Raw genomic sequence first — 144,179 nt, 5'->3', positions numbered from 1 at the left:
CAAGCCTGAGTAAAAAAATAGGTTATGTTAGGTAAAAAACCAGTGTAAAACTTTGTTAAAATTTTTCATGAATCCCCATATCTTTTTTTTTTAAGTTTCAAATGAGGAAATGTGTGATTATACAGTCCATAGAATGCAAATTTACATCTTAAATCTCTCACTCTCTGGAGTAGACCAATCCTTTTTACCTTGTCTTTACATCTGCCTTTGGATCAAGCCATGTTTTAATGTGTACCACTGTCAAATAAATAAGTTTTTTTTTTTGGTGAGTTAGTGGAGGGGAGAAGGCCCCTACCCTAGATAGGAATTGAGCCAAAGACATAGTATTGCTTTTCCTAAAATACAATTCTACCTCCTCCATTGCTTCAGAGCACGATTCCAGCTCTCTTGGGTGGGTTTCCGTATTAGCTCTCAATTATGACAATTGTTTTTATTGTTAATCTCCAATTATAAGTTGCACATACTTCAATTTGCAAAGATAAGTGGGGAGAGGGTTTCTACCCTTGGTAGAAATGAGACATAGTGTTACAAATCATCAAGCGCTAACCAATTAAGCCCAAGCTCTTTTTCTAGTTAAATGAATAGCTTCTACGTTCTCCATGAATACTTTCAATACTTGGGATGTGCTTTTTTCCACAGTTACGTACGTAAAAAGTTAACACAATGGGTAAAAATCCGATGCAAAAGGGGAAATGAGCCACTTTAGTGCTACAAGGTAAAAATCGGATGCAATAGGGGAAATGAGCCAATTTAGTGCTACAAAAATGTGCATGTTCATATAAAATATACAAAGAAACCATTTACTTTTCATACAAGATCACAATTATTCTTGTCCTTTGGACTTCAAATTGGATGGATTTCAAATTGGATGAACGTAAAAGTGTCATTGAAATGACTCAAAGTTTAAAAAAAAGTTTCTCAGACTTCATGACTAGCTCAAGCCATCCAATTTGATCTCTAATGGCTTGGTGTAAATGTGTCATTCTAGCCATAAAGATAAATGGTCCCATTGTATATAATCCCTTAAGACATACAAGGGGAATTGGTGCATTGATCATAGTGCACTGATCATTTTGAAAGATTAATTTTATTAGTATTTTTAATTCTTTTAAATGGGCAAACATTCAAAGAGTCTTCTCTTAGATAAAAGATTAAATCTATAAAAAAAGGGGAAATGCCTGCCAATGTAAGGTGAGAGAGAGGAAGGCATATAGGCAAGTCGTATGATGAAACTGACGTTCCCACGTGTGTTTACACATATAAGGGCATGTGTATGCATGTATGTGTGTATATGAGAGAGAGAGATTCCAAATAAATGACTTAGAATTTCAAACAGCAAAGAGGGTTTGCATGATCATTAACAGTGATCCAAAATCCCAAAAAATAATTAGCCTGCATTGTGGTGATATCAATCAGTTGAGACAGCAGATAACACCAACTCTCCACATAGGCATGAAGCAGTGGATATTAATATTTTTAAAAACACATTTAAATTAGGAAAAAAATTATATGGTTGTAACTTTAAATTGTAGAATTAAGGTGCACCTCAAAAATCCATTGAAAAATGTTATTTTGATGTTTAAAAACCCTCTAATTGATCTTCTCGACATCAAGATATACAAATATGCAAGGAAAAAAGATTTCAGGTCCCAAAAATAATTATCTTGCAACCTATTATTTGGATCATCTATTTTCAAGATTTTTATGTTTTTATAGATCTACTTGAGTTGAACCATTTTCGAAATTTAGAATTTTATAAATAGATATGAAAATAGATTCTCAAGCCATCCTAATAGTTTTTTGTACTAAAATTACATCTTATGATAAGATTTAAAGGTGCGCCTTATTTTAGGTGTTTGAGGTTGCAACCTTATGCCCACAACACCCTTTAAATTATAGTGGCCTTGAAGCAACATAATCAATGTAGGCCAGCGCTTCATCTTCTGATATCCCCAAACCATTTGTGAGACCGACCACCAATGTGTCAATGTACCTCTTGCATGGCTTTTGCCTCGGCTTCTTGCCGGATTTGAAGTCCTCCACGTCAGAGAGGGAGCACCTTCAAAGAAACAGACTCTCCTTAAGAAAATCCTTTACATAAATATCTCGAAAATCCTTATGAATAACCTCGAGAATAAGTATCTCAAAAAACTAAAACCAGAAAATTGTATAGAAAATTATGCAGAGAAACAAGGAAAAGTAATCTCCGTCGCTCTCTCTCTCACACACACATGCAACTATAAAGAGACGGGAAAATTATGTAAATAGCCATTTTATTTTTTGTTATTACTAAAATACCTAAAACTTTCCGTTATTACTCATTTGTCCGTTTTTTAGACTTCATAACGATTTTTTTTAAAAAAAAATGGAATTGCCCATTTTCGGATTTTCAAAAAACTGAAATGAGCCTGATTTCAATTTTTGAAAAACCAAAACTAGCCATCCTTCTTTCACTACGCTAACCTTTCAATCTCTACTGTTGCTCTCTGCAATTTTTTTTTTTCTCTCTCTTTCCTATCTCACAATAAATCTGTGTAATTTTTTCTCTCTTTCCTTTCTCACAAGAGACCCAACCCTATAGCTTTAGGCCTTATTTATTTGGGATAACATAAAAGAAGAGGAGAAAGCTAGCTGCTTTTTTCTAAGACCTCAACCCTGTTTTATCCGTTGTATGCTTTTTGTCATCATCCCATATCATAGGGATGAGAATAACACCTCGTCCGAGAAGTTCAGTTCGGAACCTCTTGGCCTTCTCAAGAGCTCTTGAGACTGTCTCTTTTGTTCCAACCAAAATGACCTAACGATGATCACTTAAGGTCATGTTAGTTATAAGCACCAAAACATAAAAGACCATTAGAGAAGACGAGATAACACTCTCTGGCCTGCTTGTATCTCTTAGCTGTACAAGTTCAAATATTCGATTAGTAGACAACAGCAAAGGAAACAATGACAATGTTTCATCTCCACATTATTTGTGCAAGCGGCTCCTCTTTTTTTTTATTATCCCAAATAAATAAGGCCCAAAGCTGTAGGGTGTTGGGTCTCTCGTGAGAGAGGAAAGAGAGAAAAAATTGCACAGATTTCTTGTGAGAGAGGAAAGAGAGAAAAAATTGCAGAGAGCAAAAGCGGAGACCGAAAGGTTAGGGTAGTAAGAGAAGGACCAGACATTTTCGGTTTTTCAAAAACCGAAATCAGGCCCATCTCGATTTTTGAAAAACCAAAAATGGGTAATTCGATCTTTTTTTAAAAAAAATCATTATGAAGTCCAAAAAATGGACATACGAGTAATAACAAAAAGTTTTAGGTATGTTGGATATAACAAAAAATAAAATGGACATTTACATAATTTTCCCAAGAGACTATAGTTTAGTTACTGCAAATAAATTAGCAGCATCAGTGACCCTTGGGAACAAAAGATGATCTTCTCATCCTTTATATTTTTATGCATAACAATGACAGATAGTCATGAATCCACTACTTTGAATTCTAATTATCCCTTTAAGAGTGGGGTGAGATAGATTATTGATATTGACAGATTTTTGGTATTTCATGCTTTTGGACTGAATAAAATTAAGTTCAAACTTCAAATAATAAAACATGAAAAAAGTTTATATAAGGATGAGGTCCTAAACAATCAAAATTGAGGTGTATTTTAAAAATTCACTAGAAGAGGTTGTTTAGATGCCCAAAAACCTCAATTCGATCATCAACCTCAAGATACATGGATATGAGAAAAAATGGATTTCAAGTCTTGGTAATAGTGCATCATGTAAAGCATTTTCTGGACTATCAATTTTCAAAATTTTCAAGTGTTCATAGATCTGCTCAATCTACACTATTTTTGAAGCCATCATAAAGATTTCTCGTAGTGAAACATCTTTCGTCATTATTTGAAGGTGAGTTATACTTTGATTGTTTAGGACCTCAACTTTATACAAACCACACCCATAAAGTATAGCATTCAACTGTTGCATATTTGTGAAGAAAGAGAACTTACGTTATAGTCAGAATGGGGCAGCCATCAACATTCCCGAGGCAAACAAGATTACCATACCGAGTTTCCTGCATTGCAAATTTGCAACCAAGCCATGGTTAAGAAAAATTTCTCCTTCGTACCCAATAGACCAGGACAGGACAGGAACCTGATTTCAGGCCCAATTATCCTCACATCTTTCATTTCATTTAATGGTGATGATCCCAATGGAGGTTTCCATATTTATTGTGTTCCAATATAGTTCCCATTTATGTGTTGTCTCCAACAAAAAACTGGTGCAGTGACCAAGAGAGATCAGTAGAAACTGTTAGCAGGTAAAGATTCACAAGCCCAATCTAGTACTTATTTTTGTGAATTGTCATAAAGGGATCAAAAAATTGAAAATAAGCATTACAAGGGCAAGGTCTGCAAAATTCTTAGATAAACAAGAGACACAACCTAATTCCTTTTGATCATGAGGTATAACCAAATTAGTTCATTAATGAAAGAAATTGATGTAAAGATTCCGTGAGAAGATGAAACATATACATCTAAGATCTAACAAGACAACCATACTTCTGGTCATCTACATATATGTATTCTAAAGAAGGAAAAAACACATATGATCTGGTAATAACAGTGAGCAATACTGATGATCAGTTCACGGTTTTGTTCCATTTTCTGTGCCTTCAAGGGTTTCTGATCTGTTTTGCTTGTTAGAAATTAAATAACAGGTACAAGTCTTGAGGTGAAATAAATTAAAGCATTCTTTTGGAAAACACAAATTTCGCACCATGAGAAACTCTACACTAAAGTATTTGCCCAAAGATATACTTACAAAAGTTAGAATGACGTATCAAGAGGAAAAACGAGTACCATACCTTCATAACCTCCAAAGGAGTTGATTCATTAGATTCCACAAAGGATAGAGCAGATAAATCAACTAAAGGAACCGTCAAGTCACTACCCCTATTATCATTCTCTTGAAGCAAGATATCATTAAACTGCTCAAGCCTGGAACCAGATGCACAGACAACATTAAGGAAACCCAACATTTAACATTGTGTAATTAAGCAAGACACCATAACACCAAACAAGAATAGGGAAAATACAGTACATCCAACGATTATGGAAAACCAAAGCTCGTGGAAATCTAACTGCCCAATGAAATGATGGATAGTGATGCAAAGAGATTAAGATACACGAGAATAGGACATGACTCCAATGGTGGGTCCTGATCTCTCTTTCCATCACTAATGGGCAGCAATAATGCAAATGGATAATGGTTTCCTTGACAACCATGACGACAGCTACGATGACGACGACAGTAATAATACTAGAACAGCAGCAGCAGCAGTGGTATTTTATTTGTTATTATTATTATTATTAGGGTGCGGTTTGTATAAGGTTGCAACCTTGTGAAAGTGAAGTTCTAATGTTTTACACCATCTATTTTAGCAGGACGATGTAGATTTGACATGTCTATTAAGGAGGAGCCAAAAAGTGGCACATCTTTTAAAATATGATAAATCTACACTTTTCATCACCAATGGACAGCAATAATGCAAATGAACAATGGTTTCCTTGAGAACCATGATGACACGATGATGATAATAATACTAGAAGAACAGCAGCATCAGTATTTAGTCATTTTATAATAATAATAATAATAATAATAATAATAATAATAATAATATTATTATTATTATTATTATTATTATTATTATTATTAGGGTGCGGTTTGTATAAGGTTGCAACCTTGTAACGTTTTACACCATCTATTACAGCAGGACGCTGTAGATTTGACATGTCTATTGGTGGCAAAAAGTGGCATGTCTTTTAAAATACGATAAATCTACACCATCCAAATAAATTATGGACAATGTGGGTTACTACAACCTTACTTCTATAAAGAAGGTCGCATCCTTATACAAACGTTTTCCTTATTATTATTCCAGCTATAGGAATAAGAATGTATTTTGTTTAGTTTTTGTATACCAAAAGAAAAGTAATAATAAGGAAAAGTAGTTTATTCGTCGGGGGACGCATTTCGACATTTGCATCCCCCAAGGCATAAACCATCTATCTAACGATGGATGTAAGTGATGGTCCCTAAAGAAATATGTAAAATAAATGGCTCCAACTTTTCTTTCTAAAAAATATCACTTTTAGCGTTTATTTTTTAATATTGTTTTTTACACATTAATGAACTCCATGTTAGGGATTATATACTCCTTAAAAATCAGAGTCGAAACTTATTTCAAAGATGAATTATTAAGGGGGCACGCATTTCTACATATGAGTCCAAAGACTCATAGAAACCATGCCCTAATAATAATATTATTGATAAACAATAAATTATAAGAATGGTTGTAATATTAGAAAAGGAAGAAAAAACTGCAGTATAATATGTACTCACGTTATTTTATACATGCATACATGAGTTTTCTCGCAATCATTCCTTTTGGGACGTAGGAACGCACTTCCTCCAGGACCCCATGTTTTTGTCTCAGCATATGCGAAGAATAAACGATGGGGAACCATTCGCCATGAGATTTCTTTTGGGGGACTTTTATCCTTCGCACCCCTACATATGATTTGCATGCCATCCAACTAAAAAGAAGAATTCGAAAGCAGTTAATATGGTTCATATACTGCTACCATAAAAAAAAAACGCAAATGACACTAGAGTCCAATGGAGTATGGGAAACCATAATCCATTGGAGTCATTGCTATCCAATGAAATAATGACAGAAGCATGATGAAAAGTGTGACCCTACTCCTTGAAAATTTCAATATTATGCTCATACGCATTTTTTATAATTTTTTTCTCAAAGTGCCCAACTTTGGATTGTCAAAATCCAATTTTCTCTGTGAAAGTTCTTCGGCAAGAGGGCATACTTGATGTATGTAGAGAAAACTACAGATTTTTACATTCTGACGTTTAGAGAACTTCGGATTTTCAAGACCCGAAGTATTTTTTAGCCTTATTGCCACTTGAGAAGAGGTCCAAGTATTTTATTACAAAAGTTGAACTTCGGATCATGAATTCCCAAAAGTAGGGGCGATGTCATCATTTCAATTGGGGCAAAACAATTTGGGTATGAAAGTAATTATGCAAAAAAATTCAGTGATTTCTTAAATAACAGAACTTCAGGAGGATATGCGCATAAATTACTCCCCAACAAAACATGATCCCATTGGTGGTTCACACTATTTCTCCAATCTTCATTACCATTCATCATTTCAATGGACAACAATGACTACAATAGACTATGGTTCTCCATAGTCCATTGGATTATGGTATACTTTCCCTGAAAAAGAATGTCTACCTGTCCACCCTGAACATAACAGAGAAACCTTGATTTGTCCAAGTTCGAACCATAGCAAGCATACCAGACGTCAATCTCTGAATATTTTGGTCTCCAAGGAACAGAAACATTAACCATTTGATCAGGGAACGGCCTCGGTCCACAAGGAATTTCCTCCCTCTTTAATGAAGACTTCAAAGCATCCCTATCCTTAGGGCCATCAACATCAATTTTCAGCATACCAAGAGGCTCCAGAATATCAAAGTCATCAGAAACAGAACCAGATGGGGCTTCAGTCGAATTTGCTGTGAACTCTTCCTTGTGCTCAGCATCAGAATCAGAACTTGAACTCAACTGGAAAGGCAATCCAATGATACACTCAAACTGAAAGAACATAGCCTTCAAAAAGCATAACGCACATGCTAGTACAGTTTCCTTTTTCGATAGAGGGAAGTATATGGTAGTCCAATGTGTTAAGACTATGGGGCACTCTTGTTGTTGTATAGTATAATGTTCGAGTGTAATTTGGCTATGCTTGTTTAGTTGAGTATTAAATGATACAAGAGTGTTGCCTCATTTCTCTCTCGTGATGGCTGATTGGGTCAATAGTAGTGTGTGAGAGACAAATCCAACTAAAATAAGTTATGGGAAACTATAAGGTAGCCAAAGGACCATGGTAATTGGTCCTCCCTACTAAATCCACTTTCTATTCCACTTAAAATGACCAAAATTAATTGCACCCTGCTGAATGACCAATGGGGCACACTATAGTTCTCCAACCATTTACTGGTGGAAACCAAGGTTTAAAAAAGAAATAGATCGGTGACCCAGATTGGCCACTCAAAAAACGGTGTCAGATCGGTGGACCGTTGATCCGGATAGAAAAATCGGCCGGTCTCAACCTCAAAAAAAATTCAAAAAATACCTAAAAATTCCCAAAAATCCAGTTTTTCAGGATTCTAAAAATCTTGGCAATTGCATTATGATTTTCAATTATTGTATCAAAAATATGTAAATATTGAGAACCTATCTCATATTTGAGTGTTTGTTGTCTATTAAATTCATTTTATAGCCAAAATGCATTTAAAATGCAACTCATGGCAATAAAATAGATCTCTTTAACTCAATTTATTTATTTTACTTTTGTATTAACTTAGGAGTTTTGGTTTTTAGAAAGAAGCTATATGGAAACAAATTTAGTGGAATAGGTTGTTATTAGAGAGAGAGAGAGAGAGAGAGATGGAGGCCAAGGCGAGAGAGAGAGGTTGTTAGTAGAGAGAGAGTGTGGAATAGGTTGTTAGTGGAGAGAGAGAGAGTGGAATAGGTTGTTAGTAGGGAGAAGGAGAGAGAAATGCAAGGAAAAGTGGGGTTAATTTTACCAAAAAATTAATTTCTCGACGCTAATTGAACTTAAATGTGACCATTTACGCATTTAGTGTGAACTAATGTTATACACCTACAAAACTTATTCACGTTAAGAAGAAGATCTAGGGGACAGGAGAAAAGAATTGTCCCATGTCAAGACTCGAGGGAAGCAATAGGTGATATATATTCTTCCCACTCACTTTCGCTTAACAGCAAGGTTCAGCCCGTACCCATGGGCTGAGGTAAGCTTACACGTGGCCAGGCTTGAGGCTCGTTAATAAATAGGTTTTAGAGTTCGAAAAAATTAGAAGTCGTAAAAGCTGAATTACGGAGGGGACTCTCCACCACTCTAGGCTTATTAAAAACTTTTAGACATTTCAAATGAAAAAACAAAAAAAGTTATTGAAAAATAAAATAAAAACATGAACCGGTTCATTGTGATAAAATTTACAAAATTAGCGAACAACAAAATTTAAAAAAATATATTAAAAATTCAAGGAAACCAGTTCTCTGGCAGAACCAGTCGGTTTTGTCAGAGAACCGATACGGACCAGCCCCAACCGGCTGGTTCTAAGGGGTTAACGGCCGGTTCCTGATATATTTCAGAAACCGATCACCAAGGATGATTTCTGATCCGGATTAGGCAATTCCGATCGGGATAAGAGATTTTTCAAACAGTGGTGGAAACACATAGTGGATGCAGGCTTAGAATACCATATACCATGGTCTATTGAACAATTCCATAGTTCTACATAGTTTCTATGATGCATTACCGAGTTCCCAATTTTTTAACTACTCTGGTTTGAGTTAGTGCTTCGTTTCTTTGACTTTATCCATATTGTTGTTTGGTTACATTTTTCATTTTTATCTTCCTTTAATTTCTGTTCCCGATCCAATTACATGAACATGCCTCATTTATTGGTTAGAAATGCAGTACCTCAAATACATAAGGTCTGCTATTCGCATACAACCCTTGTGGTAATTCTTCCGACAAGACAGGCCAGAATGGACTGAGTATTTTACGCACCTGAAATAAAAGTGATATTTTTAAAGAAAACTGGACATAAAAAAATGCACTGAACAAGAAGATGATAAGGTTAAAAACTCCTTCCCCCCACCTGTGAAAAAAAAAAAAGAACAGACATTTATTATGGCAGAATGCTTGAAAAAAAAAAAGTTACTATATGACAGGACATGGAATATCTGTGTAGAGAATAGAGGTGGTCTAGAAACTTGCAATATCAAGGAAATACTTGACACCTAGCTATTTTACGTTATTGTCCAGATTTATACACACATGATAGTGCTAAAACAATCACTTCAAAAAGTTCAACAGGTCCAATTACCATCTCAATATTTTTAAGTTCTAAAACAGCTCTACGATCTATGGAAGTGCTCTAGGTACCGCCCAATATTTTCCCAGAAAAAAAAAAGAAAAGAAAAACACCTTACCATTTGTATAGTGCTCCAAGTTGATCTAAATGGATGGGATACAGGAGTCTTGATAGTAGGTTTTTCCTGTCGTAATAATGTTTCTACACATGCAAGGACCGAATTTTCCAAGGAATCAAGATTGTATCCTCCTTCAAGTGCCAACACGATCTTCCCCTTTGCAAACTCCATCAGCTGGAACAAAAAGAAACGAAAAACAACAAAACCAGTCTAGGACTTTTTGTAGATTCTAGACCACCTCTATTGTATTACAAAACCAGAAGCATAATACAAAACCAGTCAAGTAAACTCATGTAGATTCAAGACAATACAAAAGAAAGTTACATTTTGTAGCACATAAACGACAAACATTGAACAATTTGTGCTTATTTTAACCACAGAAGCATAGCAGTCATAATCTTAACCTTAGAAACATACCTTTTTGGTCATAATTGAATAACCATAAGGTGTGATGCAACATCCGCCTAATGGATCACCAATAGCTGTTGACAAAACCGAAATGGCTTTCAAACTTTCAGCACAATATAGATAACAAGAAATATAGTTTGACAATGCCATTCAAAATATCTAAAACTGAAATGGCTTTCAAACTTTCAGCACAATATAGATGACAAGAAATATAGTTTGACAACGCCATTCAAAATATCTAGTTCTTAAAATCCAGAAAACCAAATTCCAAAGCATGCCTAATTGCTTTTAATCAGTTGATGAATTACATCTTACATTGACTTGATTTAATGCAGTGACTGATAATATATATAACAATTCAACCAAAAGTGCCCAAAAATAAACAAATCCAATTCTTTCAACATTTGACATGGAATTCCAGTTCACACATGATTCTATGAGAATATTAGATAAAAATGGTTCTCCTTGTAGTTTGGTAGGACATAGGAACAAACACCTGCATCAAAACCTCCAGAAATAAGAATCATATCTGGATCATAACTCCTGGCTATAGGAATAAGTATATGATCCCAAACTGCAAGATAGTCTGCATCTCCACACCTTCCATGCTCCCAAGGAACATTTATGTTAAATCCTATACCTGCACCTTCACCGATCATGGTATGGGAGCCATGGTCTCCAGATGGATAGAAGGTCCCTGAGTCGAACCTAGATATAGACAAAGGAAACTTCAGAAACTTAAAAACCACCGATCAATAATGATGTGGAAACCTAAGAAGAACACAAAAGAATATATAGTAAACAGGGTTCGTAATTCATTGCCCACTTACTTTAAAATTAGAAACTCAAGTCCATCCTGAAAGATAGATAGTTATATGGAATTCCACTTTGGAACCTCATCATGAATCCCAGTAGGACTTTCAAAGGCAAGCTTTTTTAAGAATAATTATATTACTTTAATTTAAAAGGGGAACCAGTCCTATCTGTTTTGTAGACTTGAGCAGTCATACTAGCAGCAAGCAGTTATTAATGTTCTTTAGTCACTCACGATTTACATAAACAAGTAGTATAATACATATTGGATGCAACCCCTCCAATTATAGGCAGCTCGTAGAGTGGACAGATTTGGGTTTGGCTAGGCAATCAAGTAGAAGAATAGGCATATTCCACTAGAGGCTAGGAAATATGCATTTAAAATCAAAACTACTCTATTAATGTTCTATACTTGAGGAGTGAAATTTTCGGAGGAAATCACTGTCACATTTTATATGCCTAAGTTTCACTATCATCAATAATTCAAGCAATCTAGGCAAGTGTAGCAATTGGTCCTCCTCGTATATGATGTTCAACTTTGACTCTCTAGCAGGTCAGTGGATAACAGCTATGAAGATAAATATTCTTCTGAATGCTGAAAGATATTTTGACTTCCAATAAAACATAAAGCAATTTGATAAATGAGAAAGTCAGCTGTAAAAACATTTATACCTATGAACAGAGAAGAACAACACCTGAGAATCACTCCAGAACATTTTTTGAGTACCATTTCCATGGTGTACATCCCAATCAACAATTAGAATTTTATGAATTCCCAATTCTGGCTGCAAAATGTTCAACTCAAATGTGAAGTAAAAATGGAAAAAATTCTAAAATAATAGAATTAGGAGGAAGAGAGCTAAAATTATTTTCATGCTGTATTATCCAGTGGGGAAATCCCTAGGATGAGACTGTAATATGGCACAAGTTCAGTAAGTTTGTTTCAACAAAAAATAGAAACAGACCCTCTCATGAACAAGGCAATGCGCTGCGATGGCAATATTATTAAAAAGACAAAACCCCATCGCTTCATCAGGCTCCGCATGATGACCAGGAGGCCTAACAATGGCTACACCAGAATTTAACTCCCCTTTAGCCACCCTCTCAGCTACCTATGAATGAGCAAATAAAAGAATCGATAACAAACAGGAAAGTTGTTAATAATGCAGATCGCAGATAGAAATCGAATACGATTTTAGACTTTTTTTCTAGGTATCTTTAAACAAAATTTAACAAATAAAAAAATTCATACATGCAATATGATGCACCCAGACCTGTCACTGAAACACCTATACATAACTAGGTGTCCAACACAGGTGCACTGTGTCTCGACACAGATGCTCAGGAAGTAGAATCTCAGACATGACAGATTCACTAAAGGCCATACAATGTTTAGGTGTCGAAGTGTCTACACATGGGTTCTCACATATTGTATATAAAATTGATTTATTATGTATTAATAATACAATAATAAGAATACAAATAACTAACAGATATTTATCAAGATAACTAAGAAGACATGTGCCTAACAGATATGCGTGTCAAAATTTTGATAGATGTGCAAAGAATGTGGACTCGTATGTCGACGTTTTAACATGCCATATGTCATGTGACCAACTCGAAAATTTTCAAGAAAGACCTAATGTCCACCTAGGAAGTGTCAGATGGCGTGTCTGATGAGATGTCATACATGTCAAGTACACTGACATGCATGTCAAATGTGTCCACATCAAACATCCCGAAACATGCCCAACATGCATGTCAATCTTACAGTCCCAAACAAAGATGAAATATGTGATGAAGCTTCAACATAAGAATTCAAAAACAAATTTGTGATTAGGAGCACCAAGGATACACCAAGTCTCACAAAACATCATAAAAATCAATGAAGGCGTCTGATAATCAGCAAACAACCTTGTCAAGATTGTCACAGATAATCATTCTATCATGTGCAGTGAGCATCAATTCATAACAGATTCTATTGTTCAAGCTGGAATATAATGTTATAAATTCATAGACCCGTTACCCACATATCGCATTCATAAAACAAACAAATGTCATTTCATATACAAAACCAGAAAACTAAACACTTCCAAATCCCGATTTTCATAACAAATAAAAGCTTCATATGACTCATACCTCTAGAACTGAACCAGCAGCAAGATAAGCAGCTTCAGTTGAGCCCTCACTGAGATATATCGAATTGAATCGTCTTGCGATCCTAGATCTAGGTATAGCCGAAAGAGAATCTATACTCTTTATCAACTTAAGATGATTCATGGTATGAACACATGCTATATCCTTATCCTCCGCACGCTTGGCAGGAACAATAACACATCTAGACATCCAGACACAAAATTTCGAATTAGAACTTTCATATATAGAAGACAGGTTAAAAAAAATAAAAAAGAGCTTTCATAAATAGAAGAAGAAACCAACATTCTCAATCACTCAAATAACCAAAAATAAAAAAAGCAACAAAAGAAACCAAAATATCATAACACTGAACGTACGAAGTATTTCCATTATGATGGAGCCAGCTAAGATTTTTCAGTTGAATTTGATCAAAGAAACATCATATTTGAATTCAGAAAGTATTACAAAGTATTGACAATAAGCTTAGATGATTTGTTATGGATGGGGTCCACTAGAAAACCACAGAATCAAGAATGAAATTAAAGCAAAATAAAGAAAAGAAGGAACATATATACTTCGGTACTACATTAGAGACAAAAAGATTCCAAATCAGCGGATAAGACTAATAAGGGGACGATGTCAGAGAAAAAAAAACGGAAAGATCTGGAACACACACATAATTAAGCATATAATTTAAAGCATCACAAACAATGAAAAAAAAAAAGAGGTAGAAAGTTACTATAACTACAGAATCACTTCAAATACCATGCTCGACCAAAATTGAGCCCTATGTTTTGATGGAAAAGATAAAAATTAGACAAAATATTTGACAAGATAATGATTGAATCTGAGTGTCCTCACTCCAACTTTTCCACTGAATTCAAACTTATGGCACAATATTTTGTGACTAACATACTAAACAAAAAAGAAACAAAGAAAAAATAAATAATATTACGTTCAGCACTATAATAATATTATGTTAAGTTTGGAAATAACCAAAATCACCTCTCTTGTATTTTCCTAAAATTATTGAGAGGACTAAGGCCTTTTGGGTGAAAGGAAAAAGGGGTTTGCTGGGGGTGGCAAGCAAGAAACTCTAATTATCTCTATATAAGAGGGCCAAAGAGAGGTGATACCCTTCCATGGGTTATGGGAATGGTCTTCAAGAGAGAGCGAGAGAGAGAGAGAGGTAATCTGTAGAACTTGGAGAGAGAAGTATGGCCTCCAAGATAGAGAAGTGGTTTTCCCATGGGTTCTGGGTTAGAGCACTTTTATTTTTAGAGAGAGAAAATCTCATAGTATTCTCTTCATTTTGGTAGCAGTGCAGCGATTGGAAATCAAGTAAATTGATTGTTGTTTGGGCCTGAGAGCGGATCAAAAACATTTTGCCAACGCAGATATATATATCTCAGGATCAAAAACATTTTGCCAACGCAGATATATATATATATAATTTCATTTATAGTGGATTTAACTCGCCGAGACATCCTATTTAGCCACTTTATTGTAGACCTCACATAAATCTTTGTGTTATTTTAATATGATTTTGTTTCCCGTTTATTTTATTTTTTTAGATTTGTGTTGTATTTCCCTTTACACATCTAGTAAACTGCGTACACTATCTTAAATAAAATCCCAATATCCAAGGTTCTTAGCTATGCAAGCCAGAGGTTCCTAAAAACCTTATTGTTTTCAGCATTATAAACAATCAAGAAAATTAAAAGAATAAATATAAAAATCTAGAGCAATATTTTTTCATACTATTCACTGAAATTCAGACTCATATCTCTAAATTTGTAACAAAAAGTAGAAGAAAGAAGAATGATAGCACGTATTTCAAGAATATATCACAGCAACTAATCTACAAAAAAAGAAAAAGCAAAAAGTTAAGAGTGATATCAAACAGTAGACAATCATTTCTCTCACCATAAATTGAAACCCAGCCCCTCATCAACAAATAGAGTAAATAACATCAAATGAAAAGCATATACAGTGACCCAAAAAAAGGAAAAACAGAGAGTAACTAAGATCAACTGAAAATAAAAATATACACAGAGATGGAGAGAGAGAGAGAGAGAGAGAGAGAGAGAGAGGGAGAGAAAGATGAAATCAACAAAAACCAAACCTTTCAGTGACACGAGCTTGCCCTAGCTTGTCCCAAATAGCCCTAATTCTCATGGAGCTTTCAGGGTGAGGCATGACAGTGGGTTCAGAGTGCTTACACATCCTCTCATCATAAACAAGCCCCACAACTGGTGGGGCTGCTATTGCTCTCTGCAAATTCATGGCCTTGCCCCAAAACCAGATAATCCAAGCAACAATTTAGGAATCAAAACCAGTGAAGGGCAACAAAATTGACCAAAAAAAAAAAAAAGGAAACAATGCTCTCTCTCTTCAACCAGTGTATATGCAACGAGTTATTCAAATTTCAAAACTGTTTTTCTTCTTCTTTCTCTATCTTTTCTGGAAAAGAGGAAATGTGCGCCTTTTTGTGTTATTTTAAAGTAAAAAGTCTATGTAAAGTTGCAACCTTAAAATGTGGAATTAAAATGCGCCTTAAAAACCCATTGTAAAATACAGTTTTCAATTTGAGAAAACCTATAATTAATCATCTCAATGTCAAGACCAATGAATAGGAAAAAAAAAAGAAATCGAATATTAAAATAGTGCATCTTGCATCACATCATTTGGACCGTCCATTTTTAATATTTTAATATGTATCTTAATGATTTTAACCATTTTTTAAGTCTAAAATTTTATAGTTAGAAATGAAAATGGATTCTCAATGCTTTCTATGAATTTTTAACGCCTAAATTACATCTTATGATAAAATTTGTGATTGTTTTATGTAAACTACACCTATTTAAAATTTGGATTGTATGTAATGAGAGTATTTATCTTCGACACAATGATGTCACGAGTATTTACAATAAGTAAAATCTAACATCTTGGGTGTGTCACAAAGTTGGAGAATTCTTTTAAAAAAGTTTGACCTTAGTCAATTCAATAAATGCGCCATCTAATTTCATATCTAATGGTCAAAATTAATTGTGACCACCATATATTGAAGATAAAAAAAAAAGTTTATATAAAGTTGTAAGATTAAAAATATAGAATTAAATATACACCTCAAAAATCCATTAGAAAAAGTGGTTTTACTATTGAAAAATCCTCTAATTGATCATATTGGAGATATTGAAATATATATATAAAAAAAAGATTTTGAATTCTAAAAGTAGTACATCTTGTACCGTCTGGAATATATATAAAAAAACGATTTTGAATCTCAAAAATAATATATCTTGTCCTGTCTATTTTTAAGATTTTCTATATATTGATAGATCTATTTGATTTTAAGCAATCTTGAAGCTTAAAATTTTATAATTAAATATAAAATTAAATTTTACACCAAAATTAAGTTTTATAATAAAATTGGGAAGTACGTCTTAAGTCAATTGTTTAAAGTTGGAACCATGTGGAAACCATACCGAGTCATTGTATACGTTTCCTTTAAAGCATGGGGACAATAACATGGGGACAATAAATATTATTATTGTGATTATAATTTTCATTATTTTATTTGTTCATGCAAATGTTGTTGGAAAAATAATCATCGAATCAAATCACAAGTTCATTATTGGTAACTGGACAATCAATAACTACATGACACGTGGCAATTAAAAGTATGTGATGTGGGGGAGTGGGGCCCTCCCTGTCTTTTAGAAGGAAAATGTTTCTATAGGGCTGCAGCCCTAGTAAAATAAGTTGGGCCGTCAAATAAGTTGTGAAATAAGAGCATTTTGGACCAAAACCTGATCCAGATCGCTAATCCAGCCCAGCAAGGATTCATGGGGGAACATCCGCCCCACTTATCTGGATTTTGAAACATTAGTTATCCCAGAGATGGTTCCCACATCATTTGTTCAATCACAATGCTTATAGTTTAGGGATTCAATTGCAAGTAATTTATTGAATCTAAGTTATCAAAAGATTCTCATTGTTTAGGTTCCGAATTTGAATAGAGGCAATTAAATTTTTTTTTTGGGAGGTACCCAATTGAAATAAATTAAAATGTAACCTCATGTTGAGACCCTCAATGATTTTGATAGGCTTTTTTTTTTTTTTTACCCATATTTTTCAAGGATCGAAAATTACCATCCTCCATTTTACCATACTTAGACATGTAAAAGATTTGCATCACGGATACGTTTTTTAAGAAAGGTTGTGGTTTATGGTTTCACCCTTAAACAATCAAAAGTAAGGTGTACCTCAAAACTTTGTCATAAGATGTAATTTTGGAGTCGAAAATTCTAAAGATGGTCTGTGTAGCAAGATGTACTATTTTTAGAACTTGAAATATGTATTTACTCTACATGCAGACATCTCATCTCGACATCGAGATGATCAATTAGATGCTTTTTCCAATATCGAAATAGCCTTATTCTTCTTCTTTTTCCTCACTATCAACCCATATAATTTTTTTCCTTTAATAAAACATGCTCTGTCCAAATCAATAATTATCATAATACTGGAGCGCCTCTCTTATCAAAATCGAATCCAATATTTGGAGACAAGTATTCCAATAAAGAGGGCACTTGATATTGTGGTCTTTGCCCATGGTTTATTACCCACTTCTTTCCAAAAGAAAAAATATTAAAAAGATCTTAGAAGGTCATAATCAAAAGAAAAAGCAGTCCGTATATCAAGGGACGCACTTCTACAATAGTGTCCCCTGCGGCATCGAACATCCATCATGGAGATGGATGATGGAAAATGATAGCTCCAAAAAGTTTTAAAATTGATGTTGTTAAAATTATGTCAAAATTTTTATTTTTATATTTTTGAAATTTATGTATTTTGCAGGTTACTACTTATCACTGTTGAGGTTACATATTCCTCAGAATTTTTTAATCTAAAATAAATTTCAGAGAGATGACTCATTTGAATAAGTAAGTCGGGCTCATACAAACTTCGTCCTAATCAAAACTTCTAAAAGGTCACTTCTTGAGAGTTATGCGTAGAGAATGAGTAAATGGAAAGCTTGCTTTTATCTAAAGGGAAAGGTTTTCATGTTTATCATAGAAGTTATATCCTCTCCTTATCATCTAATTGCTCAAATTTGAGCAAAAGCGTCACTCTCCGTTTGATCTTAGATCCGATGTCTCAAAATATTTCATTTTTAGTTTTTTTATACAAATTATATGAATATAAAATTTAGTACGTGCCATCTTTTCATTGGGGCGCACATGTAAAAAATATTAAAAACAATTTTTTGATACAATATAATGATCAAAAGACCCTTTGAAACTTTCAAAAGTATTTTGGTCATTTTATTTTATTGAAAATATTTTTTATATATTTTTCGCTAACGCGAGTTTAATAGAGGAATGGACATCCAAAATTTGGTGTCAAAATAATTTATAGAAAAACATTAAAAACAAAATAGCGTAGAGATGTGAGATTGTGATTGGGGCAATCTTAACCCTCCATTTAGAATGGATGGTTGGATAAGGGGGAGGATAGACTATAAGTATCATATATCTTTCTTTTTTAGTTCAGGATAAAGATTTTTAAGCCAGAGACATCTAGCACAAGTTTAATGGTCCAGATTGAAGGAGACGGGTCGATATCGATGGCTGAGAAATGACACACACATTTTGTTCAACATTTTTTGAGCGCATACATTTCTTTATTTTTTATATTTATAATGATTAAACGAAAGGCACATGTGTGCAAAATTTGCAGTCCATCAAATTTCAACCCTTTTTTCAAAAAAGAATTGTTACCATAGTGTGCTACCATTCATTTCCAGATTCTTCATCTAGGTGACTGGGTTTATACTATTCCTATAGGCTAGTGGATGACATGATCATTTTTCAATAGGGTTGGCAATGGGCTTGGATCCGACCTGGACCCGATGGGTAGACCCAATCCAAGACTGAGTATGGGCCCAAAAATTTGAACCTGGTGCGTCGAGTCCAGGTCCAATTCTTGTACCCGAACACTATTCAGGTCTAGGTTCGGTAAAATTTTTCAAGTCCCAATATCTGAAATATATTAAAATATAGTTAAATATTTAAATATTTTGATTTATGAGTTGGGTCCGACCAAGTCCAGTTAAGTCTGGGTCGGGGTCCGGTCGGACCCGGACTCCATCGTATCCATTGCCACCTATATTTTTCAAAAATATATTGGCTAGTAAGCTTACGAGAACATTTTCCTATGATATCTATGCGCTTTCTAAAGTAATTGTTGCTTAGACCTCCTTTAAGAGCACCAAATGTTTTATCATATTACAAAACTACTAAGATTTTAATAAGGGATTGTATATAATGAGACCATTTATATTTGATACAAGAAAATCACAATTACCGGCAACCATCCGATGTGAAATTTGATAGCTTGGATGTGTCAAAAAGTTCGAAAAAATTTCTTTTAAAGTTTGAGGTTGGTCAATGGAATAATCGCAGCCACCCAATCTCATATCCAACCGTCCAACAATATGACCACATCTTACCAAATATAAATGGTCCCATTTTATACTTTCCCTTTTAATAATCACATTTTGAAATATGATTTGCAGTTTCAAAGTTGCTCCACGTTGTGACGTGACACAAATAATACTTCTACAACAGTATGCACAGTGATTTGCAACTTCAAAGTTGCTCCACGTTGTGACGTGACACAAATAATACTTCTACAACAGTATGCTTCTCAATTGTGCATAGGACGCACACGCACACTACTAAATTATGGTACAGCTAGGGCTGGCAATAGGCTGAGCCTGGTCAGGTCAGCCCTGACCTTAGCCCAAGCCTGGCCTTGGTCCCCATAGGGCCGGCCTGAGCCTAACTAGGACAGGGACAAAGAAGCCCCGGACGAGGCGGGGCTAGGTCGAGCTACGCTTATGCCAATTAGAATCAAAGAAAACACAAGAAAATAACAACAACAAAAAGGCCTGGCCCATCAAAGCACATTTTGTAGTTGAGGCCCTAGTTTTTTAGGACTAGCTCATTGCTAACCTTAGGTAAGTGAGGCCCTAAAGTCATTGACCTTAAAATGTAGAATTACATATGCACCTCAAAAAGCCATCGGTTTGAAAAAACATCTAATTGATCATCTCAGCATCGAAAAGTATGAATATGAAAAAAAAAAAAAAAAAGATTTGGAGTCCTCGAAATAGTGCATCTTGTAATTCATTATCTAGATCATCCATTTTCAAGATTTTCATATCTTTATAGATCTACTTAATTTTAACAAGGTTTAAAGTATAAAATTTTATAATTAGATATAAAAATAGATTTTGAGATAATTGTAAGAATTGTTTTTAACAAAATTACATGTTATGATAAAATTTGGAGGTGTGCTTTAATTGGATTGTTTAAAGTTGCAACCTTAAAAAAAAAACACAACCTTTTTTTAAATTTTTCCCACAGTTTCTCCTAGGGCTTGAAAACTCGACAAGTCGAACCAGACTCACTCGGTTCGACGCGAGAATCGGCAGACGCCGTGCCGGTTCCCTACAATACCGAGAATCCCCCGTGTCTAGAGAGAACCGGGCGATTCCCAATAATGAATCGCCGAGTCTCAACAGTGACTCGTCCAAGAACACGGGCTTCACAGTGTTCTTCAATATTCATGGTTTTTTGTTATTTTCTTATTATTTTTCATCTTTTCAGCTTTATAATCGAATCTTGCAGGCTTTATTTTAAATTTTTCAGTCATTTCAGTCAATAAAAGGTAGTAAAAATCACCGATTTTGATAAAAAAAAAATTGGATCTGTGAAGAACCCTAAAAAAGTTTTAGGGTTCCGCCATTTCTTTGATTTCAAACAAAAGAGGACATCATTTTTTGTAAAATATAAGGGTTATTGATCGTAAGGGTGTTGTTTAAAAGTTTTTGTTTATAATTTATGAGTATTTTGAACGAATACATATCAAATTTGAATTTGAAGCCACGGGTGCAAGAAAAACAAGTAAGAACTGCGTTTTTTTTTTTTCCGTCATTCTATCAAATTAACTCAATATTTTACAAATAATATGTTAAATTTATAGGCTTTTAATTCGTTATAGTATTGTTTACCATCACATGTATTCAATTTGATTTTATTTATTCAATTTGAGCTTGATTTTTGTGAAAAAAAAAAGACTGATGTCTGTGAAGAAAAAATGGACTGCGTTTTTTTTTTTTCCGCCATTCTATCAATTTCACTCAATATTTTACAAATAATGTGTTAAATTTATAGGGTTTTGATTTGTTATAGTGTTGTTTATCATCACATGTATTCAATTTGATTTACTTATTCAATTTGAGCTTGATTTTTTTAAAAAAAAAGACTGGTGTCTGTGAAGAAAAAATGGACTGCGGTTTTTTTTTTTTTTTGTTCCATTCTATCAATTTTACTCAATATTTTACAAATAATGCGTTAAATTTATAGGTTTTTGATTCGTTATAGTGTTGTTTATCATCACATGTATTCAATTTGACTTGATTTATTCAATTTGAGCTTGATTTTTGAGATTGAATGACTGATGTCTGTAAAGAACTGCAATTTTTTTTTTTTGCCTCAATTCAATTGATTTTATTTAATATTTTGATAATAATATGTTAATATTATAGGGCATTGATTCCTTATAGTGTTGTTTATTAAAACATGTATTCCATTTGATGTAATTTATTCGATTTGAGGTGGATTTTTTAGTTGGAACGACTGATGTTACGTGGATCTGTGAAGAACTGTGTTTTTTTTTTTTTTTAATTCATGATCAATTTTTTTGAAAAATTGTGATTTTTCGAAAAATTGTGATCAGTTTTTTATTATCATGAGGAATTAAACAATATTTTTAATTTTTATTGTTAAATTTTTAGTTCAAAAAATTGCATGTTGATAGATTATTTATGTAAAAAAATACATGTTATTATATTTTTAATGCAAAACTGTATTTTTTAATTTGTTGTTAATGCAAAAAAATACATTAACAAATACATGATGTTAAACTGTATTATATTTTTAATGCAGTTTTGCATTAAAAATGTATTTTAAATTTTTTAAATTTTTAATGCAAAAACTACATGTTGTTAAACTGGATTATCATGAGGAATTAAAGTGAATATCGCTGCAAAAAAATCGTGGCATGCATGATAATTATATTATCTTGCATTTTTCAATTTTATTATTAAATTTTTAATGCAAAAAATGTATGTTCTTGATAATTGAGTTGTAGCCATGTTTGGAGCTTGCATTTTTTATTATGTTATCTTGCATATTTGTAATTGAGATGTACAACTATTCGTGATCATTTCAATTGAGTTGGGATTGTACCCACTATAGCATTGTAAATTTTATTTGTGGCATTGTGAATGACTATATCATTGTAAATGTTTTTTATGTCAAATATACGTGTAGTGGCATTATGGATGACTGTAGTATTATAATTTTTTTCTTAATTCTAAGTGTGACTTATACAGATTTTTTTTATCTATAATATTGCATAGATAATTTTTTTTTCTCGATAGGAACTAATTCATGTTTGTCAAAATGAAGATTTGTGACAAGTCCATATGTATTGGCATTGTGAATTACTATACCATTGTAAATATATTTTTTATTGATATTATCTCAATGTAAATTTTTTGTACTATATGGAATGACTGATATAGGCTATTTTTATTTATAATGTTGCATAAATAAAATATTTTTTCCAGTAGAAACTAAAATATTTTTGTTAATAGAAATATTTGGCATTAAAAAAAAATCTAACTTCATGAACTACCCCTACATATTATCACTACACATGGTGATTATTTTTCATGTTGAACTGTCAGGTTAATTTTTAACCTTTTACATATTAAAACAGTTGAACCATGACAAGATCTGCGGAAGACCCTGCATGGCAACATGGGGTCAGACTTGATCCAACAAAAAAGATAAAATTATTTGTAATTACTGCCAAAGAGTGATAAGTAGTGGGGTACATAGGTTCAAACAACACTTGACAAGGGTTAAGGGAAATGTTTTTGCGTGTAATAGTATCCCTAATAATGTAAGAAAGCAGATAACGGCATTTCTCAAGGCTACCAAAGATAAACTTGCAAAGCAGAGGATGGATGAGGAGATAGCTAGTTTATATACGCCATCAAGCGGGAATGATCCAGAAGAGCAATATAATAATGACTTGGAGATGGCCACGAGAATGAGTTTACAGGAAATATACCAAAGGGAACGCGGGTTTAGAATGCCTGATGGTTATGACATGGGCATGCATGGTGGGCTTAGCTCAGACATGCATGGCGGGCCCAGCTCGAGCATGTATGGCGGGCCCAGCTCAAATATGTATGGAGGGGTTGGTGAAAATATGTATCAAGAGGAATCAGACGATGAAAAAATTGTTTCTAGCTTATCTTGGAGTGCTAGTATTGCAGGTCATGATCGTATAGACCCATTTCTCTCAAAGCCTAAGTCAGAACAGATGACCCTCAAAGGCATGGTGAAAGGTACGAGAAACATGTTGGGCAGATATGTTGGTAAATGGTTCTACAATAAATGGATCCCCTTTGATGCAGCCAATAGCCCATATTTTTCACCTATGGTCAACGCAATCCAGAGAGTCGGGCCCGGGGTAAAACCCCCGACGACATATGAGCTCAGTGAGCCAATATTGGATGAAGAAGTAGAGGAAGTTAGAAAGTGGATTGAAGAATATAAATAGAGTTGGCCAAGAACAGACATTACTCTTATGAGTGATGGTTGGTTGAATAAAGTTAGTAAAAAAAAGTTTTTAAACTTCTTGGCCTATTCTTCAAAAGGTACAGTTTTTTTGTCTAGCAAAGACGTATCAGGGATGAAGAAGGATGCAAACTTCTTCGTATGACTATATGATCAGATAGTTGAGGAGGTGGGAGATAAGCATGTAGTCCAGTTTATTACGGACAATGCGCGTGCGTGTGTTTCTGCGGGCAGCAAGTTGATGGATAAGAGGAAGCATCTAATATGGACCCGATATGCTGCACACAGCATCGATCTTATGTTAGAGGAAATCGGCGAGATCAAAATTGTGAATGAGACTCTACAGGAAGCGAGGTTGGTGACAAGATTTATATATAACCATTCTAAAATTTTATTTTTGTTCAAAGAACAGTTTAAGAAAAAAGAGATAATCAGGCCTGTCTTAACCCGCTTTACGACAGATTACTTGGCTGTGGACTCCATTCAGGAATTTGAAGGTGCATTAAAGAGATTGTTTACCAGTGAAGAGTGGTGCATTAAAGAGATTGTTTACCAGTGAAGAGTGGTTAAATGACCGCCTCTCGAAGTCCAGTACTGGGCTAAAAGTGGACGGCATAGTCTCAAATAAAAGGTTCTGATCTCAATGTTCCAGTATCGTAGAGGCCACTTCCCCTTTGGTCACGGTGTTAAAATGATGGATACTGACAAAAAAGCTACCATGAGCATCCTTTATGAAGGTATCGAGAGGGCCAAATCAGTTATTGGCTAGAAGTGTAGTTTTACTAGTAAAACGATCGAGATTATAGAAAGAAGGTGGATCACCAAATTTGGACGCCCAATTCATTATGCAGGTAAATATATATTTATATCATTAGAATGTTTCATTCTAAATTATTTTTTTTATGAAATTTTAAATAACATTTCTCTGTCTATATATTTTCTAGGTTACTACTTCAACCCAAAATTTTTCTATTTGACACCTGAACATCCCCACAAGATTATGGAAGGGGTCAGATACATTATTGCTAGGTTGGAGAGAAGTCATCTAAACCAGGTAGCAAAAATATAAGAGGTATTACTTAATATTTGGGTAAGAACTTGATTGAGTTGTTATATTTATGAGGAATAATGCACTAAAACGAAATATTTTGTTTTAGCTTGCTATGTATGGGGATGCTATAGGATCTTTCGAAACTAGACTTGCCAAGAATTCTCGAACTAAGATAGATCTAGGTTATCCCCTAACTAATATTTTGTTCATTCATATATTTAATCTTATGAATTGTTCTTGCCCTTATAATGTTTTTTTCATTTTAATCCAGCTGAATGGTGGGAGATATATGGTAGTGATGCACCTCATCTAAAGAGGATAGAAATCAAGGTGATCTCCCAAACATGTTCTGCTATTGGCTGTGAGCGAAACTGGAGTACGTTCCAATGATTGCACACTATTAGGAGGAATCGACTCGCTTCAGAGAAGGTTCATAAACTAGTCTACGTTCATTACAACTTAAATCTTCGAGAGCGACAAATAAGAAGGAAGCTTGAAGATTATGGGCCGATAGACTTGGACGCAATATTTGTCACAAACACAACAGAACAATAGGTAATAGAAGAAGAGGAGCTAGTGTTGCACAAGAGAGCGTTCCTTGAGGCTATCGGTGAGAAAAATATTGAAGAAGGTGATGAGCAGCATGAAAGAGGAAGCAACCCGCCAACATATCCACAATTCGTTGGAGATGTCGGTGATATTGCACATAATGAGAAAGAGTGGGAAGGGGGTATAAAGGAAAATGAAAGAGATGATGATTCTGAGGCCAGCCAATCCGAGCCAAATTATTCACATATCGAGTCCCAACAACAAGAGGGTAGGGATGAGCACGATAGTGTAGGTGAACATGAAAGATGGATAAGCTTCGAGGATTTTGGATTAGAACCACAACAAAACACTAACACTCAAGGATTTGGGTATAGTCAGGTGCCCACTAATTTGGATGATTCGTTTTTAGAACGAGTCAATGAATTGTCACGCGAATTCAATCAATAGCACCAACGTGACCAAGATGAAAAACGACGTCGCCTGTCATTTTATTTTTAGATCGTATGTTACGAATTGTATGCTTTATTGTAGTTCATATATGATGATATACTTAATCCATGATAATTCTATGTTTATCCTTTTGTGTGATGTAAATTAAATGGTAAATAGTAGTTCATGCAAGGAAAGAACATATCAATATTCGCATATTCATACAAAAAAATGAAAATTCTTAATAGAGTACCCTCATTTCTTATTAAATTCTTAAAAAACAACATTTATAATGAATTTCAATAATTTTTTCATATTTTTTTTAAGATTTAATCCGATTGATTCAGCCGATTTCCGATCCAGATCGCCTATTCGCCGATCCGAATGGGTTTTTTAGATGCCCGATCCGAATCATCGATCCGCTTTTTAAACCAAGTTTCTCCCCCTTTTTTGGTTTATTTATTTTTCTTTATTTTTCCATTTTCTCCTCTCTTTTTTTTTTTTTTTTCCTTTTCTCCTTTTTTTTGGGGTTAGAATAACACCATTTTCCTCTAAAACCTTTGTAATGGCCATTAATGTTATAAATCAGACATAGAGCTATCCATTATGTAGGAGAGAGAGAGAGAGAGTTTGTACTTTGAATCATATGGCCAAAAAAACGCAACGGTGTATCATCCCATTTGTAGAAATATTCAAGATCCCTCTCTCTCTCTCGACAACTGAACCTTCCTATATACAAAACTGATAACAAAAGAATAGCAAGCGACTTCCACTTCCATATCGACACCCCCCATTATACAAACAGCTCCACCAAGATTGCTTCATGACCCACCCCTTTATACAAACAGCCTCACAAAGCCTGCTTCATGTCAAAGTCTGAAGTACAAGCTGCTGTTCTTACAGCCCTCCCTTCTGTTAATACGAAAAGGAGCAACTCTTTCCCTCTCATCTCTCCCCTCCGGATTTTTGCTGCCAAGGAAATGGATCCCCTCTCTTTCCTTTCTGTTACTGTTAAGGACATCAGCACTCTCTCTCTCCTCTCTCCTCACCTGATAATAAATGTCCTCACTCTCTTCACTCCCATTTTGATTTGGAAAAAGGCTCAAATCAGGAGGCTCCCAGTTTATTTCAAGCATCTTGGGAGGCTTTCGGCCGATACCCAATTCAAGATCAAAGTCCAATTTACGGATATCCACTTTTGGAGTGTGCTCCTCAACTGCCTCAGGAAAAAGTGGGAGCAGTTGAGTGGCATCAAGTCTGCAATTGTTCTCCGAAAGGCCCTGGTAACTTTCTCTCACTGAATTTTTATAACCATTTTCCTTCCCTTCATTTTCCTCCGAGAGTTTATGAACAGGACTGTGATTTAAGACCTGTAAATGACATGGTTAATGGCCAAAATAGTATTAATATCTTTGCAAATGCAATTTTGTATAGTTCCACATGGTAAGAAAACTAACCATGAAGTGCCTCAGGCAACATCCAGAGAACTACAAGAAAAAAGGAATGGTTTTACCAAAATTTTTACAGATCTGGTTCTGGAATTGATAGATTTGCACTACTGCACCGATTATCTTTACAAAAAGATGAGATCACCTAATCTTTTAATGAGAATGATAAACTCTCTTACCCCCCTCCCCCACCTAGAGGTGGCAATGGAACTGGACCCAACCCAGATCCGGGTCCAAATATTGGAATGAACACTATACGGGTCGGGGTCCGGGTCCATGCAGACCTGGCCCGTTGCCACCCCTATCATCACCCCCCTCCCCCCCCCCCCTCTCCTTTCCCCCCTCTTCTCTCTCCTATCTCTCTCTCTCTATGAGATCAGGTAAGGTGGGCCCCACTGCCAGTGCACCACCTCTTAATTGACCAGGGAGGCTTTTTCTCTTGTAACTCCCACCCCCAAGCCAAGGGACACAGACATGGAGAGAGAGAGCGAGAGAGAGAGAGAGAGAGAGAAAGTTGTGTGTTAACACTATACTATAATCCAATGAACGATGGAAACAATGTGGTCTGATCAGTTGTCACCAACCATTGAGATACGAATAGAGTGGGAACCACCACTGAGGTCATGTCCTATTAATGAAAGAGAGTGAGAGAAGCACAGAGTAGTATGTGCAAAAAAAAAAGAAAAAAATCCAATGGACTATGCAAAAATCAAACTCTAATACATCATATCCATTGAAATGAACAAAGATGATAGAGTCTTGACTTCAACAACATCCTATGGTGACCAATATCCATCACCATCCATCAATCCAATGGAATGCAGTGACCAGATGGACAATCGTGCTTTCATCGTCCATAGAGTTACAGCACATAGAGTTACAGCATGTATCTTGTTTGGTATTTTATCAGAAACGAGTCCATTTCAGCAATTTTTTCGAAACCACTTTTGTTTTGAATCTCTTCTCATAACCACCGCTCTAGGCTACTTTCATCTAATTTACATGGCTTTCAATAAAGAAGAATAACTTACCTGTGATAAATCCTCCATGGTCTTTTCCTGCAAAACAGAAACTGAAATGGGTGGATCCTTTTCTGGAAAATCAGGAACTGGGATGGGTAATTCAGGCCTCTTTTCAAGCAAATTAGGACAATCAGAGAACATTGAAACCCTCGGAGACCTCCATCTCAGGTTCTTCTCAGCTTCATTTGCAACACTCTGTTTATTAGGTTTTGCCATAATTGGTTCAGAAAATCCAGGAGGTAAGTCAGGGTCCTCATCTGTCAAGGTCTTTTGTATCTTCTGGGTCATTACTAGTTCAGCGAACCTGCAAGCTTGTTCAGAGTGAGTGATATTCATGTTTTCCTTCTGTTTCCAGAAAGATAATGCAGAGAACTTTGGTGTCCTATCGAGCTCAAGTGGCATCTCAGCTTTCATATTGTGCCAATGAGCCCTCCCACTCTCACTGGATTTGAACCCACTTGCCCGAATGGTAGGTTTTGGCACAACTATATCAATACTCCCAAGCTCTACACCCCTTTCCATGTCAATTTCCATCTCCACAATCTCTGTCATAGAACCAGAAGCACTGCAGGGCCCTTTCGCTGAATAAATAGAACGACGAGTATCATCGTGGTTTGATGCAGTCTTTTCCACTTTAATGGGTCTATATAGTCCCCATAAGTACATATGCATGCTCAAGTCTGTAAAAACATAGATCAGGTGCTGTAAAAACCAACTAGAACATATGGCGTGCTATGCAATATAAAGCATTTTAAGATGACCAGAGCATACATGAACCTTGCATCAAACATGAGTATCACAAGACCAGAGAATTTTGAAATCAAAACAAGACTTCACAAAAGAAAATGACATCAACACATGAGGTATGGAGAAACAAATTTTCAAAGTATTGTTAATCAGAAACCAAATGCATATAATAAAGAACGATTTCTCCAATGACAGCCAAGTTTATGCGCACAATTGTGTTTGCTCCACTGTAAATATCTATAACAATCGTATGGTATAAGAGCGTCAACCTTTGATACTAGAATGTAAGAATCACCCGTAGCTATCAGATATATCATGAAATTGGAGGAACCAGTATTTCAAAAGTGCTAGGCAGGTCCTAAGCAGCCTTGGGTTCCAGACTGCCCAACGCCTAGGCAGGCACCCAGATCTTGGGCGGCCTAGTAGAAACAAAAAAGGACTCTATAGTCTCTAACAGTATAAGTATAACTGTATATTGTATAAAATATAAGAATTAGGTATTTAGGGCACACATCAAAATTCAAAAATATACTACACATTAGCACACACTCCATAAGCATAACTATAAGTCGTCCATATCCAATTAAAACTTAAAATTTACCAACCAACTTACCAAACCAAAGTTACCAAATACCAAACCAGTAGAACTACAAATCCACTATCCACCAATAGATTTATAAAACATAAAAAATTAAATATAATATCAATGGGTGATATTTTGATTAATTTCTCATAACTTTGATAAAACATTTCATCCTAAAGAAATCACCAAAAATTAATTTTTTTGGGCTCTAATATGTTTTAGGTTTCAAATAAACCTAAAAATCACAAATTTGGCCCCTTAGTATAAAAACAAAAAGACAAAAGATACCCCTACGGAATGTGTTTTCCACCTCTGGACGAGGCACAGTCCTTGGGCAGCCGCCCAGGGCTGGGCATCAGGTGGTCGCCTAGGCGGGTTCCTGGGCCATTAGACTAGCGCCCAGGGATTTCTACTTATTTTTGGCGCCTAGGCCCTGGACCGCCTAGGCGGCCGCCCAGGCACTGGGCTGTCCGCTTTTCGAAACACTCGGAGGAATATTTTCTCAGACTATAAGCACAATCTGTAGCACATTCCTAGCCATCCGATTATACATCTGACTGCTAGGGGAGATGATAACCTTCTTGTACCAAAGGTTAACAGTCTTATCATAGTATGTTAAATTTCCCTCTATAAAAATCCATTCAATATGATGACAGATTTGATATTCTCAAATAAAATTTGTAAATGAGAATAACTATCAGATTCCATATATGCATAAAAAACTCACTTTGGCAATCCAGGGGCAACTGTTTAGATGAAAACACTAGCAACTCTGCACCATTCGTGCAGTAGCTCATTGCTAAATCTTGGCCCACAATGTACTCCAAAAGATAAACATACTCCGTTCTACAATAGCATAAGCAGAAATGGATCACCACATAATTAAGTATCTTTCAGCACAAAAGTAGACAATATTCCCATTTACTTGAGAAACATAGTTCATCGGTCATCACCATCTAATGAAATGATGGACGGTAATAGAAAAGGAATAGGGCCCACCAGAACAGAACAGGACCCAGTGGTGGATCACATACACTCTCTCCACCATCTATCATTTCATTGGATGAAGAAACCTTGACAGGCTACAGTTTTCCATACTTTTAAAGTACTTTCCATCTTTCAAATATTCAGTAATTTAGTCTTGCAACCAAAAAAAACGAAAAAAAAAAAGAAATTTAGTCGAAACCTATCAAATTCCCCAGGGAAGAAATAAAGTGCAATGTCTCTGTCAGTTGGAGGGGTTTCTATAAAAGACTTTGGCCACACATTATCACGAGAAACCAATTTAAAAGGCACATGGTACGGCAAGGTCTTTGAGAATTCATAAGCTTTAGAAGCCACTTCTTTAGAAGGATGAGCTTGTATTCCTTTACAGATATGCAAGAATGAGGCACACGAGATATTGAAGCTTCCCCTGGAAAAATGTTGAATTGTAAAAGAAATTTAGATGGGCAACATCACATAGAATAGAAAATCTACAACAAACTACATGTTAGGGAGAGAGTTATATTGATGCAATTATGTTTGTAAATATGTGTAAATATATATGCATGTTGGTGTCTAGGTGTATATATATATGTTATATAGGGTGTGTGTTGTATACGGTGGCAATCTTACTTGTAGAAATAAGATTGTAATGTTCTACATCGTCCATTTTAGTTGGACAAGGTGTAGATCGACACATTGTTTAAGACAATGTCAAAAAGAGACGCATCTTTTAAGATAGTGTCAAATCTACACCGTTCAAATACAATGGACGGAAGAAATTTAGTAACCTTCTACAAATAAGGTTGCAAACTTACGTCAACTTTTTTCATCTATATACTTCATGGAAGTAAGTAAATGGATTCCTGGATTTGTAGGTGGGAAAAAATTATAACACGATACAGCAATATTATTGAAGTAACAACTTCATAAGAGACGTGTGCAACAACTAATGCTGGAAAATAAGGAAATAGAAATAAAAAATCATGCTTCTACCGTGAAAGATCATAGTCTTTGAACATGGAGAAGCAAATTTCCAATACCCACCGGCCGTAAAAACGTTGTTGGTTCCAAATGCATGTTAAAATATAGCACCATGTATAAACTATGCATAGCATAGGAGAATCTTATTCTTTTAACAATTCTTTGTATGTAACATCTAAGTCTTTCAACCAGGTGAAGAACAAATTGACCTGAAGAGTAATTTTGTTTTTTTTCAAATACAGTTGATCTCAAAAATAACAGAGTATAAGACTAAGTTATGAGTGGTTTTGTTTCTTTTTCAAATATAGCATGGGAGACCCCAAAATTAGGGGTTGTTCTTTGAGTAACTAGGTAAAAGTTTCATTATGGTAACAATTAAAAGAAGAGGATTGAGCTCTTTCAGACCTTGAACTGACCGTCCAATATTTTTTACCTATAGGATGGTCGGTATTCATTCTTGGGGCAGAAATCTTTTTAAGCAGTTCTAGGGGCAATTAAATAGTTTTTCTTTTTTTTTCCTTTAAAATTGGTCAGTATAATAAGTATAGAACATCCTCAAAATTGGAGGTCCAAAGGAAACCCCAAAAAATAGACTTCTGTAGGGGTGGCAATCAGGACCCGACAGGTAGACCCGACACAGGTCCGGGTATGGGTCCAAGATTTGGACTTGGCGGGTTGAGTCCGATCTTGGAACTAAATAATATTCGGGTCTGGGTCCAGGTCCATGTGGAACCGACCCAAATTTTATTATCATGCATATACAAATTTAACATATTTGTTAAATATGTGCTTAATCCCCTCCATTATTCTCTCTCTCATTTTTTATTTCGGGTTGGATCAACCCCTAGACTTTTGGCCTAGGGTGACCACTGCAGTGTTACCCCCTAGAGTGATCAAATCCTTATCCTCATCATGAATTTCTATAAGATGCAAGACTTGGATCTTAATATCTGCACAATAGAAACATAGATACTAACTGATTATACACTAACAAAGAGGACACAATAATTTATGCATGCACATATAAAAGGTAACCTGTTAATGCCATTGAAAATCTATGCCAATGGAACACCCCACTGAACACGTTACATATGCATTCATAAAGCAATCGGAAAATCTCCAATTTGAACTAAATTTCAAATGGGATAAAAAAAGATAAAAGTACTCAACGATCAACCCTAAACTAACCATCCTGATAAGGATGAAACCCAGTTATTTTTAACAATAAAAATAAAATAGGATATGGCTCCAAGGAGAAGCAACACACTCCTATATGTCTTTCTTGAATGGAATCCACATCGATGACCTTATTTGATTTTTATGGCTGTTTTGCATGTTTTCCAGCATTCAGTATACCAGAATTTATATAAGTAAAGATTGTAAGCTCATACCAGTAATGGTCATAAACATAAATGCACTAACAAACAATTTGGCATATTACATACTTCCAAAGAGCATTTCGAACAGGAAAATTTCGGGATGTCTCCTCTGGAATTTTAGGTACATATGATGGCAGAATAACCATTTCACCGTGAGCCGCTTCCTTGAATTGAGTCTCAGGGAAAAAACCACCTGCAAAACGAAATGCAAATATTTGACAAAGGGGTAACCAATCAAGAAAAATGGCAAACATATGACAATCTATATACGTATTCCTGAAAATAGCTCTATGGGGAACAAAAGGAAGTGGAAATACAAGGGACAGTATTAAAAAGACAGTAGTAGTACACAAACATACAAAATCGTAATATGTTTCAGTGCAGCTTAGAAACAAACGACAGAACAACACTATAACTCTCTCTCTCTCTCTCTCTCTCTCTCTCTCTCTCTCTCTCTCTCTCTCCCAGTATGGGTTTGTATGAATGCTAGCACTTAGCTTTCCTACAGTTTGATAACAATTCCCAACTGTCCAATGTCAAATTCGTGAAAAATGACAGACTATGGGAGGAAGAACAACACCCCTAACCATGCGTTGTGGACATCAAACATCTGGGTAAGTGCTAGCCAACTGTAGCAAACTCAAAGCAGTAGCATTGAATACTTTCCACATATATTCAAGAAAGAGAGAGAGAGAGAGAGAGAGACACACACACACACATAGCAAGGTTTATGGTTGCAAAGTAAACCTGCCACAGTAGCGACAATGCTGTTGTTGTAGATGGGACCCTGCACAACATTGCTGCAGACAGAGCCCTCCACATCAGAGAGAGAGAGAGCGAGATAGAGAGAGAGAGAGAGAGTGTGTGTATGGAAGCGTGCAAGTTGTATCATCATCTGAAAGGAATAGGTAAATTCATCTTTTCCAGAAACAAAAGAAGAGAGTAATTTTTGGAATTGATGCCACTTCTGTAACTTTTCATCAAAATCAATGCTAGTTACGTATCAAACTCAGTGTTTTTCCTGCACTTTTACCTCCATTGCAGAACAGGAAATGCATTCGATGAGGACACTAAATTTTCCTACATTACTTTGACATCATCCTCAACAAGGGATGGCTAGGGTGTGTCATTCATTCACTCAGGGTCTGTCAAGTTTCTGACAGACTTTTAGTTGAGGAACGACACAGCCTTTAATGGACTTTGAATGGAAAAGGGATACACCCCAGCCTTCTGTTGCTGATGTTGGACAGACAGGGTGATGTCAAAGTACTGCAGGAAAACTTCAGTGCATGCATTTATATAAACTCTACAAAATAGATATTTTTTTTTTTTGAGAACTGTTAAAATTAACATTAACTCTACAAAATATATTGTCAATGGGGATCAGGCATTTTCTCTAAATTGAAACTTAGTGTTATTCCTGCACTTTTTTCTCCATTAGAAAACAGGAAATGTATTCGATGAGCACACTGAATTTTCCTACGGTACTTTGACATTACCCTCAACTAGATATGGTTGGGTGTGTCGTTCATCTACACAGGGTCTGTCAAGTTTTTGACAGACCTTTAGTTGAGGAACAACACAGCCTTTAATAGACTTTGAATGGAAGAATGATACACCCCAGCCTTCTGTTGTTGATGTTGGACAGCTAGGGTGATGTCAAAGTACTGTAGGAGAACTTCATTGCACGCATATATACAAACTCTACAGAATATGTTGGCAATGGGGATCAGGCATCTTCTCTTCCCTCTCAGAATGTAAACAGTTGAATTAATTATATTAGTAGACTCTGGGATATGGCGCTCCAAGGCCAAATCCATCGTCCAATCCAACTAACTGATAATTAGAGATTAAACAGAGTGGGCCTCACATGGCTTTCACGAGGACATAGTCAACCTTCACCCATCCGTAAATGGGTAGAAGTGGAGGATATAGACTTTAAGTAGCATACAACATAACAGTATTTTTTCTGTATAACTTATCCCTTACCATCTTTTAAAACCGAAGTCCTTTTAATTGGTGGTACCAGTACAGTCCCTCCCGAAAAGTATTCACTTTCCAGCACGGACTCCTCAACTCTTACAGGGTTTTGGGTAGCAGCCTCATCTCCTGCAGAACATGCAATATCAGAGACCAGGCATACAATAAAGAAAAAATTATTCCATAATCCAATGGAGTATGGCATGTGGTGTGTACCCTCTTAATGGACATCCACCTTCTGTTTCGCATGATTAATGGGGGAGATTAACTATACCAGTGTGAAATGTCCAGGTGGGGCTCACTACAGTAAATCTCACTACCTAAAAATTAGAACTGAGGTGGATGCCACTTTGGAGCCACATCCACCATGCTCCATTGGATTACAGCATACACCGTCAGTTATAAACTACAAAATACATTCTTTTTCTATAAAATTGACTCACTATAAAGTACCTCATACCAATGCTATCACAAACCTTTCAGTCGGCTCAAGTTTTATTTTTGCAAGTCCAATTAGACTAAAATCATATGAACCAGAAAATTTCAGCCCCGCCTAGTCCAAATTAGCTGTTTCAAACCAATTTAGCATCAAACAAATAGTTTAAATAAAAGTTAACAGGATTTAGTAATGTTAAACTCAATGAGTTGAATCAGGACTAGCTCACAGCTCGGGCAGGCATGCCCCAATTCCAAGACCTTTTCTTTAAGTAAAGCATGTGGTCCTAAAACCGAAAGAAAGTTTCTATTAGGCTATTTCTTTCTTATTTCATAGGCCGATGGTGCTTTTTTTAGCTTATTTTCACCTATTTCCTATAACAGCACCTTTGGAGGCCTGAATCAATCACAAAGTCAGTATATTTTGAGATTTTTAGGTCAGGGCTCCTTTCTAAAAAAGAATGGTGAATCCCCAAATCCTTAAATCTGATCATCTCCAAAATTTGGGATGAGGATTTGCAGAGTGCTTCAGGCCTTACTGAAGAAAAAGAAAAAGATTTTCAAGATCGTACATCTTTTACGATTCCCAAATACCAGGTATATATTCTTTTTTGAGTTTTACAACTGGAATATTTTTTCCACAGAATAAGTTTAAGATCTCAATTTGTAGGTCCTCTACTTTTTTGTGCCTCTTTAGCCATTTCTTACAAAAAATATTAAAACAAATTTTAAAAACTATAAAAACTAAGTGAAATATCAAATATTCTCGAACTTTTCAAAGAAAATCTGTTTTCCTTCAAAGGTGTTCTAATCTCATAGTTCTAGAGTTTCTGTTAAAACCTAAAGGCACTTAATTATTTCTTCACTATTTTCTTCAATTTTTAAGATTCCTTCTATATTTTCTAAATTTGCAAAATTTCTTTATATTTGCTGGGAATTTTTCAGGCCCTTTATAGACCCATGGAGCTAGAGCAGGCAATTGGCCGTGCGGCCCAACCCGGACCAGATGGCCCAGCCCTAAAGAAACTAAGGCCTGGGCAACAAAATGTGGCCAGAGGGCCAAGCCGGGCCTAGGCCACGACAGGGCCAGCTTGGTCCGGCCCTGGCTAGGCCATTTCTTACTTGAGAATTTTCATTTTCTTCTTTAAGTTTATTAGGCCCGGCACCTGGCTCTAACACAGCCAGGGCCAGGCTTAGGTCAAAGCCTTTTTGATGTGATCCAGGCAAGCTAGGCTCAAGCCGGCCATATAGAGACCGGGGCTGGCCAGGCCCAGACTCGGCTCTTTGCCAGCCCTACAAAGAGCCACTTCAGGACTCAACAAGTAGACTTCCCCTAGGGACCCAGCAAGTCTCATAGAGAATCCATATTTTAAAACAATGGTTTTTAGCAATGAAGAGCATAAATAATCCAATGGATTAGTAAGAGACATAATCCACAGAAGTTATCAGAGTCCACCTTTCTATCGACCACTTTGCAATGAAAATAACAGAAAAAGATGGAGAGAATGGGACCCACCTTTAGGTTCATGTCCTTTTCTGGTAGGTCCCTCTCTCACTATCGCTTCCATGAATTTATTAGATGGTGATGACCACAAGGGAATATATCTTCTATAGTCCATTGGATTATAGTATAATTTCCCTATTATAAAACATCAAAACACATCTTAGTGAGTCTATTAATGGTTCACTCTAAGCAGAATGTACTAATAACCAACAATCATCCCCATCAGATCCAAAAAAGGTGAGCATTAAAAACAAAAAACCCAAAAAAGGTGTTTCAAGTTGCTCTAGTTCAAAAAAGCCAACGTTTGATCAAACAATTTGGAGCTTTAGCTTGGAAAAATATATCATAACAAACATGCTATGTTTGATTCATCACTGTCCAATAAAACTACGGTCAGTGAAGGAAAATGGCACACAATCTTTAGAATCATGTCCTGTTTTCTAGAGGGCCGCACTCACTCATGTTCTGTTCTAGAGGACCACTCTCTCTCTCTCTCTCTCTCTCTCTCTCTCTCTCTCTCTCCACTGGACAGCGATCACGATAATGAACTGTGATTTTTCACAATATGTTGATCTATAAGGATACGTTTCACTCCAGCTAGAACCCAGTGCTTTAGAGTCTCAGACCAAAAGCAGCTGGGTCGGCCATGTCCAAAACAGATGAACTGGATGGCCTAGTTTTCCCAGTATTTTGGGGAAGCCACCATAAAACTAGGTGGTTTCTTCCAAATGATAGGTTAATTCTTGCTGAATTTCTGTTCCAAAGCAATAGCAAGACATTCTTATGTCTGGCTTGAACAATCAGATACATTGCTTTCTAAAAACACCAGAGAAACATGAAAGAAACAATAAGAAGCAAACTGAGTACCTGGATCCGGATCCACTTTTCGATTAATTTCTTCATTACTAGGCAAACCAAGCTTCAATCTCACGTCTGATCTCCTAGCTTCCAACTGTGGAGTGGATTGCACGGGAACGCTAACTGATGTTTTGTCAGTTCTTAAACAATTAACACCTGTTCTCTCTCTAGAATGATTGGCAACCCCTGGTTCGAACGTCACGCGTTTGGATCCTGTTCTCAGTTGGTGATCAGATTTTGCAGATACAGAAGGATCTAATTTCTTCATAATACTTCCTCTCTTACTCTGAGATGGTGGGCAACTTTTAACTGCAACTGTCCTGTGATTTCTTAAAGGTTTCTTATAAGAGAGAAGAAATGGCGCTTCATCAGGCTTTGGACGAATGGGTAATCGAGAATTCATGCATGGAATCCCCTTCTGCAGTAATTTTCTTGGACCGTCAACATTCAACGGACTTTGACAATCTAGAGTGGAGGGGCTTGTCAAGATAGAAGGCCCTTTATTCACAGCAGGGCTTTGGGGGATTGACGAGCCAAACTTTTTCTCTCTAGAAATCACTTTGGCCGTAGACCGCATCCTCGTAGGGTGACTAGCAACTTCCGGCAATGGGATGAATTTTACCTTCGAACTCTTGGACAAAGAGCTTCCTGTTAACTTTAGATTAGGAGAAACCTTAGGTGGGATAGTTCCCTCCTTCTGAAGATTAATCATCGCAGGTTGTTGAATATCATTAATATTTAGAGAGAGATTCTTTTTGACTGGAGTTTTCAGTTTCTTATCATCTGGCATAAGACGAACCCCCTTTTTCTTACTCGAATAGCTTTCCGGTGTTGCATCCTTGGATGAACTTATCCTTCCTTGGCTTGAAAATTTAGCGCTGTCATGCCCATCGCCATCTTTTTGAAGAGAATTTGAAGGGCATTGCTTAACAACTGTGTTTCTTTTAAAAGGTGGTTCAGGTTTTGAGCAACATTCTTCACAAACCCAGTCTTTTGGAAGACTATTGAGTTGCACACGCATGCAATATCTGCAAGAAGGAGGTTTACAGAATATGGGTATCAGAAAATGTCAATCAAATTTGAAACTATTTACTCTGTGAACCCGATACACCAAATCAAACTAAAAATGATAGCTGTAGAAAAGATAAGAGGCACAAACATATGTTCAGTAGACCCATTGCATTGATAGCAAACTGCAAGGTCATCCCAGAAACCGACATCACCACATATATCACATAATCGCGCCTGCAAAGAAAATAACCTCATCAAAGAATGAAACTGGGTTTGAAGATTTAACAGGTCTGCAACAGTATGCACTTTGCAGAACTATACACTACATATGAATACTCCAAAAGTGAAAGAGCTTATGCTACAAATGACATCAAAATGAACGAGTGTGTTTCAAAAGCTCCTATTTCTCTTTACAAAGGCTACCTATGCTAGAGAAAAAGAATTGTTTGCATCTGAACATAAAACTCAGCTGCATTATTTATTGTTATAATTATTATTATAATTATTATTATTATTATTATTATTATTATTATTATTATTATTATTATTATTATTATTATTATTATTATTATTATTATTATTATTATTATTATTATTATTATTATTATTATTATTATTATTATTATTATTATTATTATTATTATTATTATTATTATTATTATTATTATTATTATTATTATTATTATTATTATTATTATTATTATTATTATTATTATTATTATTATTATTATTATTATTATTATTATTATTATTATTATTATTATTATTATTATTATTATTATTATTATTACTACTACAAAAAGAAAATCACAGTACTACTTAGTTTATGCAATCTCTAATAACAATTATGAGGAAAGGATCCATATGACTTGCGAATAATGTAGTCTTCTCCACTTCTTGGTTCTTGCTAGGAATAACAAGACCCTCAAGCCAAGAATCCTAGCTAACTTCTCTGCCGCCTCCTCTCTCATTTTATAGCTAAAAATCAGGTAATGGACGACCAATTCTTCCTTTCCAAGAAACTCATCAACCCAGACATCCCTATCTAGAGGATAATTGCTAGAATGTGAAATGAATGAGGAATCCAACATAAGCTAACACTCCACATTAAACGTTGCGCTTCTTAATAAACAACTCACAGTAGTTACTTCTTTCAACACTTTGTTTATATGAATCATGGATACGGTTCGAGCACCCTCTCAGTGTTGGTACCACACTGGCAGGAGAAATTTTCTATTTTGCCCCTCTGCAATAATTTTTTCTAAAGATAAATCTTTTACACGAAATAGGCAGTATTACCCTGAAAATCCAGTCTTGGGTTGGTATCACATGTCAACACTTTGACACGTGCCGTATACCTCCAGACATGAGATCTAATAAAAAATTATATGAAGTACAGGCCTGGGGTTCAAACCCAGGACCCTTGTACAGGAACCATATGCTCTACAACTTTGCCTAGCACTCTCTCGTGTAACAAATATGCAAACCTTATTATATGTACTTTAAAACGTTATTTTATTCTTAAATAAGAAGTGTGCATAAACATGTCTTCCTGTGCTTGCTTTTTAGGATTCAAGTACTAGACAACTTCTAAATGTGTGAGACACCAACACATGTAACACCGGGAATCAGTATTTGAAATACCAATATCATGTTTTTCTATGTAAAGAAAAAAACTGCTAGAGATATTCAAACACATAGTGATTTTATTTTAAAAAAATTAAAAGAAAAACTCCGTAGTAACATCACCAATTACAAATTTCATGTGACGCATTACGTTTGGGAAAGAAATTGCCCAACACCAATTTAGGATTCAGTCACCCTGCATCTCCATCATAGTGGAATTCCCAAAGTTTCAACCTAATCTCCAACGTGACAAAGCCATCACATCACTTAGGAGTCGTTTGGGTACTTGAAAATTTATTACGGTGAAATGGATTAGGAGGAAATGCCTCATCTCTGCCGTTTGGGTATGCACTGAAATGTGGGAGACAGAAATCGATTACCTAAGATTACAGGGAAATGGTCCTCAAACCATGAAATATATTTTCCAGCAAAGAGGGTGAAAAATAAATTACGGGACTCGACAGGTAAACATCAGACCTGCTGAAGATATTAAATCCCCTCTATAGATTGAGGTCCGTGTAAAATATCTCTCAGTACCAAGCCTCCTCCGACTGGTGTGGCCAAATCCCCTTTCAACCACACCTAATTCTTCCTCATCAAATCGATTACCTATCTAGTATTTCGAGAAATGATGAGTCGTATCGTCATTCTCCACATCCAGACCTATCCAAGTATATGACGCAAAGCTCAAGAGTGGCTGTAATCCACAAAGGTGCTGGTCATCTTAAAATAACTCGTAAGTTTCAAATCAATCAGCAATCCTAAAGCCTGTCATTCAATGGAATCCATTATATGAAAAATGAACTTATGAATGCAACTATATACTCATATCCTCATGAGATCATAATTACTGAGAAAACCAAGTACAACAGAAATTAATAATATCCAATTTCATGATAAAGAAGTACCAAGCCTAGTGACATATTAAACTCCACAAAAGCTCACATTTGCTTATGTGGCCATCAAAATATGAACTCACATCGATATCAAAAGTTCAAATATGCTTACTCAAAACAAAATTAGATCAACAGCATGCCGTTGATGTACAGAATTCCAACAAATACAAGAAGAATCAACATTCATATGGAACTCAAAAAGTGTCTAGAACTAGTATGGCATCCAAACAAATAATCCAGACAATATAGTCGAACTTGAGACCAACCAAAGTCAAGAACACTAGGCTGAGTCTTATAATATGTGAGCGAGTTTCATTCTAGACTCACCCAGTGCATTCATATTATTCTAGGCTGTCTCATAAACACGCAAGCGAGTTTCATTATGAGTCTCTCTCTCGATCTCTTGATACTCAAACAAAAGAATCCAGACAACTTGTAAACACTCGAGCAAGTCTAGTTAAAGACTCAACCAGTGCATAATTTGATGCAGTGAAATTCATTCTCTCTCTCTCTCTCTCTCTCTCTCTCTCTCTCTCTCTCTCTCTCTCTCTCTCTCTCTCTCTCTCTCTCTCTCTCTCTCTCTCTCTCTCTCTCTCTCTCTCTCTCTCTCTCGATACTCAAACAACAGAATCCAGATAACTTGTAAACAATCAAGCAAGTCTAGTTAAAGACTCACCAGTGCATAATTTGATGCAGTGAAAATTTACTTCCACTCTCTCTCGATACTCAAACAAAAGAATCCAGATAACTTGTAAACACTCGAGCAAGTCTAGATAAAGACAGAACCAGTGCATAATTTGATGCAGTGAAAACTTACTTCTACTCTCTCTCTCTCTCTCTCTCTCTCTCTCTCTCTCTCTCTCTCTCTCTCTCTCTCTCTCTCGATACTCAAACAACAGAATCCAGATAACTTGTAAACACTCAAGCAAGTCTAGTTAAAGACTCACCAGTGCATAATTTGATGCAGTGAAAATTTACTTCCACTCTCTCTCGATACTCAAACAAAAGAATCCCGATAACTTGTAAACACTCGAGCAAGTCTAGATAAAGACTCAACCAGGGTATAATTTGATGCAGTGAAAACTTACTTCCACTCTCTCTCTCTCTCTCTCTCAATAATCAAGAGTAAACTACAATTTAACGCTAATCAATAAAATTGACCTACAATTATCTTTCCCCAGGGATGATCCACTTAGAACAAAGCAAATCTGCCCATAATGCACAAAATCCAAAAGGAAAGATGTTCAAACAACAAATTCATAAGTACTTTCAACCCAATGAGTAAGAACTCTGTCATTTATACGAAAGTCAACCGAAATCCACCTTATACATATTATAACTCTAAAAGCTTCTATTAAATCTTGATTGCTCAATCAGTCTAATCTATACCCTTGATTTCAGAGCAAAAAAAAAAATCATTAAAAAAAAAAAAAACTCACTTAAACTCAGAGAACCAAACCTTATTAGCCAAATTCAAATCATACCACTTTCTGAAAATCCAAACCTACTTGAACCTAAATCATATCACTGAATAACCAAAATATTGCATCAAATCTGAGTTGCCAATAACATCTATTCACAAACTCTAACTTGGAATATACTCGAATTATTACCTCAAATTCCTAAAAAAAGCCTAAAAATTCTAAAATTTTCATTTGACCTTAGATACTTGCAAGCTGATCACATCTAACTGTCCATTGGACCATCACTGACCATAGTTGACTTGGCTTCATTTAATTTTTCGCCGCTTCTTGGCTTCGTATTGAACATTAGGAATCCAATCTTGACACTTTTGGAGGTCATTTGGCATTTGCATCATGGTTCACAAACCAAAAAGCTCAACTTGATAAGCTCAAGAGTCCATATAATTCTTCTTGACTCAATTGTGTCATGAGAACAATATAAACAATTACACAAATTATACAATACAAAAAGAAAACACTTGAGGTAAATGAAACTCTAATTAGTCTCTCCTGGGTTGAATCTTAACTACGTCAGGATTGATCTTGCTACATATTTGATCGACCTAAAAGAGTCTTAAATGTCCTGATTACATCACTAAACTATGGCTTGTTACTCAAAATCTAGGCAAGTCAGCATTTGGGATAAAAAATTCAAATTATTACCTCAAATTCCTAAAAAAAGCCTAAAAATTCTAAAATTTTCATTTGACCTTAGATACTTGCAAGCTGATCACATCTAACTGTCCATTGGACCATCACTGACCATAGTTGACTTGGCTTCATTTAATTTTTCGCCGCTTCTTGGCTTCGTATTGAACATTAGGAATCCAATCTTGACACTTTTGGAGGTCATTTGGCATTTGCATCATGGTTCACAAACCAAAAAGCTCAACTTGATAAGCTCAAGAGTCCATATAATTCTTCTTGACTCAATTGTGTCATGAGAACAATATAAACAATTACACAAATTATACAATACAAAAAGAAAACACTTAAGGTAAATGAAACTCTAATTAGTCTCTCCTGGGTTGAATCTTAACTACGACAGGATTGATCTTGCTACATATTTGATCGACCTAAAAGAGTCTTAAATGTCCTGATTACATCACTAAACTATGGCTTGTTACTCAAAATCTAGGCAAGTCAGCATTTGGGATAAAAAATTCAAACCCATTTTTCAATGTCCAGCTAATTTTAGCTGTCTTTCTTTGCAATGAGGGAAGCTTAAAAACCTAGATTACAGTTTTATTTAAATTTCTCATTTTACATGAATTACTCTGAATATTTACTCTTTCCTTCTTCTTTAAAACATAATTTTCCCTGTTTCTTTGCATTGGGGAAGCTTAAAAACCTTCATTAGAGATCTATTTAAAATTTCTCAACTAACATGAATTACTCTGAATATTTACTCCTTCCTTTTTTTTATTATTGACCATAATTTTTTCTGTTTCTTTGCATTGGGGGAAGCTTAAAAACCTACATTACAGTTTTATTTAAATTTCTCATTTTACATGAATTATTCTGAATATTTACTCTTTCCTTCTTTTTATTATTAACCATAATTTTTTCTGTTTCTTTGCATTGGGGGAAGCTTAAAAACCTACATTAGCGTTTTATTTAAAATTTCTCAATTTACATGAATTATTCTGAACATTTACTCTTTCTTTTTCTAATTATTAACCATAATTTTCTTAACAAGAATCTCAGAGACTGAACCTTGATCAGATTCATCCCAAGCCATGTCTCAGTCTTTGGACTTTGATGCAATCTACCCAAAAAAAGATTTCAATAAGTCCCTCAAATATAGAAATAATTAAATAAATGGCAGAAGAAAATATCAAATGCCACGCATTAAAACCATAATCCTAAAAAAGAAAGCATCACAAACCTAACATTCATTATTGGACAGATTGTGTTCAAAGTAAACACTTCAGTAAAAACTAACCCACAAAACTCAATCAAGAATTTGACACCCAGTAATATAATATGTATAAGAAATCAAAGGAGAAAGATATAGAACCAACTATGCTTGCAATTTAATTTGCACTGTACTTCTTTTCTAACACACCTCTCTCTCTCTCTCTCTCTCTCTCTCTCTCTCTCTCTCTCTCTCTCTCTCTCTCTCTCTCTCTCTCTCTCTCTCTCTCTCTCTCTCTCTCTCCAAGTGAAAAAAGTGTGAAATTAATGAAGAATCTCCGTTTTCTGCTCTACCAAGAACACTCCAAAGTCCAAACTTCTAATGTTTCTCTCTCCACCAAGAAATCATTTCCACTAAACCACAAGTCTCTTACTCATGAAGAACTCATGTATCCATTAAAGAACATATAGATATATATAGAGAGAGAGATCATGAAACCCATTATCACAAAAACTCACACGCCTTCTCTCTCTACACAGAAACAAGCAACCCATCACCGCATAAGCCCACACGCTTTCTCTCTCTACCAAAGAAACAAGTAACTGAACCATTACCCGTGAAGAAAACCAAATGCACTACTTTTCACCGAGTTTTCTTTGCCTGAAATAAGTTGTATAGGGATTTACCGGATAGGTATGCGGTGCTCTCGCCATTGTTGCTCCGCAGCGTTGGCAACAAGAAAACCGTCTCTCTCTCTCTAAACCACCCCACTCTCTCTCTAAACCACCCCACTCTCTCTCTAAGGTTTTCGAAACCACCTTTTCTGTTATTGGGTCTTCGTATTGGTCACCTCTTCCCTGCCTTGTTTCCTTACTGTCACTCTCAGGAGGTGAAACGCGGCCTTTTCTTTCGAGCTTGAACTGCAAATGAGAGAGAAGAGAGAGCATTTATAGAGAGAGAGAGAGTTGAGAGCAAAAAGTGTAGTGAGAGAGAGAACGGGGAGTTGCAAGGGTGGGGCTATGCCTCTTTCGGCATAACTTGTAACAGATAAAGAGCGAGAGGAGCACATAGAGAGAGAAAGAGAGACTATTTTAAAATAATACAGAGGAGAGAATGTATCAGACCGAAGAGCGAGAGTTGCAGACAGAGAAAAAGATACTTTTTAAAAGAGAGAGAGAGAGAGAGAGAAAGAAAGAGAGAGAGAGGGATCGGAAACGACTGGGGGGGGGGGGGGGGGGACCCCATGGGAGATTTGAGTATGGGACCGGGCCCAGATATATTTGGGTTTTCTCAAGGGAAACTGGGGTTTCTAGGGTTTATCATATATTGGGATTTGTATACACTTTAATGCGCATGTATGTGGGAAAAGTTCTCAAAGATGGCAACCTTATGCATCAAGGTACACCTGAAGGTAGAAAAATCTGATCATCTTCACAGAGAATATATAGATATTTAAAAGGGGAAATTAAAAAAATAACATCATGACATATTATTACCCAACTCAATTATTTTTCCCATTTTTTTTCCCCAAAACACGCTTTCTATATAAATACCCTCAACCAAAATAAAAATAAAAAAATATCTAAATTACCGTCCCTTATTTTTACCTTGCCCACTCCTCTCTCTTCTATCCCACCAAAATAAGGGCTCCAGCACACATGTGCTTCGACAATAGTGCTCCGACACTATGTAAAGTGCGGTCCGGCTCCGACACTGTGTAAAGTGTGGTCCGGCTCCAATACTGTGTAGTGTGATCCGGCAATAGAGCTCCGGCACTGTGTAAATTGATGTCCGTCAATTGCAAAGGGCAATCTAGTAGTTGCAAAGGGTGGTCCAGCAGATGTCCAGCACTATGTCCAGCACTATGTAAAGAACGGTCCGACAATACTCAGTTTCGGTCTGATAGTTGTCTTAGAGCAGTCCTTCCGCTCTATCAATGTGCTACTTGGATCCAAAAGTCAACGTCAAATCTGTTCAAAATGATTTTTTGTGTTTGGAAGGACATTTCGTCTAAAAATAATTGTGACAAAATGATTTTTTGTGTATGAAGGCATTTCGTCTTAAAAAAATTAACTTTTTCCCTTGAGGTATTTGCATAGAAAGTTTGTCTTGGGGAAAAAAGTAAGAAAAAAAGGTTGGTTGGGTAAGTTACATAGAAAGTGTGGTCAAGAATCTCTATAAAGGATCTAAATCAATTTTCAATAAAATTTGAAATTAAAAAACTGGTACAGGTCTTACGGATCTGTGGACACTTAATTCTATGGTGAAATAGACAGTATTGATAATTTGGTACAATACACACGATTTTTAGAGCTTAAAATCCTTTTTTTTTCCACAACTAATATGTTCATGCAGACATGATCAATGTAAAGGTATTCTAATGCTTGAATTGTCATTTTTTATGAAGTATGAGGTGAGGCTTTACGATGCAGAGAGGAAAACTAACAAAAATAAAAAATAACTAAAACAAGTGGAAAGATTCTACATTTTCTCTATGTAGTAAGGGACTCCACCATCAAACTCTTTACTAATCACCAATCACCTTATAGAGACTGACAATACAAACTTATAAAGAATAATAAATATAAATAAAATAGAAATAAGAAACTAAACTTTATATCACCCTTATCTCTTAAAAACAATTCTAACATATCCTAACCAACCAATCATGTTAATCCTTATCCATATCCATCTTTTTTAAAATAATTAAAATTTCAATTCTACCCCTTAAATCTCTATAACTAAACAAATAAGAATAACCCAAAAGAAAACTAAAAATCTAAATAACATACTTTTTAAGTCCTAAACAATATAAACATAAAAAATAAAATAACTATTTGTTTTTTTTTTTTGAGAAGCTCGACTTTGAAGTTATTGAACTTAAATATTTAAGAAGCCTTCTCTAAAGTTGATAATGCAGTCCCAACATTATTCTCGATACTTTGTTTTCAATATATCAATTGATCAAATACTTCATGAACAACTTGATGTAGAACCTTGGGATCTCAAGCTTAATCTTGATTTCTTTTTCAAAATCTTCATAAAACTCAAGAAAATCATGCTGAATCCCGATATCATGTGAATGTTCCTCAAATCGTGATTCTTGCATCATGATGTGCTCATTACATATACGATAGGCATTTGGAATCGATGGTGGAGGTAGTTGTGTCACTAAGGTAAAAGTTAGCCCCTAACCTATGCGATTGAGAGTAAAGAATTTACAACGAGGAACTCTTTGAGAAAATAATTATGCCCAACACTGTTTGTCGTGGTTCTTTCATTGTATATATAATGATAATACAATAGTGTAGTATGTACTTTCATTTCTTCTACAATGGCAATATGCACTTTCTTATCTTATTACATTCTACAATATTAATATTTTGTTTCTATTACTCGTCTTCAAACTCGATTGAGAAGATATTTGAAACTCGAGTTTAAAGCAAATATATTGAAAAACATCTCGTGGCAAATGCTTGGTGAAGATATCAGCTACTTGAGTGCGAGAGGAAACCAATTGGGTTCATAAGTAATCCAAGAATAACCCTTTCACACACAAAATGATAGTTTAACTCAATATGCTTTGTCCGTGCATAAAAAACATGATTAAATGTCATGTAGAGAGCACTATATTATCACAAAACAGTGTTATTGGTTGATGAAGAGGCAACCCAATATCCTGAATAATAAAAGAAAGTCATATCAATTATGCAGCAATGGATGCCATAAATTAGTATTCCGCTTCAGTACTTAAACGAGCCATAGTCGACTGTTTTTTAGCACTCCAAGATCTGCAATTAGAATTAAGATAAGTGCAAAAACTAGTGGTTAAACGACGAGTGGTTGGACATCCGGCCCAGTCAGCATCAAAGAAGGCATATAACTCAAGGGAACTAGCAAATAAGATTCTTATACCATATTATTGTGTACCATTGAGATAACGAAGAATACGTTTAACTGCTTGAAATTTTGCTATTGTAGGGGCATGCATAAATTGACACATTATATTAACATTATGGGAAACGTCTGACCGCATCATGGTAATGTATTGAAGGGCACCAACAATCCTCCGATGAATACATGGATCAGGAAACAAATCGGAATTCCCACAAATAGTATTTTTCATTGTCATTGGTGTTGAAATAGATTTGGCACCGTGCATCTAAGCACGATCAAGAAGATCCCTTGCGTATTTTTTTTGTAAGAGGAAATCCCACTTAAAAAATATGATACCTCAATATCAAGAAATTAGTGATAGATCTTTTATTGTAAATTCCCTTTCAAGTTGGGAAATGAACCGTTATAGAATATCTGAATTGTCACAAGTAATAATAATATTATCATAAATGAGAAGGATAATATGCCTTGAGTAATGCGAGAAACAAATAGAGATGAATCAACGATGCTGTAATAAAACCATAATGATAATAAATATGCACTAAATCGATCAAACCATGCCCGATGTGCTTGCTTGAGACCATATAAAGCTCTTTTTAATCTGCATACATGAGTTGGATATTTTGAGCTCACAAATCCAAGAGGTTGCTCTATAAATACAGGTTCTTTAAGAAAGCTATGCATAAAAGCATTTTTCACATCAAGTTGTCTGATGGGCCAGCGGCTTATAGTAGCTATGGTGATCACAATTCGAATACTAGCATGTTTAATAACAGGACTGAATGTTTCAGATAAATAAATTCCAACAACTTGATTATATCATTAGTAACTAGTATGGCCTAAAGTCTCTCAAGGCTACCAACAGACTTTAATTTAGTTTTATAGACCCAACGACAACCAACAACATTCATACTTGGAAGACGTGGAGCTAACTCCCAAGTTGAATTAACATGTAGGGCTTCAATTTCATCTTCTATCGCATAATACCAACCTGGATGACCCAAGGCCGACTTAATGGATTTGGTTCAGAAGGCATAGCTTCAAAAGTAGAAGCACTTGAGATTGCAACCATGGATGGGAGAGCCCAAGGTCTTCGAGTACCATATTGAGTTCTTGTGACCATGTGATGACGATGATACTCAGGGGCTGCTAAAAACTTAGATTGGTTGGTTTATTGCGTGACAACATTTCATCACCATGATTGAGTTTTGTATCATCCTGTACATCGTGTATTATTATTATAGTGGGGACATCTTCTTCGATAGGTGAAGTTGGAGAGTTATCATTGTTGATAGGAAAAGTAGGTCCCAAGGGACTAGATACATCAAGGAAGTCTTGTATGGGTGGTCTATGTGGAGGTGATGAATCAGAAAAGGAAGGACTATGTATGTCAGACACATAACTGACCGTTCTGCATAAGTAGATAGCTCTTTAGCACTATCAAATAAGAATTGAGGTTAACATAAGGATAAATATTTTCATTAAATACAACATGTCTAGAGATATAGACTCGTCATATGGGTAGATGTAGACATCTGTAGCCCTTATGCTGGATACTATAGCTCAAGAATATACAAGAAAGAGAATGAGGACTAAATTTGTTTGTAGCATGGTCTCGAAGATATGCAAAATACAAACAGCCAAGTACTAAAAGTGATGAGTAGTCTGAGAAGCGTTCAAACAAGTGCTCGCAAAATCGAACCAAAATGGTTAATCGGACATAGGCCTGGAAGCGGTTTAACCGGCCTGACCGGTTAACTGGCCGATTCAACCACTCTAACCAGGCAAGTCTCAGGCAGTCATAAAAGTGTTAAAAAAAATAAAAAAGATGCAAAAAAAAATCTACTAAAATATAAAAAACATATAAAGAATAATTAAAACAAAACACATTCAAATGAAGTTGAAAATTACTGGAAAAAAAAAAGATTTTAATGAATCTATATGTGCCGAGGGGTATTTTTAAAATTTTCTTAAAAAGATGGGGACAATATAAAAATGAGTATTAAAGACCAAAACAAGTTTTACTCTTTACCATAATGTAAAGAATATTAAAAAATGCATTACAAATCAAATTCCTTACTTTTTAGAATTTATATTTTTTTTTTTTAATTTTTTTTAAAATACTAGTTGATCACCAAAACCGCCCAAAATCTAAATCGGCTAGTGGCCAGTTCCAATTTAATAGGGCGATTAGCAATTAGATCGCTTGGTTTTGTGAACACTGGTCCAAACAATAGTGAGTATGGTGAATCCATTTTTAAATTAGTAGAAGGAATTCTTTTGATAACCAATATTGTAGTATGAAGGGCTTCAACCAAAAAACGTTTGGGAATTCTTGCATAAAACATCATTGTAAGGGCCAATTTGACAATATTTTTATGTTTCTTTTTAGCTATTCCATTTTTCTTAGAGGATCCCGGACATGATAATTGTTGCATGATTCCATTGTCATTAAGATGATCAACAAATTGTTTCTTAGCAAATTCACTACCTCCATCATATTTAAAAACTCGAATTCTTTTACCAAATCTCCTTTCAACCATACGATGACATTTCATAAATGCAGCGAAAAATTCATATTTTCATTTCAAATGATAAATCCAAGTAAAACAAGTATAATCATCAACAAACATCATATAAAATCGATAACTCTGCTTAGATAAAATTGGAGCAAGGCCCCATAAATCTGAATGGATCTTAAAGAGAGGTCTAATAGAGGTTTTACCAACACAACTAAAAAGAACCGTAAAACTTTTTCCCATCTGACAACTAGCATAGACATAATGATATTTATTTCATGCATCAACATTAATCAACTGTTTAGATTCTAAATAACGAACAACTTTATTTTGAGGATGTCCAAGACGTTAATGCCATACATCTTCTGATGTTATTATATTCCGATTAGATAATAAAGCTTGTTTCACTTCTTCAATTGCATACAATCCTCCCTTACTACTCCCACTAGCTAGAGTTCTCCTCGTGCTCTTTTCCTTAATAAGAAAACCATTTGATAAGAATTAAAAAATACAAGGAAAATCTGTTGTAAATTCACTAACAGAAAACATGTTCTTTTTCATTTCAGGTACTAAAAGAACATTAGAAACATTGAATTTTTCAGACCCAATATCAATATTTGTATCACCAACATGTAAAATAATTAATTCTTCTTCATTCCCAACCATAACCATATATACACCACTATAGGGATACCACTATAGGGATGAAGATTTTGCAACTTACGTAGATCTCTTGTCATATGAGTGGAGGTACCTGCGTCCGAAAACTATTTTGAGTCTTGTGAAGCAACTATAGTCATTGAAGCAAGGGCATGATAAGTATCTTTTGCTTTGTAGGTTTGGTTTAATCGATACAAACACTTCAATTCACTATATCCAAATTTCCCATAAATTTGACACTTTTCTCGAGGTGTATGTAATGACTGTTGTATTTGAGAACCTTGTTGGAAGCCTTGATCCAACTGTCACATAGGAAGTGTAACACCACTTTCTTGATTTTTCTTGGGCACCCTACGGCCCACATTACTGATATGGCTAGTTTGAACAAAACTACGTCCTCGAGAGTTGAAGAATTGTTGACCACCACAGTTGTTTCTCCCTCTACCTCTGTATTTCTGGTTACCTTTGTTGGGCACAAAATATTTTTGTTGTCCAAGAAAAGCCATATACCAATTTGGATCTAAGTGTTCTTCAAGGAATGTGGCTGATTTCTAATCTCATGGCTTTGAAGAAGATGTATAATTTCAAAATATGAAGGAATCACATGTTTAAGCATAATGGTAACAAAAATCTTATATTTTGTACCAAGTCCATTAAGAAGCCAAAATACCTTATTTTCATGTAGTATAGGTTTTCCAATGGCTGCCAAATCATCACAACTACTCTTGAATTTGGATATATATTCTGATAGGGTTGAATTCCCTTTCTTGCAGAGTTAGAGTTGCTAGGTAAGTTGGAACTCCCTAGCTTGAGAATTACATGCATAAGCATTCTTAAGGCATTTTCAAACATCTACAGAAGTCTTGAGACCAACAACAAGACTAAGATACTCTTCTAATAATGTCCATGTGATCAAGGCTTTAAGAAGCCAATTAGACTTTAGCCATGATTTGTAGTTTGGATTTTCGATTTCACTTTTACCATCAGGAGAGTAAATCTTTTGACTTGGTGTCGGGAACTCACTATTAATGAATCCAAAAAGTTATTCTGTCAAACAAAGACATAATTTAGGTTTCCCATAACAAGTAATTGTTCTCTTTCAATTTAATAGACAGAAAATTTCATATATTAAGAGTGGATGGATAGGGATATTTGTTTGATGAGGATGAAGCGTCCATTGGAATGAAGAGATATTTGATGAGAGGGTAGGAGAGAGTGGATTCAGATTTTTTTTGAAGAAATTGTTTATATAAAAGAGAGGACTGGATGATATGGTTATTAGAGATAAAATATAATATGGCTTGATGGAAGGAGGATGATATCTTAAAGAAAAAGCAATGGAAGGAGAGAGTTGGATGTTAGGGAGAGTTGGATATCAGGGAAACAAATTTGTTTCTATATTGCATATCGTCATTGTAGAAGATATGAAATTGTATATTACATTTAACAAGGTAGGAAAGTGCATACTACACTATTGTATTACCATTATATATACAATGAAAGAACCACCACAAACAGTGTGAGGTATAATTATTTTGTCAAAGAGTTCCTCTCTCTCCAAAATTCTTTATGATATCAAAGCGATTATCGTTCTCAATCTCAGCTTCCATTGTAGTTGTTCCTCTAGTGAAGGTAAGTCTCTCTCTCTCTCTCTCTCTCTAACACTAAACTCCCTCTTCCATTTGATATCACGTTTTGTTTTTGGTTTTTTTTTTTTTTTCACTTTATATTTCTCAATCTTAAAGACGTCATATTGCAAACCTTCTTTGCAAACTTGCAAATATTTTCCTATCTTCTATAATGGCAATATGTATTTTCTTATCCTATTACATTCTACAATGGTAATATTTTGTTTCTATTAGTGACCATCATCTTCTCTCGAATAGTGGTGCTTAACCATTGCAACTGCTAATTCATTTCACAAATTTTGCTTTGAACATCTTCCATGACTTTGGTTAGATTTTCTAAAATTTGTCTCATTTGATCATCCGCAACATTATTAACTTTCGGTGGCATTGCAATAGCTAGATCTCATACCAACTGATGCAGGGACATAAAATAATAAATAGAAAAAACAAATTATAAAAAAAGTTGAGACATTATACCCTCTTTCTGAGTCTCCAAGGGAGTCCGCCCCAAGATCAATTGATAATATCAAAATATTTACTGAGTCACTAGTCACCCTGTCTATAAAGAAGAAACGTTTTCCCTTTAAATACAAGATGAATAATACAAAATAATAATAAATTAAACTATATCCCTCCCTTATATTTTAAAGGGAAAGCTTTTTATGCTCCCTCTACAACATAGAAGTTCTATCCTCCCCCTTATTCAATCGTCCATTTTTTAATGGAGCGATTGCCCAATCACAATGTCACGTCTCTACACTATTTTATTTTTAATTTTTTTTCTATAAATTTTTTTGACACCAAATTTTAGACGTCCATTCCTCTATTAAACTTGCACTAACGAAAAATATAAAAAAAAATATTTTCAATAAAATAAAATGAGCAAAATACCCCTGAAAAATTCAAGGGGTATTTTGATCATTATTTTTTATCGAAAATTTATTTTTAATATTTTTTATAGGTACGCCCCAATGAGAAGATAGCACGTACCAAATTTCACATTCAGAAAAATTGTATTACAAAAACTAAAAATAAAATACTTTAAGACGTCGGAATTAAGATCAAACGGTGAATGACTCTCTTGATAAAAAATGGACGGCTGGATGGTAAGGGGAGGATAAAACTTCTATGTTGTAGGGGTATCATAGAAAGCTTTCCCTATTTTAAAAACAAGTTTAATATGTCCTAACTAACCCAACTAAAAAAGACATTAATAACCCTAAAGAAAACTAAAAATCCAAAGAACATATTTTATACATCCTAAAGAAAATATATAAAAAATAAAATAATTATCTTTTTATTTGCGCCCTTTTACTGATTTTGTTAGGGCTGCAGCCCTATGAAACCATTTTCCTTAAAAAAAAGATTTAAATCCTAAAAAAAATACATCTATTAACAAGTTATTAGGGCCGTCTATTTTAGGGATTTTTAAGTTTTTATAGATTTACTCGATTTACATGGGTTTTGAAATTTTAAATTTCATAATTAAGATTGGACGTTTATTTTCAAGATATCATAAGGTTTTCAACACTGGAACTATACCGTCGAACAAAATTTAAATATGTGCCTTACTTATATGGCATTGGGGGGCACTAGGCACCTTATATGTGTATTAATGAGAATGAAAATTTAATGGTTGATTTCTTGTTAATGAGAATTTATCAAAGTATATTTAATTAATGGTGATTGATTTGTTGTCAATTATTTCGCTGTATTTTAATGGTTTTTTGGAATCAAATTTTAAAATATGATAAAAAATTAAATAGTTTATTTCTTAAGTACATTTTAATGGTTTCCTTAAATTAAATTAGAGGAGATTGTGAGCATAATAGAGCATTGGATTGAGTGTAGTAACAGGGAATATGGTCTAAGCAGTAAAGGAAACATCAAAGCTAACTTTCCACTAGTTCTTATTCCCATAGTCTGGGAATTTTTTATAGTTATCCAAATTTTGTTAAACAAATACAAGGTGTGTGGCTTGTATAATGCATTATCCAAATAAAGTGTTGGGCCGGGCCTTGCTGGGCTAGCCATGTCTTGGCTCTCATCCAAGCCCAGCCTGGTCTCGTACCACATTTTCCAACTCAAGCCTTAGGTTTTAAGACCTACACTAACCCGGCTAGGAGGAGGCACGCAGCCCATGCAAGCCCTACTCAAACCAAACTTGTCAACGATATATGTGTGTCTTAGTTAAAAACCTAAAAATACGTATGTCAGTATCTATCAAATTCAGGGCAGTGATCTCAAGCAACGATTGTATCATAATATAATACAACCACACTTCTAGAAAACCAAGTTGGTGGCAGTTGTATGACCTAAAATTTTGGACAGACTGTCTCTTCATCTCAATAATCAATCCCCCCCCTCTCCTTCCCTCCAAAAAAAAAGTTCAATTTGAACCTTAGATATGGTCAAAATGAGTCTCCTCCAATAACAAATCTAGACCCTTGAATTTTAAGATCTTAACCTTTACGAACTCTAAATCAATTTTTTTTTTTTTTTTTAACATTATTAATCTAATGATAATAAAACCATCCAAAAATTTTGAAAAAGGAAAAAACCTTTATGAGGCCAAGATCTAAGCATCTTATAACAATGAATGGCCTATGTTAATTGGGCTAAAAAAATACTTTCTAGTTCGCGTTTTCAAATTTTTCTTTTTTGTGATTGTTCATTAGAATGAAAAAAAATGTATATTTTAAAATTTGCATCAAACAAATGATCCTAACATGATTTTTGAAAATTGTTGCATTATATTACTGCACAACTGATTGCATGAAATCATTGCTACTAATGTATTCAAACTATAAATGCATTCCCCATAATGGTCGACTACTTCTTATTATTAATTAATGGGTGTGGTTTGTATAGAGCCTAGGCTCTAAACAATCAAATTAGAGCATACCTTCAAATAGTATAGAGAAATATGGTTTTCATTACTGGAAATCTTTGTGATAGCCTTAAAATATATTTTCATGTTTATTTATAAAAGTTAAAGCTTCAAAATACTGTAGATCGATAGATTTATGAAAACTTTAAAATCTTGAAAATTGACGGTCCACAATTGTGTTACAAAATACACTATTTTCAAAACTTGAAATACATTTTTTTCTCATGTCCATGCATCTTGATATCGAGATGATCATTTTGAAGATATTTGAGCATCAAAACAATCTCTTCTAATGAAATTTTTGAAATAGGCTCAAATTTGATTGTTTAGAACCTCGGCTTTATATAAACTTTTCTCTTGATTAATACCGTCCAAGTATTTCCTCCATGCGATCAACTACCATAATGATTTAAAGATTTCAAATCTATTTAGCAATGGGCGTTTTTTAATCTTGGGGACTATTAACTATCTTCTTTCTTATCGGTCCTGAAAATGATTGACGCTTTTTTCGAAAGAGTATATATTTAAACTATTAATATTAAAATATTTTTGTTATTGTAATATATAATAGTAGTATGAAAATAATATTTTAATAGTAAATAAGATAGTGACAATAATTTATCAAGTTATTCCTACTATATGATATAAGAAATCAATAATATTTTCATTAATGCAATTAAATATTTTAATTACGATAAATGCCTCAATGAACTCTCTCTCAATGGATTCTCTCTCTCTCCCTTCTCTCTCTCCCTTCTCTCTCTCATGCACCTCATTTTAAGTTTTATGGAAAGAGATAAATGGTCTTTTTGGCAGAGCGTAACTTATTTATGTTCTCTCTCATGCATGCATGGTGAACGAATACATGTCATATGTGACCACGTAGGTGATTGGGTGCATGTTGAGAAGATGGACATTGGAAGATTGCGGTCTTTCTCTTCATGATGATCACATTTTATTGTCTGATTTCCATTTTCTTTTGATATTATGTGTTATTTGGATTTTTATTTTATTTTATTTTATTTTATTTGGTATTATGAAATTAAGGATGTCATTGCCTACATTTTTTGAGTTTTTTGGTTTAAAACACCGTGAGCACATTCTTTTTGAGGTCTTTACCCGTATTTTTGGCTCCATGCAGTTCCCTACAACAATGAATCTAAACCATCCATTTGGTGAATTTCAAGATCTAAAAAACTTAAAATCTTTTTTTTTGCTTTTCAACATTGTCCATCCCATAATAACAAAGATATCTAAAAAGTTTGAAAAGGGAAAAAGACATTCTAAGGCCTAGATCTATGCATCTTAACAAAATGGACGGCTTATGTTAATTGGACTAAAAAACTATTTTTCATGGTATGTTTTCAAAGTTTATTTATTTATTGTGATTATTCTTTGGAATGAAAAGAGTATATATTTAAACATTGTTCATCTCATGATAACAAAGATATCTAAAAAGTTTGAAAAGGGAAAAATACATTATAAGGCCTAGATCTATGCATCTTAACAAAATGGACGGCTTATGTTAATTGGGCTAAAATAATACTTTTCAGGATATATTTTCAAAGTTTTTTTTTGTTTGTTTGTGATTATTCTTTGGAATGAAAAGAGTGTTTATTTAAAAATTGGGGTCAAACAAATGATACTAATATGATTTTTAATATTCTTGCACTATATTACTATACAACTGTTGTATGAAATCGTTCCCCTATATACCATACTTCCAACCAAGATCACTTCCCCTATTGGAATATCTTTCATAAAAATTACAACTTATACATTTTATCGCTTGGTTTTGGGTTATAATCATACTTTCAACGTGGATCACTTCTTCTAGAAGAAACAGTAATAGATTTATTCAAATGACAAGAATTTTTTGTTCATGTTTTTATTTTACAAAACTCATATATTGCTTAATCTTCTTTCTGATAGCTTCATGAATATTTTTACTAGAGGCAACATCCCCTTAATACTGGTAAAGGTGTTTCTTAAACCTGTTTATGCACCCTTTTATATCTTTTTTCACAATAATTGTATCTAATGCAATTTTTGTCATTTGGATTTGGGTTATATCCACTTTTTCAATCCGGATCTTCACTTCGACTAGATCATGAAGAAGACATCTCAAAATAAAACAAGCAATCTAGAACATAAAGTTTTGCACTTACTTTGATCGCTCGAACTCTAAACTTCCACCTCGAAGATGTTTTCTGATGCTAAAATATTCAAAACACCCACTAATTTTATTAAAAAATTCAAAAACTAAACCTAATCTACTTGGGTAATATTTAGATCCATTTTTCGTAACGTTGAGAAATACTCCGATCTAATCAAAATCGCAAAATCTAGTTTTTTGACATTTATCTATCTTTAAAATAGATTATTGTAGGTTTAGGTTTAAAATGAACCTAAACCCCACCTTTAAAAGCTTTTCCTTTTTAAAAAAAGTTAATATAATAATAATCATTTCTGCCCATGGGTGGGGCTCAAACCCTAGGCGGCCGCCCAGGACCACCTCCTAGGCCTGAGCAATGCACTCAAGACGGCCTAGGTGTTGAGCGGTCTGCTTTTTGAAACGATGCCAATATCCCATCACCCCGTATATATATATATATATATATTTTGCGATGAAGATCCCATATTTATAATCTATAATCTCTCTCTATATATGTAACACCACATGTTTCGAATGCCATGTGGCATGCAAGAAAGATATTGGCAATAGAAGTTCGGAAGCCTTTATAAAGGTACTTCAGGTTTGCTAAATAAGGTTCGGTGAAGGACGAAGTTGAGAGGAAGAGGAAGAGTTCCCATAAGTGGAAACGAGAAAAAACAACCATGCTATAAAGAGGTAAGATAGTACTTATTAAAAAAAAAGTTCACAACATTTAATACACATCAAGAAAAAAAATCAAGAGATTTTATGATCCCTCCGGTACATACTCTCTCTAATAAATGTCATGTTTAAGATATTTAAACTTTTTAAATTTTACTTTCATTTTTAAATATCGTTAAACTTTTTATTAAAAAACTTTGTAGGTCCTTATCTCGAAAAGAGCAATTATATATTTTGCTCGCATGGAAGCATGTATACCACCCTTGCCATCACATCAGGAATATATTATTTAATTGCTATGGGCTTATCTAGACCTTTTGTTTTTTCTGTGCATTTTTTTCGGGAAGCCAATATGCTGACAGATTTTTTTTTGCTATAAGTACTTTTTTATATGAGACAGGTATCTAATATCTTTTTAATTTCTTTCTTATAAAGTCTTTAAATTTTTGTTATATATATATATATATATATATATATATATATATATATATATATAAAGAGAGAGAGAAAAATGATCTTACTGGACCCTCCTCCACCCATATGTGTAGGACCTTAAAGGATCGTCATTAAATTTGGCATGGATCTTTAAAAAATCAAGTCTCACACCGATGTGATAACTTTTTTAAAATGCCAAATTTAATGATGATCATTTAGGATGGGGGAAGATCCTATAAGATTATTACTTTTATATAAATAAATAAATAAATAAATATATATATATATATATATATATATATATACGGAAAAAGCTAAGATTAACCCACTAGCTCATATGAGCCCAACGATCCAGATTGAATCTGAGCCGATCTGACGATTATAGATGTCTGATAGTGTTTGAATTTTATTTTATTTTCTACAAATCAAAATCCCTTCCTGCAAAAATTCACGAGTAATAAAATCAGGGAGATGGTTAGTAACACCTTTCAAGTGTTCAATGTAAAAATCAAAGGATGATAGGATCGCCTGCCAACGAGCAAAGATTTGCTTAGAGACAAGGTTTTGCACATCCTTAGTGAGAATATCAATGGTGGCTTTGCAATATGTTCTAATCAGAAAATGAGTATTAAGAATATCACTCTAGAATTTAGTAACACAATGAACAATTGAAAGTATTTCTTTTTTCACAGTCGAATAATTTTGTTGAGTAGAATTCCAAGCTTTAGAGGTATAATGTACTAATTGTTCATTAGTATGAAAACGTTGTTCTAAGATACCTCTTAGACCTAATTCAGAAGCATCATATTCTATGATTTTGAAAGCATTGGGATTAGCTAGGTTTAAACAGGGTAATTCTTTAGCTTTGATTTTTATTTTCTTTACAGCCTGAGTATGTTCATCCGTCCACTTGGGAGGATTCTTTTTGAGTCTTTCATATAAAGGTTTAGCATCTATTGCTAAATTCTCATAAAAGTCTACTATGTAATTTAAACATTCTAAAAATCTTTGTAATTCTGTTTTGTCTAAAATAATATCAAGAAATTTATCAGCAAATTGAATGGATCTTTCAATTGGTATGATTGTACCATAATGAATATGATGACCTAGAAATCTTACTTTTGTTTGAAAAATGTTTATTTTTCTAGTAGATACTACTAAGCCTGCATTTTTTATTGCATGGATAAATGTATGAATATGTTTAAAATGTTGATCTATAGTATCAGAAAATACTAAAACATCATCAATGTAAACTATCATAAATTTATAATATGGATAAAACACTTCATTCATTATTTTTTTAAAATTCCGATCGAGCATTTTTTAGTCCAAATGGCCTTACATTCCATTCGTATTGTCCATTTTTTCTTTAACTCTATTTATTTCTTTGAGCTTTAGTTTTTCTAAAAATTCGAATGTGATTGTTTGTCCTCCTCTGGATGTTTTAATGCCTGTATTATTAATTATTATGGGATAAAGTAATGTTAAAAATGAGATTCCAGGTATGACTGCTTGACTTAGATTTTTGACCATAATAAAAGGTGTTGTAAAACAGTGTCCATTGTTGCATACCATGGCATTTGATAATTTATATTTAATAAATAATCTCCTACCATCAGCAGTATTAAGTATTTGAGTGGTTTTATCAAAATATTTGGATGGAACTAAACCTTCATTAATACAATTTAAATCTGCACCGGAATCTACTAAGGCTAATGTTTGGAAATTATATTCTTCTTGGATAACAATTTTTACTAATATAAACCGTTTTTGTGAAATAATTTTATTTACAAGATTTACAAGATTTACAGATATATTTTCTCCAACTTCTTTTGTTCCTGAAGTTTTTGGTTCTATATGATTAGAATATGCTAGTCGATCAAATTCAATTTCATCTGTATCAGTTATGGTGCCTGATATGTCCTTTTGCAATTCTAATATTTTGATTCTATTTTTTAGGTGTCCTACTTCTATTTTTATTTCATTTACCTCTTTCTTTAATTCAGACACTGTAGGTTCTCTTTGGAGTATATCTTTTTTATTAATTCATTTGAGTATTTCAGCAAAATTATAATCTTCTAGGGGTTTGAGTAAATGAACTAATTTATTTTTTTCTTTTGTTAATGTAATAAATTGGGTAATAATGTCTCTTTTTTCTTCTGAATCATTTATTTTTTCTATGAGATCTAGAATTAATGTATCCTCTTTAGATAACATATTACAAGAACATTCTTCCATGTTTTGATCATATTCAGATTAGTCTGTGGAGGATATTAGATAATCTTCATCCTCTATTTGTCCTACTAAAGATGTATCAGTAGAAGTTTCAGAAGAGTTATCATCATATATTTGTATTATATCATATAATTTATTTCTGATGGATTCTTCTAAGATTATTGTATATATTTTCTTTTTTACTTTACATTGGCTTTTGTAATGGCCAACTTTTCAGCATACAGGTAATTTCCTTCTACCTCTATGGTATTTGTATTTTGGAGATAATCTTTTTATAAATTTTTATATTTTTATAAATTCTTTTTTATATTTTTTATAAGATTTCTTATCGTTTCTTTCTGGCTTATATTTTTTCTTTTTATGAAATATATTTTTAGATTTTTTTATATTATATCCAAATTGTTCACAAAAGTCTCCTAATTCTTTTTTTACTAGTCATCTTCTGTTTATCTAATTATTTCTTTAATTTCTTATCTATGCATAAGGCTAATCCTTCTGCACATATTTATGCAAATATTTCTCCTAATGTATAAGCAGAATATGGTATTAGTCCTTCATTTTTATTTTTTAACCTAGTTTTTACTTTTTCAGCAAATAAATATGGTAATCCAACAACAAATTTTTCTTTCCAACGATCCTGTTGACTATCTTCTCTACTTAATAGTCTAGAAAAGAAAACATCTTTATAGCATTTATAATGGGATAGGGTTGGACATCGCAAATTAGATAATAAATCTTCAGATCTGGCTTCAAGTAAGGCTGTACTCCCCACAAAATGAAGTGTGATGATATAAATGAGAGTATTGACAGCATCACTTTCGGAATATAGGACATCTTGATTATTTTCATTTTTAACGGTCCATTGTCGGGTATTATTTAGAATCTGTTGTTTGGTATTTTCAGGTAAGTGGAAGTCCCACCAACCTCGAAGCCATCCTGTGAAGCCAAAGACAATGGCTTTGGCAACTTCCTGATCATGGTTGCCTACCATTTTGCATGCAGAAGCATACATGGTCATATGTTTCATGGTGTCTAATATCTGTTGTTTAGACAATCCATCTATATTCCAATTTACTATTGATCGTCCAGAATAAGAAATATTCTGAGCTACTAAGTCTTCTTCGAATTGTATATCAACAGGGGTAGGTCTATGATGATAAGGTCTAGTTGTTAATTGTTTCCATGATTTTCCAAATGTTATTCTTTGGATGTTATTATTGTCTTGGTGATGACTATTTTCAATAAAGGCTTCTTCCATATTTTCTATTGTATCAGCAATTATTGGTGTTTCTTCCTGTAAAGTTAATGTAGATGATTTAGGGATATCTATACTTTTCTCTTTCCCTTTTTTATTCTAAATTTCTAGAGTTTTATCTTGAATTTCTAATTTAGATAATTTTGATATCAACTGATCCATTAGGGTCTTATTATCTTTTCCAAAGTTAAATCTTTCTTTATTAAGTGATGGAAGTGGTTTAAATAAGACATTTTTGGTTTCTTGTATAGGCACAGGTCTTAATATATTTTCAATTCTAGATGCATGTCTTCCTAAGGATTGCATATATAGATTTGTATAATTATTTTGTTCTATTACATATGGGATTAATTCAGCTTTATGTACAATTTCTCCTTTAGTCATTTTATATGGTGTAGCGTTTGTTTCTAATTTTAATTCTGGATTTGATCCTTTTATAACAATGCTTTTTTCAGGAGGATGTATACTTGTTAATGTATTCCCATCTGGTGTCTCATATAAAGTATATTGACTTTGTATTGTATTTACTTCAAAATTAGGAATATGAATTTTCATTTCCTTACATATTTCTCTTAATCATACAAAAAATCCTTTATTATATCGTTCTTTTTTTCGTGCCTTATTATATTTTATACGAAATAATTCTACTAATCTGAGTTGAAAACGTTTTTTATACCAAGTTCTTATTTCCTTATTTTCATCAGACAAATAATCTTGTTCAATAAAATGTTTACTAAGTTGTTTCTTTTCTTGAAGAGTTAAGACTTGAAAATCCATTTCTGAGTCAGTTAAATCTGGTTCAGATTTTTGTACTAACTTATATTGTGGGATGACAATATTTTCTCTTGTCCTATATAAACTTTTATCGTTATGGGATTGTATTATTTTACTAGTTAGTAACTGGAAGTCTTCCTGGGTACTTGTTACAGACAACGTTTGTTCTACTGTTTTTATAGCATAACCTACTTTGAAATTAAACGATCCTTTCTTATAAATATTACTTATAGGGACTCTAGGTATATTCCAGTTTTGTATTTATTTTTCGATATTATCGATTACTATCTCTTTTTTATTTTTGATCCTTAGAGTATTACTAGTTTGGGGTAATGTTTTATTTGACAGATTCCTAATGAAATTCTCCATTATTAGGTTGCGGATGTGTACTCTTAGCTATCTCTTACGTCTTCTTGACCTCATCGGCCCTCCTGGCCTTAACGGTCTCTTGACTGGATGCTTTTTTACCTCAACTCTCGGTCCAACTTTCTCTAATGAAGGAATTTGATAAGTGTTTTATCTCCTAAAGTGTTACTCTTAGTAGTAGTATTCTTTTGGATACTATGTAAAGAAGACTATGTGGTTTGGCTCTGATACCAATTAGCCTCAAGATCTACCAAATTTACTAAATTTACCAAACCTACTTACCTAATAGTAATCCAAGTATTATAAGTAGTCTGATATATCTTTATGCTAAATACTGCACGTATTGTCATAACAACTATTTCTTATCAAATACTTTGATAATCTGTCATAAACAAACTTTAAACTTAATAAACTATTGCAAACAAACTGTTACAAACTGTTGCAAACAAACTGAAGCAAACAAACTGTTACAAATTTAACAAACTAAACAAACTGTTACAAGCAAACTTAACAAACTGTTACAACAAACTGAAGCAAACTAACTACTTACAAAGTGCAGATACAGTAACTGCAAAATAACTTCCACTCGTCTGGGCAATAGTTTGGTAAGCCTTTGATGTTACAATCACATATAGAGATAGTTTTCAGAAGAAGAGAAGAGAGATGGAGAAGAGAGGTTGAGATGAGGAGGAATTGCTATGAGAAGAAAAATGATTGCTCTCTGATGTTTGCCTGATGTTTCTGAACGAAGAAGTTCCTTCTATTTGTAGAGGAAAGAGGGTATGGATGGATGCAAGTGGTGGACACGTGGTCGGTCTGGATTGCTGCTTTTTATTTGGGAATCTTCTTTTAATGGTGAAAGACATGTTGATGAGGTGTCTGACGAGATGTCTGGGGAATCTTGTGAGGATAGGTGGACTCAGCTTTGTTAGTGGAGAAATCTTTGGCAGGTGGTCTTTATCTTTTAGTACAGGTGGCTTCTGTAGAAGATCGCATCATTTAGCTTTGAGTCACATCTTCTTTTCTTTAAGTCGTATCTGCTTTTCTTTACGTCACATCCTCTTTAAGTCACATCTGCTTTTCTTTAAGTCACATCTACTTTTCTTTAAATCACATCTGCTTTTCTTTAAGTCACATCCACTTTTCTTTAAGTCACATTTGCTTTGCTTTTTGTCACATCTGTCTTCCTTTTTGCCATATCTACCGGATGAAGGAGAATCTTTGGTATGTACATTCAAGATTTTGGTAAGTTAATACAGAATATATTTCTGGGACATTCCATGTTCTGATTGGTCTGGTGAGTCAGGTGGCGCTTCTATTTCAGGAGTGCTGGCTGTACCGGATGTGTCATGTATTTGGGCAATTTCTGCCTCTTCTTCAAACATTTTCATTAATTGTTTCTCTAATTCTTTCTTGGTGGCTTTGAGATTGTACTTTTTCATCATGGTAATATATTCTGCCAAACTATTTGGGTTGGAGTATGAATGTGAGCCATATGCAAAAGGGATTTGTTTTAGCTGTATATTTTCTAGTTCAATATTATGGTAGACAAAGACGTCCCATCATTTGATGGCAATTTGTCTGCCTAAACATGGCATATATTCAAAATTATTAGTAATATTTGGGGATATTAAAAAATTCCATTTGACAATCCATGGTACCTAGTACATAGCAATAAAATATAAATGGTAATCTATATTGGGATCGCTCCCATTGAATTCAATAAAACGATTTTGAGAAAGTTGCAAAGGTTCAGGTAGTATTTGGGTTAAAGTTCCCCATGTTGCAAACCAATTACGAAACCAGTTTGGAAATGGAGTGGTTACAGGCATTTTGAACTGTAGAAACCAAGTGTGAGAATTATATGGGTTTTGGAGTGTCAGTATCTTATGCCAGGCATCAATATAATCAGCATGTCTGTAATATTTATTTGAGAAATCCGGGGAATATAATCTCTTGGCTTTGGAAGGGTCTGATCCCCAATCTTCAAAAGATAATACCTTTCGTATTTGTAATTTTGAATAAGCTATTATTTTTTAATTTTTCTGATTATAATGCACCAAGGAAATGGATTCAGTTTCTAACAGAATCATTTCATACCATTCCCTTATTTTAGTACCAACAGATGGATAGAGGTTATTGCACAAGTGGTACTTCACAACAATATTTGGGTTGTCAAATACAATTTTTGTTTCAATGATTGCATCAGCAACAAAATAGGTTTCAAGATATTGATATTTGCCTGGTAAAGTTGGTTTCTTTAGTGTAGGTGTAGATGTCTAAAAAAATGGAGTTGGAGAAGAAGCTGGAGGTTGGCTTGAATAAGCTGGATAGTTGATATTTGGGGAATAGAAAATGTGACTATTGCTAGGTGACAAAGCAGGTTCCATTCTTATTGGTGATTGGGTAATATTTACTGGAATGATATCCAGCGAAGTTTCCATAGGGGCTTTTCCCCTTTGTTTAGAAGTAGAAGTATTGTTATTCTTATTCAGATTGGTATATAATAGAGTGAGTGGAAAAGATAGAGCTGGTGGTTGAAGCCAGATCTAAAGATTTATTATCTAATTTGCGATGTCCAACCCTATCCCATTATAAATGGTACAAAGATGTTTTTTTTTCTAGACTATTAAGTAGAGAAGATAGTCAACAAGATCATTGGAAAGAAAAATTTGTTGTTGGATTACCATATTTATTTGCTGCGAAAGTAAGAACTAGGTTAAAAAATAAGAATGGATGACTAATACCATATTCTGCTTATACATTAGGAGAATTATCTGCAGAAATATGTGCAGAATGATTAACCTTATGGACAAATATAAAATTAAAGAAACAATTAGATAAATATAAGCTGACTGGTAAAAAAGAATTATGAGACTTCTGTGAACAATTCGGATATCATATAGAACAATCTAAAGATAAATTTCATAAAAAGAAAAAATATAAGCCAGAAAGGAACGATAAGAAATCTTATAAAAAATATAAAAAAAAAAAATTTATAAAAAGATTCTCTCCAAAATACAAATATCATAGAGGTAGAAGGAAATTACCTGTATGCTATAAATGCGGAATAATTGGCCATTACAAAAGCCAATGTAAAGTAAAAAAAAAAATAGATACAATAATCTCAGAAGAATCCATCATAAATAAACTATATGATATAATACAAATATATGATGATAACTCTTCTGAAACTTCTACTGATATATCTTTAGTAGGACAAATAGAGGATGAAGATTATCTAATGTCCTCCACAAAACAATCTGAATCTGATCAAAACATAGAAGAATGTTCTTGCAATATGTTATCTAAAGAGGATACATTAATTCTAGATCTCATAGAAAAAATAAATGATCCCGAAGAAAAAAGAGAAATTATTACCCAATTTATTACATTAACAAAAGCAAAAAATAAACCAGTTCCTTAACTCAAACCCCCAGAAGATTATAATTTTGCTGAAATACTCAAACGAATTAATAAAAAAGATATACTCCAAAGAGAACCTACAGTGTCTGAATTAAAGAAAGAGGTAAATGAAATAAAAATAGAAGTAAGACACCTAAACACTAGAATCAAAATATTAGAATTGCAAAATGACATATCAGGCACCATAACTGATGCAGATGAAATTGAATTTGATCAACTAGCAGATTCTAATCATATAGAACCAGAAACTTCAGGAACAAAAGAAGTTGGAGAAAATATATCTGTAAATCTTGTAAATAAAATTATTTCACAAAAATGGTTTATATTAGTAAAAATTGTTATCCAAGAAGAATATAATTTCCAAACATTAGCCTTAGTAGATTCCGGTGCAGATTTAAATTGTACTAATGAAGGTTTAGTTCCATCCAAATATTTTGATAAAACCACTCAAATACTTAATACTGCTGATGGTAGGAGATTATTTATTAAATATAAATTATCAAATGCCATGGTATGCAATAATGGACACTGTTTTCCAACACCTTTTATTATGGTAAAAAATCTAAGTCAAGCAGTCATACTTGGAATCCCATTTTTAACATTACTTTATCCCATAATAATTAATAATACAGGCATTGAAACATCTAGAGGAGGACAAACAATCACGTTTGAATTTTTAGAAAAACCAAAGCTCAAAGAAATAAATAGAGTTAAAGAAGAAATGGACAATACGAATGGAATGTAAGGTCATTTGGACTCAAAAAGGCTCCATCGAAATTTCAAAAAATAATAAATGAAGTGTTTAATCCATATTATAAATTTATGATAGTTTACATTGATGATGTTCTAATATTTTCTGATACTATAGATCAACATTTTAAACATATTCATACATTTATCCATGCAATAAAAAATGCAGGCTTAGTAGTATCTGCCAGAAAAATAAACCTTTTTCAAACGAAAGTAAGATTTATAGGTCATCATATTCATTATGGTACAATCATACCAATTGAAAGATCCATTCAATTTACTGATTAATTTCTTGATATTATTTTAGACAAAACAGAATTACACAGATTTTTAGAATGTTTAAATTACATAGTAGACTTTTATGAGAATTTAGCAATAGATGCTAAACCTTTATATGAAAGACTAAAAAATAATCCTCCCAAGTGGACGGATGAACATACTCAGGCTGTAAAGAAAATAAAAATCAAATCTAAAGAATTACCCAGTTTAAACCTAGCTAATCCCAATACTTTCAAAATCATAGAATGTGATGCTTCTGAATTAGGCCTAGAAGGTATCTTAAAACAACGTTTTCATGCTAATGAACAATTAGTACGTTATACCTCTAAAGCTTGAAATTCTACTCAACAAAATTATTCGACTGTGAAAAAAGAAATACTTTCAATTGTTCATTGTGTTACTAAATTCCAGAGTGATATTCTTAATACTCATTTTCTGATTAGAACATATTGCAAAGCCGCCATTGATATTCTCAATAAGGATGTGCAAAACCTTGTCTCTAAGCAAACCTTTGCTCGATGGCAGGCGATCCTATCATCCTTTGATTTTTACATTGAACACTTGAAAGGTGCTACTAACCATCTCCCTGATTTTATTACTCGTGAATTTTTGCAAGGGGCGCAACACTGATCATTTTGATCCACCAGCTCTATCTTTTCCACTCACTCTGTTTTATACCAATATGAATAAGAATAACAATACTTCTACTTCTGAACAAAGGGGAAAAGCCCCAATGGAAACTTCGCTGGATATCATTCCAGTAAATATTACCCAATCACCAATAAGAATGGAACCTGCTTTGTCACCCAGCAATAGTCTCATTTCCTATTCCCCAAATATCAACTATCCAGCCTATTCAAGCCAACCTCCAGCTCCAGTTTTTCAGACATTTAGTCCTACACCAAAGAAACCAACTTTACCAGACAAATCTCAATATCTTGAAACCTATTTTGTTGCTGATGCAATCATTGAAACCAAACATGTATCTGACAACCCGAATATTGTTGCCAAGTACTACTTGTGCAACAACCTCTGTCCATCTGTTGGTACTAAAACAAGTGAATGGTATGAAATGATTCTGCTAGAAACTGAATCAATTTCCTTGGTGCATTATAATCAGAAAAATTCAAAAATAATAGCTTATTCAAAATTGCAAATACTTAAGGTATTATCTTTTGAAGATTGAGGATCAGACCCTTTCAAAGCCAAGAGATTATATTCCCCGAATTTTCCAAAAAAATATTACTGACATGCTAATTATATGCCAGGCATAAGATACTGCCACTCCAAAACCAATATAATTCTCACACATGGTTTCTACAGTTCAAAATGCCTGTAACCACTCCATTTTCAAACTGGTTTCGTAACTGGTTTGCAACATGGGGATCTTTAACCCAAATACTACCTGAACATTTGCAACTTTCTCAAAATCATTTTATGGGAGCGATCCCAATATAGATTACCATTTATATTTTATTGCTATGTACCATGTACCATGGATTGTTAAATGAAATTTTGTAATATCCCCAAATATTACTAATAATTTGGAATATATGCCATGTTTAGGCAAACAAATTGCCAACAAATGGTGGGACGTCTTTGTCTACGATAATATTGAACCAGAAAATATACAGCTAAAACAAATCCCTTTAGTATATGGCTCACATTCATACTCCAACCCAAATAGTTTGGCAGAACATATTACCATGAAGAAAAAGCACAATCCCAAAGCCACCAAGGAAGAATTAGAGAAACAATTAATGAAAATGTTCGAAGAAGAGGCAGAAACTGCTCAAATACAAGATACATCCTATACAGCCAGCACTCCAGAAATAGAAGTGCCACCTGACTCACCAGACCAATCAAGACATGGAATGTCCTAGAAACATGCTCTGTATTAACCTATCAAAATCTTGAACGTACATACCAAAGATTCTCCCTCATCCGGCAGATATGACAAAAAGCAAGACAGATATGACAAAAAGCAAGACATATGTGACAAAAAGCAAAGCAGATGTGACTTAAAGAAAAGTAGATGTGACTTAAAGAAAAGCAGATGTGACTTAAAGAAAAGCAGATGTGACTTAAAGAAAAGCAGATGTGACTTAAAGAAAAGTAGATGTGACTTAAAGAAAAGCAGATGTGACTTAAAGAAAAGCAGATGTGACTTAAAGAAAAGCAGATGTGACTTAAAGAAAAGCAGATGTGACTTAAAGAAAAGCAGATGTGACTTAAAGAGGATGTGACGTAAAGAAAAGCAGATACGACTTAAAGAAAAGAAGATGTGACTCAAAGCTAAATGATGTGATCTTCTATAGAAGCCACCTGTACTAAAAGACAAAGACCACCTGCCAAAGATTCCTCCACCAACAAAGCTGAGTCGATCTGTCCTCGCAAGATTCTCCAGACATCTCATCAGACACCTCATCAACCTATCTTTCATCATTAAATAAGATTCCCAAATAAAGAGCAGCAATCCAGACCGACCACGTGTCCACCACTTGGCATCCATCCATACCCTCTTTCCTCTATAAATAGAAGGAACTTCTTCATTCAGAAACATCGGGCAAACATCAGAGAGCAATCCTTCTTCTTCTCAGAGCAATTCCTCCTCTTCTCAAATTCCTCCTCTTATCAACCTCTCTTCTCATTCTCTCTTCTCTTCTTCTGAAAACTATCTCTATGTGTGATTGTAACGTCAAAGGCTTACCAGACTATTGCCCAGACGAGTGGAAGTTATTTTTCAGTTACTGTATCTGCACTTTGTAAGTAGTTAGTTCGCTTCAGTTTGTTGTAACAGTTTGTTAAGTTTGCTTGTAACAATTTGTTTAGTTTGTTAAGTTTGTAACAGTTTGTTTGCTTCAATTTGTTTGCAACAGTTTGTTTGCTTCAGTTTGTTTGTAATAGTTTATTAAGTTTAAAGTTTGTTTATGACAGATTATCAAAGTATTTGATAAGAAATAGTTGTTATGACAATACGTGCAGTATTTAGCATAAAGATATATCAGACTACTTATAATACTTGGATTACTATTAGGTAAGTAGGTTTGGTAAATTTAGTAAATTTGGTAGATCTTGCGGCTAATTGGTATCAGAGCCAAACCACATAGTCTTCTTTACATAGCATCCAAAAGAGTACTACTACTAAGGGTAACACTTTAGGATATAGAAAACTAATCAAATTCCTTCATTAGAAAAAGTTGGACCGAGAGTTGAGGCCAAAAAGCATCCAGTCAAGAGACCGTTAAGGCCAGGAGAGCCGATGAGGTCAAGAAGACGTAAGAGATAGCTAAGAGCACACATCCGCAACCTAATAATGGAAAATTTCATTAGAAATCTGTCAAATAAAGCATTACCCCAAACTAATAATACTCTAAGGATCAAAAATAAAGAAGAGATAATGATTGATAATATCGAAAAACAAATACAAAACTGGAATATACCTAGAGTCCCTATAAGTGATATTTATAAGAAATGATCATTTAATTTCAAAGTAGGTTATGCTATAAAACCATCTACTAAACCGATAATAGAATTACTAAGAAGTTTTACTTCCTCTATAAATCCAAAATTAGAAAGTTTATTTAGAACAAGAGAAAATATTGTCATCCCACAATATATGTCAGTACAAAAATCTGAACCAGATTTAACTGACTCAGAAATGGATTTTCAAGTCTTAACTCTTCAAAACGAGGAACGACTTAGTAAACAATTTATTGAACAAGACTATTTGTCTGAAAAAAATAAGGAAATAAGAAATTGGTATAAAAAACATTTTCAACCCAGATTAGTAGAATTATTCCATATAAAATATAATAAGGCACGAAAAAGAGAACGATACAATAAAGGATTTTTTGTATGGTTAAGAGAAATATGTAAGGAAAGAAAAATTCATATTCTTAATTTTGAAGTAAATACATTACAAAGTCAATATACTTTATATGAGACACCAGATGGAAATACATTAACAAGTATTGTTATAAAAGGATCAAATCCAGAATTAAAATTAGAAACAAAAGCTACACCATATAAAATGACTACAAGAGAAATAGTACATAAAGCTGAATTAATCCCACATGTAATAGAACAAAATAATTACACAAATTTATATATGCAACCTTTATGAAGACAGGTATCTAGAATTGAAAATATATTAAGACCTGTGCCTATACAAGAAACCAAAAATGTTTTATTTAAACCACCTCCATCACTTAATAAATAAAGATTTAACTTTGGAGAAGATAATAAGACCCTAATGGATCAGTTGATATCAAAATTATCTAAATTAGAAATTCAAGATAAAACTCTAGAAATTCAGAATAAAAAAGGAAAAGAGAAAAGTATAGATATCCCTGAATCATCTACATTAACCTTACAGGACGAAACACCTATAATTGCTGACACAATAGAAAATATGGAAGAGCCGTTTATTGAAAATAGTCATCACCAAGACAATAATAACATCCAAATAATAACATATGGAAAATCATGGAAACCATTAACAGCTAGACCTTATCATCATAGACCTACCCCTGTTGATATACAATTCGAAGAAGACTTAGTAGCTCAGAATATTTCTTATTCTGGACGATCAATAGTAAATTGGAATATAGATGGATTGTCTGAGCAACAGATAATAGACACCATGAAACATATGACCATGTATGCTTCTGCAATGCAAAATGGTAGGCAACCATGATCAGGAAGTTGCCAAAGTCATTGTCTGTGGCTTCACAGGATGGCTTCGAGGTTGGTGGGACTTTCACTTACCTGAAAATACTAAACAACATATTCTAAATAATACCCGGCAATGGACCGTTAAAAATGAAAATAATCAAGATGTCCTATATTCTGAAGATGATGATGTCAATACTCTCATTTATACCATCACACTTCATTTTGTGGGGAGTACAGCCTTACTATATATATATATATACACGAAAAAAGCTAAGATTAACCCACTAGCTCATATGAGCCCAACGATCCAGATTGAATCTGAGCCGATCAGATGATTATGGATGTCTGATAGTGTTTGAGTTTTATTTTATTTTCTACAAATCCAAATCACTTGAAATTTTAGGTGTGTGTTGATAAAAAATAGGTGAATCTTCAAAAAATATCAAAAAAATATTTTACATTAAATAATTTAACCAAAATACCCCCAAAAAGTTTCAGGGGGTATTTTGGTTATTTATTTTTTCAAGAATATTTTTTTTATATTTTTATTAGGTGCACCTTGATGAGAAGAACACACACGTAAAATTTCAAACGATTTAAATTTGTAGAAATAAAATAAAATTTAAACACTACCGAACATCCGTGATCGTCAGATCGGCCCAGATTCAATCTGGACCGTTGGGCACATATGTTCATATGATTTTTTTCATATATATATATATATATATATATATATATATATCATTTAATTTAAATAAATTTAAGATTTTATTTATTTGTCAATATTTGTTTTAAATGCTAGAAATTATATAAAACATTAATTCTTGAAAATTTAAATTGACTAATTTTGTTTTATGAGAATAACTTTAAAAGCTCACTTTTTAAAATTTTGATCAATGAACCTCGATGAATTGAATATTATAAAATAAAACTTGTAATTGAGGAATATTATCACTTAATATACCAAAAAAAAATTCAAATCTATATATACCTTTACCCGCAAATAAACTCGATAGCTCAATCATGTTTTCAATTATCTATCTAACATCATAGGCAACTAAATATAAGAATCAACTCCAACAAGAAAAAAAAAAGAGGCATCTATGATAAGATTAGTTAAGATTCCACTTTGAAATTTTTAGAATAAATATGGAATAGCTAGAATTAGGCCTCTCATTTGAAATTATATAATTTAATTAATATAATTTACAAATTGATATAATATATTTCTATGATACACGTGCATCGCACGTGCATTTTGCTAGTATATAAAAAGTGGAGATCTCAGATGTTAATGGAAAATTGTGCATGTGAGGCTGAATCATCTATCTTTCTCAAAATTAAAATTGTATTCAAAAGCAATAAATAATGCTCACTTTTCAAGGGCTTTTCTACCTTAGAATTAAGAAAAGAGATTGGGAATCTTAGTATTAAATGTGGATGAAAAGAGATTGGGAATCTTAGTATCAAAGGTAGATTTCACTCTTTACATTGTGGAAAGTGATTCATGGTCCTTCTATAAAAGCAATATAGACCATAAAAATCAATTAAGATTGAGGACCACAAGAATTTTTTACAATCGAAAAGTATATAATGAGTCTTTTTACCTTTAGTACAAGGTGGTCACAATTGATATTAACCATTTGTGAATATTACATAATTCAAGGGGTTTTTTTCTTTTGTGCTTGAAGTTTCTGGAAGCAGAGGGGTTCACTTTAACCACCCTCTGCTAAATTCATAAGGACACAAGTTATATGATTCGGCTGACTCGCCAAAACATGTGCGTCTCCTAATGCATTTAAGAACACAATTTTGGTGATTTATTATATAAGGTTGCAATTTCAAAATGTAGAATTAAAGATGTGCCTCAAAAATCCATCATAAAATGTTGTTTGGATGTTGGAAAACCCTCTAATTGTTCATCTCGACATCGAGATGTATGAATAAGAAAGAGAAAAAGATTTAAAGTTTGGGAGATAGTGTATCTTGCAACTCATTAACTGGACTGTCCATTTTCGAGATTTTCATGTATTTATAGATTTACTTGATTTGAGCCATTTTTAGAGTTTAACATTTTTATAATTAGAGATGAAAATAGATTCACAAGCCTTCCTACGAATATTTTTATATCAAAATTATCTTTATGATAAAATTTAAAGGTGCACCTTAATTGGATTGTTTAAAGCTGCAACCTTATGCAAACCACACCCTCTACTAAAACATGTGCGCCTCCTAATACCTCAGGTCTCCATCTCTAAGAAAAGGTGGTTCCACTAGACATCAAAATGAGTGGTGGAAAATAAATATTCAAATTTTTATTTTAATTTTTCTATAGGAAAAAAATCGAATCATATTCACCATTGTAGTTCAAAATAATAAATCTCAAAATTTTAGATCCAAAATCCATCTTTGGGGGAACGCACATCTATAGGGGTGTCTGTTGACCTCATTAGATACTTTATCAATTTAAAAGAAGAGCCTAGGTTTTATTTTATTTTATTTTTTGTTTTTAAATGATATGTTAATAGCGGGAAGGGAGGATGAGACATTATGTTGAGACATCTGCCCCCTAATCACCGATGCCCCAACCCTATTTTTTTTCCAATGAAAATTCAACCAATAAGTAAAAATGTAGTCTGCTCTCCTGTGTTTATGGTTAACTTATAGGAAAAATCTGGTGTCATTGTCATGACCACAGGAAATTTTGTGTCTCAGTGACTCTGAATTTTGTGATATTTTGCATTAGAATAAAGAGAACAAAATAGGACAACATCTGCCAATTTTAGTGTTTTATATAAAAAAAACTGGGTTCACAAACCTTATGGGACACTAAGATACCCTGTTAATTACATCTCTAAAGGAATACCTTTGATCCTATATACATAGTAAAAAGAGAAAAGATTGACATTGAAAAGAACAACGTCGAAGCTTATTTTTATAGCCTTTAGAGCTTCGTGCTCCTAATCTGGCCACGACGATCTAAATCAATGTTTAACTAGTTTTGACCTGTCCGACTAGTTAGTCTTAACTGATTCAACCAGCCAAACAAAATTCGATAACATACTTTATATTCTTAAGTTACTCTATTTATTTATTTTTTTCGTTTTTTCTTAAAATTTGATCGTCTGATCAGTGGTTATATTGGTTTTGATTGGTCTAAACCCTTCACCAGTTCAATAGCCGGTTCATAACACTAGTTTCTATGGCCATTGTGCATTTCGATGATTTTTTGGCATGTGAAATGACTAACAGTATTTAAAGCCACATGATGCACTGATCATCATCGTCCAAGCCAACTAATTGAGGTGGACGACACAAACCCTAGCCTGTCATGTTGGCCTATTAAAGGACACACTCTTAGTGATGCCATAAATCCCAATATCTTTTTTTAATACTTCCAATCATGTCCTTTTGGGCATACTCTTTCCCTTTCTAGGGCTTCCACTTGAACTAAATTGTACTTCCTAACAGGTGTACAGGGTTTGTATCACACATGGCCAAACCACATAAATCTACTCTCTTATTTTATCACTTGTTGGTGTCGCACCTAAATTTTTTCGAATGTATATATTTTGAATTATATCCTTTTCTTATCTTGCCACTCATCCATCTCAACATCCTCATCTCCGCTGCATTTATTCTATAAGTTATTTTGTGTGTTGATACGTCGATATAAAGTGGTTTTATGCATCGATATTTGGCTATGGATTTGTTTTATGCATTAATATATTGTAAATCATCCCACTATTAACAACTTAAGTGTTTAAGCCATCCGCCCATATAGTCAAGTCATCTTAAAATACTTGGGCATTGTGGGTACTAAACTTCAAGTAGAAAAGTTCACTCAACTACAACTTACAACATAGAATTACTCACTACTAATAAATATTTCATTCAAAATTTAATGTGCACCATCAGCGTACTTATACTTCTATAGAAGCACGTTGTACCATAATTAGCAAGTCTGGGACTATCAATAAATCGGCTCACTATAAAATCGAAAACAAATCGTTTTTTTTTTTAAAAAAAAAGCTGAATGAAAAAATAGAGTAAAAAATACGGATCGAAAAGAATACTTCATGTAAAGATATCACCAATAATTAGACTAGGCTCAAAAAATCAGATAAGTTTAAAATATTAGTAATTTTGAAATTCTAAAAATAAAAATTATGTCAAGATCATCAATAACTAATCCATCAATAAAAACTTTACTAGACTAATATAATTAAGTCAATTAATTTAGATGTCTCACGATGTTGGATTTGGTGCTATCCAAAATCACCTACATTAGAAAATTCTATATTATGTGTGATTAAGATTGATATTGATAAGTTTCTTAAAGGAAATAGAAATCCAAAAAAGATTAGGACTCTTGGATATATCCTTTGTACTTTTGAGATATATGTAACATCAATAAGAAGTTTTCTATTTAGCGTGATTCCTAACTTTATATATACGGGATGAAAATACAGAGAATTTGTGTGCTCTATTTTCTCTATTTGGTTCACCATATGGGAACAATGGTTTCCTCTAGCTATTTGGTTCACCATATGGGAATGGTGGTTTCCTCTAGAGAGAGAGGCGGGCAGGACCTCATGTGCATAAGATGCAAAATTTCCTCTCAGAGAAAAATTAACTTCCTATGAAGAGAAACTTTGGGATGGTTTCTCTAAGAGAGAAATTAGTTTCCTATGTAGAGAAACTTTGGGATGGTGCCTTTGGTAGACTCCTCAACATTGAGAGGTTGGTTTTTGTAGAGAAACGGTTCTCATGGAGATTTGAATGGTTTTCCCTTTTATTTAGAGAGAAAATCAGTTTCTTGTTGCTCTCGCATCTCGATCCGATGTTAGAACGGTTGAATCGACCGGTCTACCAGTTAAGTTGGTTAAACCGCTTTCGAGCCTATGTCCGGTTAACTGTTCTGGTTCGATTTTACAAATACTGCTTTGAAGATGCTTGAAACAGGGCTTGGGCAAGATTTTGGGATGTTGTTTTTAGAGAGGCACGATTTGCGTACTCTATTTTAAAGAGAAAACCCTAACTATGCTTGAAACAAGGCTCAGGCAAGATTTGGGGATGCTGATTTTTAGAGAGGTACAATTGGGGTGCTCTGTTTTTAGAGAGAGAGAAAACCCTAACTATGCTTGAAACAGAGATTTGGGGATGCTGATTTTTTGCTTGGGGATACTGATTTTTAGAAAGAGAAAATGAAGAGGGTTTTTCATTCTTTTGGGAAAAAAATAGAGAGGCTGAAGGATTAGGTTTGGGGAACTAATCCTATGTGTTCAATTGCTTGCTCAAGTAAGGGATTAGGTTTGGGCAACTAATCCTATGTGTCCAATTGCTTGCTCATGTAAGTTTACAGTTTACAGTATGCTCTTTATCTTTGTTATCACGTAATCAAAAACAAAATATTGATTACTTGGTCCTGTAGGGCATTTCTTACATCTTAGGCAAGGTAGTCACACTCTATGCTTCTCATTCACAAGTAAAAGAGTATGTTTTGAGCTCTAATTTGTGCCGTAAACAGCATTTTCATAATAACTATTATCACAAATAATCACAGAAATCTGCATGTATATGATTACAAAGGAATTTCCTATAAACAATATTTCATTACACAACGTTTTCCATAATAACAACTGAAATATGCATCTATTTGTTTAAGTTAAAAAAACAATGGGGAAATTTTATTTCGTACCTTCAATCTGCAACTGTGATTTTGAAGAAGCCGATTTCATCATAAACCCTAAGATAATAAAAATCCTAACAATACATAAACCTATTGGGGATAAAAATTTCTATTTTAGGTTTACTTTTTTTGGAAATAATACTTCTTTTAGAAAGCATGAAAATAGCAATAACTACAATATACAAGACAAGAAAAAAAAATTAATCTTTCAAAAAAATTACAAGTAAGAAAAGGTACGATTTTTTGAAATGGTTTAAATCGTTTTATGAAAAAAACGCATTTTTAACCGAAAAGGCACGTTTTTTTGCCAAAGTTTTAAAAAAGTCACAGTTCTAAAGGGTTTTCATAAATACGCCAATTTTTTTTTGACAAAAGAAAAACTACATAAATATCCATTTTAGTTTCCATTACTACCAAAATGTCGAATACTTTCTGTTATTACTAATATGTCCGTTTTTTGGACTTCATAACGTAAAGGCAAAACTACCAATTTTCGGTTTTTTAAAAACCAAAATAACGCCAATTTCGGTTTTTGAATAATAAAAAATTTTCTTTCTTATAGGTTCCTGTGTATTCTTTCTCTACTTCTCTCTCTGAAACCCCTTCTCTATCTCTTTGAAACCCCCTCTCTCAACCACCATCTTTCAATCAAACCCCTTCTCTCCCTAAAACCCCTCTCTTAAACCCCCTTTGCTAATCGGGTTGCGCTTCTCTGAAACCATCTTTGCTAATCGGAGAGTTCTTCTCTATCACTCTTAAACCATCTCTGTCCCACAAACCCCCCCCCTCTCTCAATCAGAACCCCCTCTCTCCCTGAAACCTCTCTCTCTGAAATCATCTTTGCTAATCGGAGAGGTCATGGTTGTAGGGTTTTGAAGTTGAGAGACCCCTCACCGAAACCTCTTTCTGAAACCATCTTTGCTAATCAGAAAGGCCATGGTTGTGAGGTTTTGTAGAGCAGACTCGCGAAAGTGGCTTGAAACTTGTCGGTTTTGGGAGAGAAAAATATTTCGGTTATTGAAAAACCAAAAATTTAAAGTTCTTGAATAACAAAAAATTTTAAACTTGCAATATTTCAAAAACCGAAATCGGCCTGATTTTGGTTTTTGAAAAACAGAAAATGAGTAGTTTCATCTTTTTTAAAAAAATTTGTTATAAAGTCCAAAAAACGGATATATCAGTAATAACAAAAAGTATTCGGTATTTTGATAATAACGAAAACTAAAACAGATATTTATGTAATTTTCCCTAAAAAAAAGTTTTCGTTTAATCGACGATTGGCTGACTATGCAATGTACACTTACTATATTGTAAAAAGCACATTGTACACTTACTATACCGGCCTAATAAGGAAAAAAGAAAATTACCTAAAAATCCGTTATACTTTGCATTATTACCGATATACCAAATAGTTTCTGTTATTACATTTATGTCCATTTTAACCTTTTATAACACAATTTTTAAAAAAAAGGCCACTTTACCCTTTTTCGGATGTTGGACATCTGAATTGGTGGGATTTTCGAATGTTCATCATCCGAGAATAGGCCTAAAGTTAAACATTAAATTTTCTATTTTCGGATGCTAAACATCCGAAATTAAGGAATTTTCGGATGTTCAACATCCGAAATGCCTCGATAGTTTAACGTTAACTATAACGTTTTCGGATGTTGAATATTCGCATTCAAGAGATTTTGGAATGTTCAACATCCGAAAACAGAGAAGACGAAGGTTTATTTAACTATCAAGGTATTTCGTATGTTGAACATCCAAAAATCTCTTAAATTCTGATCAACATCCGAAAATGTTATACTTAACGTTTAACAATCGCGATATTTCGGATGTTGAACATCCGAAAATCTTTTAATTTCGAATGTTCAACATCCAAAAATAGGAAATGAAACGTTTAACCTTTGGCCTATTTTCAGATGTTGAACATCCGAAAAAAGATAAAGTGGTCTTTTTAAAAAAAATTACGTTATAAAAAATAAAAAACGGACATACCTATAATAACGGAAACTATTTGATATATCCATATGTATGCAGCCGTGCTTCTCTTTGGGAATTATCTTTTATCCACCTAATTTTTCTTTTTTCTTTAGGTAAATTATCATATATATCCTTTAAAGTTTCGAATATTACCGATATACCAAATCATACTTAATTTACACTCATACCCATTTTCCCATTTTTTATTAATGTCATTTTACCCTTGTTATGGACTTGATATATCTTATGCTACATCTACTGCGGATATAATACATCCATGATAGATGTTTTAACTCATGCTGCCACGAATACCTTAGGCATCGCCACAGGCCTAGCAGGTCCATGTCAGGGGCGAGGTTCCCTTGATGGTGGCTACTACTAGCTGTGCCTTAAGCATCATCATGGACTTAGTAGGTTTGTGATGGGATCACACAGACCCTACTCCATGGCGTTTGGGGGCAAACGACCACCTCAGATGTATTAGATCTGTAGTTGTTGTAGCGTCACGAATGTATCAAGTACGTAACGAGGGCAAAATGTGTATTAACCAAAAAAGTGAGAAAAATAGGTATAAGTGTGAATTAAATGAGATTTTGATATATAATATCCAAAGCTTTGAGAGAGAGATCTAACAAACTTCCCTTTCATGTGTTTTTCTTTTTGGGTAAATCTGTGGGGATGACGAGACCCTGCCCATTTTTTTTTCATTTTAATTAATACTGTAAAAAAAAGTTTACATAAAGTTTAGATATAAGAAGGTCACATATACAGGCATTACACACCCTTTCAAGGGTGGCAAAGTCCTGTAAAATTATGAGTAACAAAATCTGGGGAGCAGGCCTGACATACCTTGGCTTGAAATATGGATACTTGCTTTTGGCTAGGTAATCAGCAGCCATGTTTGCCTCCCGGAAGACATGAGAGATGTGCCACTAACGATCGACGGAGAGGAGCTTAGCTCTGCAATGCGCAGCCTCCATGGGGGTGAGCAACAGTGGGTGAGCGAATCCACTAACAGCTTGGAGTCGCTCTTGATGAAGAGTGGGCAACAATCCAACTTCTACTCCAAAGAAAAGCCCCAGTCCAAGGCATGAAAGTCCATGGCATTGTTAGGGGTAGGGCCCAAAGGGATGGCAAAGGTGCTATGAAGCCACATGTATCGTTTTTTACTATCCCCCATCGTCCCCAGTGCCTGGATTACAACAAGATGAGCGATTGATGTTGACCTTGAAGTACCAGATGAGGAGAAATGATCACTAGACTATCCCCCATCGTCCCCAGTGCCTGGATTACCACGAGATGAGCGACCGATGTTGAGCTTGAAGTACCAGGTGAGGGGAAGGGATCACTAGATCGAAGTAAAGGGGGATCAGCATGCCACTGAGGCCTGGGTTGGTGGAGATGTGAAGCTCGGAGAGCTGGAAAGTTCATCCCTTCTAAATGAGTATTTTCTTTAATTAGAGTATCCATGGTTTCCATTCCTGATATAACGCACACAGATGGTGTCTCTCTTTTCATGACCCTTAACCCTTCACATCAAACCAGTGTTTGCAAGAACCATTCCACATCAAACCAGTGTTTGAAAAATCGAACTGGCTACAGGCCGGGTCCGAGTAACCAGTAAACTAACCGGCTTAACCGAACAAATTCTGTCCGATCCAAAAAGTGTTAAAAAAAATTGAAAAAATACAAAAAAAAATGAAAAGTATATTTAAAGCATGATTAAACAAAGCACATCCAAATAAAGTTGAAAAGTAGTGAAAAAAATGGATTCTAAAAAATCAACTTGTGCCCTAGGGTATTTTTGAAATTTTCTAAAAAAAAAAATGGAAGATATAAATTTTCATGGCCAAAACACTTTCCAATCTTTGCCAAAATGATAAAAACATTAAAAAATACATTACAAACAAATTCCTTATTTTTTGGGATTATATATATATATATATATATATATATATATATATATGGAAAAATTTTATATACGGATGCAACCTGATAATGTAGAACTACGAATGCACCTCAAAAATCGATCGGAAAATATAGTTTTAATGTTGAAAAACCCTTTGATTGATCATCTCGACATCGAGATGTATGACCATGAAAAATAAAAAGATTTTAAGTCTCAAAAATAGTGCATTTTACAACATATTATCTACACCGTCCATTTTCACGATTTTCATATATTTATAGATCTACTTGATTTTAACCATTTTTTAAATTTAAAATTTTATAATTAGATATAAAAATAGATTTTGAGATAATTCTACGGACATTTTATATCAAAATTATATACCATGATAAAATTTGAAGGTGCACCTTACGTCTACAGCTACGGATGCATCCGTATGCCAATTGCACCATATATATATCGGGTCGGACCGCCAAAAACTGGATCGGCCAGTGCCCAGTTCCAGTTTGACTAGCTGGTTTCGAGTTGGACCGACCGAGTTTGCGAACACTGCATCAAACAAATGGATTTTTTGGCCCGGGTTTGAACTCATGGCCGATAGGTTAGATTCGAGCATAGGCAATTCAGCCCATGATAGGCTTGTTCCAAGGTGTCCTTGGGTTAGAGAATGGGCCTGGGTCAACCTAGGCCTAGCCCACTCGCAGCTATTCGTAAGTCTGGACTGAGTACCAAGATGCCAATTCTCTTCAAATTTCATTGGAATAAATAAGTGTTGGCCAATGTTTAAAAAATCGTACACAAGCTCCTACTTTCCAGGTATCAGGCAAGTCCAAATCAGACCAAGCAATTTTTCGTATAAAAAATTTGATCTCCATAAAAAATGGGAGGCTCAGGCAATTCCGGTTATTTTGGACCTAGGGTTACTTGGATACCAAGAAAGAATTAATCAGATATCATGACTATTGATTTGAATCTCTTTTTCCAAATCAATTTTTCAAACACTGGTATTTACTAATAAAATAAGATGAAAGGTTAATCACCTCACCTTTTTTGCCCAATTCCAATATCCCACTAGTACCTTAACAAGCTGCTCCGTAAAATCCCTAAAAATAGCTCAATTTCACTCTTCCAGAGTTGTAGTTTGATGATCCATTTGAACTTTCTAACTCTGAAACATGCACAACCCTCAACCTCCCTGGAATTTGTCACCATTTCATCAAGACCATTGTTTCCTCCCTTTCTTGTGAGCCCTCCAAAACAAGGTTTTCATGAGTTTGTATCGACAATCTAGGGCCATAGACCTTTCTTACTGGTCTTTCGACTAAGAAAGAGAGGAATCAACCTGTTGTAGAACAAAGGATTTCTTGTTAAACTTTTCCCATGAAGGCGAGAAACTGCACTATCACAATTGAACTATATCCCTCATATTTCACTTGGCTAGGTGGCCGCCCCTTCAGGAGGTGAAGAATGCCTGAAGGATTTAGTTTGCTCCAGTTAGAATTTCTTTTGCCTGAACACAAGACTAAGCCAGCTTGTCCTTGACCTCCCTCACAGAAAACAGGATGTCTATCAGTAAGCTAGAACCTAAGTGACTACTCCGTGAAGAATCATAGTAATCTGTCCTCTAGTTTTGGCCCCAATAATGATCAGTGCTGATGATTTTTTCTGCCACCAGGGATTCATGCCCCGTATAAGTACTGACAAGGCAGCCTTTTAAGGGAGACACATTTTGTGGCTCTTGGTGAGGTGGGCATACCTACCGTATCCCAAAATCTCAGTGTGGAAAGGGACGACAGGTGAATTCAATGTAAACCTCACTGGTGTTTAACCATGTCAAGGCTGAGCTGTAAGCATTAAGCTTAAATTGTTAAATCCATGTCCAGCCTTCTAAAGATTAAATTAACAAGTTCCACATATAAACCATCTAGTTGTTTATGTCACTGTAAATAAGAATATCAACATGGTAAAAGATGAGTAAACCACCTTACAACATGAAAAGAGTTAGTGTGTTTAGAGACTACAAGAATTAGTGTTTTTGGGGACAATCATCCCCTGAAATAAATAAAATAATCTCTTGAAGCTTCCCATTCACCAGACAAAGCTACCAAATACCGTGTGGGCATGCATGAAAGATGAAGAGACAGATGCTAGTTCTAATTCTTGCAACTGAGAAAAACAAATCATATCTATGGAAATATAACACTGCCTTTCTGTGGTACAAAAGTACAATTTTCATCAAAGGAAATATGACATGGACACTTTGAGGATCAAGCTTTCATAGATAGTGATAGTGCATTCTTTTTGTAAATTGTAACCGAAAGGTCGCGAGTTCAATGCTCACAGGGAGGTTTGAAATTATTTCATCTTTCTAATCTAAGATTTGTAAAAGACATGGACCCTGAGAAAGGAAAGAGAGGTAGATCATATACTTCTGAGTTGACATGAAAAGGAAGGAAGAAATGCAAGCCGGATGGAAACAATTCTGCAAATCATATACATCTGACCCGCTGACAAAATATAAAGGCCAATTATACTAATAGCAAGGATTTTATCCAAATTAGATGCTCCATATAGTCTAGGTACGGATTTTCTTTTTTTTTTTGGGGATAGTTACATTATCAACCTAAAAGAAATTACAAGAACGCTAGAACAATGAGAAGTAGTCAAAGTAACAAGAACCAATTGGCCTACGAGAAGGAAATAGACAGGTTTGATAACTCCACCCAAATATAAGGAGCAAAGATAAAATCTTGAGCTCACATAACTCCTATATTGCATTACATTGGCTAGCAGCCAAGGGAACATAGCTTCCTTCTGCACCCATCTGATCAAATTGAGGCTATCACTCTCAGTGATGCCTATAAATACATAGAACGGCCATATCTATAGCATGAAAAGTCTAAATTATCGTAAATAAGACAATGATCCGACAACTCTTCATATCTACCACTCTGACGTGAACAAATTGCATAGACAGTACATTAACTGATACGGACACCTATAAGAAATATATTAGAAGTCCTTAAAGAATTGAAAGCATTTTATCCTGCAGTGATAACTGAATGCACCACTGCATTTGAATGCCTATATTGGTATTAGACACAGAATAATCCATACGTTGCTAACTATTGCATACAGCCCGTACCCTGTACATGTATACATACATAAAATCTCTCTCTCTCTCTCTTCCCCCCCCCCCCCCCCATGAAATCCTTTCTACTAACAATAGAATAATCAGTAGTGGTCAGAAACAAGCCGAGAAACAGAAATACCAGCATTGACATTTATGAATGCATATCTCTGTGTGTGTGTGTGCCTGCCTGTGTTTGTGTGTGGGTTCAACACTGGTATTTTTCATTTGGATTGAAACTATATAGTTACAAATACAAGTGAAAGTTACAATTACATCTCAAGAAGTAGGTAACTTCCCTACGAGTGTGAGAATTGAGTATTAGCCACATGATAGTCCCTAAACTAGTTGTAACGATAGAAATCCTTTAAATAAGTTAATAGTGTCACCTCTTCTATCGTTGAAAAATCTGAATAGCATAAGTTTCCAGCTGTAATGAAGTTCTGTACAAAGTCCAATCTTTCAGTTGCATACCTTCCTCGAAAAATAGATCTAACAGGTAAAAATAACCAAGAGGCAATATTTAGTCTTCATTAACTTGCCTCGGGTTTTGTCACAGCAGTCAATTCACATTATATACACAGTTCCTGCTGATGATGGGATGAATCCTATTGGCAAAGTAATGGCTATGAGATTACACAAACGATTCTGGTCATCCAAAGAGGAAGAGGAACCTGCGAAATGGCAGCTTTCCATTAAAACAAGCATTTGGCGAGTTATGATGTGTGAATCACAAGCCAATTTTAAAATCAATCCAATTTTTAGAACCAACCCAATTTTAAATCGCAGAACACATGACAAATGTTGATGCATTTCTTGAATTATTACCCCAACAACTCATGCCTCAATCCTCAAATACCATAGTTTTCTCAGGTAATCTACCCTACCTAATTTTCAGAGGTAAGAACCATCAAAAGGTTCAAGGAAGCAGAGAACTCATAAATGGCAGCTTTCCATTTAAAGATGCATTTGAAGAGTCCACAAAATGTGATATTTAAAGAAAGAGGCCTACCCCAAATATGATAGTTTGATAGGCAATTTAAACCACGGGCGCATATCAAATGTAGATGTTGAATTATCTCAAAAAATCTTAACAACTGATGCCTCCATCATTGGATGTCAACACTTTCTCATGTAATCAACCCAACCCAGTTTTTAAATGCAAGAATAGCTTCCACTTTTCTGTAATTCTTTTTTCTCAACCTTTGTAACTTGAGTTTCTTATGGGTCTCCATAAATACTTGCTTGTACCTCCATTTATCTACAAAGATCTTTAACTCCTGAGTTTTCTCCACAACTTGCATGGCTGCATCAAAGAACCCACCCTTAATCAAACCATACAGGAACGCGTCCACCAAGTTATGGTTAAATTTAATACTTGGATTTTCCTTACCAGCATTTACCATCATCCTTTTTCTCATCTCTGTCCATAGAAGCAAGACACTAAAGAACTTCTCGGCTGCACAATATCCATGGGCTAGAGAGAGGAAGGTTTGTTCATTGGGTTCAAAATGAAGAAAAACCATCCTCCTAAAAGTGCGCCTAGCATCCTCTAAGCGCCCGAGTTTACAGTAAGAATGGATCACCGAATTCCAATCATGGGTACCCACTTCAACCCTTGGATCTGAGACCACCTCATCCAAAAAAGCAGCCATCAATTCAGGTCTATGGTTCTCAGTTAAACCAGCCATAATAGTTAAGTAGCTCATCTTCAAAGTCGGTATTCTCGCCTCTCTCATATCTCTAAACAGTGAGAAAGCAGATTGGAAGTCTTGATTTGTCATGGCAATATCTATCAAAGTTTCATAGCTCTCTGCGTCAAGCCGAAGCCCTAAAGACCCAATCTCAGAAACCAACTGGGTGGCTTCAGTTGTCCGATGGTCTTTACAATAAGCCTTCAATATCAAAGTATAAATCTCAATACCAACTGAAGCTCCTTGAGCATTCATCTCATCAAGAACGCTATGAGCTTTATCAACAAATCCAAGCCCAATAGAGGCATCTATAACACCAGACCCAAATGATTTTGCAGTAACAGCTAACTTTGACTCAATCTCCAGACAATCCATAATCAACTTAGCTAATTCCTTGATTTTACCCTGACCCAAAAAACCCTCCGAAATTGCCTTGTAAGTTCCTTCATCTAGAACACCCAATTGTGAAACTTGTTCAGAGCTTCTCTCTGATCCTTCTCTTAGCATTTGCAGTACAAACAAAGAGGCAGACTTCAAATCACCTGAACTAATATAACCGATAATCAAGCCACTGTAAAATTTGGCATCATGCTCTAAATTAAGTTGATGCATTTGTTTCTGTAATTCAAGGATCTTCTCCTTAAGACCCTTTTTTGAATAAATACGTGCCATTATAGAAAAGCTAATTGAATTTGGCTTGAGACCCATATCTGAAATTCTTTCAAATACATTCTCAGCTTCAGTTACAAGCCCAAATCTGCAACAAGCCTCCAAAGCAGCATTGAAAGTAGGCAAGTCCGGCTTCATAAAGTTCAAAGATTCATCCATAGCAACAGTACTACATATCTCATTAAAAAATTTCAAAAACTCAGGAAAGCTACTATTTTTACAGCAAAGCTCTATAGATACAGGGCCCCAAACATCAAACGGCGGGTAAAACTTGTTTCTCAACATGGCTTTCATCAGAGCCAAACATGGGGCAGTCAAATCGGCAAGTTTAATGGCTTCAAGCAATATTTGAATGGAATCAAGGCTAATGAGTTGTGGGTCTTTCTCTAATAAGAGAATTACGATTGAAAAAGCTCTTTTGAGATTTTGGGTATCTTTGAGAGAGGATAAATGAGAGATGAGAGAGTTAGTGAGATGCTTACCTGGAAAAATGGAGTTGTTGCATAGGAGTTTGAAGGCCCTCCATGCTTCATCTGTAGAGTGAGAAAGTATAGCTTTCTGAAGGTTATCTTCAATGGTGGTTTTCATAAGGGGTGGCTCTAAATTGGGTTCTGCTGGTTTTTTGGTGGATGGCTCTGAAAGTGGATTGGGTTTGTTTAGGGCAAAAATGGTAGGTTGGAGAAAGGAATGCAGAGATGGGGTTTCAGAACAGGTGGATAGGAATCTGTTGAGAGAGAGAATGGGCAGTCTTCTCCACATATTCTTTGCTAGCCTTTGTCAAAAAATCTCTAAAGAAGAGAACTTGAAGTAGGATTATATGTGTAGATTACAATAATTTAGAGAGAGAAAATGGCATAGAGAAGAGGAAGATGGGAACCAGTAGAGAGAGAAAATGAGCGGCCTTGCTCTTAATAACAATATAACACTGAAGGTAGGCTCTAATTTGATAGGGCTGCAGCCTCACTTCATGACTCACCAAAAATTGCAATTCAAGTCGAAAAACTTTTAAATCGATCATCTCATCTCAGCTTGAACATTGTGGTTGTGCAAAAAAAATTAGGTTTATTAATTCTAAAAAGAGTACATACTCCAACAAATCATCTAGATCATCCATTTCGTCCTAAAAATAAATGTTTATAGATCTACGAGGTCTGTACCATTTTTTAGGTTTCAAAATTTGTTGTTAATGTTGGAAATTAATATTAGAGCCACAAAAATTTCCGATGTCGAAAGTGCTTTCTAGATGAAGATTTAAAGTGAGGCATTATTTTGTTTTAATATAGCCTAAGTGCTATAGAAACTTCATCCTTTTACATATTTACATATCTCCTCAATTTATATTATTTTGAATTTTAATACTTAGTATAAAAATTGACTTTTAGTCTATCTTAAAGGTTTTTAACACTAGAAGCTCATTTTTTCAGTAAGGTTTAAGTACATCTTATTTCAGTTATTGTCAAAAAACAAAAGGAATTTACAGAAAAACCTTATCTATGTTTTTAAATTGAAAAATTATCCCATATATTTCATATTCTCAAGTCCCACCTTTTTTGAGTTTTAAAGTATTTTAATTTTATATTTTTATCTAAATATCGGATTAAGCTCTAATTTGGTAATGTTCGTACTTCTTACTATCATTAACTTATACAAATATTTAAAAGATAATTTAAAATAAATAAAATTACTAAAATATCTTAAATATTGAAGGGATTTTCTTTAAATTTTTAAAATAGTGGCTTTCTATGAATTTAAAAATAATTCCAAAATAATAAGGATTTTTCATAAATAGGGATTTTTCCTTAAATTGGAATAGGGAAGTTTTAGTATTTTTCAACTGCACTTTACAATCACTTAAATGAGTATATTTACAAAAAAAAATAAGAAACGAAAAGGGTCTTTAACTAAGTGTGTGGTTTCTATAAGGTTGCAACCTTAAACAATCATGTTAAGGCGCACTTTTAAATTTTATCGTAACATGTGCTTCGGTGTAAAAAATTATTGTTTTTATCTCAAAATCTAGCTTTATATCCAATTATACAATTTAAAATTCCAAAAATAGTTAAAATCAAGTAGATCTACAAACTTAAAAATCTTGACGATGGATTGTGTAGATAATGTGTTGCAAGATGCACTATTTATGGGATACAAAATGTTCATTTTTTTTTCATATCCATACATCTCAACATTGATCAATTAGAGGGTTTTTCAACATTAAAACAACATGTTCTAATGGATTTTTGGGGTGCATATTTTATTCTACATTTTAAGGTTGCAACCTTATATAAACTTTTCTCTTTAACTAAACTTATAGCTTGGAGTTTGGACAGTTTGGACGGCTTCCATTGAATCTTATGACTTAGATTTTTTTTCATTGGCGGTCTATCCTAAAATTTGGTGTCTTAAAATACTATAACCTGTAAACAATGGTGCAGATCTAGTGTATTCGTAAACACTTAAAACTAGACGGCCGAAATAATGTATTTCAAAAAACACTAGTTTCGAGGCTTCAAATCCATTTTTAGTATATACAATTGTTGAAGTCTAGATGATCAGTTTTAGGGGTATCTGGCAGCTGAACAATTCCGACGAGTCTTTGAAGTGAGACTTTACTTTTGTTATTATGAAGCATAACCTTCTATACTTTTTCCATAGTCATTTTGGTCTTTAGATTTTCATTCATAGTAGGCCTCGTTTGGCGCCTCTTTAGTGTAGAAAAAAGCCCTCAACATTTCATTCAGGATTTCGTATTTTATTTGAAAAAAAAATTAAGGGAGGTAAGATTTTACGTGATATTGGGTACCTCTATAGAGATATTTCAACAAGAGGTTAAAATAAAGTGTCTAAGTCTCTTGAAGTATGGTCAACACATGCCAAAAACGGTAGATCATGTGTCTGTGACATAGAAACATAGTAAATAAACAAATATCTACATAATACAAAGAACACGGTTATTTCCTTATAATTAATCATATTTGATCATGATTCAAGCTTTTAAAATAAGTTAACACAAGGATAGATTGCCAATTACTATGACTAAATATCGGTCGATCAATCACAAATAGTTCAATTTATTTGAATATGAAATTTCTCTTGACTCTCTCTTCCTGTGACCAGATGAAGCCATGAGCACACCCACTGCTGCAGCAAACATGAACAACATGGCTACAAGCAAGATATAAGTCATCTTTGATGATCTCCTGAACTCCCCAAATAATAATATTCCCCAAAAGGTGCTTACAAGAGGAAGTGCCTGCAACCAAAAAAAAACTTCGCCTTTAAAGGAGCATGAAGAAGACATCTCAAAGTAGCATGAACACACATCTCACAAACATCGCAACATGTTCCCTTCCTCCTATGCGTGTTTGTGCATAAATAAGATGAGAGACTGCATGTGTGAGAGAGGTTTGGTGTGCGGTGTGCGTGGCCGTGCACATAATACATACACATGAATATGCATATGTATGTTTACATGATATGGTCATATACAGAGTTAAAAACAAGGACTTTGGTTTGGACTTGCTGGGTTCCGAGCCAGAATGAGGTTTGACGGATTTGTGCACAACAAATACGCATACACTTACATGCATATGCTTATATAAGCTGATCCTGAATAGTCGGAATAAGGCTTGAAAGATGATGATGATGACAATGCCATGTATGTGTATATATGTATATATATATACATGTGCATACATACAACCACACAAATATGCACAATGCGCACAAGCTCACAAATGCATGCACATCAGCATACATGAACTCACCTCGGCCAGGAAACTCGCCCCTTGGCCGAGGCTAGTTAGTCAGCCAAGTCCTCAGAGCTTGGCCGTCCTGCACAGGTCTGAAAAGCCCTAAATAAATTGAAAAAAATGAGGAAAAATTCAAAAAAATAAAATGAATGTATTAAAAAAAACAAAAAAAATCTTTAGGAGTTCAAATAAGCTTAAAAGAGTACTACAAAAATGGATTTGAAACATATTTATAGTTGTGGACATTTGAAAAACTCCACAAAAAGGGGAAAATATGAAAATAGGGATTTATGGTGAAAAACACTAACCAATATTTCCAAAACATCAAACTCATGTCAGAAAATTTGTATAACATAACTTGATTTCTTTACCTTTTTTTTTTTGAATTTTTTTAAATAAGTGGTACCCGGCTGAGTTCAGTCGCGTACACTGATACACATATATGCACATGACAAAGCACACTATGATGCACATGAGAACAGAAATCTACAAGCACAAGTGTTACTGCCGTCAAATCAATTTATTGATGGTGATGGATAGAGAGTGGGATGCACCAAAACAGGGTGGGAAAGTCTCAGTCACTGCCCATAATAGCATTCCAGCCATTGATTCGATGACAGTAGACATTTATGACCACAGATTTTTTATTGTCATATGATTCATAATAATATGCAAAAGGTCCCACAGTGAGGATACAAGGACTAACCTGAACTGCATCAGCAGCTGCATACCCCGCTGCTTGGCCGCCCATGAACTGAAAACCATTTCCAAATCCACACAAAAATCCTGCCAAAAGAGCCCATTGCCTTTCCTTCCAATCCTTTACATAAGCGGTAAGAGATGACTTTGGTAGTCCAAGAATGGGGTGATACAGGAAGGTGACATTTAGAATGATGGCTAGAACAAAACAAGAGATGGAGAAGTAGAAAAACGCGGTGTACACAACCAAATGAGGAACCTCAGGTTTCAATGTGTGCCATTGATCATTTGTAGCCAAGTTGAATGCAGGAGAGAAAAGAGAGAAACAAATGCCTGACATGAACACAATCCACATCCCAAACATGGTGCTGGTACCCACAACCTGTTAAAAGACCAGTATAATTTTATCATACTCGCATTACTATAAATTAAATCAAGTCAGTAACAAGCCTCACACATACACATAATATACATGTACATATAAAACATGTGCACATGCATACATACATGAAGGGTAAATACAATATATAACAGAGAGAATGTGGTTAATATAATATAAAATGTTTGAGGTTGGAAAGCTATGCACAACATGCTATTGCTTGTCTTTAAAGAATAAGATGATCATGGTGGTATTAATGGGTTTATGAAGGTTGTTATGCATTAGCGTATTGATGTTAAAGACTATATTGACAATGTGTTTAAAAGTCCATTACTTTGTTACAAATATTTGAATCCATGCATAAACCAAACCTTGATTGACCTTCTGCTCTCAAGTGCCATAAAAAACTCTGCAGTTCCCGCCCCTACTTCCTTATCAGTGAAAGGAACAGCCTCATACTTTCCCTTCTCCAAATCAGTAGTTACATCTACAACGACAGTAAACACTCGTAATATGTCTTATTTAAAAATTTACGGATTAATGGAAAAACAAAAGCCATAAAGCTCAAGAGTAACATCTCAGAGTATATACCTGTGCTTGTTGTAACTCCTGAATTTAATTTGATACTGCCAAATAAGAAGTTGATGAGCAATGTCAAAACAGATGATTATTCATAAGGCACGAGAGATTTTGAAGGATAATAAAAACAGAAGAGAAGGGAGTAGATTATCTGAATTCATTTTTTTAGTTCAAGGATACAATCAGGTTAAATTTTTTCTAGATCAATAAATGCAATGAGAATTCTTATTCTTGTTTCAGATAATTGTAGGATTGGAAAAATCAAATACTGGTTTTGGTAATTGAGATTCCATTTGTGTGATTGTTGTTTCTGAATCAGACTATCAAAATCTTTCCATGAGTAGGTGCAATCGATAGACATCCTATGAGAGTGAAGCTTGCAGTTATCAGACTTGGTCTAAACCACATTCAGAAGTATTGCTTCCAAAATCAGTTTAACAAAGGCAAATCAGTGAAAACCAAGCCAAGCTTATGATATATACAAAGGCATGATGTAACATACACCACCTTTGACGTCCGCTATCCATTTCCAGAGATGGACAGTAGTGATTAGTCATCATTCTCAACAATGGAAATTCACCCAGGTATGAGTAATCTCCACCATCCATCACCATGACAGCAAGAAGGATGCATCAACACATACCATGCACTGGTTGTATGCTTGACCCTTTTTTTCTTTTTTTCCAAATACGGTATACTTTCCTATAAGTATATCTGCTCCAACAAAAACACATGATTAAGTTCAAGTTTTGAATACCATCGAAGCATGATTAGCTGATTGTTACTGTCAGATTCCATTCTGAAATTTTTTAGAGTTTGTTACTATCACTAAATTGTACTAGAAATATATGGCTTGAAGTTTGTGCACCAATTCCAGCATTTAGGGGACTTCATGAGAAAAAGAAAGAGAAAGGTTGTGGTTTTGTGACATTGAAGTTGGGTTAAAGCTTTAAAAATATTGGCAATTGCTCAATGAATGAACAGTGGTGTCCATTTTCTAATCAATGACCCAAAGAAGAAGAAGGAAGAAAGAAGAAGAGAGAAAAAAGAAAGAAAATGAATTGGTACTTAAATGGCTAGATGAACTTTTGTGTTCATGTTAGCCATCCATGTTAATGAACACCCAGGAGCCCAGCCTGATTCTAATCGATGCCACATGAGAATTCTCAAGGCTGCTATATCCATGAAATGGCATTCTCAACCACAAAGTTTTCACCGAGGCCCTGGCATTTGATTTCCAAAGGTTCTTAGATGGGTTCATAATTTCATATCTCAAAGTATATGGATGTGCAGTTTCTTTCATTTTATTGGTCTTTTTCTTTTTCTTTTTTTCTTCTTTTTTTTTTGGTCTCTCGAAAACAGAAAGAAGGAAAACAAAGAATTAGCTCTTTACACAAAGCAGTTCAACCTAAATAGGAAGATAAAATGCCTCTCAAAAGCAGAACAGAAACAGACATTTAACTCAATGCCATGGGAAGGGAAAAATACCCCTTATCTTATAGACTCTAAAATTAATGAACTGGTCCATTTTTTGTTGCATAAAGAAACCAACTTTCTTTATCAATATATGAGTACTGATTTCCCAAAGACTGTGCTAGACTACCCATTACAAACATCAAAATGGATCAAACAAAGGATTCTATTCCCATGTGAAGCTATAACTACAGTATGATTGACAGAGTCATCAGTGGCTACACACTTCAGTTTGTAGTTTAAATGCTTCATTTTTCATAATCAATCTAATAAGCAGGGATAAAAACATCAAGAAATAAAGGAATTACCTCACCAGTTCGTTGCCCTTAACACTAAGCTTTGCTTTAATATCAGCGAAATTGGATGAATGGACAGCTGATCCAAGACAAACAGCAATAACAAAACACCCCACTCCAGGGAAGAGGATCTCAGCTCTATTGATGCGATCATCCAAGAAATAGTTCATTGTTGTTCCTGAAATATTCACCCAAAGGATAAACTGTATTTGGCTAGAATTCCAACTGGCCTCGATCCTCAGAAAGTTAAAAGTTCATGTTGTTCTCTTTATAAAAGCTATCCAGACAACCGTTCCCAAGACATTCGATGTGATTGAACAAAAGCAAAAGATTTATACAATCCTCCAACTTTTATCCAAAATACAATTTCGTATTACTTTTAACTTTGTTCCTATTTCACTAGCCAAGTTGGAAAATAACAATGTATTTCTTTGTGAATAGTGATCACAGTTGTAGACTTGGAGTAAAAAATTCTACTGTCTGCATATTTGTGAAACCCATGTTCTCATTTTAATGTTAAATATTACCATACTAAGTGTGCACCTTCAGCAATAGGATACAACTTTCGATGCATATAGTCACATGTTATCATTTTTAGTTGATTCAAGATGAAGGATAATAGTGAAGGTCGTGGAATTGGAACAATCCAATGAATATTTAAATTATTGGCAAGAAAAAACAAGTTCAAGGTAAGAAGATATATATATATATATATATATATATATATATATATATATAGAGAGAGAGAGAGAGAGAGAGGGAGAGAAAGAGAGCAATGCTTCAAACTCGCTCAAACACAAGAACATGGCAATGCGAGGGAACAAGAAAACTTGAGCCCGTAGAAACTTGAGAGCAGAATGGATAATGAGCAATAACTTTATCTGAGCAATGCTAACGATTTCACCAAAGATAGATCATAACTTGAACACATTGAATCATCTGGCAAGGAAATTGGAAGGAAAAAATATGACTCGGAGGTTAGTGATTTATACCAATAACCACTGTAATGCATGCTGAGACCACTTCTGTAACCGAAAGACCGACATAGGCCCAAGCATATTGAGTAGAAAGATTCCCAAGACTGAGAACCATACCACCAGCCATGGCAAAGCAAACAGAAGGCCAATTGTCCTGCATTGCATAGCCATTAAACAATGCAACATTAAGAAGGTTATTTCTTCTAATTTAAGTTAAGATGATTCAACCAAGGGAGCTCTAACCCATGCCCATATCTGTCAACAGGTATAAGGAAGTAAACCATATGTTTTAGAAATACATAAAATACATATCTGTCAACAGGTATAAGGAAGTAAACCATATGTTTTAGAAATACATAAAATACATGTTCTTTCTATAAGTCAATATGCAACTACATGTTCTCTGTTGGAATCAGTGTTAAAAACAAGGACTTGGGTCGGGACTCGATGGGATCCCGAGCCCAAGTCAGGTTTGAAGGACTCAGCCGAGTCTGTCATAAGCTCGGCCGAGTAGAAAAAAATATAGAACAAAATATTGGGAACCGGCCATAGTTGGCCAGCTCCGTTTGGTTCCAGACTTGCCGGGCTGCCAAGCCCAAGTAACTTGAACGAGTCTACCTTTTCCAAACCTCGTGAGAACTTAAAAATCCCAAATACCTTCAAAATGCTAAATAGAGGTCTACATGTTAAATTGAAAAAATGTAGTAGCAAATAGAATCAAAATATCACTATAGTGATCAATTCGGTTCCTAAGTTGTAAGTTCCAGGACACACATTCATATCTTCATAATTATACATATGCATAACCATATATGTATAGATAGATAGATTTTGCAAAGAAAATGTCTTCTCTTTCTCAATAGATCAAAAGAATCCAAATATAATTAATGTAGAGAAAGGTACATAAAAAGATGAATAGCCACAGAGAGAGAGACGTGTGAACCCAAAAGTCTTTTGTCTCTCTGCATTGTTCTAGATTGATCAAAAGTACCCAAATCAAAAAAACCATTGGCCATGCAACAAAAACATGAAATTAAGCATAGAATAAGTGAGAAACACTAACCTGTGAAAGTTGAGTGAGGAAATTGGGCATTCCAGGTTTGCTACTACCAATCTCACCAAAAGTGAGAGCAATGATAATGGCAGCGAAAAGATTGGTTATGGAGTAATCAAGGTAAGTGTGTTGGGGTAAGCGCCCCCTCCTCTCTAACATGGCCAACAGAGCAGGCCATGTACCCAAGAAAAACAGGGCAGCAAACATTAGAGCAATTGCTCCCCCTTTGTCCTCCACAACAAACATCCTCTCTCTCTCTCTCTCTCTCTCTCTCTCTCTAGAATCTAGAGTCTAAATTCAGCAAACGGAACCCAGAAAAGCTCTCTGTTACAAAAATTCTCTCTTTCTCTATCTTAATTCACTGAAAGAAGGAAAGCACAGTCTCTCTTCCCCTCCCCTCCAAATTCTTTCTATTCCAAATCCCTGAAAAAATAAGTGAATTTAGACAAAAATTATTTCTTTCTCCAGTCCAGCAAAGAAAACCAACTAAAACTACTGCACCATCAAACACAAACCAGAAGTGAATTTAGAGGAAATGGAAGAAAAACAGGGTAGCAAGTGTGACAGCCATACTTCTTCTGTAGTCAATATTCAATTCTCAAACAATCCTTAATAAATAAAACAATTACTTTTACTGCTATACTTTTGCCTTCTGATACTGAATCTCTCACTCCATAGAATTCATTGCCGGAGTTCTCTCTTGGACTTATTGGCCACGTCAAAAAGATTCGCTTTTGTATCTTTTGGTCTCTGTCTACGATACACAGTATATCTCTTTTCTTTTTTTTTGTTGAACAGTTATATATTTATTTCTTTACACGAATCTCTCAAGAATATTTTTTTTTCTTTTTTGTTGAACAGTTATATATTTATTTCTTTACACGAATCTCTCAAGAATCATATTCGACTGGAAGGTACAGAGAGAATATACCAAAAGATTCATATATCTTCATTTCTTTACATCAATCTGAATCTTTTGGTATGATTCTTGTTTCATGCGGGGGCTGGACGGCATTTTTACCGATGCGGTGCAAAGCATTCAATGCAAACAAGTATTCCATCCAAAAACAATGAAAACTAACTGTCCATGTTTTATTACTAAAATTATTATTTTTAGTTTTTTAAATTTATTTATTTATTTATATTCATAATCTCCATACTCGAGATTATATGTCTTTAAAAATTAAGTCTTAAAATATATTTCAAAAATAAACTTATTAAAAGCCCGACGTTTCTATATGCTTGGCCGCATAAAAACTGGATCCATTGCATATTAAGTATCCCTCTTTCTATTCTTTCTCTTTTTAGAACAATCTTTCAATAATTGTCTCATTTTTTATAGAGTTTCAAACTCAAAGATTCCCACTTCTTTAAATCCCTTTAATAATTAGAGCATTATTTTATGACACTTGTCCCTTTCCCTATTTTTTCCACTTTCTAACACAAAGGTTTTCACCTCTTTTAATCTCTCCATTAATCTCCCTCTCTCTCTAGCACATTTGACAAGCGGAGTTTTAAGGAGGGAAAGGGAGTCTCTCACAAATTATGGAAGACCCCCTTCCTTCATCTGTTATGGAAGGGAGGTCTTCTAAAAATCGATCAATTTTGATGTTAAAAAAAGTGATGCAAGAAAGGCCGCCCCTTCACTTTTCAGCCTCCACATTGTAATATCAAACGTGGAAGTTTGATGTTCAACTCCCACTTATCAGATAAATTTCTCTCCCACTCTTCTTTTCACTCCCCTCCCTCTCCACTCTCTCTCCCACTCTCTTTCTCTCCCCTCACCCTCTCTCTTTCTTTTTGTCTCAATTTTTCTCATGCTCTCTCTCATTTCCCTTTTAAAATCTTTATGTCTCTCTTATATTGCCATTTTTTTGCCAGCTTTGTAATTTTTCTCACGGAATCTCTCCTATTTCTTTTCTAAAGTCTGTTTATCTCTCATTGTATTTTCTAGCTTATTTTTTCTTATTCTAATTTTACCATTTATTTTGCCAACTTGCGATTTTCGGCCAACGTATCAAGTTGATGACTAAAAATCGATGAGGGGTAAGCCCAAAAGCACATGGTTGGAAGAAGTGAGAGTAGATATGAGGACATGTGACATTACTGAAGGTATGACCCTTAATAGAACAGAATGACGGACCAGGATTCGTGTAGTCAACCCAATTAGTTGGGAAAAGCCTTCGACGATGATGATACCAGTTAATCATAGATATCTGGACGCCGATGAATTTTAAATACCAACCTTTAAAAGGTTAGGTAACAAAATGAATTTCTTTTATTTGTAATTTGGTACTCTATCTATTTATTGTCGTCTCATGTAACCTAATCGTATTTTTATTTATTAAATTTATAAATTTAATTTATTGAAATATCATTCAACTTGATTAATTAAATTTAATAACCCCAGGGAGCTATCATTGACCATGAAGAATATCACTTGGCTTGAGTAATTATGGTTCAAGAACAAAATCATTCTAAGTGGATCTTTAACCTCATTGACCATGATCTCTAAAAGTCCTTTTAAGATGGTCTTTACCCTGAGAGAGAGAGAGATATGGGGTAGACAATTATTGGGTGGTGAATATAAGAGGAGGGGACACAGAGTGTAGGTTAGATAGAGAACTGAATAAAGAGCTGTGGTAGAGGAGGGAGAGATAGTGGATTTGTAAAAGAGTGAAATGGAAAGTATATGGGCAGTTGTTGATAGAGAGGGAGAGATGATGGGGGGTGATTGCAGTCAGAGCTCTAGGCCATGATGGTTGGGGTGGTGTCGTTAAATGCGAGGAATGGAGTTCTATTTTCCCAAGTCCGAAGATAATATTAAAAATAGGGGTGAGGATGGGTTGGATCTGGTTTGGATCCACTGGAATTAGATTCAGATCTAAAAAGTATACTTAAAATCCAGATCCAGGCCCGATTGGATTCAAAAGAATTGTTATATATATATATATATATATATAACATTTAAAAAATTGGGTCGGATCCATATCGGATCTACATGTACCCAAGTCCAATCCAAATTTTGGATCCGGATTCAACCCGTCATATCTACATCTTATACCCATACCCAGATCCGTATAAAGTCCAAAATTTGAGTTTCAAATCCAAATAGGATAAATTCTCCACCCTAATTAAGAAAAAAATAGAGAGAGGGAGATTTATGAGACAAAGTTGAAAGAGATGTATATGCCACTCTAAAATAATCAGACGCGGATATCTTAGTTCTTATTTCTCCTTTTCTATGTTTTGGACCATTTAATATGAACTTAAGAAATGGTTAGGGTTGGTATTAGGCCAAACTTAGGAAGAGCTATCCGAACCAAACATAGGTCGGCCCTAACAGGGCCAAGGCCATGCCTGGGCTAACGCCTCTTTGACCTTGTCAATGCCGGGATAGCCTTAAAGCGACTAGGACCCATGGCGAGCCCTAGACATGGTGTTATCATATTCAACAACCAATCAACCAAAGTCCAAGGCCGATTCTTAATCGCAAACTTTACGAGTGTGCTTGATGTTGGGTAATTTGTCGGAGTGATATGCTCACTCCGACAAAGTATGGAAGAATCTCTTCTATCTATTTTGATGGAAACGGCAGCTTCTAAAGTGGGCCGCATTGCATGTTAAAAATTCGCCATGTTGAAGCAGCCCTTCTACTTTGCGGCTTCTACGGGTGTGCTACTGGTATAAAACGTTGAAGTGAGACTCCCACTTCCAAAAGCTCCCATAAATCAAACACGCCCTTAGAGATTTGGTTGTTAAACAATCTCAAATAGTTTTACTCGTTAAAATCCCATTACCAAAAATTCGAAAGGGTCTCAGGCTAGGAATAGGCGATTGATGTTATGAAAATAAATTTGTTTCTAAATAAATCACATATCATGTCCAAGGTGTTCTATGAATTTGTTCAATAGATTTTAAACTGGCACGGATGGATGGATGGAAGATTATGAAAGATAGCTAAAAAGGTTGTTTAATCAAATACTAAAAAATCCTACAATTAATAATCATAACCTCAAAATATATGGATATAAAGCAGGCAGGAACAAAGAGATTTCAGGGCCTAAGAATCAAAATATATACAATGACAATATTTACTTGTGGTATAGGAAGATCACAGTAATTATTTACCTTTAAATGTGAAGGCATGTGTTGGGGATGTGTCATTCTATATAGCACAAAATCAAAAATAAATTTTTTTAAATGTTATGACATATTTCAATCATCAGATTTCACAATCAATGGTTAAGAATGATTGTGATCTTCTTGTACCAAAAATAAGTAGTTTTATAGCATGCAATCCCATATAAAATATACTAGAAAACAAGTTGCCCATTTGTTTGGGCAGTCGAACTAGTCAAAATGGTTAGTCGGACGAATCAAAACCGATCAAACAAATTTTTTGACTAGTTTTTTTACTAAACTCGATTTTTTACTCTAGACTACACTGGCCAGGGCAACGGTCGGTGGTTCAACTAAGTCAGATCACTAGTTCAATCTGGTTTTGATAACTATGCTAAAAATAGTACATCTTGTAAAACGACCAACAATTTTCAAGATTTGTTTAGTATTTATAGTACGCTCAATATACACCAATTTCAAAGCTTCAAATTATTTAGGGGTAAAAATAGATATTCATAACATTGTTTTCAACACAAACTCTTATCTTCCCATAAAAATTAGAGGTGCTCCTTTGGTTGTTGGATATTGATGCCTTATATAAAACACATCATTCACATAATATTATACTTTTTTTTAACGTTAACACAAACTTCACGTGATATTAGACTTACCAAAACAATTATTAACATAATCTTAGAACAATAGACCTCAAAAGAGCGGAGAATTACATAGCTTAAAAGAGTGGAGAAGATGTAAAATCCGAGAGCATGGGTGTATCATAAAGTTCAAACTTCAAGAAATTTATTTTGAGCTTGATTAATAGAATAAATGCAACCATTTAATTTCATATCTAACGGTTAAGATTAATTGTAAACAGTGTTTCAAAAATCGCTAGGCGGCACCTAGGCCGCTGGGGGGGCCCAAGTCACTCATTGCCTAGGTGGGCGTTGAGAACCTTGGCGGTCCAGTAGAGAGAAAAATGTTAGTCTAAGTGTCTAAGTCTAATAATATAACTATATGGTACATAATCCATATTTTCATGAATAAAGAGAATTTAGATAGTCCATAATCTATATTTTCATACAATGCTAGAGCCATAGAAGTATACACACAAGAGTTAAATAGTAAAAACTATAGATTAAAAAAATAAAAAATACAATCCAAGACTCAATAGTCAACACCAAGAATCAAGCGTCTTCATTCTTTAGTCATCATCATCATCAGAAAGAATAAGATAAGCTGCGTCAAATTTGATGTCATTATCATCAGAGTCATCCCCCTCTTCAACATAATGCTCGTCCTCCTTAGTTTATTTGGATTTGTCTCTTCATCATCTTCTTTTACCTCCCTCTTACTTTGTGCAGATGAGGCTCTAGGAGTCTTGGCTGATCTACCTGGTTCCTCTTCACCCTTTTTTTTATTTTTTTGCTTTCATAAACTCAAATATTGTATAATCTCATCCCTGGTAGCATCATGAACATTTTTACAATGGACAACATCCTTTAATACTGGCAAGGTGTTTCTTGAGCCTGTAAATAGCTCCATTAGTATCTTTTTAATGATAATTATACTTAATACACTTTTTATCATTCAGATTCGAGTTATGATCATACTTCCAACCTGGATCACTACTTTTAGAAAAATATGGATAAGATATTTTCATAGAACAATATTCATTTTCTCCATTTTCTAGTTCTACTAAATTCAAATATTGTCTAATCTAATCTCGAATAGCTTCAAGAACCTTTTTATAAGAAGCAACATTTTCTTTAATACCAGCAAAATGTCTCTTAAATTGGTTAATACCCCATTGGTATATTTTTCACAAAAATCACACCTTATACAATTTTTATAACCATACTTCCAACCTGGATTACTTCTTCTGGCATAACCAGAAATATACCTATCTAAATGAAAAAGATTTTGTTCTTATTTTTGTTTTATTGAACTCATATATTGGTTAATCTCCTCTCTGGTAGTTTTTGATTTTTTTTTACAAGTGGCAACATTCCCCTTAATACCGACAAGATGTTTCTTAAAACGGTTTATACCCTATTTTGTATAAATTTCACAATAATTGCATCTTATGCCATTTTTTGTCATTCGGATTCAGGTTATATCCACATTTCCAATCTGGATCATCACTTTGACTATATCCTGAAGAAAACATATCAAAATAATACAAGTAATCTAAAAAATAAAATTTTGCACTTATTTCGATTGTTCTATTTTCAAACTTCTACATCTGAGATGTGTTATAGTCCTAAAATCTTAAAAAACACCTTCTAATAGGCATAAAAAAACTCTAAAACTAAATATAATCTTAATGACTAATGTTTGAATCTATTTCCTGTAACTTTGAAAAACATTTCGATGAAATGAAAATCAGAAAATTTAGTTTTTATTTTTCTAGGTTTCTCTCTCTAAAATGGGCTCTAGTGGGTTTAGGTTTCAAATGAACCTAAACCCACCTTTAATTATTATTTTTTCAAAAAAAACCCTCAACAAATTATATTTTCGCGCCTGGGAGGGACGCAGACCTTGTGCGGTCATCCATAACTAGGTGTTGAGCACGTGCCTAGGCAAGCGCCGTACCGCCTAGGTGGCCGCCCGCATAATTTGGCCACCTAGGCCTAAACGATATGTCCAGGCCTTCTGAACCGCCTAGGCATTGGATAGTCTGCTTTTTAAATAATTGATTGTGAACACTTTGTAACAAAGATAAATAAGTCTCACTATGTACTTTTCCATATGGAAAAAAATTAACAAACACGTAGGCAGCTATAATGAATAGTAATATAGGCAGAATCTCAACCGTCAGATCTTCATCAAGTGATTTAAAATACATGTTACTATCTGAATTTTAATATTTTTTCTATAAATCAGATCATGATGGAATTTTGGACACGTCTACTAAAATATAGAGCGTACAATAAAGAAATAGAAATAAATATTTTCCAAAATATAAAATGATCAAAATATCCCTAAAAAATGATGGGGGTAGTTTGGTCATTTTAAAATCTTAAAAGTAATTTTTTATATGATGCGCAATAGTGTTATAGGTACATACTCTTGAATTTGCATCTCAATCTAATTCATAGAAAAAATATTAAAATTCAGATATTAATATATATTTTGAACCATTTGATGAATATCTGACGGCTTGTATTCTACCTATGTACTATTCATTATAGCTGTAAGTGATATATATATATATATATATATATATATAGAAAAAAGCTAACAATAGCTTGCCAGCTATAATAAAAAGTGTTATAGGTGGAATGAGAACCATCAGATCTTCATCATATGGTTCATAATGCATATTACTATTTTAATTTGAATTATTTTTTTATAAATTAGATCATAATGAAAATTTGGACATCTATACTAAAAAATAGGGCGCACAAATAAAAAAAAATATAAAAAATATTTCTCAGAATAGAAAATGATTGAAATACCCTTGAAAAATGATGGGGGTATTTTGGTCATTTTAAATTATTGAAAATAATATTTTTTATATTTTTATATGGTGCGTAATAGTGTTAGGTATATACACCCATAATTTCATAATAATCAGATTTATATATAAAAAAAATCTTAAAATTAAAATAGTGATGTACATTTTGAACTGCATGATGAAGATGTGACGGCTCCTATTCCACCTATACATTATTCATTATAGCTGTCTAGCTGTTGTAAGGCTTTAGGGGGTATTTTGGTCATTTTATTTTTTACGAATAAATTTTTTATTTATTTTTATTAGGTGCCCTTGATGATAAGAACACAAACCTAAAATTTCAAGTGATTTGGATTTGTAGAAAAAAAATAAAATTCAAGCACTACCGGACATCTGTGATCGTCAGATCGGCTCAGATTCAATTTGGGCCGTTGGGCTCATATGTTCATATGAGCTAGTGGACTAACCCTAGTTTATATATATATATATATATATATATATATATTATATAACACCTATGAGCGAAAATGAATAATGATTTTGCCTACCCCCATCACCATCCAAAGTTCATGGCGCGGCCACGATTGTCCTGTAGTGCTTCATTTTTCAATTTTTTTTTACAACATTAGAATTACTGAAGTGTGTATTCATAAAAAATAAGGGAATATTCAAAAAATATAAAAAAAATATTTTATATGAAAAAAGTGATCAAAATACCCCCGAGAATTGTGGGGGTATTTTGGTCATTATTTTTTTTACAGATAATTCCATTTTATATTTTTATTAGATGAGTCTCAGTAAGATGCACGTACCTTCCAAAGTTCAGATCATTTTGATTTGTAAAAAAAAATATGAAAAATAAAACACTACCCGATAATCGTGACAACACAATGAAATTTAGACGGTGTTGAAATATTGAGGGTAGGTGACATCACTATTCATTTTCTCCTATAGGCGTTGGGAAGACTTTTCCTCTCTCTCTCTATATATATATATATGGAAAATTGTTTTATGTACTCCATACCGCATTTCTACAATATGCGGTCTAGAGATATTATCTAAAAATTAGGATCAAATTATATTTAAAAAATGAATTTGGTTTATATGGGGCCAAGCCCACATATGTAGAAATGCGGGCCTCTTAATAAATCTATTTTTGAGATGGATTTTAAGACAATTTTTAAGGACATGTAATCTCTAACATGGAGACCATGAAATTAAAAAAATAAATAAATTTGAAAAACTAGAAATAATAATTATGGTAAGAAAACATTTGGACAGTTAGTTTCCATTGTTTTTAGATGAAAAGATGGATGCTTTAAACTTTATGGACCGCATATGTAGGAATACGGTCCAGCCCGCATGAAACAATTTTTCTTAAAAAATATGTTTATTGCTAAGCCCGCGTTTCTACAATATGCGGGTTGGTGGTGTACAAACCGCCCCTCTGTATCCGTCTCTCTGGAACTCGTGGTTTAGAGTCGTCTCCTTGCTCTCGCTTTCTCTCTGTAGCTTCAGCAGCAAGCAGGTATGGTTTTCTTTTCCCTTAATATCTGTTTCAGGTTTAGTTATTAGCTCTCTCTCCTACTTTGCTTCTTCTTCTTCTGCATCATCATTTTCATTGCCGAGGAGGTAATTTGATCCGATCTATCAATTTCTTATTGCTATCAATGAATTCTGTTTAGTTAATCGCTTTATCTCTTTCCTTTTCTCTCTTGGATGTGTTTTTCCCTTTGTTTATTGCTTCTGTTCTCTAAATCTCTCTTTGGCCTTTGATTTCCCTCTAGCCTCATTTTCTTGTTGGGTTACTATTATCATCTATCTCTTTAATTATTTTTTATTTCGGTCCATTTCCCCTTTTGAGATTGCTTTTCTATTCCTTGATGGACTATAGTTCGATAATTTGATTTCTGGCTGTGTTTTCCACTAATTTGATGTCTGCGGTTGTTTTGTTGTGCTCACCTCTTTGCATTATTTTGTTTTTGGAATTTTATTTTCTTTTTCTCAAGAGCCTAGATCTGTGAATTTCTACTCAATTGTGGATCATTCGTCAGTAGATCCTATGATTTATTTTTTTCTTTTCAATTTTAACTGCTTTTTCATATTATATATGAATTATCTGAGTAATTTTGGATATCATTTTAGAAGTTTTATTTGACAATTTGTGAAAAGTGATCTAATATTTTCTTCTGATTGCTTCTTACTTGGAAAAATGTGATGATCTTGCATTCTACTCGGGGTAAATAAAAGTAATAGTGGACTATGATTGTTTTTTTTGATGTTATTATCAATCCTGTGTTTGTCCTGAAATGAATTAAAAATCTTTGGCGAACTGCAAATTCTTGTAGTTATTAATTTTATTGAATGCAATGGACCCGCCTAGGCGGACTTTTTGATAAAACACCTAGGCACACTAAAGGCGGACCCTAATAGGCGCAATGAACGGCTAGGCATGCTCAAGGGGGACTGTATTAGATGGAAAAATCTAGGCGCCTGTCTAGGCTGTGTAAAAGGCGGGCGCCTAGGCTCCGCCTTGAAAATATCATAATTAATTCATAATTTGCATGTAACAATAATTAATTTATTAGTAAATCAAAAGATAGTATTAATTTGTAGTTATTAATTTATCGAAAATATTTTTGCATGCAACATTAATTATTAATTTATTTGGAAGCTAAAAAGATAGTAATAATCCGTAATTATTAATTTATCGAAAATACTTTTTGCATGTGATAGTAATTAATTTATTGAAAAACCAAAAAATAGTATTAATTTGTAATTATTAAATTAAAATTTCTTTTTGAATGTAACAAGAATTATTAATTTATTGGTAAATCAAAAGATAATATTAATTCGTAATTATTAATCTATCGAAAATTATTTTTGCATGTGATAGTAATTAATTTATTGGGAAACTAAAAAAATAGTATTAAGTCGTAATTCTTAATTTATAAAAAATGCTTTTTGCATGTGATAGTAATTAATTTATTGGGAAACCAAAAAAATAGTATTAATTCGTAATTATAAATTTATTGAAAATATTTTTTGTATGTAAAATAATTATTAATTTATTGATAAATCAAAAGGAAATATTAATTCGTAATTATTAATTTATCGAAAATTCATTTTGCATATAGCATTAACTATTAATTTGGGAAACCAAAAAATAATATTAATTTGTAATTACTAATATATCAAGAATGCATTTTTTTATGTTATAGTAATTAATTTATTGGGAAACCAAAAATAATAATTACGAAATACTTTTTTCAAGTAATATTAATTATTAATTTACTGAAAAACCAAAAAAATAGTATTAATTCATAATTACTAATTTATCAAAAGTGCGTTTTTGTATGTGACAGTAATTATTAATTTATTGGGAAACCCAAAAAATAGTATTAATTTGTAATTATTAATTTATTGCAAATACTTTTTGCATGTAACAATAATTATTAATTGATTGATAAACTAAAAAAAAGTCTTAATTCGTAATTATTATTATATAGTACATAAAATAAATAGGGGGAGGTGCGGGGGATCCAACTTTAAAAAATAAAAAACAGTTGCCGCCTTTGGGTCTGAGCATCCCCTAGGCAGCCTAGACCCCCCACCGCCTAGGCTGCCGCCTCCGCCTTCTTTAACATTGATTAGGCGGTTTGCACTAGGCACCCTTCTAGGCGGTTGAAAAGGCAGTAAAAGGCGGCCGCCTAGGTGGACTTCATGACTTTGGTGGAAAAACATTTCGGGAGAGGGCAAAAAATATCATTTTACCCCCTTAAAAAGGGGAATAAGAGTTTGGGGCCCATTCTTGCTGCAAAAATAATTTTAGTAAACTTTAGAGTAAGAAACAACTTGAAAAAGGAAAATTAAGGGATTGGGGGGGCCATTCTTACCCCAAAAACAATTTCAGTTAACTTTAGAGTGAGAAACAAAATTGAAAAAATTAGATTTGAAGAACAACAATTTCAAGGAGTTTCTCAATAGAATCACCGGCCAAAGATCCAATGCAAACAACTATTTTACGGAGTGGTTATCAAGTAATCATAATCAGGTGGCAAGGGCCTACAAACCTTGATAGAAAGCCACCATAACTACCATTCTTCTCATGTCCAGTAGGTGGAAAAGGGAACCAGCAAGAGATTATTGAAACTACTCCCAATGAAGAAAAGATTCAACCCCCCAAACCTGAAACAAAAGGATCAGCAAAGCTCTGCAACTTCTTGGCCCAAAACAATCATCAAAGATCAGAATCTCAAAAATCATTCGCCCTAGGGTTTTAGTATGTGTTCTTGGATGGAATGGAAACCCCATTTCTAATTTTGATGCCAAAGAAGAAATTAACCTTTCGAATCTTTTATGGACAAACCAGTGTGCAAGTTTAATTCCCAAGAAACAGAGTTATTCTGATGGAAAGTGCAAAAAGTATTGACACCCCACATCCTTGGTGCTCTATTTGAAAAGGCAGATAGCACTTGTTTTATTGGCATTTAATAGTATGAAATTTTGTTCACGAATTTTCGGGTTCACTTGGGAGTTTGACATCTTGTATTGGCTTGTAATACGGTCAGCTAGTGTTGCCATTTATCTTTTGTCTAGATTCATTAAAAGATCCGCTTTTCTGCAGTATGAACTAATCAACTTTTATTTTCTCTACAACATTTTCCAGATATACTTATTGAGGCAAGCTATTCTAAATTTCATGGGTTCTACTGTGGCAGAAGCACCAACTGCGTCCGTAACTGACAAGGTATCCTATGGTTTTAAGACCTTTGTTGTTAATTACCTTTTCATCATGTATTATTCTTTTTGAAGTTTCAACCAAGAGTTTTACATTGTTTTGCTATTTTAGATCACTAACTAACAAATATTGCATTGCATAAAAGAATAAAAAAGAAAGTTATCATGATTTCAGTTGGTATCAGCATTTTCTTAGTGCTAGTCACAAAGAAAGCCTAGCAGTCATTTTCATTTGAATATAGTCTTGTAAAGTTGACTTTGATGGCTAATAGGAACCGATCAGTCAATATTTTCATGATTGTTTTATTTTCTTCATAAATATTGCTGGATGAGTAAGTTTACTTGGCTTGGCATATTAAGTACGTTATTATCGAAGAAGTGTACTCTACTGTTCCTCCCCCCTAAGGCCCAGCCTTACAAACCCATTATGGCTGACGCGTCAACGACGCCATTTTCTTCCTATTTGTAATGCAGTAAGGAGATCTCGAAGCACCTACCTCTTTGTTACTGCATTCCCTAAAATTTAAGGCACCATGTTCCAGCTCTATTTGTCATGCGGGATTGTAGCTATTGACTTGATCGCTCAAATGGATTGATTGAGCTCACACAATATCATGACATGATGAATGACATGGGTTTCGTTTGTATCCATGTGCATCACTATGTGCACAGATTTTCAAACGTGTCCCATCTAGATCCTTGGAACATTTCTATTGTTGCTTTTATGTTGTGTCTCAACTTGTTCAAACCGTTATTTTGTGCTAGCGACCATAGCAGCTACAAAAAAATAAAAATTAAACAACAATTATAACATGATAGGATTTTTTCTGTACTTGCTAATATCGTTGATGTATGCCTTGATTTTGTGGTTTCAATATTATTAAAGGATCTCAACTATCGTAAAAAAAATAAAAACATAAAAAATCAGAGGATGGGTTGATTTCACATGGCTTTCTATGACGAATTGTACTCGGATCCTCTCATCTTCTGTAAATCTCGGTTGTAAGTTTTTTTTTTCCTCCCAATAGTTATAGAAAACCTTGTCAGAGGCACCTAAAGCATGAAGCACCAACTCCCAATAGTTATAGAAAACGTTGTCGGAGGCACCTCGAGCATGAAGCACCAACAAAAATCCTCAAGTGTATGCAGTCCCATGGAGGCTGAGTTCTTAGAGTTTGACATGATCCTTCTGGTTATAGCCTGAGCTTTTAACAAGAAAGGCCACGAAAATGTTTGGGAGTTCCTAAAATTTTCTTCAAGTATTTCACTTAACTTTTTAGCCCCTGGTCCTAGCCTTTGCCCTTATCCAGAGGCCCTACCAAACCTGTTTCTTACTCAAGTACTCTGATATCCAAAATTATGATTATGTAATCCTTGGACCCTCTAAATCCCCAACATGAGCTCCAAACTACTAGTCCCATGCTCAAAGGCCCATTCTTCAAGCAGCTCAGTTTGTAGGACTAGGAACAAAGAACTGAGATCGTGTACTTGGTAGTAGTGCCACTCCTAGAGTCAATGAGAAGTTGGCAATTAATGGGAACTTGTCACCAATAAAAACTCCGTATTGACATTTTCAGTATCTCTCCCAGTTGCAAAATGCCACCTTAGCATTTCTGGTAACTTAACCCAAGCATTAAGCCTGAAGACAAAAAGGTATGGTACTCGGGGAAGAAATACTTTAAATTTTTACAATAATTATGTGTCTTGGGGCACCAATTCTTTCTTATACGTAGCCACACCCGTTAGAAAATCATTTGCGTCTTAGATTCCTTGCATGTTGGAGAAGTCTATCGAATGTGAAGAATCAATTATATAACCAACGAGCAGGGAACAATATAAGGCTTACAGGTGCATAAAATATTCCCAAATTGATAGTCAAATATTTTGTGCTTATATAGATTATATTATATTGTCATATTCAAACAATTGTTCAGCTTTATCCATTAAATTCAGTATGTATGTGGTGCTCATGATACATGAATCATTTGCATGATATACTGGTTACTTTTCAGTCTATTATTGTCCAATTTATAAATTTCATGTTTTTGTTTTTTACCCATTTGTTTTTTTTTTCATATTCTATCAAAGTTTCATTTTGTTCTTTTTATGTTTATATACTTTGGGAGAGAAGTACTTTTTTTCGCTTACTTTGTCCATAACAAATTGGAATATAACATTCGATGATTTGACTAAAAGAAAATTTTAAATATCACATGAGCAAGCCAAATCAACCTTAAATATTTTCTTGAATAGTCCAAAACAAGAATTAGGACTAATTATAGAAGGAGAAAAACTTAGGACATATCAAAACAACCAAATCTAAGTGAAAGTGAATGAATGAATCTTTGAATCATTTATAGATGGAAATATATTAAATTAGCTACCAAAAGGGAATCAAATTGACATCATCACATATGAAGTTAACTTTTAAATACTTTCACATATCTTATTGGATTGAAATTGTCTCTGGAATCTCTTAGATTATGCTGATTTCTTTTTATTTTTTTAATGCAGCTGGAAAATGGAAGCCAAATAAGTGAGAAGAAGGTCACAGTTGTTCTTGTTTTGGGTAATCATTCTCAACGAGATTAGAATGTTGTTGCAACTGCACCTCTTTGATTCTATACTTGTTTTTGGTTGTTGCCTCTTTCCATGATGCTGTTGAGCTCACAGTGATTTTGGTTTTGATGACTTTGAGAACAATTTTAAGGGCTTTGAAAGAGGGAAAAGAAAAACAACTGAGAAATTATTTTAATACATTAGATATTGGACCTGGTTTCTATGCGGCCAAGCCCGCATACGTAGAAATGCGGGCCTATTAATAACTCTATTTTTGAGATGGATTTTTGGACTTAATTTTTAAGGACATGTAATCTCTAACATGGAGATCATAAATATGGAAATTAAGTAAATTTTAAAAACTAGAAATAATAATTCTAGTAAGAAAGCATTTGGACTGTTAGTTTCCATTGTTTTAGATGGAACATCTACTCGCATCCATCTTTAAGATGGATGCTTTACACTTTTTGGACCGCATATGTAGTCATGCGGTCCAGCCCGCATGAAACAATTTTCCTTAGATATTTAATATTTTAGTTTATGAATTTGGATATCCTTAAATAGGGCCAATGGACTAAATTGCCCGTCTTTCTGTTAAAAAGATTGTCTCTTACCCTCCTGGTCTTCAAAAAGAGATGGTGAGAGAGATTTTGCTGATCCCTTGCATACCCAGAGGCTGCTGAGACGCCTTTCACTCTGTATTGAAGGGGAGAGAGAAAGGGGGAGGGATTGCTCCCTTTGGATGGGGGATTCAAGCCCTGACATTCAATTCCCAAATTTATTCCTGGTTGCTGTGGACCAGAACTAATGTGACTCAGACCTTTTTTGAATCCTTGGGAGTAGACTGGTCTTGTTTTTTATGCCTTCTCTCTTCATCCCTATTTCCTTACTGGCCATGTAGTTGATAGGTTACTGTGGACCGCCTCTACCTCAGACCTGTTCTTGGTTTCATCTTTCCAGTAAGATATTAGGTATGGTACTTTTCCTCAATCAGCCCGCTTGTAGGGCGTGGATTCCCTGTAGGGCGTGGATTCCCTCGGGGTCCAAATCTTTGGCTGGTTGGTCATCCACCAAAAGGCACTCACGGTTTACCAACTCCAAAGGTGTGGCTTCGAATGTCTAAGGACAGTGAAGAATTGGCTGGCCATTTGTTTTGTCGTTGTCTGACTATGGTGCACAACTGGAGTTGTCTTTTAAATTTGTTCGATGTCGAGCTGGTAGTTCTGGATACCACCCAGCAGATGCCGCTCATTGCATTCCTCTTCCTTTGGGGATAGTTTCAGTCCCTGGCATCCTTTGGAACATTTGTCTAGAGTGCAATAGAAAGCTATTTGAAGGCAAAGTTCGATCACCTGAGGCTGTCATGGATAGTATCAAAGCTAGTGCAATAGCTTGGGTGTCACAATGGAAAGGTTTCGATGGTCTTTCCATATCGGTCTCCCTGTTAATTGGGTGACAATACAAAAAATATTGGATCGCCTGGGAGCCAGGCACCATGAAAATTTTGACTTTGAATGTTGCTTGTTCAGAAACCCTGGTATTTCAGGTGTGGGGGGAGTTTTCAGAGACAATCGGGGAGCCATAATTTTGTCTTTATCGGGGCCTGTTGGACTAGCTACTTCAACCATGGTGGAAGCCCTTGCATTACCTCAAGGACCCCAAATTGTTCGACAGGAAGTTGGGGAATGGCCCTTATGGTTGAGGGAGACTCCAAAAACATCATCAATTGGGCTAATAGAAACTACACATGCCTGTGGAGATTCATCTGGGTTTTCTCACATATTTTTGAACTCAGTGGCCTGATCACACCTTGTTTCACCGCATTCGGCCTGAAAGCCAAATAGCATAGCAGACAGCCTGGCCAAACAAGGGGCCCAGAGCCTCCATCATCAATCTCTCATTGGAAACCGTTAGCTACAGTTTTGTTATATACCTTTTTTGAGCAGTTTGAGTTTCCTTTGCTTGGTCATTTTTGTAGGGCCTGAATACTTCGATTCTTTTTTAGTACAATTGCAGCCAACTTTATAAAAAAAAAAGGTTTCCTTTCTTGTTTTAGAGTGAAGAGAGATTGTGTTTGTTTTTCTTTGTGCTGCTTATTTCTCTTTATTTTGCTTGTTTTCTTAAGATCAGAAACCTAGGATCTGTCTCTCTCTCTCCCTCACAGGTTTGTCCGTAAATGATTTTAAAGGTTCTTTCTTCTTTGGCATCAAAATTAGAAATGGGGTTTCCATTCCATCCAAGAACACATAATAAAACCCTAGGGCAGTGATTTTTGGGATTCTGATATTTGATGATTGTTTTGGGCCAAGAAGTTGCAGAGCTTTAGTAATCCTTTTGTTTCAGGTTTAGGGGATTGAGTCTTTTCTTCATTGGGAGTAGTTTTATTGTTTGTTGCTTCGCTTTTCCACCTACTGGATATGAGACGAATGGTAGTTATGGTGGCTTTCTGATCAAGTTTTGTGGGCCCTTGCCTCCTGATTATGATTTCTTGATGGCCTGCCCGCTTGTGTTGGTGACCACTCCTTAAAATTGTTGTTTGCATGGAATCTGTGGCCTGTGACTTTATTAGGAAGCTCAATGTTCTTAACAATTATGTGGAACTGTATCAGGTTAACCTGACACAAAAGCATAAGCGTTGAACCCAATTAGAGAGATCTTCTTTTATTGGCAAACAAGGGGCTCAACTATTTCAAGGGGTTCGAAGTTGGGAAATATCATGTCTTTTGCCCTCGTTCAGCTTCTCTCTCATTCCTCCAGCCAATTCCCACTTGTTTGATGCATTTTTCTTCCATTTTTGTTCAATTTTGGTCCAAAATTTCGTAGACTAAGTTGCTACGATCATTTTGCAGCCAATTTGGATAAAAAACTCCAAGATGTGAAGGAATTATAATCAATTTTGTGATTTTGGCATTAAAGTTGAAGAACTTCCTTGCTTCCTTTGAATTCCTTTTAGTTTCACCCTTTATTGGCCGTTGTTTGACGATCCATCACTATGAAACTGTGAGGAAATCATCCTTGAAGTAGGAAATCATCCTTGAAGTATTTGAGAAGAAATTTGGATAAAAAACTCCAACAATGAAGGAGTTATTATCATTTTATTGGCTATTTTTTTGCAAATTTCAGCAGTCTCCATTATTGGGCAACTTCTCTGAATGCTTTGACCCCCAACCGCCCGCAACAAATTATATAGATGTTTAGCGGTGAGTGAAGACCTTATTTGCAAAATTTCTTCTCATAAATGCTTCACGAATTGTGAGATATGAATCAAAAAGTGCATCAAGGTCATAGGGACTGCTAAACATGAGTTCACTTTTGATCTCATACTTTTTGCTTCTATCTAGCTCTGATCCATGATAGGAGGCCTAACGATATCTATATATGGATGGAAAGCTCTTTGGATGGAGAACAACATATCAAAATTCAAGCTTATTTGGTCATGGACATCATGTGATATGATCGAATATTTTAGAGGAAGAAATCTAGTCATTTGCTGTAAATTGCTCATGAACTACTAAACCATAGCTACAGTGCACACTTTTATGCAAAACTATGGTGGTTCCTTATGTCGAAGGTCCACAGACTTACTGCAATCAAGTCAAAGACACATTGGTGTTGCATTTTTAATTTGAAGAACCAAGTGTCTATGAAGAATCGGGGCTTGACAATGGTTTGCGATAACTTGTGGCCTAAGAAGGAGCTCTAGAACTTTAAGGAGCTAGGGCCCTATAATGAAGTGAACCTCTAGAGTTTTGAGGAGTTTGGACCAACAAAGAAGAGGGCTCCAGAGTTTTGAGGAATCAGGGCCCTATAAAGATTTGAGGATCTAGAATTTTAGGGGGCCGAGGTCCTACAAGAATAACCGGGGATTTAGAATTTTAGGGAGCCAGGGTCATGTAAAGAACTGGGGCTCTAGAGTTTTGAGGAGCCAGGGCCTGGTAAAGAACCTGGGCTTCATGGATTCCAATAGGGACGAGTATCTAGTGAGGACAGGCGCTCTACTATTGTTAGGCAAAGTTTGGAAATAGTCGCCTAGGAAGATCAGGCTCTTTCAAGGGCTGGCCTCCTGGCTAGAATTTGGGCGACATACACCAGTACTCTAAGAAGTAGGCATGGTGGAAGGTCCAATCTTAAATACCAAGGCTTGGTGCTGAACTGGCACTCTACGAGGATTTGAAGGAGAGGGCATCTTATGAATGGCCAGAGTTGTTCGAGAACTTTGAGGATTCGAGACCATATCAACAACAGGGGCAATACCTTGAGTATGAGGAGACGAGGCCCTAGCAAGGACCAAGGCTCTACAACCAGGATAAGAAACTGGAGCTCTACTAATAACCAACTTCCTTGCCTTGGCACATGAGATTTTGGCACTCGGATGGGCCGTGGTTAGGCCTGGGCTGCTACCAAAGGGGCTGCCCCAGTGCCTTGGTCAATAAAGTCACTATGACTTCAGTCGGGTTGCCTCGCAAGTCGAATATGAGGTCAAAGCTGATGTGCTTTATGAGCCTTTTTGGACCAGGACCTCATACATAGGCTTCGGTTGATTAATTATAGGCCCTTGAAAAGGCTGAGCCAAAGGGTGAGCACTTAAGTGATAGCCCCATGGGATGGTGGTTGTGATTTCTGCTTTTTGCAGGGAAAGGCACCTGACACCATGATGGCAACGACCATGAAGAATCCAACTGTAGCAGACATCGGTTACTTGGCAAAGGGTACAGTTGGGTATTAGAGACTTATTGAACTTCAAGATATTAGAAGATTCATCCAGCCTAAGGATGAAAGGCAAACTCCACCCCAGTGGAGCCACCAGAAATTGATCCCCCAAAATGTGTTTCAAAGAAAAAGAATACAGAATAATTCCCAAGTAAAAGAAAACTAGAGAGAAACACACAATTGGAAACCAAATCACCCTTGATTGTATCAAAATCGAGAGCTTTTGTATTAATCCTTTTCTAGGATGACTGGCCACTTGGCAAAGATCATTTACAAAGCTTGATGCTGAAAATCGTTAATTATCATCTGTTTTAATTCATGACCGCAGTGTTCATGATGTCGAGCCTTTTCTGATACAAACCCCATTGAACTCCGTGGTACATTCTTCCATTTTGACTTTCAATGATTGCATACCTCTCAAGGACATGTAAATTCTATGATCCAGAAATCCTGAAAGATCCTCAGGTTATTTCTCGATTCTTGATGGAGTTCTGTGGCTTTAGACCCTGTTAACCCGAACTTTTTTCCCACACTTTCTTCCATATTTATCACATCTTAACTGTCAACTATCCTTCTATAACTGCGTCCGCATGTCGGACAATCCACAGCCAGCTGAGAAATGAGGACTTTTCAAGTTATCCCCAAATTTGAGGAACTCGAAGGCCAGATAAGCACAGTCCGCATGTTTCACCATCGTCTAGAACAATCTTGATCATCAGTCAGTTGAGATATACTGGAAAACAGTTGATCTTTATCCAAATGAACCTCATTGTTATTTAGAAGCTACCCTTCTTGATTTAGAATCAGGGCTAAACAATCCCAGACCTTCACTTTAGCACTTAGAGACTTGACTTAAAGCAGCACCACGATGGTCTTTGGAAACTTCACTGGAAGTTGTCCAAATCTCATGAGATTTGGCCCATAGGCTATGAAGGCCCTGTTAATTCATCAGACTGACTCTAGCCTTTACTCGGGTCAATTTGTTGAGACGAAGTTGCTCCCCTGTATAAGCATATCTATGAGCCAGTTTAACCTGGGCCGAACTATTTGACCTTTCAAACAGTTCCCAAACCTTATGTAATTTGGTCATCTAAATCATGAGACCATCCTTACCCATCCAATCAAATTTCAAATTATTTGGCGCTAAGTTGATTAGGCTTTGGTTGAGGCCTGGTCTTCCACAAGTACTGCTATCTAAACCACAGTGAGTATTCTAAGGGTCTATAAGGGTTATAAACGACTCAAAACTCACCCAAACAATATAATGCAATGAGATAGAATATAATAATCGTTGGAGAATAATGAAATTGAATTGCATTAGTCGAAGCTATGAACACTGCCCTTTTGGGTAAAAGGCTATGGTGTTTCACCACCCAAGAGGATCATCTATGGAGAATTGTCATCCAATGTAAGTACATTTCAAAGACCCAGGGTGTCTTCCTTCCCAAAGGGGTCATCCAACTTGCAAGCGTCACAATCTGGAAAGGATCGTTTCAGCCATCCTTCCTTTCTCAGAAAGAATTTGATTGTTGCTCAAAACAGGACAATGTGTGCTTTTGGAAAGACCTCTGGCTGGACGATGCTAGTTTAGAGGCCCAAATCCCAAATCCAAACCTCTTCCTCCTGACCACAGAGCAAAACAGTGTCTCATATAATCTGGATCCACTATTTGGTCACCAGCTTAAGAAGAGACATCACAGACAATGGACCACTGCATCTTAAGTCCCTCCTCTCCTCCCTTAAGGCGTTCTTCAATCCTTCCCATGGTAGGGACAGGCTGTTGTGGTCCCCCTCGACCTCAGAAAACTTCTCAGTGCTGTCCCTCTATCTCAAGGCCAGGGGCCACCGTCTTTCTCTTTCGATTGCAAGCGCAGGGCACGGATTCCTGGTGCCCCCCAAAAGTCCAACTCTCTTTAGCTGGCTAACTACCCACAAGAAAATCCTCACTGTTGACCAACTAAAAAGATGTGTCCCAACAATGCCTAACTTATGCATCCTTGCAAGGGCAGGGAAGACAGCAAACTGCAAGTTTATTCACTGCCAAACAGTGTGGTCCATTTGGAGCAATCTATTAAATCTTTTTGGTTGTGGGTGGATAATCCCAGAAACCATTCAGCAGCTGTTCCTTTCTTTCTGCTCACCTCCCTATACCTCAAGGTGCCTCCGGAGAGTGTCTGCGCTTGCACTCCTTTGGAATCATTGGCTTGTAACGTAATAGATGAATCTTGGAAGCCAAAGAGAGAGCACCCGTTGTAATGCTGACAACATCAAATCTAGCATCATTATCCATAGGAAAGAATTCAAATGATACACCACCGCAGGCATCTTGTCAAAATACGGGTCCATTAGAAGAACTTCTTGTAGGCCCCTTCCCAGATCATCCTCCTTGATGCCTTCCAATCCAGGAACCATTGAGCTTGATTTCAACTGCTGTTCATTAGGAAACCCTGATCCAGCAGGGTTGGGGTGAGTTTTCAAGGATAGCCATGGAACCACAATCTTGACCCTTTTGGGCCCTTGGTATCACCACCTCGATGACTGCTGAAGCCTCAGCTCTTCCATAAGGTCCTGTGCTTTTCGACCCTAGGTGGGGCCCACCATGGTGGTCGAAGGGGATTCCAAATAGATCGTCAATTGGTCAAAGTGTTCTTCTACTCATCCATGGAGGCCCAAGCAGATCCTCACAAAATATTCCATTGGAGAGCTGCTATCAACATCTCTTTTCCGCATTTGTGACGTGAGAGCAACACACTGCAGGTCCTCTTGCCATGCAAGAGGCACTATTTGAAAGACTGGTGATTTCCAGCCCATAGCTTAACCAGCCAAATCTGGGTTTTGCCATTTTTTGGCTATTTTGTTCACGACCACCTTTTGCACGCTATTTTGTGAGCCTTGTGACTCCCTGTATTGCCAGCTCTTTTTATACTCAAACCCAGGGAAGATGTAACCGTTATTTTATATTAATACAGCAGACATACAACTTTTTTCCAAAATAATACAACACAGACAACTTTTCTCGTGAAATTGACAAGCAACTTATTCCCTACCAAAAAGAAAAAAACATTAGCCAAAGCCCTTCAAACGAATATACGGCATGAGGAAAAATAAACGATGCCATCAAAGCCACAATTGTACCACTTCAGCACCACACTTACAGATCTTACTCCACCTTCAATCATCCCCACCTAACTCACCTCGGACCATTGAGGAATATCATTATATTAAGCTAGTTCTATCTTGATTATACGAGTTATTTTGGTGAGAGGTGTCTCATTTTCATGTCTTTCTCACATCCTATATCCCACTCTCTGAGGTGCACCTGCTATCAATGAAAGGGCATAATTTTGACACTTTTTTTAATTCAATTCTAATACACAGATGCCAATGACTAACAAAAAGTCTTGTGGTTGAACATTCCCTCCCTGTACCCTTTGCCCTACGTGTGAATTTATCCTGTCTAAACAACACATATGTGGGGTCTCATAAAGCCTTTTAATTGTTGCATCAAATTTTTCACTTCCATTTGCTATCTTTCCCCCCTACCTTTACTTTCTAGCGCACATTCTTCATGCACTTTTCCCAAGATGTGGTGTCTCCTCTACATTGTCTACATCATCTTTTGCCAAATCCCAACCAAGCTAAGTTCATTTTACAATAGAAAGAGATACTTTGCAAAAGAAAGTACTAAACAGAAAAAAGGAGGATTTGATCAGGTGGCTCTACATTAATAAGAATGAGTTAATGTTGATATCTTGAAGTGCTTAAGAAGGATTATCTGGCTCTGCAGTGCCTAGAGTGGTTTGTTAGTCTGTCCGGTTCAAGTCCAACCGCTGCCAATCTTTTGGTTTTTTTTTCATAGTTTAAATTTCCAATGTATAAGCAGTATAGAGTGAATTCAAGTTTGTACAAATATGAGATGCACAAGTGATCTCCTTCTCAAAACAATGCAATATTGTTGCAAGAAGAATGCAATTTCTCTACAAGTACAAACAAAGAGTGTTGCCTGCCAACACAACTATCTCAAACCAATTAGTTAAGTGACAGGCAACCCTGGAAATAATATTTTGGCTCAAAGCTACATCAATGCTCAAAATCATGAACCCAATGGCCACAAACACAAGGAGTAGCCTCCTTCATTGTTCAGATAAATTCTAGCACCAACATCAACATTGTTGTGCATGAATAGGTCTACGACGAAGCCACAGGTAATATTGAGATACATAAATTGTTAGATGCAAATGGAAATTGATCACTGAGAAAAGCAAGGACTTTGAGGGCACAAAAGTAGCATATTTACTCTTGTTTTCTGGTCATAGGTATCCATGGTTGCCTGGGTTTCCATTCAGCCCCAAGCAGAAACAAATATACTATCTATCAAAAACTTAGTGCCGAAGTCAAACACAACTGGGGAGAGGAGACAACTCTATAATTTAAACTCAAGAGTTTGTTATTAAAAAGATTTGGAAAGATTATAGAAAAAAAAAAAAAAACTTGACCATTTGTACAACACCAGAGGTTTCCTCATTTTTCTAACAATGCAAATCAGAACCAAAGCATAACCAAGTATTAGAAACATCATGGCGTACATATCCAGGGAGAAGAAGCCACCAGTCATAAAACCAAGAGAGCTATCCATCAAGAACTTGAAAATTAGTGCACAAAGTACCTATGAAAATCAACCATTGCTAAGCAGAAGCAGTATTCAACTTAGTGCCAAGAAAAGTTCAAAATATTGTAAGGAATTGCTTGGCTCCCAGAACTTGAAAATAGGCCACATAATTGATCTACATGAGGATAGTTGGCACAAGCCATTACCCGACCAAGCCTTATGACTGTTGTAAGATTTTATTACTGAAATTACTGAGACTAAACAACCCAATTCATCTCTTCAACTCATTTGTCAGGTCTGGGGACACAGGCTGAGCCAATGGGTCTCCCTACCCGCTGTAGGGGCATCTGGAACCCAGGCGAACACTCTCTTGTCTCCTCCTTCATAGGGGACTTCTCTGTTACACTCCTCCTATCTAGGACCTCAGACGGGTGCCTCTGGAAGTTTACAACCATTTATGGCCCCAACTCCATGGCTCAACGTTCCTTGCTATGGAATGAACTTGACTGAGTGGCGGCCCTCCCCCACCCTTCTTGGTGCTTGGGGGGACTTCAATATAACGAGGTGGTCTTTTGAAAGGAATTCAAACTCCAACATCTCGCAAGGGATGTTGGATTTCTCAGACTTTATCTCTCGCAATGAGCTTCTAGATGTCCCCCTTCAAGGAAATCTTTTTACCTGGTCGGACCATGCTTCAAACCCCACCCTCTTTAAACTGGATAGGTTTCTCCTATCTCTGAATTGGGACGCCGATTTTCCTGGCTTCCATCCTTGGCTATACCTAAACCTATGTCCAACCATTGCCCCATTCTTGTGGATACCCTAGCCATCCCGAGAGGTCCTAAAGCTTTTCACTTTGAGCTGTCATGGCTGGAAAACACTTCTCTGTCTTCCCTTATTTCCTTGTGGTGGGATTCCTCCTTCCCCTTGGTCTTGGGTAGGGCTGGGTATACCTTGCAAACTGAATTCCAACTCCTTAAGGCCTCCCTAAAACATGGAGTAGAACCATCCCTGGTAATTTCTCCCAGGACAAGTCCACCCTTCTAGCCTTCATTCAGGATCTTGACCTCTTGAAGGAATCACACCCCTTCTCGACCTCTGAAGCCAACCTCAGATCACTCCACAAACAAGAGTACTTCTCCACCTTCAAGAAAGAGGAGATTCATTGACATCAGATATCCAGGGTAAAATGGTTACACCATGGGGAAAATAACACTGGTTTCTTCCACTGAATTGCTAATTGCAGAAGGCGAGACAATTCCATTGCCACTATTAAGGATGGTACAACGATCTTGGACCAACCACTTGGGATAGAAGCAGCCATCCTCTCCTACTTCAAGAACCTTTATTCGTCACCCATAGATCCAACACCCAGGATTGGTGATCTACAATTTCGCTCCATTCCTCCCAATTGGGTCCTGTGGTTAGAACGTCCATTTGCAGAAACTGAGATCCTACCCGCCATCATTGCCCTAGGGAAAGACAAAGCCCCAGGCTCGGATGGGTTCTCAATTGCTCCATTCATCACCGTTTGAGACACCTTCAGGAGTGACTTATTGAAGTTCTTTGAAGAATTTTTCCATTGGGGCATCTTATACAAAGCAATGAATGCTACCTTCTTTGCTTTAGTCCCTAAGATTGAAGGCGTGAGGAACTGAAAGATTTTCGACCAATTAGTTTGGTCAATTCCTCCTACAAGATACTTTCCAAAGTTCTAGCCTCAAGGCTTAAAGAGGTCCTTCCTTTTGTTATCTCCCCCTCCCAGAGTCATAAAAGATAAGCAAATCCTAAATGGTGTGCTGGTCGCACATGAATGCCTACATTCAAGGCATCTTATTAACAAACCAAGACTTATCTTCAAAATCGATTGGGAGAAGGCGTATAACCATGTTGACTGGTCCATTTTGGAAGAAACCATGACCAGAATGGGCTTTGGTGAGCGATGGCGAAAATGGATGAGAGCCTATTACTCACACCCTTTCTTCTTGGTGCTCATAAATGGTGCACCGAAAGGGTTCCCGTCAACAAGGGGCCTTCGGCAAGGAGTCCCCCTTTCTCCTTTCCTCTTTGCCATCTCAGCTGAAGTATTCAGTAATCGATCTTATGACTATACCAAGCTGGACTACTTTCAGGTTTTAAAAGCAGTCCTAGAGGTCTGACAATCTCATCACACTGACAATATACCAGAGCTCTAATACTAGGTTGGGATTGTAGATTGGGAGAACTCCCTACTAATTTACCTTGGGATGCCTTCAGGTTTGGCCAAACCTAAAAAAAGACGGTGGTCACATATTATAGATAAGGTTGACCGCCAGCTAGCAGGATGGAAAGGGAGATATCTATGTTTTGCTGGTAGGTCCACCCTTCTTAAGGCCACCTTGGCCAACACCCCGGTGTATCTTATACCACTGTTTAACATGCCCGCTGCCGTCTCTAACTATCTCGAGCAGAAACTTTCTTTGGTCGGGGGATGGTAAATCCAAAAAGTTCCATCTGATCTCTTGGGACAAAGTTTGCCAACCAAAGCATCTGGGGGGCTTGGGATCTGAATTTTGAGGAAACAAAACTCAGCCCTTCTCGGAAAATGGTGGTGGAGACTGGCAAATCACAACAACTTGCTGTGGACCCGATTAATTCGCAGTAGATACAAGATTCACCTAGCCCCATGGATCCCATAAGGGATTGCTCCTTCTAGGACTTCCGGGGCATGGAAATCAATGATGTCCTCCTTTTCCCTATTCAAACAAAACATTGTATTTAACCCACAAAGAGGAGACAAAATACGGTTTTGGCTTGGCCACACTCTACTTAGGGATTTTTACCCATCCCTCTTTCCTTGGCGACCAATTCTATCTCATTCATTGAGGAAAATATGCCCATCTCAGGCAGCGGTAGGGTATGGAACCCTTCCTTCAGAAGGGCCTTCTCTGATTTCGAGGCATCTGATTTTCTCTCTTTCCTTCTTGCTACACTCAACCTTTTTGACCTTCAATGGCTCGGATAGGATTGTGTGGACCCCATCACCCTCTGGTGTCTTCTCAGTGGCTTCCTTTTATAAAAAACTGTTGCAACCACCTACCTTCCCTCACTCTCCTACCTCGGTGGTTAACAAGGTGTGGTCTACCATAGCCCCACCTAAAGTATAGGCGTTCAATTGGAAAGAGTGCTCCGAGAAGGCAATAACTGTCGATCAATTAAAACGCAGAGGCATCTCCATCCCGAACCGATGTGTCATGTGCCTTTGTGAAGAAGAGAGCAATCCACACCTCTTTATACATTGTAGCCTTGCACTCTAGCTCTAGAGTCCAATTCTTTACCTCTTCGGACTTTCCTAGGTCACACCAGAGTCCCTTCAAGTACTCCTATCAATTTCATTAGACTCACATTGGCCAAAGGCAGGCAGGCTACTCTAGAAAGCTTCCATGGCAGCTACCATTTGGGTCATTTGATTAGAGAGAAATGCAAGGATTTTTCGAGGAGTCAAATGTGAAGCCTCGACCCTCTTCTACAAGATCACAGCGCAGGTTATCTTCTGGGCTGCAAATCATAAGGCCTGCAAAGGCATCTCGGCAGCGACTTTCCTACAAGAATGGGAAAATGTTCTCAACCTCCAAACATTTAGGGTTTGTCATGCCAACAACTGGTCTCCACCCCTGATTGGCCTTACTAAACTAAATTTTGACGGGTGCTCGTTGGGAAACCCCGGTCCAGCTGGCATTGGAGGTGCGGTAACAATCCAAAAAATTAAAAAAAAAAAAAAAAAAAAAAAAGGAGAAAAGATGCTTTTAAATAGGTGATGGTCTGTTTGAGTATGATGGTCCTTGAGGACCATCACTATTTTCAAAAGTTTTTACTTTGGTTTAAACTTTTGCTTTTGCCTTTGCCTGTTGCTTTTGCTTCTTGCTGCCTGCTGCTCGCCACGTCCTTTAGCGGACGTGGTTTTCGTATGTTAAAAGCAGACGCTTAACGCGACACCTCAGGTATGAGGTAGAGCGTAATAAAATATTATAATTATACGTTACAAGAATTTAAATAGGGGAGGTGAGCACTTCCACTCTAGAAAATTTTAAGATCTCTCTCTCTCTGTGGTCGAAACACAATGAACTTCTCTCTCGAACCGAATTTTTTTATCGGAAGCTCCCTCTCAAATAATTGTGGGTAAGTGACATCGTCTTCTTGAAAAATAGTCTGGTTTTAATAAATAGTGATATTTCCGTCCAGGATCTTTATTTTATAAGTTTTGTGTGTAAGTGACCCCATTGTCTCGAAAAATAATCCATTCTTTTTAAAAAATAAAATGAAATAATTATTTCTGCTTATTATCATGAATTTTAGGCACGATAAATTTTATGCGCACGTGACCTCATTATCTTGAAAGCTTTTGCTTCTTGCTGCCTGCTGCTCGCCACGTCCTTTAGCGGACGTGGTTTTCGTATGTTAAAAGCAGACGCTTAACGCGACACCTCAGGTATGAGGTAGAGCGTAATAAAATATTATAATAATACGTTATAAGAATTTAAATAGGGGAGGTGAGCTGTCACACCCCAAGAATTTACAATACTGTTATTCCTGAGATGTGACAGACAAAACATATATACATCTATTGATAGGACAAATTTACAGTGGCGAGGTCATACAAAGTAAATAAAGAAAGCTAGTACAACAACAGTATCTTCCAAGGTTGATCTTGACTAGCACTCAAAATGAATCCGCAGTTATCTTGAAAAAATGTTTACCATAGTTTGATGAGTTTGGCTACTCAGTAAGTGATCCTCATAATCCTAAAAATAATCATGATTGGAAGATATCAATATTTTCAAAAAAGAGATCTATTAACAGAAATACTAAATATAATCCGAGTAATTGAAATGCTTATAACACTTTTAACGGCAGTACATCATTCAAAGGATTTCACAAAATACCCTACTGGCGTCTCAAGTAGGTCACCTATATACCCCATCAGCGTCCTGATGGGTCCACTTAATCCCTATCGGCATCCCAGATAGGTCCACTTAATCCCTGCAGGTCCACTTATACCTCACCGGCGTACCGATGAGTCCACTTAATCCCTACCGGCGTCCCAGATAGGTCCACTTATACCTCACCGGCGAACCGGATGTGTCCACTTACGTACTTAAATTATTTCTAAATCTCTTTAAACATTCGAAAGCAGCAATATCATGTACTCAACATATCACTGAAACCATTAATATGAATTTCACTTAAACCATTAATAACAGTCACTCTCTCTAACATTTCAAAAATAACCAATCAAATATTTTGGGCTCAAATTTAGAAAGGTATCAGTTTGTAAAGGCATTCTAGCATAATTGCCAATTTAATATGTATAGAAAAACTCTTATAAAAATTTAAGAATACGAAATTATCACAATTTATGGAATATCAATTCACAAATAAACATTTCACAACAATACTATAACCAATTGCAAAAATGTCAATTTTTAAATAATAAGGCAGTCATTTGCACATGAATTTTACAATGTCTAAATATTCAAAACAGTAGAAAGAAATATCACAATTTTACTAAAAGCAGAAATATCACATTTATTTCTAACAATAGACAAGAAAAATAAATAAATTTAATTTTCTAATTTACAGCATTCAAAATTTCTAACATAGATAAAATATCACAATTTTTATTAAAAAGATTATTTTTCAAGATAATGAGGTCACGTGCGCATAAAATTTATCGCGCCTAAAATTCATGATAATAAGCAGAAATAATTATTTCATTTTATTTTTAGAAAGAATGGATTATTTTTCGAGACAATGAGGTCTCTTACACACAAAACTGATAAAATAAAGATCCTAGACGGAAATATCACTATTTATTAAAAATAGACTATTTTTCAGAAAGACGATGTCACTTACCCACAAATATTTGAGAGGGAACTTCGATAAATTTCGGCTAGAGAGAGAGAGATCTCAAAATTTTTTAGGGTAGGAGTGCTCACCTCCCCTATTTAAATTCTTATAACGTATTATTATATTATTTTATTACGCTCTACCTCATACCTGAGGTGTCGTGTTAAAAGTCTGCTTTTAACGTACGAAAACCACGTCCGCTAAAGGACGTTGCCAGCTGCAAGCAGCAAGCAAAAGCAAGCAAGCAAAACAGGCAAGCAAAAGTTAAACCAAGTAAAACTTTTTGAAATAGTGATGGTCCCCAAGGACCATCATACTCAAACAGACCATCACCTATTTAAAAGCATCTTTTCTCTTCTTTTTTTTTTTTTTTGAAATTTTAGGATTGTTACATTTAGGATTGTTACATGAGCACTCCCACTCCAGAAAATTTGAAGATCTCTCTCTCTCTCTGGTCGAAACACAGTGAACTTCTCTCTCGAACCGAATTTTTTTATCGGAAGCTCCCTCTCAAATAATTGTGGGTAAGTGACATCGTCTTCTTGAAAAATAGTCTGGTTTTAATAAATAGTGATATTTCCGTCCAGGATCTTTATTTTATAAGTTTTGTGTGTAAGTGACCCCATTGTCTCAAAAAATAATCCATTCTTTTTAAAAATGGAATGAAATAATTATTTCTGCTTATTATCATGAATTTTAGGCGCAATAAATTTTATGCGCACGTGACCTCATTATCTTGAAAAATAATCTTTTTAATAAAAATTGTGATATTTTATCTATGTTAGAAATTTAGAATGCTGTAAATTATAAAAATAAATTTATTTATTTTTGTTGTCTATTGTTAGAAATAAATGTGATATTTCTGCTTTTAGTAAAATTGTGATAGTTCTTTCTACTGTTTTGAATATTTAGACATTGTAAAATTCATGTGCAAATGACTGCCTTATTATTTAAAAATTGACATTTTTGCAATTGATTATAGTATTGTTGTGAAATGTTTATTTGTGGATTGATATTCCATAAATTGTGAAACATATTAAATTGGCAATTATGCTAGAATGCCTTTACAAACTGCTACCTTTCTAAATTTGAGCTCAAAATATTTGATTAGTTATTTTTGAAATGTTATAGAGAGTGACTGTTATTAATGGTTTAAGTGAAATTCATATTAATGATTTCAGTGATATGTTGAGTACATGATATTGCTGCTTTCGAATGTTTAAAGAGATTTAGAAATAATTTACGTATGCAAGTGGACTCATCTGGTTCGCCGGTGAGGTATAAGTAGACCTATCTGGGACGCCGGTAGGAATTAAGTGGACTCATCCGGTAAGTCGGTGAGGTATAAGTGGACCTGCAGGGATTAAGTGGACCTATCTGGGACACCGGCAGGGATTAAGTGGACCTATCTGGGACGCCGATAGGGATTAAGTGGACCCATCAGGACGCTGATGGGTTATATAGGTGACCTACTTGGGACGCCAGTAGGGTATTTTGTGAAATCCTTTGAATTATGTACTGCCGTTAAAAGTGTTATAAGCATTTCAATTACTCGGATTATACTTAATTATGCATTTATTGAAAGTGAAATTATTGATGCATTTTTATTAATAGATCTCATTTTTAAAATATTGATATCTTTCAATCATGATTATTTTTAGGATTATGATGATCACTTACTGAGTAGCCAAACTCATCAAACTATGGTAAACATTTTTCAGGATAACTGCGGATTCAGTTTGAGTGCTAGTCAAGATCAACCTTTGAAGATACTGTTGTTGTGCTAGCTTTCTTTATTTACTTTGTAAGACCTCGCCACTGTAAATTTGTCCTATCAATAGATGTATATATGTTTTGTCCGTCACATCTCAGGAATAATAGTATTGTAAATTCTTGGGGTGTGACAATTATGGTATCAGAGCAATAGGTTTAAGATCCTTAGGAAATTTAAAAAGAATGTACTTAAAATCACATTTATTGTGTGTACAGACCGGCATAAAGTCAAGATCCAGAATAGCTGAAGCCAATATGAAAGGAATTCACAAAGCCTAGGAAAATATGGTTGCTCTAATGCAACATCAGATGGAAAACAACAATCCACCCAGGCAGTCAGTTACAGGAAATGGTGGGAGCAATATCGAACAATTTAAGAAATTAAACCCACCTTCTTTTAAGGGTGCTGTAAACCCACTGAAAGCCGAGGGATGGATTATGCAATTGGAAAAAATATTCGAGGTTATGGAATGTCCTGATGATAGGAAGGTGGCCTTGGCAGTTTTTATGTTAGGTGAGGCACAACACTGGTGGAGAATGGCAAAAGGAATTTTGGTCAAAGAAAATAAAAACTTGACTTGGGAAGTATTTCTAGAGTCATTTAATGAAAAGTATTTCCCAGATTTTATTCGAGACCAAAAAGAAATGGAATTTCTAGAATTAATCCAAGGAAATAGGACAGTAGCACAGTACGAGGCCAAGTTTACTGAATTGGCCAGGTTTGCACCACATATGATTAACAATGAGGCAAGAAAGGTGAAGAAATTTGAAAGGGGTCTCAGGCCAGCTATTAGAAGCAGAATATCAGTCTTGAAATTAAGAACTTATGCTGAAATAATGGATCGTGCCCAAATTGTCGAAAAAGATTTTGAAGATTACCAAAAGACGAAAAATCAGAACAGTCATGTTAGACCTACATCATCTAATCGACAACAGTTTGAAAGGCCAAACAAGAAGCCAAGGCCCTCGCCATTTCAAAACCCAATAAAACCATGTAGAAAATATGGGAAAAATCATGGATCAAGCCCTTGTTATTGGAATACCGGAGCCTGTTTTAAATGTGAAAAATTGGGACACCAGATTAAACAATGTCCTAGCTTACAGACACAACAGCTTCCAAAGCAGGGAGAGATAGCTCCAAAGCTTCAGATGAAGGGAAGAGTATTTACGATTACCGAGCAAGACGCTCAGGCCTCAAAATCAGTGATCCAAGGTACTCTTACTATCTTCCAAAAAGTAGCTCATATTTTGATTGATCCTGGATCTACTCATTCATTTGTGTCACAACACTTTGCATGCCACTTAAAGGTAGAACCAGAACAATTAGAATACGTTCTAGAGGTAGCCACACCGATGGGAGATTCAATTAACACCAATATAATGTACAAATTATGTGTAATAAAGATAGAAGAAAAGGAACTGTTGGTTGATTTAATACTCCTGGAAATGCAAGATTTTGATGTAATCTTAGGCATGGATTGGCTTTCTGCATACCATGCAAGTATTGATTGTTATAAGAAAATTGTTACCTTTAGTATTCCGAATCAACTAGTATTTTACTTCAATGGTGTCAAAGAAGACTCCCCATCATATTTAATCTCTTGTATTCGAGCTAATCGCCTCCTTCGAAAAGGGTGTCAAGGCTTTCTTGCCTATATCAAAGAAGATAGGAAGGAAGAAATAAATTTGGATACCACTCCGGTTATCCTAGAATTTCTCGACGTTTTTCCTGAAGAATTGCCAGGATTACCGCCTGACAGGTAAATTTAATTCTCCATTGAATTATTGTCAGGGGTAGCACCAATTTCTAAGGCACCTTACAGAATGGCTCCTGCAGAACTTAAAGAACTGAAACAACAATTGGAAGAATTATTAGATAAAGGTTTTATCAGGCCCAGTGTGTCACCTTGGGATGCTCCAGTACTGTTTGTCAAAAAGAGAGATGGGACTATGAGATTGTGTATTGATTATAGACAGTTGAACCAAGTGACAGTGAAAAATAAGTATCCATTACCTAGAATTGAAGATTTATTTGATCAATTACAAGGATCACAAGTGTTTTCAAAAATTGATCTTAGATCTGGATACCATCAGCTTAAGATTAAAAATGAAGATGTACTCAAGACAGCTTTCAGAACAAGGTATGGCCATTATGAATTTTTAGTTATGCCTTTTGGATTAACCAATGCACCAACTGCATTTATGGATTTGATGAATCGGATCTTTAAGCCCTTTTTGGATAAATTTATTGTGGTATTCATCGATGATATTTTAATTTATTCCAAGAATCAGAAGGAACATGAGCAGCATGTAAGAATGGTATTGCAAATATTAAGAGAAAAGAAATTGTATGCCAAACTTAGTAAATTTGAATTTTTGCTTGAACAAGTGACATTTTTAGGACATGTCATATCAAAAAAAGGTCTATCAGTTGATCCTTCAAAGGTTGAAGCCGTTGTTAATTGGAAACAACCAAGCAATGTGACTGAAGTTCGAAGCTTTTTGGGATTGGCAGGATATTACAGAAAATTTGTAGAAGGATTTTCTCGAATCGCAACCCCAGTGACTCGATTGACACAGAAAAATGTCAAATTTGAATGGACAAGTGAATGTGAGGAGAGTTTTCAAGAACTAAAAGTTCGATTAACTTCAGCACCTATTTTAACTATTCCTGAGGGGAGTGGGGGATTTGTGATTTATAATGATGCTTCACATAAAGGTTTTGGCTGTGTATTAATGCAATATGGAAAAGTAGTGGCATATGCATCCAGACAGTTGAAAGAATATGAGAAAAAATATCCAATTCATGATTTGGAGCTAGCTGTAATAGTATTCGCTTTGAAAATATGGAGGCATTATCTATATGATGAGCAATTCGTAATATACACGGATCATAAGAGTTTGAAATACCTTTTCTCTCAGAAGGATTTAAATATGCGGCAGATAAGATGGATGGATTTCTTAAAAGATTATGATTGTACAATCCATTATCATTCAGGAAAAGCTAACGTTGTGACCGACGCTCTAAGTAGAAAATCTACGAGAGTCTTAGCTCATCTAATGATCCAAGAAATGCGATTGTTAGAGGAAATAGTGGATTGGCATCCAACTCCGTCCATTAATGGTGTGGTAAGTATGATTGCCAACATTAAGGCGGAACCCCAATTAATCCAACAGATTCGATTGGCACAAAAGAAAGACCCTCAGCTTATAACAATTATAGAAGAGGTGAAGCAAGGAAAGAGAGATGAATTCTCTATATGTAGTGAGGATTTGCTAAGATTCAAAGGTCGGGTTTGTGTCCCAATGATGAGAGTGTAAAGAAAGCTATCTTAGAAGAAGCACATCATTCTCGTTATACGATACATCCCGGAAGTATTAAAATGTATCAGGACCTGAAGAAAACCTTTTGGTGGAATAATATGAAAAAAAAGGTAGCACTATTTGTGTCTAAATGCCTAACATTCCAGCAAGTAAAAGCTGAACATCAAAGGCCCGCTGGGTTGTTGCAGCCTTTATCGGTGCCAGAATGGAAATGGGAGCACATCTCTATGGATTTTGTCTCTGGCTTGCCTAGAACAAATTCAAGACATGATAGCATTTGGATCATTGTGGACCGGTTAACCAACGCTGCCCACTTTCTGCCGATTCGCACGACGTACACTTTGGATCGATTGGCTCAGCTGTACATTAAGGAAATAGTGCGGTTGCATGGAGTTCCTGTCAGTATTGTATCGGACAGGGATACTCAATTTATTTCTAAATTTTGGGCTAGACTACAGTCAGCCATGGGGACGAGACTCACCTTTAGTACTGCCTTTCACCCCCTAACTGATGGACAATCGGAGAGGACCATAAACCTTGGAAGATATGCTGAGGGCTCGTGTTAGTGACCTTATAGGAAGCTGGGATGACCATTTACCCCTGATTGAGTTTGCTTATAATAATAGCTTCCAAGCCAGTATTCAGATGGCACCATATGAAGCCCTGTATGGAAGGAAATGCAGGTCACTCATATGTTGGGACGAGGTTGGTGAAAGAAAGCTTTTGGGGCCCAAAATTGTCCAGATAACCACAGATAAAATAACATTAATTCGTGAAAGGCTCAGGACAGCTCAGTGTCGGCAAAAGAGTTATGTCGATAACCGAAGGAGAGATCTTGAATTTAAAGAAGGTGATCGAGTTTTCCTAAAAATCTCACCAATAAAGGGTATTATGAGATTCGGCAAGAAAGGAAAGTTGAGCCCACGTTACATCGGACCATTTGAAATCCTGGAAAGAATCGGAGGTGTCGCTTATAGACTTGCTTTACCACCCGAATTGGCAAATGTCCATAATGTCTTTCATGTATCTTCACTACGAAAATATCAGTCCGACCCATCCCATATCTTAAAATATGAACCTTTACCTATCAGGAAGGACCTATCCTTCATTGAGTAGCCAATTTTGATACTGGATAGAAGGGTGCAAGTGTTGCGTAACAAGGAGATTCCTTTGGTCCGTGTATTATGGCAGTACCATTCAAGAGAAGAGTCGGCTTGGGAACGAGAAGACGAAATCAGAGAAAAATACCCTTATCTTTTTCAGTAATCAGGTACACAAATTTAGAGGACTAAATTTATTTAAAGGGGGAAGAATGTAACAATCCAAAAAAAAGTAAAAAAAATAAAATAAAAAAAAAGGAGAAAAGATGCTTTTAAATAGGTGATGGTTTGGTTGAGTATGATGGTCCTTGAGGACCATCACTATTTTCAAAAGTTTTTACTTTGGTTTAAACTTTTGCTTTTGCCTTTGCCTGTTGCTTTTGCTTCTTGCTGCCTGCTGCTCGCCACGTCCTTTAGCGGACGTGGTTTTCGTATGTTAAAAGCAGACGCTTAACGCAACACCTCAGGTATGAGGTAGAGCGTAATAAAATATTATAATAATACATTATAAGAATTTAAATAGGGGAGGTGAGCACTCCCACTCTAGAAAATTTTAAGATCTCTCTCTCTCTGTGGTCGAAACACAGTGAACTTCTCTCTCGAACCGAATTTTTTTATCGGAAGCTCCCTCTCAAATAATTGTGGGTAAGTGACATCGTCTTCCTGAAAAATAGTCTGGTTTTAATAAATAGTGATATTTCCGTCCAGGATCTTTATTTTATAAGTTTTGTGTTTAAGTGACCCCATTGTCTCGAAAAATAATCCATTCTTTTTAAAAATGAAATGAAAATTATTTCTGCTTATTATCATGAATTTTAGGCGCAATAAATTTTATGCGCACGTGACCTCATTATCTTGAAAAATAATCTTTTTAATAAAAATTGTGATATTTTATCTATGTTAAAAATTTTGAATGCTGTAAATTAGAAAAATAAATTTATTTATTTTTGTTGTCTATTGTTAGAAATAAATGTGATATTTCTGCTTTTAGTAAAATTGTGATATTTCTTTCTACTGTTTTGAATATTTAGACATTGTAAAATTCATGTGCAAATGACTGCCTTATTATTTAAAAATTGACATTTTTGCAATTGATTATAGTATTGTTGTGAAATGTTTATTTGTGGATTGGTATTCCATAAATTGTGAAACATATTAAATTGGCAATTATGCTAGAATACCTTTACAAACTGCTACCTTTCTAAATTTGAGCCCAAAATATTTGATTGGTTATTTTTGGAATGTTATAGAGAGTGACTGTTATTAATGGTTTAAGTGAAATTCATATTAATGATTTCAGTGATATGTTGAGTACATGATATTGCTGCTTTCGAATGTTTAAAGAGATTTAGAAATAATTTAAGTATGCAAGTGGACTCATCCGTTTCGCCGGTGAGGTATAAGTGGACCTATCTGGAACGCCGGTAGGGATTAAGTAGACTCATCCGGTATGCCGGTGAGGTATAAGTGGACCTGCAGGGATTAAGTGGACCTATCTGGGACGCCGATAGGGATTAAGTGGACCCATCAGGACGCTGATGGGGTATATAGGTGACCTACTTGAGACTCCAGTAGGGTATTTTGTGAAATCCTTTGAATTATGTACTGCCGTTAAAAGTGTTATAAGCATTTCAATTACTCGGATTATACTTAATTATGCATTTATTGAAAGTGAAACTATTGATGCATTTCTGTTAATAGATCTCATTTTTAAAATATTGATATCTTTCAATCATGATTATTTTTAGGATTATGATGATCACTTACTGAGTAGCCAAACTCATCAAACTATGGTAAACATTTTCAGGATAACTGCGGATTCATTTTGAGTGCTAGTCAAGATCAACCTTGGAAGATACTGTTGTTGTGCTAGCTTTCTTTATTTACGTTGTAAGACCTCGCCACTGTAACTTTGTCCTATCAATAGATGTATATATGTTTTGTCCGTCACATCTCAGGAATAATAGTATTGTAAATTCTTGGGGTGTGACAGGTGCCTTCCGTAACCACGGAGGCAACATTCTAGCCACGTTCTTTAAGTCTATTGGTCACCATCATTCCCAGACGGCATAATCTTTGGCCCTCTTGTCGGGCCTGAAATTATTCGCTTGGGGTCTACCTCTGATAGTGGAAGGAGACACCCAAAATGTTATCACTTGGGCTTCGGGAAAATCAGCTCTCCCTTGGTATCTTGCTTCGATTTATGACGAGATTATGCACATTTGCAGGGGTACGACCATCTTATGGAGGCCTATCTGGAGGGAATCAAACGCCCTGGCGGACCAACTGGCTAAGGAAGGCGCGACGGCTCACAATGGGGATCCATAAGTGTCTGAGGACTAGATAATTTATTTTGGGGTCCAACGTTTATCCTTTTGTGGTCTCGACTTTTTGGATCCACTGGCTCCTTTTGTATATCTTTTGTAATGGGCACTTTTGTAAGCCCCACTCATATTTTGTATAGGGCCTTTTTGGTCTAGCCCATTTTTTGACGCGAAGCCCGGCTTGTGGGTGGTCTCGCTGATATGATGTAATTCCCCTTGCTATTAATACATTTAAAATAAAAATACTAGCCTTATGACTGTTGCCACAAAGCATTTCTTACGGTGATTTCATTACTGAAATTATGGGCCTTATGACTGTTATTAGGTTACTCTATCTTTCTCTCTCTTTTCTATAAATCTCTAGGAAAAAGTTCAAAGCTAAAACAATTCAGTCTCTATTTATTCATCATTTCATTAAATCAAGGAAAAATTACAATGAAAGTTCAATGATTTCACGGAGCGTACATTAATTATGGATTTAGTACACAACAAAACGAAAAGAAAAAAGCATGTTGATTGATCATGAACGAATAATCCATACTAGAAATGTTGAAGTGACTTATAGAAACTCATTAGAATATGGAAACTCATTGGAATGAAAGAAATAACCATGTGAATAAAAAATGAACTGAACTGAACAATACCAAATATCTTGTTTCATACATGAACAGGCGGTCCAGGTAGTGGCAAGGGAACTCAATGTGCAAACATTGTTGAACACTTTGGGTTTACCCACCTCAGTGCTGGTGACCTCCTACGAGCGAAAATTAAATCAGGGTACGAGAATGGTTATGATGCTAATCATTTTGCTCAGATATATTCCTTCCAGTAGATGTTCTTAAACTTGCTTTGAGAAAATGATTTCCATTTTTTCAACTTTTTGCAGATGGCTTATTATTTAAAATGTACCCTTTTATGTCATTTTATCTTGCATGTCTTGATTTCTGGCTTCCTCTTTTGAACTTTGCAGCACCATGATACAAAACATGATAGAGGAAGGGACGATCGTTCCCTCAGAGGTTACAATAAATCTTCTTCAACGAGCGATGCAGGAAAATGAAAATGACAAGTTTGTCATCGATGAATTCCCTCGAAACGAGGAGAACCGTGCTGCCCTTGAGAATGTTGTAAGGCTAATTTTTTTTTTTTGAAATTGTTAACATTCTGTAAGGCTAATTATTATATTGATTTACTTCCCTGTAGCAATAAATGTCTCCATTTCTTTTAAAACATTTGAGATTTTCAAAATGGAATATTTTTCCTCAGTATTGTGAGATCTTCTTCCTTATTATGTTGATCCTTTCCTGCAATTACTTTCAGTGGAGTAAAATTATGCTCGAGGATATGGTTTATAGAAACTTAAATTTTCAAATTTTTTGTATTTTCCCAAAGCATTTCCCTGTAATTTCTGAAGAAAACCCACCCAAAATCTTGCCAGCTTTTTAGAAATTTTGTTCCTAAGAATTTCCTTAGAGCAAGATTTATTGGTTCTATTTCCTCTAGACAACTTTAGTGGAATTAGTATGAACATGCACTTCACGGTAATGATCTCAGGCCACTTCCTTCAAAGATGGATAAAATTTTTAAACCCCTTTTTTCGTGAGCCGTCTTTGTGAAGTATTCCTTGTGCCTTTATTTGCTCGTAAGTAATGGGAACTAATATATCCTATGCATTTTCTTCCTTTTTCCAGACAAAAATTGAGCCTGCCTTTGTGTTGTTCTTCAATTGCTCAGAAGAGGAGATGGAGAATCGGCTTCTAAACAGAAACCAGGTTAAAGAATGGGAGTTAGCATTCTCAAACAGTTGCCTGTATCTATGATGGGATATCTATTGCTGATGGCATGATCTTTTTCATGTAATGAAGGGGCGGGATGGTGACAACATACATAAGGAAACGGGTCAAAGTTTTCATTGAGTCGAGCTTACCTGTAATTGAGTATTACCAAGCAAAAGGCAAGGTTCACGAGGTAAATACTTTTATATTTCTATGCACGTCTTCTTTTAATGATATAAACTTAGCACGGATGTGGTTAGCATCTCATTAGTGATTTTTCCAAAGGTGAGTGAAACTGGCATTCGCCAACAGTTTGATTATTGGTATATATAAAAATTGAGCTACACTCACAAGTTCTTTTCGTATTGCTTATTACATGTTCCTGTTTCCTATTTCCCATTTCTTCACTGATATCCTTTTGCATTGCAGATTGATGCAGGGAGACCTAGAGAGGAGGTTTTTGAGACCATCAAAGGCATTTTTCAAGCCTTTGCCAAAGTAAGCTATTGCATGTAGCACTTAGTTATCTAATGAGTCCATTTTAATTTATCATGTAGCACGTGAGAGAGAGAGACTATTTGCACACGTGCATGAGTTGTTTTTTTCCCTGTCATTGGTTGACGATCTTTGCTGGATGCGTGAACAGGAAAGCAGTGAAACAGGCAACGATGTTGACAACTGTGTCAATGGTATCAAGGAAGTCCATATAGATTAAGGTAACAGTGACTACAGTGTTTTTTTTGCAGAAAGATAAAAAATATATTTTGCAGTGTGTTTATCCTTTTGCAAAACTATGGTTCTAGAAACAGCGTTCGGGTCTTTTTTGGCCTATTCTAGAAACAGCGCTCAGGTCCTTGGCATATGCATGGAAGTCCCTAATCATTGGTCAAAACCAAGTTCTCTTGTTGTCGAGGTTTGAAATATTTAACATATATGTTTTGGTAACCTGAGCTTTCTTTTGTTTTTCTTCTTTGAATTTGTTTTGCAGGGCTTTTTTGTTCCAATAGCCATTAAATTGAAGCATTAGGAACTAAGAACATGAGATCTGTAATAATATTATTTGGAAAGTGATATCTGTAGTAATATATAAATTTGCAATACTATGAGAGATAAGGAGTCATTTGGGACCATGTTTATACAAAACCTGGGTATTTAATATTCAGGTTTTTGAGCCCGCAAACCTGTTTGGCTGTAACTTTGCCACCAAAACTAGGATATGATAATCCTCAATACACCCCGAAATAAGGATTAACTCGTTCCAAAAAAAAAGCTGGAATGAGCCAGTCCACGTTTAGAATAAAGCTTGTTTTCTTTAAAAAACATGCCGCCCGTTGCAGGGAGCAGACCACCTCTTCTCTCTCACTCTCTCTACCAAAATCCGTTTCTTCCCACCCTGCCTCTATTGTTGCCGCTCCTCCAGCCGAAACACTCAGCTGGTCTCAGATTCGGCTCCGCATTCTTCTTGGTTTCAAGACCTACTCCATTGTTCAAGGGTTTTTTGAAGCTTTCAGTCCTCCTTGTTCTTAGGTCAGTATGGGTTAATGGTTGTCTGATTTTTATTTTTATTTCTTTTTGTGGGTTATGGTTGCTATGTTCCCTATCATTTGTTGTCTCCAATTGCAAAAACTTGGGTTTGAATATTCATTCCTTTAAAATCAAGTTTTTTTTGTTCTGAATCAGGGCTTTTTGAACCCTTCTTCCATTGTTGTGCTTCCACCAAATCAGAGGCTGAGCCAGGGTCAGAAACCAATTGAGGTTTTCATTTTTCTCTCTCTATCGTTTCGTTTCTCGCATGTCTGTGAATTATATTGCTTGTATCTTGCAATATCTTCTGTTGCAACAATATTCTCTGTTTCTGGATCGATGGTTTCTGTTCTGGTATAGAAAAAATTGTGTTTTTGGTGATTGATGAATTGGGTATTGAGGTTTTTTTTAGTTCTTCCTCCTGAATTTTTGTGGTTTTATGTAGTTTTTATTGAAACTGTTGTATTGCTGGTGATATTCATCGTTCATTTTCAGTATCGAGTATTTTTCATTTGTTATTGATTGGTATGCTCTGATATCTGGTCTTTCTTTCAAGGCGCAATTGATATTGGTTTGGGTCTGCGATGCAAATTTTATGTTAAGAAATTCGTGATACATTTCAGTGAAGCTCATCTTAGTTAACCTTGCAGTAAAGCTGATCTTATTACAGTTTGTGCTCTTATTTAAACAACAGATCTTGCATAAATATTGCTGGGTATTTCTGAAAAATTTGTCCCTCTCAACTTGCTCAATGCCAATGGTGTCTAAAGCCCCTACTAGTCTTCTCTCTCTATAGCAGGAAATCTGAGCTCAGAGGAAATTTTTACATAAAAAAGCTGCGAGATCTATATATATTATAGTTCTAGAGTGAGAGAGGGGGAGAGAGAGAGATGTTGAGATTCTAGTTCGCATTGCAAGTGCATATACCAACTTTCCCAGTTTGTACATCAAGGTTAAGAGCAAAGAAGAAGAACCCAAATCATAAATTTTGTCAACTGCTCATCCATGTATCTCTGATTTTCAATAAAATCTTACTTGTGGTCTTGCGGTGAACAAATCCTGTCATGCTTCTTATGGCTTCTCCTCCATCTTCTCGGCCTTGTTTTTATGTCCTCCAATTCTTCCTTCTCTTTCTTGCATACCAAACAGCCTTTGCAGACATAAGAGAGACCAGAATCTCAATTGATTCTCTCCCCTTGAATTACTCTGCGAAATCCATTTGGCTTTCTAGCTCTGAGCCCAATGAGTACAATCTCATGTTTGCAAATTGCTTGAGCCCATTTGAGATAACCATGAATATGAAGATTGTGGCGTAGAAGGATGGAAAGGAGTATCTCTGAGAAATTCTCAATGAATATTACATGTGGAGTGAATACCAAAATTATTAAATTGTACTTTTTTCTGTGTAAACTTTTGTGTCTCTAGTGACAGATTTGAGATACAAATCGATCAAGAAAGCAGTGCTGTAGAAGCCATATGTTATTCTGTTTCATTTATGACTTCCAATGGGTGGTGTATCTTGGTGCCCACCCTTTTCATTATGGCAAATTATCTGGGAATACAATTCTTTTCTTGTTACTTTACAAGCAAATTCATTATGAATTTAACACTGTTGGCTTTTAATCCGAAGCCATGAGTTGCTGATCTGTCATAAGGCATTTACTTCATGCGTTGAACATGTTATCTGAATTGTCCAAGGTTCAATGCTTAGCCATCTTCCATTCCTTAGAGAGCAAGAGACATCGAGATCCTATTAATAGGCAACCAGGAACTAATTCTCAGTTGCATGGAAATCAAGAATCTCATATATGTGTTCAAAGACTGACAACTAAATAATTAGTCATAATTTATGCTACTGCAAATGATAATATTTCCAGGCTGGTTACATGTAAAAAACACCTTTCGTTAAATTCATTTCTAGAGATTGCCTATGTTCTGCAGGTTTATGATTGTGTGCTAAACATTGAGAACTCCTAAATGGGGCATTCTGAGAATTACAATGGTGTAAGAATAAGGTTTGAGTCGAGCCTGATTGTGTCATTCTGATTTAGTGTGTATGCGTTCACATGTATGAAAATGATAGCTTTCTTTACTTAAAAAACCCTCATGTTGGGATAACTATTGAACCTTTACACATTACATGTGTATAGGCTAATGAAGCTGAAGGGAAGTCGTTCGGCATTGTTTTACCTCCTATGCAGTGCATGGATCAAGTTTTCGCAGGGGGCATGGCATAGCATACCCTATAGAGCAATTTAATTTCATTATTATTATTTTCCTAAAATCAAAGCCTATGCAAACTGAAATTTTGGACTTCTTGGGGAATTTGTATTTAACTTCTTCATTATCTACTTTATTATATAATGAGATGTGGTGTTATGGATATGATGTAATTTGAGAATAACTTATCATGGGCCATGTACGTAGACAAACTACAATTTTGGACTTCTTGGGGAATTTGTATTTAACTTCTTCATTTTCTACTTTATTCTCTAATGAGATGAAGTGTTATGGATAGGATGTAATTTGAGAATAACTCATCATCAGCCATGTACATAGAGAGAGAGAGAGAGAGAGAGAGAGAGAGAGATAATTCGACCTATACAAATACCGAAAAATATGATCCAAACCATCCAAACCGTCTAAATTATTTGTTACATTATTAATAACTTATTCCCAAAAAATATATTTTTTTGGCTATGTATTAGCACATAATCATCAACTTATATAATTAATGGCTAAACTTCCTTAACAACAAAACCAAAACTTGGTTTTCATCTTCATGGCGCCAAACATAGTATTTTTTATATACTTGGTTCTTCAAGCAACTAGTCAAACAATATTGTGCTCAAAATCAGCTTCACGTGTACTAGAATTCACAAAACTAGGTATTGATAAAAACCTAGGATTTGCGTATCCAAGGAAGCAAACGACTCATTAATGGACAACATATGCTTACAAAGGCAAAGCCAAAGGCGTATCCACACGTATTAGGTGAGATCGAGTTGGAAATAAAGATGCACATGCACCCCCAAGGGAGGTAGGGGCGCGCTAGCACATCGCATTATTATCGTTAGATTTTGGTCAGCACACTTTGTAACAAAGATAAATGGTATACAATCCCTCTATATATTATGAAAGTTTATTTATTCTTTTGCGATCATATGATTTCTCTAGGTGGTTTAGATGTGAATGGTCAGGCCAGACTTCAACACTGGTTTAATATTCAAACCCTAGCTTGCCCACCCAAAGAAATATTGTTGGTACCATACACCAATTTTGTATTGTATGTGTTACATCAATTGAACTAGGGTGCATCAACCGTTGTGCAATGCGTGCTAGTGATTAGCTGTTGGATGAATGGATGTCAATGGAAAGTACAATTAAATCTCCACCGCCCATTATTGTGAACAGATGAATGCTCCTTTGATTTGCTGTGTGGTTTACCCTGTGATGTAAATGAGCATCGGATTTTAATTAGGGGAAATTTATCAGTATCCATAAAAAATGAACTATTTAGCATTATATTTTTTGCAGCTGTTCCAGACCGTGTCATATTTTTGAGATCCACTCAAAATATATGTTTAGAATGTTAAATACCTCATCTCTGATGGCTATTTGGATTTTATTATCCCGGGCTTAGGAAAGTTTTGGTGGAGCAAATTGTTTATTGGTTTCCTCACGCAAGACACCATAGCTTAAGAGGATTTGTGTGACCTGAAATTTTGGATTAACCCTACAACAATGAATAATTAAAATTAAAAGGTCGTTTTTTAATAGGGGTTTTGAATGGTTATGATTAACCTGATCGAACCTCAATCTGGCCTTTATCCATATGATAGGGCCTAGGTCCATTGGAATTACAAGTGTATATTTAAAAAAGGACCCAGTTTCTACGGGGCCAAGCCTGCATATGTCGAAATATGACCCAACCCGCATGAAACAATTTTCTTTTAAAAATTGAACTCTAATAAATGTCCCTGATTTTTGCCGCACAAAGTGATGGATTTATCTTAGAGCTCGTATTCCATCATGTATTTGTTGCACAAAGTGATGGATTTATCTTCGAGCAACATGCTCTTATTCCATCATGTATATAGAGAAGCAAATTCCACTGCTGATGAACGGGCTAAGAAAAGAGTTTTCCAATGGTTTAAAAAACGGATCGATAACCCGGATCGGGCTTCCAAAAAACCGATCCGAATCGGCGAATCTACGATCCGGATCGGGAATCGGGTGAATCGGTCAAAATAAAGCTTAAAAAAAATTCGAAAAAATTATTAAAATTCATTATAAATATTGTTTTTTAGGAATTCAATAAAAAATGAAAGTACTCCATTAAGAATTTTTTTGTTTTTGAATGAATAT

At 35.1% G+C, this 144,179-nt stretch overlaps 4 protein-coding genes, 1 long non-coding RNA gene and 1 pseudogene across 18 annotated transcripts; 1 reads left to right on the top strand and 5 right to left on the bottom strand.

Moving 5' to 3' along the window:
* Window positions 1-1,735: 1,735 nt before the first annotated feature.
* LOC18428029 (histone deacetylase 5) lies at window positions 1,736-15,872 on the bottom strand. 3 transcript variants are annotated; one of them, XM_011622807.3, is made up of 13 exons: window positions 15,584-15,872; window positions 13,462-13,660; window positions 12,288-12,434; window positions 11,995-12,107; window positions 11,006-11,217; window positions 10,519-10,583; window positions 10,102-10,275; window positions 9,587-9,676; window positions 7,306-7,638; window positions 6,393-6,586; window positions 4,855-4,987; window positions 3,998-4,062; window positions 1,736-2,059 (listed from the first exon to the last, which is right to left on the bottom strand). In XM_011622807.3, the coding sequence occupies exons 1-13, from the start codon at window positions 15,742-15,744 to the stop codon at window positions 1,894-1,896; spliced, it is 2,052 nt and encodes a 683-aa protein (XP_011621109.1). In that variant the 5' UTR covers window positions 15,745-15,872; the 3' UTR covers window positions 1,736-1,893. The 3 variants fall into 3 exon arrangements, with proteins under 3 accessions (XP_011621109.1, XP_088706425.1, XP_088706426.1); XM_088850299.1 differs by having other exon boundaries at window positions 12,018-12,107; XM_088850300.1 differs by lacking the exons at window positions 11,995-12,107; window positions 12,288-12,434.
* A 10,989-nt stretch (window positions 15,873-26,861) lies between these two features.
* On the bottom strand, window positions 26,862-47,145 carry LOC18428031 (ASI1-immunoprecipitated protein 2). 5 transcript variants are annotated; one of them, XM_088850297.1, is made up of 11 exons: window positions 45,679-45,909; window positions 39,298-39,383; window positions 38,148-39,166; window positions 37,293-37,415; window positions 35,351-35,470; window positions 34,109-34,161; window positions 33,428-33,554; window positions 31,201-31,428; window positions 30,742-30,860; window positions 28,694-29,364; window positions 26,862-27,584 (listed from the first exon to the last, which is right to left on the bottom strand). In XM_088850297.1, the coding sequence occupies exons 7-11, from the start codon at window positions 33,505-33,507 to the stop codon at window positions 27,084-27,086; spliced, it is 1,599 nt and encodes a 532-aa protein (XP_088706423.1). In that variant the 5' UTR covers window positions 33,508-33,554; window positions 34,109-34,161; window positions 35,351-35,470; window positions 37,293-37,415; window positions 38,148-39,166; window positions 39,298-39,383; window positions 45,679-45,909; the 3' UTR covers window positions 26,862-27,083. The 5 variants fall into 5 exon arrangements, with proteins under 5 accessions (XP_088706423.1, XP_088706419.1, XP_088706422.1 ...); XM_088850293.1 differs by lacking the exon at window positions 34,109-34,161 and having other exon boundaries at window positions 45,679-47,145; XM_088850296.1 differs by lacking the exon at window positions 37,293-37,415 and having other exon boundaries at window positions 45,679-46,405.
* Window positions 47,146-79,120: 31,975 nt separating this feature from the next.
* On the bottom strand, window positions 79,121-83,092 carry LOC148779981 (uncharacterized). Its single transcript, XR_016043280.1, has 2 exons — window positions 82,147-83,092; window positions 79,121-79,368 (listed from the first exon to the last, which is right to left on the bottom strand). It is a non-coding gene; the product is annotated as an uncharacterized LOC148779981 (long non-coding RNA).
* Window positions 83,093-86,539: 3,447 nt separating this feature from the next.
* Window positions 86,540-89,481, bottom strand: LOC18428032 (Pentatricopeptide repeat (PPR) superfamily protein). Of its 4 annotated transcripts, XR_016043279.1 has the most exons (3): window positions 87,730-89,481; window positions 87,349-87,642; window positions 86,540-87,010 (listed from the first exon to the last, which is right to left on the bottom strand). XR_016043279.1 is itself a non-coding variant. In XM_020663509.2 (2 exons), the coding sequence occupies exons 1-2, from the start codon at window positions 89,456-89,458 to the stop codon at window positions 87,467-87,469; spliced, it is 1,905 nt and encodes a 634-aa protein (XP_020519168.1). In that variant the 5' UTR covers window positions 89,459-89,481; the 3' UTR covers window positions 86,540-87,466. The 4 variants fall into 4 exon arrangements, 2 of the variants coding, with proteins under 2 accessions (XP_020519168.1, XP_088706418.1); XR_016043278.1 differs by having other exon boundaries at window positions 87,349-89,481; XM_020663509.2 differs by having other exon boundaries at window positions 86,540-87,642.
* A 2,169-nt stretch (window positions 89,482-91,650) lies between these two features.
* Window positions 91,651-98,968, bottom strand: LOC18428033 (ureide permease 1). 4 transcript variants are annotated; one of them, XM_088850288.1, is made up of 8 exons: window positions 98,535-98,968; window positions 97,915-98,328; window positions 96,867-97,005; window positions 95,887-96,052; window positions 94,118-94,152; window positions 93,898-94,013; window positions 93,155-93,529; window positions 91,651-91,949 (listed from the first exon to the last, which is right to left on the bottom strand). In XM_088850288.1, exons 2-8 carry the CDS (start codon window positions 98,149-98,151, stop codon window positions 91,752-91,754), a joined length of 1,266 nt encoding a protein of 421 aa, XP_088706414.1. In that variant the 5' UTR covers window positions 98,152-98,328; window positions 98,535-98,968; the 3' UTR covers window positions 91,651-91,751. The 4 variants fall into 4 exon arrangements, with proteins under 4 accessions (XP_088706414.1, XP_088706415.1, XP_006837136.1 ...); XM_088850289.1 differs by having other exon boundaries at window positions 98,479-98,678; XM_006837073.3 differs by having other exon boundaries at window positions 97,915-98,740.
* A 7,935-nt stretch (window positions 98,969-106,903) lies between these two features.
* LOC18428034 (UMP-CMP kinase 3-like) lies at window positions 106,904-142,326 on the top strand (annotated as a pseudogene). Its single transcript, XR_016043277.1, has 13 exons — window positions 106,904-107,015; window positions 110,157-110,237; window positions 112,742-112,796; window positions 137,184-137,289; window positions 137,483-137,639; window positions 138,204-138,284; window positions 138,378-138,480; window positions 138,717-138,785; window positions 138,934-139,003; window positions 139,276-139,814; window positions 139,968-140,042; window positions 141,753-141,826; window positions 141,962-142,326. The product of XR_016043277.1 is annotated as a UMP-CMP kinase 3-like (transcript).
* The last annotated feature ends 1,853 nt before the right edge of the window (window positions 142,327-144,179 follow it).

The sequence above is a fragment of the Amborella trichopoda genome, chromosome 10 (assembly GCF_054954075.1).
Source record: "Amborella trichopoda isolate Santa Cruz 75 chromosome 10, AtrichopodaSantaCruz75HAP2 v2.0, whole genome shotgun sequence".
Classification (NCBI taxonomy): Eukaryota; Viridiplantae; Streptophyta; class Magnoliopsida; order Amborellales; family Amborellaceae; genus Amborella; species Amborella trichopoda.
The sequence above is the reverse complement of the archived record's forward strand: the minus strand, read 5'-3'. Positions and strand labels throughout refer to the sequence as shown.

Excerpts from the sequence above, each read along its gene's own strand:
- LOC18428029 (XM_011622807.3), bottom strand. The coding sequence starts at position 15,744 with ATGAATTTGCAGAGAGCAATAGCAGCCCCACCAGTTGTGGGGCTTGTT. Across the intron at positions 13,661-15,583 it reads CAAGCTCGTGTCACTGAAAG|ATGTGTTATTGTTCCTGCCA; the intron begins GTTTGGTTTTTG and ends CTGGATGTCTAG. Across the intron at positions 10,584-11,005 it reads TTCTGGAGGTTTTGATGCAG|CTATTGGTGATCCATTAGGC; the intron begins GTGTTTGTTCCT and ends TTTTGTCAACAG.
- LOC18428031 (XM_088850293.1), bottom strand. The coding sequence starts at position 45,939 with ATGCTCTCTCTTCTCTCTCATTTGCAGTTCAAGCTCGAAAGAAAAGGC. Across the intron at positions 39,384-45,678 it reads GAGCACCGCATACCTATCCG|GCGCGATTATGTGATATATG; the intron begins GTAAATCCCTAT and ends TTTTCTTTGCAG. Across the intron at positions 31,429-33,427 it reads GTTCGAAATGCTCTTTGGAA|GGGAAGCTTCAATATCTCGT; the intron begins GTATGTAATATG and ends ACATTTTTCCAG.
- LOC18428032 (XM_088850292.1), bottom strand. The coding sequence starts at position 89,458 with ATGTGGAGAAGACTGCCCATTCTCTCTCTCAACAGATTCCTATCCACC.
- LOC18428033 (XM_088850288.1), bottom strand. The coding sequence starts at position 98,151 with ATGTTTGTTGTGGAGGACAAAGGGGGAGCAATTGCTCTAATGTTTGCT. Across the intron at positions 96,053-96,866 it reads ATGCATTACAGTGGTTATTG|GAACAACAATGAACTATTTC; the intron begins GTATAAATCACT and ends TGAATATTTCAG. Across the intron at positions 94,014-94,117 it reads AGGAGTTACAACAAGCACAG|ATGTAACTACTGATTTGGAG; the intron begins GTATATACTCTG and ends CTGTCGTTGTAG.